The sequence below is a fragment of the Cervus elaphus genome, chromosome 19, assembly GCF_910594005.1.
Source record: "Cervus elaphus chromosome 19, mCerEla1.1, whole genome shotgun sequence".
In the NCBI taxonomy this organism is placed as follows: domain Eukaryota; kingdom Metazoa; phylum Chordata; class Mammalia; order Artiodactyla; family Cervidae; genus Cervus; species Cervus elaphus.
In genome coordinates this window covers 52,022,438-52,146,529 of record NC_057833.1, presented here as the reverse complement: position 1 = coordinate 52,146,529, position 124,092 = coordinate 52,022,438, and the positions used below count along the sequence as shown (strand labels likewise).

General features: G+C 40.0%; 4 protein-coding genes across 5 annotated transcripts; 2 read left to right on the top strand and 2 right to left on the bottom strand.

Annotated features, from left to right (window-relative positions):
• Window positions 1-5,328: 5,328 nt before the first annotated feature.
• Window positions 5,329-32,464, top strand: LOC122675637 (ELL-associated factor 2-like). Its single transcript, XM_043874609.1, has 2 exons — window positions 5,329-5,450; window positions 32,207-32,464. Exons 1-2 carry the CDS (start codon window positions 5,344-5,346, stop codon window positions 32,361-32,363), a joined length of 264 nt encoding a protein of 87 aa, XP_043730544.1. The 5' UTR covers window positions 5,329-5,343; the 3' UTR covers window positions 32,364-32,464.
• A 15,478-nt stretch (window positions 32,465-47,942) lies between these two features.
• Window positions 47,943-82,825, top strand: LOC122675633 (solute carrier family 15 member 2-like). The gene is given in 23 exon segments (XM_043874603.1): window positions 47,943-48,080; window positions 49,925-50,012; window positions 50,675-50,816; window positions 51,826-51,918; window positions 53,023-53,122; window positions 55,575-55,665; window positions 55,940-56,017; window positions 66,518-66,600; window positions 67,012-67,098; window positions 67,270-67,359; window positions 67,452-67,496; window positions 71,070-71,102; window positions 71,822-71,879; window positions 71,882-71,903; window positions 73,237-73,318; window positions 73,891-74,025; window positions 74,968-75,132; window positions 75,284-75,330; window positions 77,015-77,131; window positions 77,806-77,902; window positions 80,537-80,683; window positions 81,302-81,406; window positions 81,736-82,825. Coding segments are annotated over 23 exon segments (2,220 nt in total). The 3' UTR covers window positions 81,913-82,825.
• On the bottom strand, window positions 67,532-69,686 carry LOC122675635 (60 kDa heat shock protein, mitochondrial-like). Its single transcript, XM_043874607.1, is given in 2 exon segments — window positions 67,532-68,596; window positions 68,599-69,686. Coding segments are annotated over 2 exon segments (1,602 nt in total). The 5' UTR covers window positions 69,620-69,686; the 3' UTR covers window positions 67,532-68,015.
• Window positions 82,826-90,531: 7,706 nt separating the features above from the next.
• ILDR1 (immunoglobulin like domain containing receptor 1) lies at window positions 90,532-123,300 on the bottom strand. Of its 2 annotated transcripts, none has more exons than XM_043874604.1 (8): window positions 123,054-123,300; window positions 110,130-110,300; window positions 108,670-108,819; window positions 105,009-105,128; window positions 104,581-104,727; window positions 98,188-98,319; window positions 97,140-97,969; window positions 90,532-91,306 (listed from the first exon to the last, which is right to left on the bottom strand). In XM_043874604.1, the coding sequence occupies exons 1-8, from the start codon at window positions 123,106-123,108 to the stop codon at window positions 91,265-91,267; spliced, it is 1,647 nt and encodes a 548-aa protein (XP_043730539.1). In that variant the 5' UTR covers window positions 123,109-123,300; the 3' UTR covers window positions 90,532-91,264. The 2 variants fall into 2 exon arrangements, with proteins under 2 accessions (XP_043730539.1, XP_043730541.1); XM_043874606.1 differs by having other exon boundaries at window positions 97,181-97,969.
• Between the last annotated feature and the right edge of the window lie 792 nt (window positions 123,301-124,092).

Genomic DNA, 124,092 nt, shown 5'->3' with positions numbered 1-124,092 from the left:
AAAAGACAAAAAGTGAGACAAAAGAGCTAAGGACGGAGATCCATCCCAGGAAGGGAGTCTTAATAGAGGACGTTTCCAGACACCAGGAAACCCTCGCACTGGCGGGCCAGGGGGAAGTGTTTGAATCTCGGAGGGCAACCTGACTGGGAGGGAAACAATAAATAAAACCCACAGATTATGAGCCTAAAAGCAACTCCCAGGAGAAAAGTACCCCAGACACCCGCATCCGCCACCAGCAAGTGGGGGCTGAACGGAGAGGAGCGGGCGGCATTGCTTGGGGTAGGGTCCGGGCCTGAGTGCCCTGAGGACAATCGGAGGGAGCTTTTGTGAGTTGCCAACTTGAACTGTGGGAGACCAAAAGAGAGAGAGAAAATTAACTGGCCCGAACACACTGCAGGCCGTTCGCAGAACAAAGGGACCGAGAAAGTCCAGAGAAGAGCTCGCAGGCTGCGGACGGGCCCAGTCCCGTCGGAGGCAGGAGGCAGGGGGGAGGGGAAGGGGGCAGGCTTGGCCCCAAGGACTGCATCCCCTGCGGCACTGCAAACAGGCCTCCAGTTTCTAATCAAAGACCTCCTGAGATTCTGGATGGTTGACATCCGCCGGGAGGGTCGCGGCGAGACACAGTGCGCAGGCACCCGACTGGCGCGGGCGGAAACTGAGACTGGGACCACGGAAGGGAGTGGGCGCGCCACGCCTGGGGAGAGTGCGCCCGTCAAGCCCCTGGCTGCCTGGACCGCTCTGACGGGGAAGGCACAAAGAGCAGGCGCAGCTTTTTGGTCCGCGCTTTTGTGGAACATCTGAGGGCTGGAACCATGCGCAGCACGGGGTGTGCTCCATATAGAGCAGCCGCGAGCCTGAGCAGCGCAGACAGAGAAAGCAGCGCCAGCCCCTCCCCACAGCGCCAGCCCCTCCCCGCAGCGCGACGGAACTACCTACCTGAATAAGAGTCCACCTCCGCCCGCCTGTGTCAGGGTGGAAATGAGGCTCTGAAGAGACCGGCAAACAGAAGCCAAATAAACAAAGGGAACCGCTTTAGAAGGGACCAGTGCAACAGATTAAAATCCCTGTATAAAACACCGACTACACCGGAAGGGGCCTGTAGATATCGAGAAGTGTAAGCTGGAACGAGGAGCTATCTGAAACTGAGCCGAACCCACACTGACCGCAACAGCTCCAGAGAAATTCCTAGATATATTTTTACTTTTTTTTTTTTAAGTAAGAAAAAAATTTTTTTTTAATTTTTTCTTTTTTATTTTTTCTCTTTTATTTTCCTTTAAAATTCCCTATTACTCCCCCATTACTCCTTAACTTTCATTTTCATAGATTTTTACAATTTTTTTAATTACAGAAAATTTTTTTTCTTTCCTTTTTTTTCCTTTTTCTCTTCTATTTTCTATTTTTCTTTTTCTCTTATTTCTTTTAAAGTCCTCTAGTACTCCTCTACTACTCCTTAATTTTCATTTTCAATACACTATAACCTTACCAAAAAAAAAAAAAAAGAAGAGAAGCCCTATTTTTAAACCGAACTTCATATATATTTCTAAAATTTTTTGTGTGTGTTTTGGTTTTTGTTTTTAATATAGTATTTTTAAGAGTCTAACCTCTACTCTAGATTTTTAATTTTTGTTTTTCAGTATATGATATAAATTGTGAACATTTAAGAATCCAATATTCAGTTCCCATTTTTATTCAGGAGTGTGTTGATTATTCTCTCCCAATCTTGACTCTCTGTTTCCTACCTCAGAACACTCTACTTCCTCCTTTCCCCTTCTCTTCCCAATCCAGTTCTGTGAATCTTTGTGGGTGTCTGGGCTACGGAGAACACTCTAGGAACAGACAACTGCGTAGATCTGTCTCTCTCCTCTTGAGTCCCCCTTTTTCTCCTCCTGCTCATCTCTATCTCCCTCCTCCCTCTCCTCTTCTTCATGTAACTCTGTGAACCTCTCTGGGTGTCCCTAACGGGGGAGAATCTTTTCACCATTAACCTAGAAGTTTTATTATCAGTGCTGTATAGTTGGAGAAGTCCTGAGACTACAGGAAGAATAAAACTGAAATCCAGAGGCAGGAGACTTAAGCCCAAAACCTGAGAACACCAGAAAACTCCTGACTACATGGAACTTTAAGTAATAAGTGACCGTCCAAAAGCCTCCATACCTACACTGAAACCAACCACCACCCAAGAGCCAATAAGTTTTAGAGCAAGACATATCATGCAAATTCTCCAGCAACGCAGGAACATAGCCCTGAACGTCAACGTACAGGCTGCCCAAGGTCACACCTAACACATAGACCCATCTCAAAACTCATTACTGGGCACTCCATTGCTCTCCAAAGAGAAGAAATCAAGTTCCATGCACCAGAACACTGACGCAAGCTTCCCTAACCAGGAAACCTTGACAAGCCAATCGTCTAACCCCACCCACTGGGTAAAACCTCCACAATAAAAAGGAACCACAGACCTCCAGAATACAGAAAGCCTACTCCAGACACAGCAATCTAAACAAGATGAAAAGGCAAAGAAATACCCAACAGGTAAAGGAACATGAAAAATGCCCACCAAGTCAAACAAAAGAGGAGGAGATAGGGAATCTACCTGAAAAAGAATTTAGAATGATGATAATAAAAATGATCCAAAATCTTGAAAACAAAATGGAGTTACAGATAAATAACCTGGAGACAAAGATTGAAAAGATGCAAGAAATGTTTAATAAAGACCTAGAAGAAATAAAAAAGAGTCAATTAAAAATGAATAATGCAATAAATGAGATCAAAAACACTCTGGAGGGAACCAAGAGTAGAATAATGGAGACAGAAGATAGGATAAGTGAGGTAGAAGATAAAATGGTGGAAATAAATGAAGCAGAGAGGAAAAAAGGATCAAAAGAAATGAGGACAACCTCAGGGACCTCTGGGACAATGTGAAACGCCCCAACACTCAAATCATAGGAGTCCCAGAAGAAGAAGACAAAAAGAAAGGCCATGAGAAAATACTCGAGGAGATAATAGCTGAAAACTTCCCTAAAATGGGGAAGGAAATAGCCACCCAAGTCCAAGAAACCCAGAGAGTCCCAAACAGGATAAACCCAAGGCAAAACAACCCAAGACACATATTAATCAAATTAACAAAGATCAAACACAAAGAACAAATACTAAAAGCAGCAAGGGAGAAACAACAAATAACACACAAAGGAATGTGGTATGTACTCATTATTTATACAGGTTGAAAGAATGATTAAATGCATGAACTTGGGTATTCCAAAACCTCAATTTCTTGATGCTCTACTTTTCTCCTTGTTATAAAATGGAAACCTCAGATTTTAAAAGTTTGAAAGCCTTTTTCAAGTAAAGTCGGCTTAAAACACTGTTCCTGTCCTCTGGCTACCATAATAAAACATTATTGAAACATCATCATCATCACCAAACATGCCTAGGGCTCTATATTAGATATAAAAGTCCAGGATTTTACATAGTACAGATTCCCAGCTCACATTCTGGTTAGGAAATAAAAGTGTCCACACACACCCATATATACACATAGGTAAAATAAAATATGCATATATGTGTTAAGTGCCAAATAGATAAGAATAATGACCAGAGAGTCAGAGGACTAGGCTCCATGAACAAGTTTTCTTACCTGTAAACAAAATCATAATTCCTACACCTCGTAAAATAATTCAAGATTTACAAGAGAAAGCAGCCACCAAAGATGGCTTTTAATGTTACATGACACTAAAGTCTCAAAAATAATAACCATTCAGAGCTTTTACTTATGGCACAAACTATTTTAAATGCTTTCTTGTACTAACTCATCTGGGCTTCTCTGGTGGCGCAGCGGGTAAAGAATCTGCCTGCAATGCAGGAGACACAGGTTTGATCCCTGGGTCAGGAAGATCCCCTGGAGAAGGGAATGGCTACCCACTCCAGTATTCTTGCCTGGATAACTCCATGGACAGAGGAGCCTGGTGGGTTGAAAAGAGTCCTTTGGATTGCAAAGAGTCAGACAGGACTGAGCAACTTTCACTTCTTCACTAACTCATTTAATCCTCTCAACAACTGTAAAGTATAAGTACTATTATTCCCCGCCCCCCCCAATTTTAATGATGAGCATACTAAACTTTGGTTTGCACAAATCACACTGTAGAGTATGAGGGTAAAGTTTCAAAGATTCTGGCTCTAGAACCTGCGTGCTTAATACCACAGGAAACAATCTAAGTATACTTTAAAAGAGCAGAATTTAGAGAAGCAGATATGCTGAGGGAGCCACGTTCATCTACCTGGCTGGAACAATAAATGAAAAATTTGGCGAAGATAGCAGTTAAGGAAGGAAGTTTTCTGATTACACAATCACCTTTAAAAGCCACCACTGTCAAGGCAACCATTTGTAAACTTTCTCTTGTGTTTCTCCTCTACTATAGCATATCTCTCTCCTTTACCCTTATAGTCATTAACTTTTGACAGGGGGAAAAAAAAGACAATTATTTTTCAATAATTAAAGCTACTATCCTGCTGCCAGAGCACACACTCTGGTCTTGATCTTCTGAGAATCTTTCCTATGAGGCCGTGTCCTTAATGCCGCCAAGGATCCCTGTGAAGGAAAGAAATGAAGAAGGCAGGCAACCCAACGTAATCTAGCTGGAACTGATCCTAAGCATCTTCAGATCTTAACTCTGAACCTTTTTTACTCACCTTTCTTAACACCCCCTTCCCCACTTCAATCCCTCCCCCCATCCAAATAACAACCGCTGAGGTAACAGCGTCGCCTCCAGTCAGATCCATAGACTGTGCTCTAAGGCCAAGGGCTCCTTTACTCCGGATTCTAGACTCGGCTTTGGCGATACCAGGCTTCGGACATCAGGCCTCACGCCCACGCGCCGGCCCTCCCCCTCCTCAGTTTCCACAACACATCTCCTCAAAAAGGCCGGTTCTCCTTCAAAGAGCTCCTAAAAACCGGGCTGCTTGGTCCAGAAGCCTGTGGTCCTGCCCTCTGGGTATCCCGGGGCCGCCTCCTTCCCAGACGCCACTTGAAGTCGGCTACCTCATTCCAGCCTTGCGTCGCTCCACTAAAGAACTCGGCTCCCAGCACGTTACCTCAGAAGCGCGGCCTCCCTGGGGCTGCGTGCGTCGCAAAGCGTGAAGTTGGCTCAGGGACCAGGAGCCTCGCGGCCAAGGGGCGGGGCGCCCTTCTCCAGGAAGCCAATCAGCGCCCAGTGGGACGGCGTTCAGCTGGCGCGGGGCGGAGTCCGTAGTGGCTGCACTGGCAGCAGCAAGCGCAGCTGGTTCAGGCTGAGCTGGCAACTGGTAGTGGGCGCTAACGGCCCAGGTAAAGTCAGCCGCAGGAGAAGGATGAATGGAGCAGCTGGACCTTCGCATATTGACAGCCGCGAGCGAGTTCTCAAGTTAGGGGGCAGTTTTGAGACACAGCGTCGCGGGCGCCTTCCACACTGTGCTCTGTGAGTGAGGACGCCCGAAGGGAAAGGGAGGAGTTCTGGTTTTGAGGGTGCAGAAGCACAACCCTCTCCAAGTCAAGTTCGAACAGGTCCTCTTATTCTGTGGGAGAATGCGGTGCGCTGTGCAACCCGCTGCCTTATCCGGAAATTGCTAGGGGGGCGGTAGAAGCACGCGGATGGAAGCAGCAGGTGTGGGTAATTCTAAGTGGAGTGATTTAAGGGAGACCAGCAGGGCTTCCCTGGTGACTGAGACGGTAAGGAATAGGCCTGCAAAGCGGGAGACGTGGGTTCCATCCCTAGGTTGGGAAGATCCCTGGAGGAGGAAATGGCAACCCACTCCAGTATTCTTGCCTGGAGAATCCCCATGGACAGAGAAGCCTGGCGGACTACAGTCCATGGGGTCGCAAAGAGTTGGGCACGACTGAGCGACTAAGCACAACAGCAGGTAGAAAGGGACGGTATGTGGGGTAGGTCTGTAGGCGACTATGGATGGAGTCAGAGCTGACTGGTGGACGATTCAGAGGTGGAGAAGAAGGTACAGTTGACCCTTGAACCACGCAGGGGTTAGGAGCGTCGATCTCGCACAGTGGAAAATCCACTTATTGCTGTCTCTGCTTCAGAAACCAGGGAGTCGATACACAACTCACCGGAGGTCCAGAAGCTGAAGCCGTTGGGTAGAATCAGGCTCAAATTCTAGTGTTTTGATTCCATGTGTGTGACCTCTAATGGAACACATACTTCTCCTCACACTTCATTAATTTTAAAGATCTGTAAGATGAAAATACAGGTACTCTTATTTAGTGGGGGAAAATTCCGCATATAAATGGACCTGTGAATCTCAGCCCCATGCGTGCGTGTTACTCAAGGAACAACTGCAGTAAGGGTGACAAGTGGATGGGGGGCAAAGGGAAATGGAAAGGAGAATGCCTTTAGGTTGGTAGGAAAATATTCTTTCCTGTCTTCACTTTTGGTGTCTCTGACTGATGGGAGTTCTTATTTAGTGTATTTCTGGGGAAAGATTCTGGATCATTCTAATCTGTATCTCTTTTGGGCCCCTGATTTCATTCAGTCATTTATCAAATACTGATGATCACAGTATTGAAGGGTGCACTATTAATTTATTAGAAACCTCTTTTGTTGTCTGGAACTAGTTTTGATACATTTTTCTCTTTTATGTTGTTGAGGTAGGAAATAGAACTCTTGCTTTAACAGTTGGATGTTGTACATTCCAGGAAGGAAAGTGTAATATATTATGATTTGGTATGCAATACATTTATTCTTTGCACAGTAGCCCTCATAGAATTATAGAAAGGGAAGGAAACTTTGAAATTATTGAAGCATAACCTTTTATTTTTCTGTGGCAAAATTGTGAAGTAGGTATTTTTTTCACTCCCTCTTACTAGCACTGCCTATCCTTAGTGTCTCATCATACCACCTTTCTTAGTCTTTCTATCCTTAGACTGTTTAGAGATCTTTATGGTTTTTGCTCTGAAGTGTTCCTCACTTCAGTTAAAACTCACATTCTCCAAAAGTTTACTTAAGTTGTACACAATCTAATTACAGTAACTCACAGTGAAGATATGAAGAACCAATAGATTTAACTCTCTAAGGGTATATTTACATTTTATGAAATGGTTTTTTATTACACAAAATTAATATACAGCTGCTAGAATAAATAAGGGAAATATTTGCAAACAGATCTTCAACACTGACCCTTCTTTACCACACTTTGTGGTCCAAGACTTACCACAGTGAGATAGCTAGTGCTAGCTGTATAGTTTCTTTCCTTGAGTCCCATTTTCCAAAAGTATGATATAGTTCTTACCTGGTTTCACCGCATCTTTCTTTCAAATAATAACTTCCCTTGCTTTTGCACTTCTTTCTCAAGTATTCAATAGCCTTAGTATTGATATTAATTTTTATAATTATAAGATTTAAGATTATACAAATATCTTTAAAAATCTGATTTCATGAAACTTGGGCATATATTCTAAGGGTGTAAGCACCAAATTAGATGAATAAGGAAAAGCCTTCTAAAAGATCTTTGCTGGTGCTTCAGAGAATGTACCAATTTATAAAAGTTCCCAAAATGCTGGAATTGTGTCTTCAGAATCAGAGTATCTATGATCCAGTTACAAGAATGAAAATAAACAAAATGACAATAATAACCACAATAAACTCAGATGGTTGAATATACTTTTAGTCCTGTGAAGACATTAGAAAGGTTTTTCTGCACTTAGTTTTATCCTTCTTGAAGCAGACAGAGTCTTTCTAGATTGATTAAAATAAAACTAGTCATTGTCCTTGACGACATGTTCATTTCCCATATGATTCTCACCTTAAGGACTCAGAGTGAGGGATAGAAACTATAGACTTTCATAGAAGCAAGTGGAGTTGGTTTATTTATTTTTTTTAAAGTGGTACATTTTGCCTTCTGAAAACCAAAAGTATTTATTATTTCTTAATAATGCATATCACTACTATGCATAAAGATATATTTTTCTTCAGGGAGATTGAAGAAGAACCTTTTTTCTATTTTTTAAAAAATATATTCATGTTTAAGCTCTGTAATGAACAAAATACACAAAAATAATATATTAATTTCAACTTTTGTATTAAACTATGTAACAACACAATTCACCTTAAATTGCTGAGCTCATCTATAGAACAAAGCAATAAATTCAGCCATTCTATCATTTTTTATTAAAATTATGAAATGCCCTTAAATTCATAAGTATGTGAAAAACATATTTCAGCACCAGTTTTGCATAATGCTCAAAGCTTTTATTCATTCACTAAATGTAAAATTGTTATAACCTTCTAAATGTTTTTAACAGGTAAGGCTGTGAAAGTATAAATTGAAAATATCAGATAGTTTGTAATGGTGGTTCAAATATATTTTAACAAGACATTTATTTAAAACTTTTACTGAAAATTAGTTGCCATATAATACTATGTTGGTTTCATGTGTGCTTTATAATGATTTGACATTAGCATTCATTATGCAATGATAATAATATCTTGTTGTTGTTCATCATTTGATCATGTCCAAACTCTTAGTTAATCCATAGACTGAAGCATGCCAGGCTTCCTTGTCCTTTACCATCTCGTGGAGTTTGTTGAAACTAATGTCCACTGAGTTCAGTGATGCCATCCAACCATCTCATCCTCTCTTGCCCCCTTCTCCTCCTGCCTTCAATCTTTCCCAGCATCAGGGTCTTTTCCAATGAGTCAGTTATTTGCATCAGGTGGCCAAAGTATTGGGGCTTCAGCTTCAGCATCAGTCCTTCCAATGAATATTCAAGACTGATTTCCTTTAGGATTGGCTGGTTGGATCTCCTTGCAGTCCAAGGGACTCTCAAGAGTCTTCTCCAGCACCACAATTTGAATCAATTCTTCATCACTCAGCCTTCTTTATGGTCCAACTCTCACATCCGTATGTGACTACTAGAAAAACCATAACTGACTATATGGACCTTTGTTGGCAAAGTAATGTCTCTGCTTTTTAATAAACTATCTAGGTTTGTCATAGCTTTTCTTCCAAGGAGCAAGGCTCTTTTAATTTCATGGCTACAATCACCATCTGCAGTGATTTTGGAGCCCCCAAAAATAAAGTCTGTCCCTGTTTCCACTGTTTCCCCATCTAGTTGCCATGAAATGATGGGACCAGATGTCATGATCTTAGTTTTCTGAATGTTGGGTTTTAAGCCAACTTTTTCACTCTCCTCTTTCACTTTCATCAAGAGGCTTTTTAGTTCCTCTTCGCTTTCTGCCCTAAGGGTGGTATCATCTGCATATCTAAAGTTGTAGATATTACTCCCAGCAATCTTGATTCCAGCTTGTGATTCATTTAGCCTGGCATTTCACATGATGTATTCTGCATATAAGTTAAATAAATAGGGTGATGAAATACAGCCTTGACATACTTCTTTCTCAATTTTGAACCAGTCCATTGGTACATGGACAATTCTAACTGTTGCTTCTTGACCTACATGCAGGTTTCTCAGGAGGCAGGTAAGGTATACCCATCTCTTTAAGAACTTTCCACAGTTTGTTGTGATCCACACAGTCAAAGGCTTTCACATAGTCAGTGAAGAAGAGGTAGATGTTTTTCTGGAATTCTCTTGCTTTTTCTATGATCCAATGGGTGTTGGCAATTTTAGCTCTGGTCCCTCTACCTTTTCTAAATCTAGGTTGTACATCTGGAAGTTCTTGGTTCATGTACTGTTGAAGCTTAGCTTGAAAGATTTTGAGCATTACATTGCTAGCATGTGAAATGAGTGCATTTGTGCAGTAGTTTGAACATTCTTTGGCATTGCCCTTCTTTGGGTTTGGAATGAAAACTGACTTTTTCCAGTCCTGTGACCACTGCTGTGTTTTCCAAATTGGTAGTAAGTCTAGAAACCATCTATCTCCATACAAAGTTACTACAGTATCATTGACCATGTTCCCATGCTTTATATTATATCCCCATAACTTGTTTATTATGTAACTGGAGGTTTGTGTCTCTTAATCTCCTTCAGGGTGTACCTAATTTGTAACAAATACTCCAATTAATGTTACTGGGGAGAAAGTAGTATTCTACCTTTATGTACTTGGATAATTATTCCTGTTCAATATGCTGAGGTTTTAGAAAAACCTGGATGTGAAATCTGACCTCCACCACCTATATATATAATGCAGGTCTGGGAATATTCTCTGAGCTTTCAGCCTCAGTTTCTTAATGTGAAATGATAATAATGATATCTACATTTCAGAGCATCACAATTAAATAAGATAGTAAAAACATTCTAGAACAGTGTTTGGTACATAGTAGAGGATAAATAGTACTTACCATTATTCTTGAATTGTTATAATAATGTGTATAAGAGGAGTGCAAATAAATGTAATTTATTTAGATTTTCAAAAAGCATTTATCAGGGCTTGGCAATACAATCTATCAAAAAGATAGTCAGGCATGTGTTAGGGAACATGTGACCTGTTATATAAATGAGAAACTAGGAACTTCCCTGACAGTCCAACGGTTAAGACTCTGAGCTTCTAATGCAGGGGGCACAGGTTTAATTCATGGTCAGCAAGCTAAGATCTTATATGCCACATGATGCTGCAAAGGAAAAGAATACACGGGTAGACTAGATGTGGTAGATGTCCTAAAAATATTACCATTCAGCGAGGAAGATGGGCTTCCCTCGTAGCTCAGTTGGTAAAGAATCTGCCTGGAATGCAGGAGACCCGGGTTCGATTCCTGGGTTGGGAAGATCCCCCGGAGAAGGACTTGGCCACCCACTCCAGTATTCTTGCCTGGAGAATTCCATGGACAGGGGGACCTGGCAGTTTGCAGTCCATGGGGTCATAAGAGTCAGACACGACTTAGCAACTAAACCTCCAATGAGGAAGATAGGAGACAAATTAGTAATGTAAGGACTGTCATAAAGGTATACACAGAATATTATGGGAGTACAAAAGAGAGGTAATTCAGCCTGGAGAGGGAGAGGAGACATCAGTAATGCTGTCCTGAAAATGAGTTGAAATTACCCAGGTGAAGGAAAGAGGGAAGGACCTCTTAGGCAGAGAAAAGAAAGGTATGGGCTAAGACAAAGCAACAAGGAACATGTTAAAATTTGAAAAAACTATATATAAGTCACTATTCCAAAGTAAGAAAGAGTGCCTATGAGGACATAGTGGGAGGTAGAAAGGTATTCAGGAGTTAAAGAAGGGCCTATTGTGTAATGCAAAAGAATTTGAATTTTATCCTGTGACTCTTTCAGATAACTGAAATGGAAGAGAATTGTTCAAATTATCACTTGCTAAGAACAAAAAAAAATTTTTTTTCTGCTGGGCATACAATCCTTGAGCTATTATGAATAATAATAGAAATTATATATTCTCAAATTTTGTGGGGTTTTCCCCCTTCATTATAGAACTTTTTAAAATAAGTAGGAGCATTACATTTCTTCACTTTTCTTAATATTGTGGGTATTATGTGGAAGAATTGATTATAGTTTGAGGCATTTAGATTCTCCTATTTTCTTTATCAACTTACTTTCATCATCTTAGTGAAAACACCAAGAAGCTGGAGGCACTCCATAAAATAGAACTTTTACTATTCCTTTAAGAGTACCTTAAGGTACTGGTGGTTCTTTAATAGGGTAGATTTTCTAATTCTCTTTCTTCTAGGTTTTCTTTGGTAGTATCATATAGAAGAAACTAATAATAATGAAGATTCTTAAGTGGGTCATCATTGGGCATTTACAAATCTCTCTTTTTTTATGAACAACTCTCTATGGTTGACTGTATAAAATTTTAAAATGTTGAATTTTGAAAGGAAAAGAGATATTTGACTCTTAAGATTTGTCATTGATCTGTCCAAGTCTGGCCTATGTTTAGTGTTATCTTGTGAGGTACTTTTCTGGGCTTCAGTGAAATAACACACAGGAAACTTCCAGCTACACATCACATTATGCAATGATATATGTCTAGTGGTTGCTAAACAACTTTAGCCCTCAAACTTCAGACTGGGTAAAAGTTCCATATGTGTGATGGCTACTCTGCCACCCTAGATGACCCTATTGGTCAAAGACTCTTCCAAGATGAACCTAGTCTGATTGTTTTCTATGCATTTACTGAGCTCACATGGGAAAATAGCCTACCACTTTCTTGAGACTTCTGCTTATTTTAGGACTAGAGTTCTATTTTAACACCCTATTATAGTTTTACTTTTAAATGAATTAAAATTTTTATCATTGCATAATAAACTTTTTTTAACCCTGTTTTTTGTTTTTGTGATTTTAAGCTTAAATACCACTTTGTTTAATACTAATTTTTCCACCTTTGCTTTCTTTTTGTTTGCAAGTTCACAAAATCTTAGTGTCTCTTGCTTTATTTTTTAACTTACATTGTTTAACTATATCTTTTGTTAACAGTGTATTTTGTGTTTCATTTTTTTCCCCATTTATTTTTATTAGTTGGAGGCTAATTACTTTGCAATATTGTAGTGTTTTTTGCCATACATTGACATGAATCAGCCATGGATTTACATGTGTTCCCCATCCTGATCCCGCCTCCCACCTCCCTCCCCATACCATCCCTCTGGGTCTTCCCAGTGCACCAGCGCTGAGCACTTGTCTCATGCATCCAACCTGGACTGGTGATCTGTTTCACCCTTGATAGTATACTTGTTTCAATGCTATTCTCTCAGAACATTCCACCCTCGCCTTCTCCCACAGAGTCCAAAAGACTGTTCTGTACATCTGTGTCTCTTTTTCTGTTTTGCATATAGGGTTAGCGTTACCATCTTTTAAAATTCCATATATATGCGTTAGTATACTGTATTGGTGTTTATCTTTCTGGCTTACTTCACTCTGTATAATGGGCTCCAGTTTCATCCATCTCATTAGAACTGATTCAAATGAATTCTTTTTAATGACTGAGTATTATTCCATTGTGTATATGTACCACAGCTTCCTTATCCATTCATCTGCTGATGGGCATCTAGGTTGCTTCCAGGTCCTGGCAGTTATAAACAGTCCTGTGATGAATATTGGGGTGCACGTGTCTCTTTCAGATCTGGTTTCCTCAGTGTGTATGCCCAGCAGTGGGATTGCTGGGTCATATGGCAGTTCTATTTCCAGTGTTTTAAGGAATCTCCACACTGTTCTCCATAGTGGCTGTACTAGTTCGCATTCCCACCAACAGTGTAAGAGGGTTCCCTTTTCTCCACACCCTCTCCAGCATTTATTGCTTGTAGACTTTTGAATGGCAGCCATCCTGACTGGCATGTAATGGTACCTCATTGTGGTGTTGATTTGCATTTCTCTGATAATGAGTGATGTTGAGCATCTTTTCATGTGTTTGTTAGCCATCTGTATGTCTTCTTTGGAGAAATGTCTGTTTAGATCTTTGGCCTATTTTTTGATTGGGTCATTTATTTTTCTGGATTTGAGCTGCAGGAGTTGCTTGTATATTTTTGAGATTAATCCTTTGTCTGTTTCTTCATTTGCTATTATTTTCTCCCATTCTGAGGGCTGTCTTTTCACCTTGCTTATAGTTTCCTTTGTTGTGCAAAAGCTTTTAAGTTTAATTAGGTCCCATTTGTTTATTTTTGCTTTTATTTCCATTATTCTGGGAGGTGGGTTTTAGAGGATCCTGCTGTGATTAATTTTGGAGAATGTTTTGCCTAAGTTTTCCTCTAGGAGTTTTATAGTTTCTGGTCTTACATTTAGATCTTTAACCCATTTTGAGTTTATTTTTGTGTATGGTGTTAGAAAGTGTTCTAGTTTCATTCTTTTTTTTTATTTTTTTTGTCATACATTGATATGAATCAGCCATAGATTTACACGTATTCCCCATCCCGATCCCCCCTCCCACCTCCCTCTCCACCCGATTCCTCTGGGTCTTCCCAGTGCACCAGGCCTGAGCACTTGTCTCATGCATCCCACCTGGGCTGGTGATCTGTTTCACCATAAATAGTATACATGCTGTTCTTTTGAAATATCCCACCCTCACATTCTCCCACAGAGTTCAAAAGTCTGTTCTGTATTTCTGTGTCTCTTTTTCCGTTTTGCATATAGGGTTATCGTTACCATCTTTCTAAATTCCATATATATGTGTTAGTATGCTGTAATGTTCTTTATCTTTCTGGCTTACTTCACTCTGCATAAGGGGCTCCAGTTTCATCCATCTCATTAGGACTGATTCAAATGAATTCTTTTTAATGACTGAGTAATATTCCATGGTGTATATGTACCACAGCTTCCTTATCCATTCATCTGCTGATGGGCATCTAGGTTGCTTCCATGTCCTGGCAGTTATAAACAGTGCTGCGATGAACATTGGGGTTACACGTGTCTCTTTCAGATCTGGTTTCCTCAGTGTGTATGCCCAGAAGTGGTATTGCTGGGTCATATGGCAGTTCTATTTCCAGTTTTTTAAGAAATCTCCACACTGTTTTCCATAGCGGCTGTACTAGTTTGCATTCCCACCAACAGTGTAAGAGGGTTCCCTTTTCTCCACACCCTCTCCAGCATTTATTGCTTGTAGATTTTTGGATAGCAGCCATCCTGACTGGTGTGTAATGGTACCTCATTGTGGTTTTGATTTGCATTTCTCTAATAATGAGTGATGTTGAGCATCTTTTCATGTGTTTGTTAGCCATCTGTATGTCTTCTTTGGAGAAATGTCTGTTTAGATCTTTGGCCTATTTTTTGATTGGGTCATTTATTTTTCTGGATTTGAGCTGCAGGAGTTGCTTGTATATTTTTGAGATTAATCCTTTGTTGCTTCATTTGCTATTATTTTCTCCCATTCTGAGGGCTGTCTTTTCACCTTGCTTATAGTTTCCTTTGTAGTGCAAAAGTGTTTAAGTTTCATTAGGTCCCATTTGTTTATTTTTGCTTTTATTTCCAATATTCTGGGAGGTGGGTCATAGAGGATCTTGCTGTGATTTATGTCGGAGAGTGTTTTGCCTATGTTCTCCTCTAGGAGTTTTATAGTTTCTGGTCTGACATTTAGATCTTTAATCCATTTTGAGTTTATTTTTGTGTATGGTGTTAGAAAGTGTTCTAGTTTCATTCTTTTACAAGTGGTTGACCAGTTATCCCAGCACCACTTGTTAAAGAGGTTGTCTTTTTTCCATTGTATATCCTTGCCTCCTTTGTCAAAGATAAGGTTGTCCATAGGTCCGTGGATTTATCTCTGGGCTTTCTATTTTGTTCCATTGATCTATATTTCTGTCTTTGTGCCAGTACCATACTGTCTTGATGACTGTGGCTTTGTAGTATAGTCTGAAGTCAGGCAGGTTGATTCCTCCAGTTCCATTCTTCTTTCTCAAGATTACTTTGGCTATTCGAGGTTTTTTGTATTTCCATACAAATTGTGAGATTCTTTGGTCTAGTTCTGTGAAAAATACCGTTGGTAGCTTGATAGGGATTGCATTGAATCTATAGATTGCTTTGGGTAGAATAGCCATTTTGACAATATTGATTCTTCCAATCCATGAACACGGTATGTTTCTCCATCTGTTTGTGTCCTCTTTGATTTCTTTCATCAGTGTTTTATAGTTTTCTATGTATAGGTCTTTTGTTTCTTTAGGTAGATATACTCCTAAGTATTTTATTCTTTTTGTTGCAATGGTGAATGGTATTGTATCTTTAATTTCTCTTTCTGTTTTTTCATTGTTAGTATATAGGAATGCAAGGGATTTCTGTGTGTTAATTTTATATCCTGCAACTTTACTATATTCATTGATTAGCTCTAGTAATTTTCTGGTAGAGTCTTTAGGGTTTTCTATGTAGAGGATCATGTCATCTGCAAACAGTGAGAGTTTCACTTCTTCTTTTCCTATCTGTATTCCTTTTACTTCTTTTTCTGCTCTGATTGCTGTGGCCAAAACTTCCAACACTATGTTGAATAGTAGTGGTGAGAGTGGGCACCCTTGTCTTGTTCCTGATTTCAGGGAAATGCTTTCAATTTTTCACCATTGAGGGTGATGCTTGCTGTGGGTTTGTCATATATAGCTTTTATTATGTTGAGGTATGTTCCTTCTATTCCTGCTTTTTGGAGAGTTTTAATCATAAATGAGTGTTGAATTTTGTCAAAGGCTTTCTCTGCATCTATTGAGATAATCATATGATTTTTATCTTTCAATTTGTTAATGTGATGTATTACATTGATTGATTTGCAGATATTAAAGAATCCTTGCATTCCTGGGATAAAGCCCACTTGGTCATGGTGTATGATTTTTTTAATATGTTGTTGGATTCTGTTTGCTAGAATTTTGTTAAGGATTTTTGCATCTATGTTCATCAGTGATATTGGCCTGTACTTTTCTTTTTTTTGTGGCATCTTTGTCTGGTTTTGGAATTAGGGTGATGGTGGCCTCATAGAATGAGTTTGGAAGCTTACCTTCATCTGCAATTTTCTGGAAGAGTTTGAGTAAGATAGGTGTTAGCTCTTCTCTAAATTTTTGGTAGAATTCAGCTGTGAAGCCATCTGGTCCTGGGCTTTTGTTTGCTGGAAGATTTTTGATTAGTTTCATTCTTTTACAAGTGGTTGACCAGTTTTCCCAGCAACGCTTTTTAAAGAGATTGTCTTTTTTTCCATTGTATATCCTTGCCTCCTTTGTCGCAGATAAGGTGTCCATAGGTTCGTGGATTTATCTCTGGGCTTTCTATTTTGTTCCATTGATCTATATTTCTCTCTTTGTGCCAGTACCATACTGTCTTGACTGTAGCTTTGTAGTATAGTCTGAAGTCAGGCAGGTTGATTCCTCCAGTTCCATTCTTCTTTCTCAAGATTGCTTTGGCTGTGAGGTTTTTTGTATTTCCATACAAACTGTGAAATTATTTGTTCTAGTTCTGTGAAAAATACCATTGGTAGCTTGATAAAGATTGCATTGAATCTATAGATTGCTTTGGGTAGTATACTCATTTTCACTATATTGAGTCTTCCAGGCCATGAACATGGTATATTTCTCCATCTGTTTGTGTCCTCTTTGATTTCTTTCATCAGTGTTTTATAGTTTTCTATATATAGGTCTTTTGTTTCTTTAGGTAGATTTATTCCTAAGTATTTTATTCTTTTCATTGCAATGGTGGATGGAATTCTTTCCTTAATTTTTCTTTCTGTTTTCTCGTTGTTAGTGTATAAGAATGCAAGGGATTTCTGTGTGTTAATTTTATATCCTGCAACTTTACTATATTCATTGAGTAGCTCTAGTAATTTTCTGGTGGAGTCTTTAGGGTTTTCTATGTAGAGGATCATGTCATCTGCAAACAGTGAGAGTTTTACTTCTTCTTTTCCAATCTGGATTCCTTTTATTTCTTTTTCTGCTCTGATTGCTGTGGCCAAAACTTCCAAAACTATGTTTAGTAGTGGTGAGAGTGGGCATCCTTGTCTTCTTCCTGACTTTAGGGAAAATGCTCTTTTTCACTATTGAGGATAATGTTTACTGTGGGTTTGTCATATATGCCTTTTATTATGTTGAGGTATGTTCCCTCTATGCCTACTTTCTGGAAGGTTTTTATCATAAATGGATGTTAAATTTTGTCAAAGGCTTTCTCTGTGTCTATTGAGACAAACATAAGGTTTTTATTTTTCAATTTGTTAATGTGGTGTATTATGTTGATTGATTTTTGGATATTGAAGAATCCTTGCATCCCTGGAATAAAGCCCACTTGGTCATGATGTATGATCTTTTTAATGTTGTTGGATTCTGTTTGCTAGAATTTTGTTAAGAATTTTTGCATCTATGTTCATCAGTGATATTGTCCTGTAGTTTTCTTTTTTTGTGGCATCTCTGTGTTGTTTTGGTATTAGGGTGATGGTGGCCTCATAGAATGAGTTTGGAAGTTTACTTTCCTCTGCAATTTTCTGGAAGAGTTTGAATAGGATAGGTGTTAGCTCTTCTCTAAATTTTTCGTAGAATTTGGCTGTGAAGCTATCTGGTCCTGGGCTTTTGTTTGTTGGAAGATTTCTGATTACAGTTTCGATTTTTATGCTTGTGATGGGTCTGGTAAGATTTTCTATTTCTTCCTGGTTCAGTTTTGTAAAGTTATACTTTTCTAAGAGTTTGTCCATTTCTTCTAAGTTGTCTGTTTTATTGGCATATAGTTGCTTGTAGTAGTCTCTTATGATCCTTTGTATTTCTGTGTTGTCTGTTGTGATTTCTCCATTTTCATTTCTAATTTTGTTGATTTGATTCTTCTCCCTTTGTTTCTTGATGAGTCTGGCTAATGGCTTGTCAATTTTGTTTATCTTCTCAAAGAACCAGCTTTTAGCTTTGTTGACTTTTGCTATGGTCTCCTTTGTTTCTTTTTCATTTATTTCTGCCCTAGGGCCGCCTGTATTTTAATGCTCAGGGTTATGTTCCTGCATTGCTGGAGAATTATTGTGATATGTCTTGTTCTGGAACTTGTTGGTTCTTGGGTGGAGCTTGGTTTCAGTGTAGGTGTGGAGGCTTTTGGGTGAGCTCTTATCAATTAATGTTCCCTGGAGTCAGGAGTTTTCTGGTGTTCTCAAGTTTTGGAGATAAGCCTCCTGCCTCTGGATTTCAGTCTTCTTCTTACAGTAGCCTCAAGACTTCTCCATCCATACAGCACCAATGATAAAACATCTAGGTTAATGGTGAAAAGATTCTCCACAGTGAGGGACACCCAGAGAAATTCACAGAGTTACATGGAGAAGAGAAGAGGGAGGAGGGAGGTAGAGGTGACCAGGAGGAGAAGACGGGGTAGTCAAAAGGGAAGAGACCAATCTAGCCAGTAATCAGTTCCATGTTTTCCACAGCCTGGAACACCCAGAGAGATTCACAGAGTTAAGTAGAGATGAGAAGTGGGAGGGAGGAGATAGAGGTGACCTGGGGGAGAAAAGCAAGTGTGAAAAGAGAAGGGAGCAGTCAAGCCAGTAATCACACCCCTAAGTAAAAATGGGTACTGATGATTAGATTATTAAAGATACAAAATTGATAACAAATACCAAAAAGCAAAGATTAAAAATCTAGAGGTTAGACTCTCAAAAATACAATATTAAAAATACAAAACAAAATCAATCACAAAAATTATAAATATATATAAATTTGCTTTAAAAATAGGGTCTTTTTTTTTGCAAGGTAATTCAGCTCAGTTCATTTGCTCAGTTGTGTCCAACTCTTTGTGACACCATGAATCAGTGTGCCATGCCTCCCTGTCCATCACCAACTCCTGGAGTTTACTCAAACTCATGTCCATTGAGTCAGTGATGCCATCCAGCCATCTCATCTTCTATCATCCCCTTCTCCTCCTGCCCCCAATCCTTCCCAGCATCAGGGTCTTTTCCAATGAATCAACTCTTTGCATGAGAGGTAGTAGTAGGTTACAAAAATGAAAATTAAAGGAGTAATAAAGAACTTAAAAAAATTTTTTTTTAATTTAAAAATGATAGTATGACAAAACCCACTGGAAAAAAAATAATAATAAAAAAAATTAAAAAAAAATAAATAAATAAAATGATAATGGTAAAAATATGTCTAGGAATTTCTCTGGAGCTGTTGAGGGCAGTTGGGGTCAGTTCAGTTTCAGATAGTTCCTTATTCCAGCTTATACATCTTCTCAAGTTCTATAGGCCCCTTCCAATGCTTAGTCAATTCTTACTACTGGGTTTTAATCTGTTGCACCTGTCACTTCCAGAGTGGTTCCCTCTTCTTTTTTTATTTTGGCTTCCTCTGTTTGCAAGTCTCTTCAGTGTATAATTTCTGCCCTGACACAAGGGGGCAAAGGTGGTCACTTATTTAGGCTCACTTGTTCAGTTGTGTTGTGGGTAGGGAGGAACAGTACAAACAAATATCACTGGTGTGTGTGGGGAGTGCTTGCAGTGTATGGACCACACTGGGTTTGCCCTAGCTCCCAGCACATGTGCCTTCCCAGTCTATACTGCTAAGGTTGCTCTGCAGGGGAACTGTCCAAAGCAGGCCCTGGGTTTTGTGCACCTCCCAGGTCTAAGCTGCTCAGGTTCAGGTTCTCAGGTACTTCACAAAGACATAGATTCAGTTGGGCATGCGTTTTGTGCCCTTCCCAGATCCAAGCAGCTCAGGCAAACAGGTGCTTGGCAAGCGCACTGTCCTATGTGGGCTGTGCATCTTAATCACCTCCCCAGTCTCAGCCACTCAGTTTCCTGGGTGTGCCACAAGAGCACCGTCTCAGGTGTGCCATGAGTCTCCTCTGGGGAGAAGATCTCTGGCTGTGACCCTTCTGGCAAACGTCAACCGTCCAAGATCCCAGGAAGACTTGGTTAGCAACTGGGAGCCTGCTCACAGTTTGGTGGAGAATGCCATCTCTGGGGCCGAGATTGCCCCTTGCCTTCTGGCTCTGGCTGTTGCCCGCCTGCCTCTCTGCCTCCAGCAGGGGAGGGGCCAGTCCACAATGGGCTAGCTTTCCTCTGGTATTTGGTTAATACTTTGTTCTGTGAGCGGGCCAGGCTTGGCTTTAGGTTACAGCTTTTCCCGGGAAAGTTTTCTCTCTCTCTCTCTTTTTTCTCTCTCTGGCTATCCCACAGTTTGGGTTGCTATCTCACATTAGCTCCCTCAGATTGTCCTCAGGGCATTCAGGCTCAGTCCTTACCCTAAGCATGCAACCCTCACCTCCCTGTTTAGCCCCTGCTCATTGGTGGCGCGGATGCAAGCGTCTGGGCTACTTCTCCACTGGGAGTTGCGGTTAGGTGCGTATTCTGTGGACTTTTTTTTTTTTCCTCCCAGTTATGTTGCCCTCTGAGATCCCAAAACTCCCCACAGACCCCCCCCCCCCCTCCAAAGTGAGAAAGTTTCCTGGTGTTTAGAAACTTCCCCTCCTTCACGACTCCTTTTCTGGGAAGGGTCTCCATCCCTAACTCTTTTGTCTCACTTTTTGTGTTTTATATTTTGTCCTACCTCCGTTCGAAAAGAATGGGCTGCCTTTCTTGGTGCCTGGTGTCCTCCTCCACCAACATTCAGAAGTTGTTTTGTGGAAGTTGCTCAGCATTCAAATGATCTTTTGATGAATTTGAGGGGGAGAAAGTGGTCTCCCCATCCTATTCCTCTGTCATCTTAGACCACCCCCCCTCCTGACATATTTTAAAGCACTCCCAGGCATTCACAAATGCTTCTGTATGCAGCTCTAATTGATGAGGATATTTTTCTTTTCACCTAAGTCACATGCTAACCATCACACATTGTAGAATTAATTGTAAGACCTCGTCCATATTTATGTTTTCATGATGGTCTCAAAAATGAATGTATATTCATATTACAATGTCTATTCAAATCTTCTGCCCATTTTGAAAAATTAGATTATTTTACTACTAGAGTTTTAGGAATTCTTTATATATTTTGAATGTAAGTTCTTTATGAGAGACATGCCTTGCAAATATTTTCTCCAAGACTGTGGATTGTATTTTTTCATTCTCTTAAACAGTATAATTTGAAAAGCCAAAGATTTTGATTTTGAATACATGCATTTTATCCATTTATTTTTCTGAATTCTCCTTTTGATGCCACATTGAAAATATATTTGTCTAAAGGAAGGTCAGTCTCTTGTGGGTCACTGCTCCTTTTTCCTGGCTCCTGGTACACACAAGGTTTTGCTTGTGCCCTCCAAGAGTCTGTTTCCCCAGTCCTTTGTAAGTTCTGGCAGCTCTATGGTGGGGTTAATGGCGACCTCCTCCAAGAGGGCTTATGCCATACCCAGGTCTGCTGCACCCTGAGCCTGTGCCCCTGTGGCAGGCCACTGCTGGCCTGTACCTCCACAGAAGACACTCAAACACAATGCTGGTTCAGTCTTTGTGCCAGTGGTGTCTCTGGGTCCTGCTGCATACAAGGTTTGTTTGAGCCCTCCAAGCATCTCTGGTGGGTATGGCGTTTGATTCTAAACATGATTTCGCCCCTCCTACCATCTCGCTGGGGCTTCTCCTTTGCCCTTGAGTGTGAGGTATCTTTTTTTTTTTAGTGGGATCCAACATTCTCCTGTTGGCATTTGTTCAGCAACGAATTGTAATTTTGAAGTTCTTGCAGGAGAAGATGGGTGCACGTCCTTCTACTCCGCCATCTTGTAGTCCTATCAAAGTGGAGATAGTAACCTTCTCCTACAGCCTACAAGCACAGCTGACTGACACAGACTTGCCCGTGAGTCTCCAGGAGTCTATGGCAGAGGCATGGGCCTGCGGTGGCTTGCTGCAGTGTCAGGGGTACTGAGTGCAGCAGTGCATTCATGGGACCTTTTGAAAGAGGTTGCCATTATTTTCATTACCTCCACCATAGTTTGGCCTCAGGTCAAACAACAGGGAGGGAACACAGCCTTGCCCATCAACATAAAATTTACTGAGCATGGCCTCACCCATCAGAACAAGACCCAGTTTCCCCATCAGCCAGTCTCTCCCATCAGGAAGCTTTCATAAGTCTCTTATACTTATCCATCAGAGGGCAGACAGGATGAAAACCACAATCACAGAAAACTAACCAAACTGATCGCATGGACCACAGCCTTGTCTAACTTGATGAAACTGTGAGCCGTGCTGTGTATGGCCACCCAAGACAGATGGGTCATGGTGGAGAGTTCTGATAAAACATGGTCCACTGGAGAAAGGAATGGCAAACCACTTCAGTATTCTTGCCTTGAGAACCCTAGGAGCAGTATGAAAAGGCCAAAAGACAGGACACTGAAAGATGAACTCCCAGGTCGGTTCGGTTCAGTTCAGTTCATTTCAGTCGCTCAGTCATGTCTGACTGTTTGTGACCCCATAAATCGCAGCACACCAGGCCTCCCTGTCCATCACCAACTCCCAGAGTTTACTCAAACCCATTTCCATCGAGTCGGTGTTGCCATCCAACCATCTCATCCTCTGTCGTCCCCTTCTCCTCCTGCCCCCAATCCGTCCCAGCAACAGGGTCTTTTCCAATGAGTCAACTCTTCACATGAGGTGGCCAAAATACTGGAGTTTCAGCTTCAGCATCAGTCCTTCCAATGAACACCCAGGACTGATCTCCTTTAGGATAGGTGCCCGATATTGCTACTGGAGATCAGTGGAGAAGTAACTCCAGAAAGAATGAAGAGACGGAGCCAAAGCAAAAACAACACCCAGTTGTGGATGTGACTGCTGATAGAAGTAAAGTCCAATGCTATAAAGGGCAATATTGCATAGGAACCTGGATGTTAGGTCCATAAATCAAGGCAAATTGGAAGTGGTCAAACAGGAGATGGCAAGAGTGAATGTCAACATTTTAGGAATCAGTGAACTAAAATGGACTGGAATGGGTGAATTTAACTCAGATGACCATTATTTTTTCTTCTTTTTTTCCGTTTATTTTTATTAGTTGGAGGCTAATTACTTTACAGTATTGTAGTGGTTTTTGCCATACATTGACATGAATCAGCCGTGGATTTACATGTGTTCCCCATCCCAATCCCCCTTCCCACCTCCCTCTCCATCCCATCCCTCTGGGTCTTCCCAGTGTACCAGCCCTGAGTACTTGTCTCATGCATCCAACTCAGATGACCATTATATCTACTACTGTGGGCAAGAGTCCCTTAGAAGAATTGGAGTAGCCATCATAGTCAACAAAAGAGTCCAAAATGCAGTACTTGGATGCACTCTCAAAACTGACAGTATGATCTCTGTTCATTTCCAAGGCAAACCATTCAATATCATGGTAATCCAAGTCTATGCCCTAAACAGTAATGCTGAAGAACCTGAAGCTGAACGGTTCTATGAAGACCTATAAGACCTTATAGAACTAACACCCCAAATAGATGTCCTTTTCATGATAAGGGATGGGAATGCAAAAGTAGGAAGTCAAGAAACACTTGGATTGACAGGCAAATTTGGCCTTGGAGTACAGAATGAAGCAGAGCAAAAGCTAATAGAGTTCTGCCAAGAGAATGCACTGGTCATAGCAAACACCGTCTTCCAACAACACAAGAGAAGACTCTACACATGGACATCACCAGATGTCAATACTGAAATCAGGTTGATTATATTCTTTGCAGCCAAAGATGGAGAAGCTCTATGCAGTAAGCAAAAAAAGACCAGGAGCTAACTGTGGCTCAGATCATGAACTCTTTATTGCCAAATTAAGACTTAAATTGAAGAAAGTAGGGAAAACCACCAGACTATTCAGGTATGACCTAAATCAAATCCCTTACAATTGTCATAATCATATTCCTGGTGGCTCAGAATGAAAAGCATCTGCCTGCAGTACAGGAGACCCAGGTTCGATCCCTGGGTCAGGAAGATCCCTTGGAGAAGGAAACAGCAACCCACTCCAGTACTCTTGCCTGGTAAGTCCCATGGATGGAGGACACTGGTAGGCTACAGTCCACGGGGTCACAAAGAGTCAAACACGACTGAGCAATTTCACTTTATTCTTTTCTTTCTACGATTATACAGTGGAAGTGACAAATAGATTCAAGAGATTAGATCTGATAGAGTGCCTGATGAACTATGAATGGAGGTTCGTGACATTGTACAGGAGGTGGAGCAAGACCATCCCCAAGAAAAAGAAATGCAAAAAGGCAAAATGGTTGCCTGAGGAGGCCTTTCAAATAGCTGAGAAAAAAAGAGGCACTAAAGGCAAAGGAGAAAAGGAAAGATATAGCCATTTGAATGCAGAGTTCCAAAGAATAGCAAGGAGAGATAAGAAAGCCTTCCTCACTGATCAATGCAAAGAAATGGAGGAAAACAGTAGAATGGAAAGGACTAGAGATCTCTTCAAGAAAATTAGAAATACCAAGAGAACATTTCGTGCAAAGATGGGCACAGTAAAGGACAGAAATGGTATGGACCTAACAGAAGCAGAAGATATTAAGAAGAGGTCGCAAGAATACACAGAAGAACTAAACAAAAAAGATCTTCATGGTCCAGATAACCAAGATGGTGTGATCACTCACCTAGAGTCAGACATCCTGGAATGTGAAGTCAAGTGGGCCTTAGGAAGCATCACTATGAACAAAGTTAGTGGAGGTGATGGAATTCCAGTTGAGTTATTTTAATCCTCAAAGATGATGCTGTGAAACTGATGCACTCAATATGTCAGCAAATCTGGAAAACTCAGCAGTGCTCAGAGGACTGGAAAAAGTCAGTTTTGATTCCAATCCCAAAGAAAGACAATGCCAAAGAATGCTCAAACTACTGCACAATTGCACTCATCTCACATGCTAGCAAAGTAATGCTCAAATTCTCCAAGCAAGGCTTCAACAGTATGTGAACTGTGAACTTCCAGATGTTTATGCTGGTTTTAGAAAAGGCAGAGGAACCAGAGATGAAATTGTCAACATCTGTTGGAGCATTGAAAAAGCAAGAGAGGTCCAGAAAAACATCTACTTCTGCTTTATTGGCTACGTCAAAGCCTTAGACTGTGTGGATCACAACAAATTGGAAAATTCTTAAAGAGATAGGAATACCAGACCACCTGACCTGCCTCCTGAGAAATCTGTATGCAGGTCAAGAAGAAAGTTAGAACTGGACATGGAACAGCAGACTTGTTCCAAATCAGGAAAGGAGTACGTCAAGGCTGTATATTATCACCCTGCTTATTTAACTTATGTGCAGAGTACATCATGTGAAATGCCGGGCTGAATGAAGCACAAGCTGGAATCAAGATTGCTGGGAAAATGATCAATTACCTCATATATGCAGATGACACCACCCTTATGGCAGAAAGTGAAGAGGAACTAAAGAGCTTCCTGATGAAAGTGAAAGAGGAGAGTGAAAAAGCTGGCTTAAAATTCAACATTCAAAACACGAAGATCATGGCAACCTGTCCCATCACTTCATGACAAATAGATGGGGAAACAATGGAAACAGTAAGAGACTATTTTTGGGGGCTCCAAAATCACTGCAGATGGTGACTGCAGCCATGAAATTAAAAATGGTTACTCCTTGGAAGAAAAGCTATGGTCAACCTAGATAGCATATTAAAAAGCAGAGAGATTACTTTGCCAACAAAGGTCTGTCTAGTCAAAGCTGTGGTTTTTCCAGTAGTCATGTATGGATGTGAGAGTTGGACTAATAAAAAAAGCTAAGTGCCGAAGAATTGATGCTTTTGAACTGTGATTTTGGAGAAGACTCTTGAGAGTCCCTTGGACAGCAAGGAGAGCCAACCAGTCTATCCTAAAGGAAATCAGTCCTGAAATTTCATTGGAAAGACTGATGCTGAAGCTGAAACTCCAAATACTTTGGTCACCTGATGTGAAGAACTGACTCACTGGAAATGACCCTGATGCTGGGAAAGATTGAAGGTGGGAAGAGAAGAGGACAGCAGAGGATGAGATAGTTGGATGGCATCACTCATTTGATGGACATGAGTTTGAGTAAGCTCTGGGAGTTGGTGATGGACAGGGAAGCCTGGCATGTTGCAGTCCATGGGTCACAAAGAATGGGACACAGCCAAGTGACTGAACTGATCTGAGAGGAAGGTCACAGTAGCAAATAGTAGCAAAGGTTCATTCATGTATTCTTTTAGAAGTTTTATAGCTTACATTTAGATCCTGGCTTAATTTTGAGTTGATTTTTGTGTATGATACATGGTATGTGTCAAAATTGCATGGGATATTGAATTACTCCACCACCATTTGTTGAAAAACTGTCTTTTCTCATGTATTTGCCCCTTTGTGAAAAAAACAAAACAAAACAACCCAGCTCTCCATAAATGTGTGCATCTGTTTCTGGACTTTTTATTCTAGCACATTGATCTACTTGTTTATCTTTATGCCAACACCATACTGTCTTGCTAGTTTTATAATAATTTTTGAAATCAAGAAGTTTTACTCCTACAACTTTTTTCCTTTCTTACAAAATTGTTTTGGGTATTCTAGGACTCTTCTATTTTCACATAAATTTTAGAATTAGCTTCTCAATTTCTTTAAAAGCCTGTTGAAATTTTTATTGGGATTACATTGAATCCATAAATCAATTTGTGTAAAATTGACGTCTTAAAAATATTGAGTGTTCTGCACAGAAATCCCTTGCAATCCTATATGCTAACAATGAGAAAACAGAAAGAGAAATTAAGGAAACAATACCATTCACCATTGCAACAAAAAGAATAAAATACCTAGGAGTATATCTACCTAAAGAAACGAAAGACCTATATATAGAAAACTATAAAACACTGATGAAAGAAATCAAAGAGGACACAAATAGATGGAGAAATATACCATGCTCATGGCCTGGAAGACTCAATATAGTGAAAATGAGTATATTACCCAAAGCAATCTATAGATTCAATGCAATCCCTATCAAGCTACCAATGCTATTCTTCACAGAACTAGAACAAATAATTTCACAGTTTGTATGGAAATACAAAAAACCTCAAATAGCCAAAGCAATCTTGAGAAAGAACAATGGAACTGGAGGAATCAATCTGCCTGACTTCAGGCTCTACTACAAAGCCACAGTCATCAAGACAGTATGGTACTGGCACAAGACAGAAATATAGATCAATGGAACAGAATAGAAAGCCCAGAGATAAATCCACGAACCTATGGGCACCTTATCTTTGACAAAGGAGGCAAGGATATACAATGGAAAAAAGAAAATCTCTTTAACAAGTGGTGCTGGGAAAACTGGTCAACCACTTGTGAAAGAATGAAACTAGAACACTTTCTAACACCATACACAAAAATAAACTCAAAATGGATTAAAGATCTAAATGTAAGACCAGAAACTATAAAACTCCTAGAGGAGAACATAGGCAAAACACTCTCCAAAATTAATCACAGCAGGGTCCTCTATGATCCACCTCCCAGAATATTGGAAATAAAAGCAAAAATAAACAAATGGGACCTAATTATATTTAAAAGCTTTTGTACAACAAAGGAAACTATAAGCAAGGTGAAAAGACAGCCCTCAGAATGGGAGAAAATAATAGCAAATGAAGCAACAGACAAAGGATTAATCTCAAAAATATACAAGCAACTCCTGCAGCTCAAATCCAGAAAAATAAATGACCCAATCAAAAAATAGGCCAAAGATCTAAACAGACATTTCTCCAAAGAAGACATACAGATGGCTAACAAACACATGAAAAGATGCTCAACATCACTCATTGTCAGAGAAATGCAAATCAACACCACAATGAGGTACCATTACATGCCAGTCAGGATGGCTGCCATTCAAAAGTCTACAAGCAATAAATGCTGGAGAGGGTGTGGAGAAAAGGGAACCCTCTTACACTGTTGGTGGGAATGCGAACTAGTACAGCCACTATGGAGAACAGTGTGGAGATTCCTTAAAACACTGGAAATAGAACTGCCATATGACCCAGCAATCCCACTGCTGGGCATACACACTGAGGAAACCAGATCTGAAAGAGACACGTGCTCCCCAATATTCATCGCAGGACTGTTTATAACTGCCAGGACCTGGAAGCAACCTAGATGCCCATCAGCAGACAAATGGATAAGGAAGCTGTGGTACATATACACAATGGAATAATACTCAGTCATTAAAAAGAATTCATTTGAATCAGTTCTAATGAGATGGATGAAACTGGAGCCCATTATACAGAGTGAAGTAAGCCAGAAAGATAAAGACCATTACAGGATACTAACACATATATGTGGAAGTTAAAAAGATGGTAACGCTAACCCTATATGCAAAACAGAAAAAGAGACACAGATGTACAGAACAGTCTTTTGGACTCTGTGGGAGAAGGCGAGGGTGGAATGTTCTGAGAGAATAGCATTGAAACAAGTATACTATCAAGGGTGAAACAGATCACCAGCCCAGGTTGGATGCATGAGACAAGTGTTCAGGGCTGGTGCACTGGGGAGACCCAGAGGGATGGTATGGTGAGGGAGGCGGGAGGGGGGATTGGGAAGAGGAACACATGTAAATCCATGGTTGATTCATGTCAATGTATGGCAAAAACCACTACAATATTGTAAAGTCATTAGCCTCCAACTAATAAAAATAAAATTTAAAAAATCTAAAAAAATAAAAATAAAACTATTGAGTGTTCTGATCTATGAAAACCGTATCTCTCTCCCTTTTTTTATCTTTAATTTCTGTCACAACTGCTTTATGGTTTTCAGCATACAGGTGTATCAAATATTTTATCAGAATTATCTGTAACTATGTAATTTTTGGAACTATTATAAATTCTCTTGTTTATATAATTTTAATTTCTAATTTCTGGTACATAGACTGAGTTTTGTATATTGTTTCTGTATATTTAACCTTGCTAAACTCACTATTCTTGTGATTTACTGTAGATACCATCAGGTTTTCTACATTTACAATCATGTTATCTGTGAACAGTGACAATTTTACCTCTCCCTTTCCAAACTGATGGCTTTTATTTCTTTTTCCTGACTTATGACACCAATTAGAACCTTCATTACAACATTGACTAGAGATGATCAAAGTGGAAAATCTCTTGTTTCTGATGCTAGAGGGAAAATACTCAGTTCTTCACAATTATGTATGATTTCAGTGGTAGCCTTTTCCTAGATGTCCTTTATCAGGTTAATTTAATTTTCTATTAGAGTTTCTATCAAGAATTACTGTTGAAATTTCTGCTGTTTTGTGATGTGTTTTAATTTTTCATTTTTAATATAGTGAATTATGTGGATTGATTTTTGAAAGTTTGTATTTCTTGGAAAACCCCACTTAGTCTTGATGTATTAGCCTTTTAATAGCATTTCTCAACCTCAGTAATATTGGCCTTTGAAATTGGACAGTTCTTTGTCAGGGGCTGTCTTGTGCATTGTAGAGTGTTTAGCAGCCTCTCTAGCTTCTACCCACTAGATGTTAGTATCACTACTTGTCCCCAGTTATGACAACCAAAGATGTCTCTACACGTTGCCAGATGTCTCCCTAGGTGACAAAATCATAGCTGGTTGAAACCCGCTGGTATATATTATTAAATTTGATTTGCTAAAATTGTGTTTAAAGTTTTTGGGTCTGTGTTTATACGGGTTATTGGGTGTTTGGTTTGTTAATGTCTCTGTTGGATTTTGCATCAGTAACTCTGGCCCTAAGGCATGATCTAGAAAGTATTCTTTCCTCTTTAATTATACAGAAGAGTTTCTATCAAACTCCTATTATTTCTTCCTTAAATAACTGGTAGAATTCACTAGTGAAATCATCTATTTCTGGAGATTTACGTGGAGAGTTTTAACTATAACCTACGTTTTTTAGAAGATTTGGATATTCAAGTTATTTGTTTATTCTTGAATGAACCTTAGTAGCTTGTGCCTTTCAAGTAAATGATCCATTTCATCTGATTTATTGAGTAAATGGACATAAAGTACCTCACAATGTTCCTTCCTAATCACTTATTGCTGTAATATCTGTAGTGCTGTCACCTCTTTCACTCCTGATATTAGTGACTTATATCTAGTATCATTTTTTCTTGATAAACCTGGTTGAGTTTTATCAACATTATCTATCTCAAGCTATCAATTTATGATTCATTTATTTTCACTTTTTTCTGTTGTCTTGTTTTTTGCTTTTACTGTTTTTCCTTCTGCTTGCTTTAGTTTTCTTTGCTCTTTCTCTAGCTTAAGGCACAGCTTAATTCCTTTAAGACCTCCTTTTTCCACCAATGTAATTATTTAATGTTTTAAATTTCTCTCCTAACTGTACTTTATTTGCACAGAATTTGATAAGTTCTGTTTTCATTTTCCTTCAATTAGAAATATTTTCTGAAAATTTTTTCATTTCTTCCTTGACCATGGGTTTTTTTAGAAGAGTGTTTTCTTCTCAAGTACTTGAAGATTATCTAGCTTCCATTCATAAATTTTAAATTTTGTTTTGGTAAAGAACATATTCTGTATAAATTCAATGTTTTAAAATGTAATGTGGGACAAAATGACATAACCTTACCTATTTCTTCTCTTCCCTATGAAGTAAAGCTATAAACCCTGGAAATAATGCAAAGGATAATCAAAAGAGAACTCTGAAAGATGTAAAGAGGAAGGTAATTTGGTTAGAGATCCCATGAAGGGCTATAGGAGTAATAGCATAGTCGGGCATCTTATAACCTCCCCCTTCAGAGGATGACAGTTCATGCCCAGGATGTCCTGACCCCTAACTTAGCTACAGAAGGCATCTCAGATAGGCTTATCCTTCTCTCTGATTGAAAGGGATATATAGCAACAGGCTAGTGCAGACAAGTATTGCTACCAAAATACACACACACACAGAATGGGAACTATATGAGGTTATATGTTAATTAACTTGATTATGGCAATCATTTCACAATGTATACATAAATCAAAGCATCATGTTGTGTATTTTTGATATGTGCAAGTTCTTTTGCCAATTATACCTCAATAAAACTGACAAAATTCATCTCTCTATATTGTATTACATGTATTTGTGTTACGTGCACTGGGGGAATAAGAAAAGAATTGTAGGATGGTTTCTATCAAAATAGATTTTAATTTCACAGTTTAAATGTCCATATTCTTTTTATATTTTGAGTTAACATGTGTATTTAAGTATAATGGTATAAGTAAATATGGTATTTAAACTTAGATATTGCCCATGTCTTTTACTTTTCATAATCCAAACATTGGATATAGCTTGTTTTGATGGTAGAGGAGCCTTTTATTTGAGGGGAGGTGGTATCCATGGAGTATGTAGAGTTTCCCAGGTGGCTCAGTGGTAAAGAACCCACTTGCCAATGCAGGAGATGCAGGTTCAATTCCTGGGTTGGGAAGATCCCCTGGAGAAGAAAATGGCAACCCACTCCAGTATTCTTGCCTGGAAAATTCCCTGGACAGAGGAGACTAGCGGTCTACAGTCCATGGGGTAGCAAAGAGCTGAGCACAGCTTAGTGACTGAGCACACATGCACATGGACTATGTATGTTGTCCACAGAACAGGGAAAAATAAGTACTACCAGAGAAGAGCTGGGAAAGAAAGGTTTGGGTCCAGAGATGCAATCAATTTTTGCTACAAAAGTTGCCATTTTGAAAAAATTATTGGTTAAGTAGTGACAAAGACCACACTCAAGCTCTAACAATAGGTGAGGTGGTTGTCAGAATCAAGAATGCTGGTTTTGAAGCAGAATTTTAAAACATATGATCACAAGAAAGTGTTAAGAATGGTTATTCTTGGAGAGTAGGGTTAAAAGAACTTGAGGGTAGGAAGAGGGATTATACATTAAATGCTATGAAAGTATGTTTAGTCTTATTTATTCCTCAACAAGTTCATTAGGAACTGACACATTTACATTTTTATTATATTTATTTAATATTTATAGTTAGTGATATTTATTTAACCTAACTATTAACTTGTTTAATTTTCAGAACTGAAAGCAGAAGTAGTCTAATGGACCAGATGAGTAGTTGTGATAGTTCATCAGATTCCAAAAGTTCATCACCTTCAAGCAGTGAGAATAGTGCCAGTGATTCAGAAGGTGAAGAATGCACATCCTCTCCTTCTGATCCAGGGAACTATGTCTGAGAACACCCTATGCATGTCTACTTTGCCACAATGCAGGATTCCTGAGAGAGTGGCTCATCAGAATAAACATCATGACAACAATGGCCTGATGAATGCTCTAAGTAAGTATACATAAGCATGAGTAATTGAAAAACTAAGAATTCACAGTGGAGCCATACTGTTATGGTCTAAAATTTGGATAAGGAGAAAGATTTCTTTTTTTTATTCATCTAACAGTATTCACCATTACCTTATTAAATTATTCATTTTCTTTTGACTCTGACATAATGCCTTACTGGCTTTTCTCTTATCTTTCTAGATTCTTTTCTGCCTTTTCTTTGCTGGTTTATAATCTTCTACTCAGTCATTAGAGCTAGTGTTTCTCCAAGCTTAATTCTAGGTCTTGTTTTCTTTTTATTCTATTTTCTTTCCTCAGGTAATCTCCATATTCCAGTTACAATCAACACTTACATATAGGTAACTTATAAATTTTGCATCTCTGACCCAATAAATTTTGCGTCTCTGACCCACACCTCTGAGCTGTAGATACAGAAGTCCTACACATCTCTTATTAAAAGGTATTTAAAATTCACCTTGTAAAAAACCAGGCTATAATCTATGGCTAACTGTGCTTCCTCCCAGTGAAAGGCAGGATTCATCTAATTATGCAAACCAGAGATGTGTGGGACTTACGTGTCTACAACTCAGAGGTGTAGGTCAGAGATGCAAAATTTATAAGTATTTGAGTATTTATAAGACTCTTGAGAGTGCCTTGGACTGCAAGGAGATCAAACCAATCAATAGTAAAGGAAATCAGTCCTGAATATTCATTCATTGATGCTGAAGTTAAAGCTCCAATACTTTGGCCACCTGGTGTGAAGAACTGACTCATTGGAAAAGACCCTGATGCTGGGAAAGACTAAAGGCAGAAGGAGAAGGGGACCACAAAGGATGAGATGGTTGGATGGCATCACTGACTCTATGGACATGAGTTTGAGCAAACTCCGGAAGTTGGTGATGGACAGGGAAGCCTGGCGTGCTGCAGTCCATGGGGTCACAAAGAGTTGAACACAACTGAGCGACTGAACTGAACTCATATGCTTTTACCTATCTCAGGGACTTTACACAGACTGTCCATTCAGCTAGAAATCCATCTTTCTTTTCATGTAGTTAACTTTTTCTCCTTTAGTTTACTGTTCAAGGTTTACTTTATCAAGAAAGCCTTTCTTGACCTTTCTGAAAAGATCACATCCCCCTTGTTATAGACTTTCAGAGCAATATATTTTTTATATCAATCATCATTTATAAATTTGTATTTGATTTGCTCTCTTCTAAAGTATAAGCTCCAGAAAGACAGTTATCTTGTTTAGTTTTCTTATCACTGAATACTAACTCCTGGCCCCAGTACCTGATACACAGCAGATGCTCTGTACATTCAATAAAGGCATGCATGTTGATACTCTCTGGGGAAGAATGGGACTTTCTGTATATTTAATAATCTCACCATGTTAGTAACAATAAAGTAAGCATCTGGGAAAGACTGACATGCTCTAGATTTTTAACAGAACTAACTAAGGGAGGAGCTAAAAATGGGTGGTAAAGTAAAACTGTGGTTATGGTTGTATAAAACTAGGAATTAATTAGGGACCAGGAAAGGTCTTTTGAACTTTCAGTTATTTATGTCTTTAGTGCTATTATTCCTAACTTCAGAGGTGAAATTGTAGTATCTGATTTCTTGAGTGGCCAAATAATGACAAAGTTTCCATTTTTAGGAGGATACACTGGTCTGGATTTGTATGCCCATAATGGTATACCTTCATGATGGATGTATGTACATATATTACAATATGTAGTTACATATATGTGTTTGTATAAATAAAAGAAAGATGAACAGAAATAGGTGAAATTGAAAAGTCTCTTGTAATGGTAGATTTAATGCATCTGTAATCAAGGAGATGAAATTTACTATGGGTATGAAATCTTTTAACAACATTTAACATGTCCATTCTTGAATAAAGAAATTTCATTAATGTTATAAAAGTTAATTACAAAAAACAAAACTACTGTCAACATTATACTAATATATAGAAACTCCAGAAGCATTTCCATTTCTATTCAATGTTGCACTGAAAATTCTAGAAAATGCAGTATAACAAGTAAAAGAAATGAAAATAGCAACTGGAGACAGGAAATAAAATTATTCCTAATTGTAGCAATTAATTGTCTACATAGAAAATCCAAAGAAACCAACAAACTATAGAATTAATAAAAGAATTTAGAAATATTTTAGATTCAAAAATGTTTTGGGAAAATCAGCATCAGTCTTGTTATACCAGTAATAACCACTTATAATTTCTTTTAAAAATGGTGGCTTCTTTTCTTTGTATATTTTATCCAAACTAAGTTTTTTAATAAGAGGAAATAAACCCTTTTCTACTGTTAATGCGATCATCCTATTTTCAACCTCAGCCAACTCAACACCCTCTTTCAGATAACATAATTTAATTCCTCTTTACTATCCTGCAATGAGTTGCATAGCTTAATAACAACTAGTTACATGAATCTTTGAAAAAAATTAGTGTAATATTAATAATAAAATAAAAATAATTTAGAGTAAATAATATGTATTCTACTTGTGAAATATTCAGGCATGGCCAGAAGACATAAGAGTGCCATAAGTTTGCACTTACTTTTAATGAATACATTTGGAATTAAAAGAAGCCAGGCAATAATCAACTCATATGTCAATAGTTTTTCTCTTCATTTAACTTTTTAAAATAAAGACTGGAAAAGTATATATATTTATATTCATAAATTGCATACACAAATAAGTTTTGAGGTGCTATATTATGGACCCAAAGACAATGAGCAGCATATCTAAGAACAGCATAGATATCACTGTGTTTTCAAAAACAATTAAAAAAAATCTTTATTAAGTTCTGAAAAAAAAGTGAAGTCTTCTTTCAGTTTACATGATAGTTGCATCCTTGTAAATTTCAGAGAATTTTAAATCTGTACATAAGACTACTTTTAGTGTATAAAAATGCAATTATTTCTGGCCTTAAAATTATCAACAGATCTTACAAGAACATGAATATCCCACTGGATTTTCGGAAGTTTTGCAGAATGTAGAAGAGTTCTTTATTGTGCACAATTAGTCCTTGCATTACAAGACATTTAAGATTCCTAAATTCCCTTTCTACTATATGCCACTCAGTTCAGTTCAATTCAGTCACTCAGTCATTTCCGACTCTCTGTGACCCCGTGGACTGCAGCATGCCAGGCCTCCCTGTCCATCACCAGTTCCTAGAGTGGAGTTTACTCAAACTCATGTCCATTGAGTTGGTGATGCCATCCAACCACCTCATCTTCTGCTGTCCCCTTCTCCTCCCACCTTCAATCTTTCCCAGCACTAGGGTCTTTTCAAATGAGTGAGTTCTTCACATCAGGTGGCCGAAGTATTGGAGTTTCAGCTTCAGCATCAGTCCTTCCAATGAATATTCAGGACTGATTTCCTTTAGGATGGACTGGGTGAATCTCCTTGCTGTTCAAGGGACTCTCAACAGTCTTCTCCAACACTACAGTTCAAAAGCATCAATTCTTTGGTGCTCAGCTTTCTTTATTAGTCCAACTCCCACATCCATACATGACTACTGGAAAAACCACAGCTTTGACTAGACAGAACTTTGTTGGCAAAGTAATGTCTCTGCTTTTTAATATGCTGTCTAGGTTGGTCATAACTTTTCTCCCAAGGAGCAAGCGTCTTTTAATTTCATGGCTGCAGTCAAGCTGCAGTCACCATCTGCAGTGATTTTGGAGTCCTAAAAAATAATCTATCAGTTTCCACTGTTTTCCCGTCTATTTGCCATGAAGTGATGGGACCAGATGCCATGATCTCAGTTTTCTGAATGTTAGAAGTTTTCAGCCAACTTTATCACTTGCCTCTTTCACTTTCATCAAGAGGCTTTTAATCTGCAATTCACTAAGACAAGCAACCCCTCAGGTACATTTCTGTAATGTCTCCTGGGGGCAGTATTGCTCTCATTGAGAAACATTGGTTTAGGTATCTGAATGCATTTACCATGGGTAAAAACTCTTTTATTCTAAGTTATAATTTTGATCGAAAACCCATTTCCTTTACTAAGCATCTCATATTAAAAGGCTAATCTCATATCCTTAAAACTGAATATTTCAACTAACAGCATTATAATACTGTGCTTAGAACCTCCATAGAATGAAGTCTATTAATAAAAGTGGAACTCAGAATGTTTGTGTTTTTGTCACTTGAGAAGGTTATTTTACAGCCATCACATCAAGTTGAACATTCTTATGCCATACTATAGTTGTATAATAAGTAGAAACTTGAGCCTTGAAAATGATAAAATGGTCCTGTGAACCACATGCCCAAAAGAAACTTTAGCAGGTTTCCTTATCAAATGATGTAATTAGTTCTGAAGTTCATGCAGTGCACACTAAGGTATCTTATAGCAACTTAATATGTGACCTAAAAACTGCTCCTACTTAATTGGGTATTAACTTCAAAATGGACCAGTTTTTGTTGATTGTATAGTTTAAAAATACAGTAATTTTTTAACCATTGTGATTTACTACCCAGAAGATTTATCCAATCCTATAGCTCCAAGTAAACCCCCTATAATCAATGACTCCCAGATAGTTTTCAGGTCTAGCCTCTACCTTGAGCTTCAGACCTCTATGTCCAATTGTCTATCCATACACACCTGAATATTTACTAGGTATTTCATATGTACCATGTTAAAAACTGAACTTGTGATTTTTCTTATACAATCTTCTAATCTGGTGCTTCTCATCTCAATAAATTATACCACCATTTATCCAATTTTTAGACCAGAAAACTTGGGGGTTAGTTCTCATTTTTCTCTTTCTGTCATGCGCTAAGTCCAATACTGTTAATAGCCCTGTAAGCTCTGTCTTCAAAGCAAATTATAAATCTGGCCACTGAGGACCAACTTTACCTGAACCACCCAAGTGTAAGCCAATATTATTTCTATTTTCCCCCAGTTTTATTGAGATGTAATTGACATACAGTACTGTATAGTTTTTAAGTGTACAACTGTTTGACTACATGCAACCTGAAAAGATTACCATAATTGAGGGAAATGATAAATATTAGACTATAGTTGAGAGTTACTAACCAGCAGCAACTATTTTTTTTAAATAATAAACTTTATTTTTAAGAGCACTTTTAGTTTCACAGCAAAATTGAGCAGAAAATACAGAGACTTCTCATATAATCCCTGTTCCCACACGTACACAACCTCCCCTACTATGAACATCCTGCACCAGAGTGCCTACTTTTTAAAAATAATTGATGAACCTATATTTACACACCATCGCCCAAAGTCCATATTTGACCTTAGAATTCATTCGTGTTGTACATTCTATGAGTGTCAACAAATGTATAATGACATTTATCCACCATTTTGTAGTGTCATATAGGATAGTTTCACTGCCCTAAAAATCCTATGCTTACCGATTCATTCTTCCACACCCCAACCTCTGTTAGTCAGTGATCTTTTTTCTGTCTTTTCCAGAATATCTTCTAATTGGAATCATACATTATGCAGCCTTTTCATATTGTACTTAAATTTTCTAATAATATGCAGTTAAATTTCCTCCAAGTCTTGTTCATGGCTTGATAGTTCATTTCTTTCTAGTGGGAATAATTATTTGTATTATTATAAATCTACTAACTTACTGAAGGAATCTTGGTTACTTCCAAGTTTTGGCAATTAAGAATTTTTTTTTTTTTTTATTCTCCCTTCAGTTCAGTTCAGTTGCTCAGTCATGTCTGACTCTTTGTGACCCCATGGACTGCAGCACACCAGGCTTCCCTGCCCATCACCAACGCCTGGAGCTTGCTCAGACTCATGTCCATCAACTTGATGACGCCATCCAACCATCTTGTCCTCTGTTGTCCCCTTCTTCTCCTGCCTTCAATCTTCCCAGCATCAGGGTCTTTTCCAGTGAGTCAGTTCATTACATCAGGTGGCCAAAGTATTGGTGCTTCAGTTTCAGCACCAGTCCTTCCAGTGAATATTCAGGACTGATCTCCTTTAGGATGGACTAGTTGGATCTCCTTGCTGTCCAAGGGACTCTCAAGAGTCTTCTCCAACACCACAGTTCAAAAGCATCAATTCTTCGGTGCTCAGCTTTCTTTATAGTCCAACTCTAACATCTATACATGACTAGTGGAAAAAACATATTTTTGACTATATGGATCTTTGTCGGCCTTACCTCTTACCATCAGAAGTTCTCTAGTTTTATATATATGTATATATATGTATACACATATATATGTATATACATACACAAACACATATATTTTAAATCCATAAGGTTTGTTTTTAATTTCTCCCAGTACTCACTCACTTTCTCTCTCTAACCTACCTTCAGCTATATTCTATTTATGTCTTCACTTTTATTTCTGTTTTATTCACTAATACCACAATTATGTTATTTACTACTTAACTAAAGCAAGTTCCAGTATTCAAAGCAGAGTATCATTTTAATATAGAAATACAAATTATAATGGTTTTTACTGAAAGTTGTTACACTGAGATTTCTCTTATTAGTGTTTACTCTACCAAAAATGGGTATAAGGTGATATGAGCTGATAAGGCTGGCTACATAACACATGTTATGTTCTCAAGTTATATCTCAGCAATCTAAACAGCTTATCTGTTCCCCTTTTATTATTTCCCATATAAATGCAACATGTTCTTAAAGATCCGCTTTATGGATTGAATACCTAGTATATCATTCTCTATATCCCTCTAGGATAAAATGAGCAGCTTAAAGAGGAATGAGATAATATCTTTTTTGCTTCAGTTATCTCCTTATTTGATGCTTTCTTATACATTAAAATGTAGGGAACAGTGGATAAGACAAGTTCTCAGATATGGGGCTTTCTGCCAGAACCGTCCTCACATGATTCTAAGCATATCAATTGACATTAGCATTGTATAAATTTAAGCTGTACTGTGTGATCAAAATCAGATGGAAAGAATACATGGAAGAACTGTATACAAAAGACATAAATGAACCAGATTACTATGACCATGTTGTCAACCACTCAGAACCAGACATTCCTGCAGAGAAAGTCAAGTGGGCCTTAAGAAGCACTGCTGTTAATTAAGCGAATGGATGAGACAGAATTTCAGTAGAACTATTCACAGCCCTAACGGATGATGCCATCAAGGTGCTGCATTCAATTTGTCAGCAAATCTGGAAGACCCAGAAGTGGCTACAGGACTGGAAAAGATCAATCCTCATTCAAATTCCCAAGAAAGGTAGTACCAAAGAATGAGCTAACCATCAGACAGTTGCACTCATCTCCCATGCTAGTAAGGTCATGCCTAAAATCTTGCACACTAGGCTTCAGCATTATGTAAACCAGAACTTCCAGATGTCCAAATGCGTTTATAAATGGCAGAGGAACCAAAGATCAAATTGCCAACAGTTGCTGGATCATAAAGAAATGTAGGGAATTCTAGAAAAACATCCACTTCTGTTTCATTGACTATACCAAACCCTTTGACTGTCTGAAACAAATGAAAGTTGCTCAGTCATGTTTGACTCATTGTGACTCCATGGACTATACAGTCCATGGAATTTTCCAGACCAGAATACTGGAGTCGGTAGCCATTCCCTTCTCCAGAGAATCTTCCCAACCCAGGGATCAAACCCAGATCTCCCACATTGCAGGCAGATTCTTTACCAGTTAAGCCACTAGGGAAGCCCAACAAGCCTATTTCTTCTCCAACAGATCTTCCTGACTCAGGAATAGAACTGGAGTCTCCTGCATTGCAGGAAAATTCTTTACCAGCTGAGCCACTAGGGAAGACCCATGGATCATAATTAACTGTGGAAAGCTCTTAAAGAGATGGGAATACCAAACCATCTTACCTGTCTCCTGAGAAACATTATGTGGGTCAAGAAGCAACAGTTAGAACCCTGTATAGAACAACTGATTGGCTCAGATTGAGAAAGGAGTACAACAGGGCCATCTGCTGTAACCTATTTGTTTAACCTTTACACTGAGCACAACATCTGGGCTGGATGAATTACAAGCTAGAATCAAGATAGGCAGGAGAAACATCAACAACCTCAGATATGCAGATGATACCACTCTAATGGCAGAAAGCGAAGAAGAACTAAAGAGCCTGTTGATGAGGGTGAAGCAGGGGAGTGAAAGAGCTGGCTTAAAACTAAATATTAAAAAAACCAAGATCATGTCATTTGGCCCCATTACTTCATGGCAAATAAAGGGTGAAAAGGTGGAAGTAATGACAAATTTCCTCTTCTTGGGCTCTAAAATCACTACAGATGGTTACTGCAGCCATGAAATCAGAAAATGATTGCTTCTTGGCAGAAAAGCTATGACAAACCTAGACAGTGTGTTGAAAAGTAAAGACATTACTCTGCCGACCAAGGTGTGTAGAGTCAAGGTATGGTCTTTCCAGTGGTGACATACAGTTGTGAGAGATGAAGAAGGTGGAGCACCAAAAAATGGATGCCTTCGAACTGAGGTGCTGGAGAAGACTCCTGAGAGTCCCTTGGACAGCAAGGAGATCAAAGCAGTCAATCTTAAGGAAGAGCAATCCTGAATGCTCATTGGAAGGACTGATGCTGAAGCTGAAACTCCAGTATTTTGGTCATATGATGTGAACAGCTGACTCATTGGAAAAGTACCTGATGCTGGGAAAGATTGAGGGAAGGAGAAGAGGACATCAGAGGATGAGACGGCTCGATGGCATCACTGATGCAACGGACATGAACTTGGGCAAACTTCGGGAGATGGCGAGGGAGAGAGAGGCCTGGCATCCTGGACTGCATGCTGCAGTCCACGGGGTTGCAGAGACTTGGACATGACTGGACAATGGAACAAACAAACAATGTGATGAATTGGTATGTGTTTCATGAAATGATTATTAAAATAAGGTTAGTTAACATAACCTCGATGATCCAACAGATGTTGGCAATTTGATCCCTGGTTCCTCTGCCTTTTCTAAATCCAGCTTGAACATCTGGAATTTCATGGATCACGTACTGTTGAAGCCTGGCATGGAGAATTTTGAGCATTACTTTACTAGCATGTGAGATGAGTGCAATTGTGCAATAGCTTAAGCTTTCTTTGTCATTGCCTTTCTCTGGGATTGGAATGAAAACTGACCTTTTCCAATCCTGTGGCCACTGCTGAGTTTTCCAGATTTGCTGGCATATTGAGTGCAGCACTTTCACAGCATCATCTTTGAGGATTAGAAATAGCGCAACTGGAATTCCATCAGCTCCACTAGCTTTGTTCATAGTGATGCTTCCTAAGACCCACTTGACTTCACATTCCAGGATGTCTAGCTCTAGGTGAGTGATCATACCATCATGATTATCTGGGTCATGATGATCTTTTTTGTATAGTTCTTCTGTGTATTCTTGCCACTTCTTAATATCTTCTGCTTCTGTTACATCCGTACCATTTCTGTCCTTTATTGAGCCCATCCTTGCATGAAATGTTCCTTTGGTATCTCTAATTTTCTTGAAGAGATCTCTAGTCTTTCCCATTCTATTGTTTTCCTCTATTTCTTTGCACTGATCACTGAGGAAGGCTTTCTTATCTCTCCTTGCTATTCTTTGGGACTCTGCATTCAAATGGGTTTATCTTTCCTTTTCTCCTTTGCCTTTCACTTCTCTTTTCTTAGCTATTTGTAAGGTCTCCTGAGACAGCCATTTTGCTTTTTTGCTTTTCTTCTTCTTGGGGATGGTCTTACTCCCTGTCTCCTGTACAATGTCACGAACCTCCATTCACAGTTCATCAGGCACTCTATCTATCAGATCTAATCCTTTGAATCTATTTCTCACCTCCACTGTATAATCGTTAGGGATTTGATTTAGGTCATACGTGAATGGTTTAGTGATTTTCCCTACTTTCTTGGATTTAAGTCTGCTTTGGCAATAAGGAGTTCATGATCTGAGCCACAGTCAGCTCCCAGTCTTGTTTTTGCTGACTGTATAGAGTTTCTCCATCTTTGGCTGCAAAGAATGTAATCAATCTGATTTTGGTATTGACCATCTGGTGATGTCCATGTATAGAGTTTTCTCTTGTGTTGTTGGAAGAGGATGTTTGCTATGACCAGTGTGTTCTATTGGCAAAACTCTATTAGCCTTTGACCTGCTTCATTTTGTCCTCCAAGACCAAATTTGCCTGTTACTCCAGGTATTTCTTGACTTCCTACGTTTGCATTCCAGTCCCCTGTAATGAAAAGGACATCTTTTTTGGGTGTTAGTTCTAGAGGTCTCATAGGTCTTCATAGAACCATTCAGCTTCAGCTTCTTCAGCATCATTGGTCAGAGCATAGACTTAGATTATTGTAATGTTGAATGGTTTGCCTTGGAAACGAACAGAGATCATTCTGTCGATTTTGAGATTGCATCCAAGTACTGCATTTCAGATTCTTTTGTTGACTGTGATGGCTACTCTATTTCTTCTAAGGGATTCTTGCCCACAGTAGTAGATATAATAGTCATCTGAGTTAAATCCACCCATTCCAGTCCAGCAAGAGAGTTCCAGAAAAACATATATTTCTGCTTTATTGACTACACCAAGGCCTTTGACTGTGTGGACCACAACAAACTCTGGAAAATTCTTAAAGAGGTGGGAATACCAGACCACCTAACCTGCCTCTTGAGAAACCTGTATGCAGGTTAGGAAGCAACAGTTAGAACTGGACATGGAGCAACAGAGTGGTTCCAAATAGGAAAAGGAGTACATCAAGGCTGTATATTGTCACCCTGCTTATTTAACTTATATGCAGAGTACCTCATGAGAAATGATGGGCTGGAGGAGGCACAAGCTGGAATCAAGATTTCCCGGAGAAATATCAGTAATCTCAGATATACAAATGATACCACCCTTATGGCAGAAAGTGAAGAAGAACTAAAGAGCCTCTTGATGAAAGTGAAAGAGGAAAGTGAAAAAGTTGCCTTAGAGCTCAACACTCAGAAAACTAAGATCATGGCATCTGGTCCCATCACTTCCTGACAAATAGATTGGGAAACAGTGGAAACGGTGGCAGACTTTATTTTTTGGGGCTCCAAAATCACTGCAGATGGTGACTGCAGCCATGAAATTACAAGATGCTTATTCCTTGGGAGAAAAGTTACGACCAGCCTAGACAGCATATTGAAAAGCAGAGACATTACTTTACCAACAAAGATCTGTCTAGTCAAAGCTATGGTTTTTCCAGTAGTCATGTATGAATGTCAGTGTTGAACTATAAAGAAAGCTGAGCACCAAAGAATTGATGCTTTTGAACTGTGGTGTTGGAGAAGACTCTTGAGAGTCCCTTGGACTGCAAGGAGATCCAGCCAGTCCATCCTAAAGGAAATCAGTCCTGAATATTCATTGGAAGGACTGATGTTGAAGCTGAAACTACAATACTTTGGCCACCTGATGCAAAGAACTCACTCATTTGAAAAGACCCTGATATTGGGAAAGATTGAAGGCAGGAGGAGAAGGGGACAACAGGATGAGATGGTTGTATGACATCACCAATTCAATGGACATGAGTTTGAGTAAACTTCGGGGGAGCTGGTGATTGACAGGGAGCCCTGGCGCTGTGGTCCATGGGGTCGCAAAGAGTCGGACACAACTGAGTGACTGAACTGAACTGAACATAACCTCATATTCTTTTAGTTTGACCTTTCTGAGTAGTTTGACGAAACTGATGATAATAAAAGCAGAAAAGTAGTGAAAGTAAGTTGGCTACAAAGGAAGAAAATCAGTGGGCTTTGAACGATTCCATAATACTACATTGAAACTCTAAATTTAGTAAAGCTGTATCTGTAAAAGGGTATGAGTGTGACCTATGAATTACATACTCATCAAATACTATCATTCACAGTTTGGTAAGAAGGCACTCTTAGACACATCAGAATTCAGAAATTACATCTTTCACATACCATTCTTGTAATAATTACATTAGTAATTTCCAATTTATCGAGATGAATCAAAATTAGCCATTCTAGAATGAAGAAAATATTATAAAAATATATTCTAAAAGCACTAAGAGCTTCTTCAAAGGGAATGACTCAATTCATAGGAGTAGTTTAATATATAATATATGTAATATATATTATTATATTTATTATAAGTAAATATTTGTTAAATATATATATAATCTTACCTGGGTGGTGGTTGTATGAGTTACACATATGTAAGAAGTACTGAGGTTTACACTTGTGCATTTTAAGTTACATTTAATTTTAAAAGTCCAGAAAAAATCATATTTGCAACATAGAGGGTGATAGAGAATTAATATAAACTATATAAAAGTAAATCTTATAAACTTACAAGAAGGGAAAAAACAACTCAATAGAAAATAGGAAATGAATCAGCAGCTCTAAAAATTATAAAAACATTTTATGTCACAGCAATCGTACTTCCAGAAATTCATTCTACAGATACATTCAACTTATTTGCAAGGTTATTATTGTAGTATTATTTATAATTGCAAAAGACTTGAAAATCTGAATATGAATCTTGTTATTGATTTTTGATGTGACTTTTAAGTATGGACACAAATCCTTTGACATTATATGTAAAGTAATGTGAATATTTTCTCCCACTTTGTGAGTTTTCATTTTACTCTTAATTGTATCTTTAAGTGGAAAAAATGCTGGGAACGATTGAAGTTGGGAGGAGAAAGGGACTGACAGAGGATGAGATGGTTGGATTGATAGCTTACGGTGAACAATGTCAGATTCATGATCTCCAAAGAAGAAGATTTAGCTTTGGGACCAGGGACCAGGCTTGATCGCTCAAGAACTTTTGTGTAGCAGAGTTTTATTAAAATAAGAAAAGGGACAGAGAAAGCTTCTGACACAGACATCAGAAGGGGGATGGAGAGTGCCCCCCTGCCAGTATTACCAAGGTAGGTATATACTTTTTTAATTAGTTATTATAATAAATCAAAAGAATGTCTCAAGTTTATGAAAACTTGACCAGACCTACTCCCACAAGCTACATTTTAGGATAACAGGATTAGAACTTAACAATAGAAAGATCCTACCAGACCCACACCCACAATATACATTCTGAGATATCAGGATTAGTCAGAAGGTTTTCAGGAAGGAGAAACTGTCCTCAAGCAGGATAAGTTGTTGTTATGTAATCCTTAGTACAGAGGTTAAACTGAGTTGTTTATTGTGTAATCATCAGTTCCAGGCTTAAAGGAAAAAAAAAAAAAAAAACATTTTATGTGACTAAGACTAAGAAATGTAGAGAGAAAAAAAAGGAAAAGTTTGTCCTTTCCTCCTCCTTGAAAACCCCAGACCCCTCTCTCCTCCTTGGGGAACCCCAGACTTCTTATCAACCTTCCTGGGAATTGACTCTCTCAGGATGGCATCACCAACTCAATGGACATGAGTTTGAGTAAATTCTGGGAGTTGGTGATGGACGGGGAGGCCTAGCATGCTGAGTGACTGAACTGACTGAAGTGGAAAAAAAGGTTATTAATTTTAATACTGTCCCATATATCAGTTGTTTTTCTTTTATGACTGCCATTTATGTTTTATTTAAAAAAACTTTGGCTTATACAATCGTAGGGATGTTCTCTTATGTTTTCCTCTAAAAGCTTTATTTTTTAAACTTTAACAGTTAGATCTGTAATCTATATAGAACTGAGTATTATGCATGATGTAAAATAAGGCTAAATATATTATGAGCATCCAGATGGTGTTCTTTTTCATTGAAATCACTGTCATTTTCCCCACTGCAGTGCAGTGTCATGCTTGTCCTCAATGATACCTCAATTATGTGTTTGGGTCTTTTTCTGCACTCTGCTCTGTTACACTGGTTGCCTTGTCTATCTTAGTGTTAGTTCCCTCTATTATAATTATTATAGCCTTATAATTGGTTTCCTACTGAGTAGTGCAAATCTGCCATTATTGTTCTTCAAGATTGCCTTTGTTGTTCTTGGCCTTTTGTAATCAACTCGTCATTTTCTACACTCACAAACTTGTTAGATTTTGTCTTGCAAATATAGATTGGTTTGAGGATTACTCACATCTTTACTGAGCCTTCCAAATCATGAGCATGGTATGTCTCTCCATTTATTTAGACTTTTTAGTTTCTTTCAGTAATGTTTTAGTGTTTAGTATCAATGTCTTTCAATAGATTTATTCCTTGGTATTTTTTGTGCCTTTAGCTGGTATAATTTTTAAAATTCTCTCTTCTATCTGTTTTTGCTGATATTTAAATACAGTTAATTTCTATGTGATGATTTTGTATTCATACACCTTGCTAAACACATATTCTCTTTTAGATTTAGGATTCCTTCCATCTCTGATGAGGGATAAAGTCTTAGGATATCCTATTCTAAAATAAAATAATGGATTCTCCTGTTTCCTGGCTTCTTTTTTGGTCTAGTCTCCATTTTTCTTCTAGCTGAACTTTATAATGTTGAAAACCAATCATCAACATTTTTTGATCTGTCCAAATTCAGCTTGGAAGTAACTTTCCTTCTTCAGTGCATTTCAGTTCCTCTATGTTCCTGTTTCTATCTCCACTGACTTCATTCTTAAGTAATGACCTTAGGCATTACTGGTACTAATCTATCTGTAATGGCAGAGTAAAAATTCCAGATCTGCTACTTACTGGCCACCTGACTTTGGACTAGCTACACAACCTCTTGAGACATTATTTTCTATAAAATGAGGATAGTTAGAATTAAAACATGTAGATATAATGTGTGTGTGCATATAAACCTTCCCGACAGTTCAGTTCAGCCTCTCAGTCGTGTCCGACTCTTGGTGACCCCATGGATTGCAGCATGCCAGGCCTCCCTGTCCATCACCAATTCCTGGAGTTTACTCAAACTCATGTCCATTGAGTTGATTATGCCATCCAACCATCTCATCCTCTGTGGTCCCCTTCTTCTCCCGCCTTCAATCTTTCCAAGCATCAGAGTCTTTTCCAATGAGTGAGTTCTTCACATCAGGTGGCCAAAGTATTGGAGCTTCAGGTTCAGCATCAGTCCTTCCAATGAAGACTCAGGATTGATTTCCTTTAGGATGGACTGGCTGGATCTCCTTGCAGTCCAAGGGACTCTCAAGAGTCTTCTCCAACACCACAGTTCAAAAGCATCAATTCTTTGGCACTCAGCTTTCTTTATAGTCCAACTCTCACATCCATACATGACTACTGGAAAAGCCAAAAGTAGTTGTGCAGTAAATGGCAGTTCTTATCACCCTGAAATCGATTGTAAAATCTGTGCTCCAGACTATGCTTTAGGCATTATATTCTTAACTATTTTCACTCATTTGCAATTCTCCAGCATTATACTGTCTCATTCCCTGATTTGTTAGTCTCACTTTCCTGACCTCTACCTTTTATGTAAACATTCTTTTGAATTAGTCTTTGAGACCCAATCCCTTCTTCTCCTATAGCTTTCTGCTTTGCAGGCAGCTGCTGAAGCGGGATACTCACAGGGCACAGGGTTAAACCTAGTCAGTCCTCCTTTTTCACAGTAGCTGGCAGCTGTCCCAACTGCCTGCCAAAGCCAAATGCTTAAAGAGAGAGAGAGTGAGGAGCCAACCATGAATCCCTTCCAGAAAAATGAATCCAAGGAAACTCTTTTTTTGCCTGTCTCCACTGAAGAGGTGCCACCTCAATCCTCCAACTTTCCAAAGAAACCATCTCCGGTGAGTCCTGGGATTCATCTCTGCCTCTGACAGGAACAGACTTACTCTATTGGTTCTCCTCCTTGGCCCCTACAGCTTCAGGTTGAGCTGTATTAGATATTAAAAGCTTTTCTCTCTTGGAGTTAGACTGAACCTGTAAACCAGATCTAAACAGGACTTTCTTTTAACTTAGGAGAGGAAGCAGCAACAGGAGGTGGTCAGAGTTCTTCAGTGGGTATCCAGAACTTGGCTGTATTTCATTGTACATTCTGAGTTTCTAAGAAAAAACAATTTGCATGTCCAGGGAAACTTGGCAAGTACTCCTTTCTGGAGAACTGTGTGTGATTATTCTTTCTTTACCAAAAAACCCTCCAAAACTTCAGCCTTTAGTTTCCCCTGTACACAGAGTCTATGCTGGACACCAAGAGAAGTTTTAGAATAGATCTGGCCTCTCTTACTGTGTTCCAGTGTACAGTAGGCAAAAGGAAAGAGAAACAAGGAAGTAACAATAATGTTTTACTTTATACACTTGGGATTTAATCCTCATATCAAAATCCTGTAAGAAGAGAGCCTACAGCAAGTATTATTGAGTTCTTACCACAAGCAAAGAAGTAGTATTAAGTAGTATCCTAGATATGGTAGTTCTTTGGAATAACAAAACTAAAATAGAAAGGCAGGTGTAGTGACAAAGACTGGATCAGTATCTGAGTACCACCAGTGACAGTGTTACATAGCTAGTAGAAGCGTGTTAAGTAAACTTCAGGTTGCATGATTCTTAAAGCTGTGAACTGGAAAAATAAAAAGACTATTCATTATGTCTTTCAAGCAAGTTTTTATTATATATTAATATATATTCATACTTTGGAGGGCTGTTTATATATCCGTATGGATAAAAGAATGAGTACATTAATTTATCATTTATTTAGTCATATATCTTCTGGTTCCAAAGAATTTAAGGCTGCTTACAAAGATGTATGTACATATACATCTTATACATTACTTATACATACATATACATACATACATCTTATGTATATGAAAAAGCAATTTAAAAAAATCTCATGATAAGATTCAGTTGAACCAAGGACACATACCTCCATCTCTCTCTCATTGGTTGGACTATCATAATGGGTAGGGATTTGAAATAAAATATGATATTCCTTTTATTCTGACTGATACAGTGCATTGAATAGCATAGTCCTTTTAATGCCCAAAAGGATTAGTGTGAAAATGTTACAGAATCTCTACTTCATAGAAAGAATGGACATTTAATCTGACAGAATTTAGGAATTCTCTGCCCAAGGTCAAGGTAACCGACCATCTTACCTTTAGGAATCTGTGTTGGATTCTGTGCCTGGCAGGAAGTATTCATATTGCTAAGATTCTTCCCAGCACAATGAATGTGCAAGTGGGGACAGAAAGATTAATCTACACAGTGGAGCTAAGCAGGGTACTGACATCTGAGTTGTAACTACCTGGATATCATGTGCTCTAGAGGCCAACTCTTAGTTATGTTCCTAGAAATAAGGATGATTATTCTCTTGCCCGGTGCCCCAGGCTTTCCATTTAGCGCTGTGGAAAGATGAACAGGTCCTGGTGTCTAGTATCAAGAAATGCCTGAGCAGTTCCATAATTAATGAATGATGGACAAAGGGATATTCAGAATGGTTTCTCTGACTGCTAAATCAGCAATGCAAGCACTTTTAGTATGATACTGACTGTTTCATGAAGATTAGGGACCATTGCTTCACATGACCTATCATAGTGACTTAAATGTTTTTTTTTTTTTTCTGTTGTGAAACAGTATAATGGTCTAAATAGGGAAATATTGTTCATGCTTGAGCCAGTGTCTTTTTGTTTCCTAGAAAATCTGTGGCTCCAACTATCCACTGAGTATTGTCTTCATTGTGGTGAATGAATTCTGTGAGCGCTTTTCCTATTATGGCATGAAAGGTAATTTTGTGTCCCCAAGTCCTACTTTTCTCCACTCACTCTCACCCCATGTTTGTAACAACCTGTCTTATATGCACTTATTTCCCTTATCTATTCTTTCTGCCTTCATCCAGTTTGTCCTTTCCTTTGGTGAAGATGTCCCCAGAAATACCTGATGGAATTTCACCTACTAACTCATAAAGACCAAAAACAGAAAGGAGTATTGGAAACCAGAATACAGCCTATGAGAATATAAGTGGAAAAACTCTCACCAATGGCATTCCATTCTTTATTTCTGTTCTTCAGGCCTATGGATTATACTGATGCTGGGAAGGAGAGTGGTGGTTTAGTCACTAAGTCGTGTCGGATTCTTGGGGGAAGAAGAAGAAAGGGATGTTAGAAGTCCCATGTTATCTTTTAGATTAACCTAAATGATGATATACACACAAAGACTGAAGGCAGTATTGCGTTTGTAGACTAAGCATAACCCCTTTTACTCCACAACTCCCAAGGGCCCTTCTACTGGCCAACAGTCACTGCTCAGTTGCTTTACTGATTGGACTGCTGAAGGTCAAGATCACCTTCAAAGATCTTATCAAACGTTCTTTTCCTCCATAACTATTTTAATGCATCTGTTTTGTTTTGGCTCGCTCTCCCCTCCCCCCCTTTCTTTTTTTGCTTAGCTGTGCTGACCCTGTATTTCCTATATTACCTGCACTGGAGTGAAGACACTTCCACATCTGTGTACCACGCCTTCAGCAGCCTCTGTTATTTCACTCCTATCTTGGGAGCAGCCATTGGTGACTCATGGTTGGGAAAATTCAAGTAAGGACGATGGGAGGTCATGTTCCAAGAAGTTTCATCGATTAATCGCGCAGAAACTATCACTTCTAGCCTCTTGCTTCCAAGCAAGAATATACTTGTGTCATCCATGACAAATAAGAATCTCTGTCAGACTGACAATACAGAAAGGTATTGTCTCTTCATAATCAGTGTTTCTAATATTTTTATACCCTTTTCAGTAAGGAGGGGTTTTTTCTTGTATCTAATTTTAACCTCCCATTCTGAAGTTTAAGACCAATTCTTGTTCTGATCTCAGGTGACAGAGACAGTTGACAGCAAAATGTAAAATTCAATGTATTAATAGTAGTTTGATATACTATCCATCTCTCCTCCAGATTGAATCATTTCAACCTTTTTAGTATCTTCATATAAGTCCCTCTTTGTAGCTCTTTTACCATCTCTGTTTCTCTTTTCTGACTTCCTTCTATAGTTTCTTAAGAATACAATAAATATTTTTATGAGTTAGACTAATGGTCTATTCATTTCAATATATTTTAAGTCTCTGAAAATAGTACCAAGAGATGTTTGGGGATAATGTTATAGTTGCCCCCTATAACATCATCCTCATGGACTAGGGATGGATCTCAGGTATCCACTATTCAGATATTTTCTGTGGAGTTGTCATCTATGGAATCATCTAAATTAGCATTTCTCAAAGTCCATTTTGTTGAAAATTGGTTGTATAGGATCTGATGAATGATATGTAGGAACATAAAACTCTTATAGTCAAATACGTTTGGGAAAATGTTAGGGTGAACAAAGCTAAAAAGTATCTTTACTGCATGATTTCTTGTAGCCTTGAACTTACTAATTAATATCAAAAATTTCTGAGAGAAAATCCATTTGCATTTCTCAGAAAAATTTTTTTCCTCCAACTCTTCCTCCTCCTGCTTCACTTATCCTGGCACTAAGAACAGTATAAATTCTGAGTCTGTATTACTCAAGTATCTGAATTCTATTTGTAGACTGATTGATTTAACTCTTTCAACAGGACAATCCTCTGTCTCTCCTTGGTGTATGTGCTTGGACATGTGATCAAGTCTATGAGTGCCTTACCAATACTGGGGGGACAAAATTTACACGTGTGAGTAAAATCCTGGAATAAAAACTGAACGACTTTTTCTCCACTGGACAGGTAAATGTCTCATGCATTCATTATAGATGTTTCTCTATCTTCTTACAAGAGATGTCCCTTTATTTCTAACATACTATTTTATTACCAAACTGATTAAGAAAAAAAATTGATCAGTTGAACTCTTTCCTGTGTTATCTGAGCTCATTTGCTTTTATTAAATATTTGGGGACTTGTAGGATGCCCAGTTAGCATCCTTTCCATGAAAACTATTCATATGCTTGAAGACATGAAAATTTTCATGTCCTCCATATTCCCTCACCTATTCATCCATCCACACTTTGTACTTTGAGACAGTCAAAAAAATATGCCTGTGATACTTCCTTATAATATAGTGTAGAATTCACATTCAAAACTCAGATTATTTCCATTTCTGTGTAGTCCATATATTCCAGTTGCTCTGTTCTCTTTATTAAGCTATTGATGCTTATGATTCCCAGCTCTTGATAGGTTCTGATTTCTGTTGGTTCAGTTAGTAGAGAGAATTAGACTTGTCCAAGAATCAGATAATATGTATTCTTGTTTATCATATGCCTATATGTATATTTTCCAATGAGTTAAGAATTTTGTTTGAGATTTAATGGATATTAGATACCTTATTATTGTTGTCCCATCAGAAATCACTGACATTTCTCCTATTAGTTATGACTAACTTAAAATTTTATTTTGTGGTTACTAAGGATATGTGGGATAAAAGTTCACAAGGACTTTCTATTGAAGTGTCCCTTTGACTATAATGAAACTGAGAACCAGTGCCTTAACTCTGGAGTTCCTTGAGTATCTGCTTCTATATGTTGCACTCATGAGGTAAATGAAACTATCAGGGACAAAATCTTCCCGTGTAATGATACTTTCTGGCAGAAACTCAAGGTTTATGGAGACTGTAAATGCTCCCGAGTCTCTCCTAGGAGGAAGCCATTGGTAAATGCCCAAAGTATAGAAAAGTGAAGGAAGTCATGCCCTTGTACACATATTTTTTCTCTTATAGCTCTATATTCCATTTCTACAGTTGTGTTTAGTATCAATATGATTAATACTCTCACCTTTCCATTTCAGAGTCCTGTCAATGGTCGGCCTGAGTCTAATAGCTTTGGGGACAGGAGGTATCAAACCCTGTGTGGCAGCTTTTGGTGGAGACCAGTTTGAAGAAAAACATGTAAGAGTTCTGTCATTTCTATGTTTTAAAAAAAGTAGAACAGGCATTAAACAACAGGTAGCCATTTGCCAAAAATGAAGTAATCCACTATCAGATCATATCTGAAGAGTTGTGTTCAATGCTGGGTACTGGTCATTAATAGAGAGAAAAATGGAAACATTTCAAAGGAAAGTGAACAAGGTGGCAAGTGGACTAAAAGGTGTATCTTAAGAGGAAAGGTTGAGGGAAAAGGAGATATTTAGCCCAGATAAGATAAGATTAAAGAGAATATTACAACTGTCTATAGATATTGGAAGGATGTCAGGAATTAATCCAAAGATCAATAAGTGAAAGTTATAGAAAATCAGCTTTTTGCTTGATGGAAAGAAAAACTTCAAATAGCTACAAGTAGTGAGTTTACTCTCACTTGAGGTATTTTAGAAGTTACATGGTCATCACTTTGGGAATGGGAGGTGATGAGTAGTGTGGAGATGATTTAAGCATCTCTAGCTTCAGGATTCTATGAAAGGGGAAAATGACCATTTGGGATAAAACAGAATGAGTTTCTCTAGATGAACATGTCTGGATGATCATTTCTTCTTTTCCTAAATACTTTCCACTGTCAGTGGGGAAAAAGCAGTATGAATAAATGTAAAAATGGCTCTGTTAAGGAAGCAGTGACAACCAGGCAAGGGAAGTAGTCTATTCTTGGATCAGACAACATTTCTAACTTGTTTTTACCTCTGTTTTCCTTTTTGATTCTCTTCATGTATTATTTCCTCTTCTATAGTATTTATCATGTATCTGTTTTTCTGTTCTTTCTCTGTGATTTGTCCTCCTTCTTTCCTCTAACCCATCAGAATATTTGAGTATTTTATATTCTTCATCTGCCTGAGGGTCCATAGAATATAACTGCTTGCTAACCTTGGAGAAATAACCAGCCTCTGGCAAGTGGGATTCTATGCATAATGAACTATACACATGGGTGAGTAGAACAGATTTAAGTGGGGACCAGAAGAGGAAGCAAAATACACCATGTATAGAAAATGGAGATTGTGCTGATGTGTCAGGGAGAGATACGGGAAGTCAGAATGAAGCACTGCTGCTGCTGTTGCTAAGTCGCTTCAGTCATGTCAGACTCTGTGGGACCCAATAGACGGCAGCCCACCAGGCTCCACCGTCCCTGGGATTCTCCAGGCAAGAACACTGGAGTGGGTTGCCATTTCCTTCTCCAATGCATGAAAGTGAAAAGTGAAAATGAAGTAGCTCAGTTGTGTCCGACTCTTCGTGACTCCATGGACTGCAGCCTACCAGGCTCCTCTGTCTACGGGATTTTCCAGGCAAGAGTACCAGAGTGGGTTGCCATTGCCTTCTCCAGCACAGAAGGGCATAATAAATAAAGTGTCAACAACTTTATTTGAAAGTTACTTAATTTTGTAGGCGCTCCACAAAGATATTCCAGAAATAGGACAAACCCACCTTCGAGTTTCCACCAGTCACTTCCAAGCCCACAGACTTCCTTTTCTACTCTCTGGCAGACTTCCCATAAGCATTAGGAAAATTATCCTGTTTGATCAACAGTTTACTAGAACCATGTTCTAGTCCTATTCCTACCACACATTCCACAAAATCTATTTAATTTTTATCTCAGTTATTCATTCACTTAATTCCATTAAAAAAACATTTACTGAGTCTGTAACTCTGGGAGTTGGTGTTGGACAGGGAGGCCTAATGTGCTGCAGTCCATGGGGTCACAAAGAGTTGGACACAACTGAGTGACTGAACTGAACTGAAGTGAGTCTGTAATATAAATCAGGTGCTATAGTAGTAATGATAGTAATGATAGAGATTACAGAAAATGGTAAGATACAATTTTTGGCCTCTAAGAACTCTCAACCTACTGAAAGAAACAGACATTTAATGCAAGGAAACTAATATTAGAATAAATATATATATATAACACAATGCATAGATGTAGTATACAATAGGACTTCCCTGGTGGCTCAGATGGTGAAGAATCTGCCTGGAATGCAGGAGATCCAGGTTTGATCCCTGGGTTGGGAAGATCCCCTAGAGAAGGAAATGGCAATCCACTCCCGTGTTCTTGCCTGGAGAATTCCATGGACAGAGAAGCCTGGTGGGCTATATGTAGTTCATGGAGTCGCAAAGAGTCAGACACAACTGAGTTACTAACACTGTCACTCACTTTCATACAAGATAACCGTTTTTGCCAAGATAAAGTGATAAAAAATATTAAAGATGCTTGCTTGTACTAGTGTTTGAAAGATAGGGAAATATTTGTCTGCAGTCAGCAAGATATGTGTTAAGATATCTAATATGATAGTCACAAACCATGGAGGCCATATCTGAATCAGTGTATGTACCTCTCACTTAGTCTGAACATGAGGTGGGGATGGACCGAGTAGGTACATTGAACTGATGATTTGTCCTTTTTGTTTATTTATTTTTTCAGGCAGAGGAACGGACTAGATACTTCTCAGTCTTCTACCTCGCCATCAATGCAGGGAGCTTGATTTCTACATTTGTCACACCCATGCTGAGAGGTTGGGATCTTTTCTGAGGACCTCTGTATAAGCTTTACTCTGGCCAGCCAGAAATCTGTTCAAGGCTTCTTACTGTCCATCCTCTTTTATAAGGGCTTGAAAATCTGAGTGTATTTCTTTTAATCTTGAATTATCTACCCTAAAAGAAGGATTATAGATTAGGTGATGGGAGGAAAGAGGATGGCTATGTCTATTACCTCAAAAACCTGAGCTTATAGAATAGAACATCAAAGACTTAAGATTCAGGAATAATTTGGCTTTGTTTTTCCTGTAGGAGATGTGCAGTGTTTTGGAAAGGACTGCTATGCACTGGCATTTGGAGCTCCAGGACTGCTTATGCTGATAGCTCTTGGTAAGTGCAGTGGGGCAAGGATACTAATAACCACTGATGCCTTCCACATGGAGAGCATGATGTAAGCACTTTGCACAAACTGTTGCATTCAGTCCTCATACTAACCTATTAGAATTTTTGATGATGGCCATTATTAGGTAAAGGTTATTTTAGGGGTTTCACCTAGACATTGTAGATAAATTAACTGAATAAAGTCATAAATCTCAAAAAAAAAAAATACTGAAGCTTACATAACTAATAGGTTTCCTAGAGACCTCTAAAAAGGACTGATTCTTGGATGCCATGTAGGACCAATTAAATGATGATCTCTGTAGGATACGGCTTTGGTATCTGTAAATTTTTAAGTATTTAGGTGATTCTAATTGTAGTCATGGTTGAGATGTACTGATCCATACTGCAGGATATAGTAAGCAAAGAAAATAATCCTTCCACTCAAACCAGCTTATTTTATCTGATAACTATTTATCTAGTAATTGGAAGATGTTTTAAATTCTTTGGGCCTTTTAAAACTTCTAGATTTAGCTGTTTCTGCCCTGCTGTGCAATGCTCCCAAGAAGTTTCCTTTTGAGCAAAGAGAATAAGAGTAGTTGGATAAGTAGGGGAAACCAGTCAAAATGGCCATCAACAAAAAAATCTACAAACAATAAATGCTTGAGGGGGTGTGGAAAAAAGGGAACCCTTTCACACTGTTGGTGGGAATAGAAACTGATACAGCCATGAAGGGGAACAGTATGGAGGTTTCTTGAAAAACTAAAACTACCATAGGACACAGCAATCCACTACTAGGCACATACCCTGAGAAAACCACAATTCAAAAAGACACACATACCCCAGTGTTCATTTCAGAACTATTTACAATAGCCTGGATATGAACCAACCTAAATGTCATTGACAGATGAATGGATAAAGAAGATAAGATACATACATACAATGGAATATTACCCAGCCATAAAAAGGAACGAAACTAGATTATTTATAGTGATGTGGATGAACTTAGAGTGTGTCATACAGCATGTAGTAAGTCAGAAAGAGAAAAGCACATGTTGAATATTAATGGAATGCATATATAAAACACATATATGGAATCTAGAAAAAAAATGGTATTGATGAACCTTTTTGCAGGGCAGGAATAGAGACACAGACATATAAAATGGACTTGTGGACATAGAGGAGGAAGGAGAGGGTGGGACAAATTCAGAGAGTAGCACTGACATATATATAGACACTACCATGTATGAAATAGATAGCTAGCGGGAAGCTGCTATATAGCATAGGCAGCACAGCTCAGCCCTCTGGGATGACCTAAAAGGAGTGGTGGGAGGGAGGCTCATGAAGGAGGGGATAAATGTATGCATATAGCTGCACCACATTGTTGTTCAGCAGAAACTAACAACACTGTAAAGCAATTATACTCAAATTAAAAATAAATAAATAGGAGTTGTATAAGTAGGGGGAAACTCATGCTACATAGATCAAATGGCATTCCTTCTCTTTACCACCAAGAACCCAGCAATGGAAGAGGAAGAGGAATGTGTGTGTTGCTTAGTTTACACAGTCTAAGGGGAAACTTGGACATGATTGTTTCTAATCATTGACCTGGAGACTTGTTCTCACACTGAGCCTTTGAGTGACATCCCCCCTGGAGGATATCCAGTCCAAACACATAAAAAGCTCAATAGAGGTTAAAGAACCCAAAAGCTCAATGTTCCATCTGATTATTTTCAACCAAGGGAGGGGGCTAATAGTATTACTCAGATTGCAATTTCAATTCCAAGAAATTTATGCATTATTCTAGGAGCCCTGTAATAATACATTCTCTGTTTCCTTCTCTCTTCAAAGCCAAATTATCTTCCTGGTTTTCCTCTGATTAGTACTATGCCCTTTTCTTTGGATCATTGCACAATAATATTATTTACATATCAGAATAATTATGAATATCAAAAGAAATATTATAATGGAATGTTCTATAAATTATGAAATATTAACAAGTACTTGTTGGTTCAGGTGATAAGGAGTCTGCCTGCAATGTGGGAGATCTGGGTTCAGTCCATGGGTGAGGAAGATCCTCTGCAGAAGGAAATGGCAAATCACTCCAGTATTCTTGCCTGGAAAATCCCATGGAGGGAGGAGCCTGGCAGGCTATAGTCCATAGGGTCGCAAAGAGTTAGACCCAACTGAGCAGCTTCACTCACTCAAACAGGTATTAGCTGTCATTGTTAGTCAACTACTTCAGTTTTCTGGGTACTAATAAGTCAATTCTCTGACTTTTCACTGTAATTTATTCATTAGATTTTTTCACTCATTAATTCATTCAACAAACATTTACTTAATGAGCCTTTATGTGTTAGATTCTGTTCTAGTTATCAGGGTCACGTTGGTGAATTAGATAGCTACAGCATTCATGCTTTCAAAGAATGTATGTGGTCTAGCAGGAGGAGGGAAACAGACATGTAGACAGGAATTTTCAATATAGTATGATCACTGTCACAACCGGGGAAATACAGAGGAAGCTATAGGAATAAATAGGAGGGATACTAAAGGCTTTGAGGCTCAGAAAAGCTTGGTCTAAAGAAATGAAATGGAAGATAAGACCTAAAGAATTAACAGCAATTAATCACAATTAATCTGGCCATCACCAGATGGTCAACACTGAAATCAGATTGATTATATTCTTTGCAACCAAAGATGGAGAAACTCTATACAGTCAGCAAAATCAAGACCGGGAGCTGACTGTGGCTCAGATCATGAACTCCTTATTGCCAAATTCAGACTTAAATTGAAGAAAGTAGGGAAAAACACTAGACCATTCAGGTATGACCTAAATCAAATTCCTAACAATTATACAGTGGAAGTGAGAAATATTTAAGGGACTAGATCTGATAGATAGAGTGCCTGATGAACTATGGATGGAGGTTCGTGACATTGTACAGGAGACAGGAAGCAAGACCATACCCAAGAAAAAGAAAAGCAAAAAAGCAAAATGGCTGTCTCAGGAGGCCTTACAAATAGCTGTGAAAAGAAGAGAAGCCAAAAGCAAAGAAGAAAGGGAAAGATAAACCCATTTGAATGCAGAGTTCCAAAGAATAGCAAGGAGAGATAAGAAAGCCTTCCTCAGTGATCAATGCAAAGAAACAGAGGAAAACAATAGAATGGGAAAGACTAGAGATCTCTTCAAGAATATTAGAGATACAAAGGGAACATTTCATGCAAGGATGGGCTCTATAAAGGACAGAAATTGTATGGACCTAACAGAAGCAGAACATATTAAGAAGAGATGGCAAGAATACACAGAAAAATGTACAAAAAAGATCTTCATGACCCAGATAATCACAAGGGTGTGATCACTCACTTAGAGCCAGACATCCTGGAATGTGAAGTCAAGTGGGCCTTAGGAAGCATCACTATGAACAAAGCTAGTGGATGTGATGGAATTCCAGTTGAGCTCTTTAAAATCCTAAAAGACGATGCTGTGAAAGTGCTCCTCTCAGTATGCCAGCAACTTTGGAAAACTCAGCAGTGGCCACAGGACTCAAAAAGGTCTGTTTTGATTCCAATCCCAAAGAAAGGCAATGCCAAAGAATGCTCAAACTACCACACAATTGCACTCATCTCACACACTAGTAAAGTAATGCTCAAAATTCTCCAAGCCAGGCTTCAACAATACATGAACCGTGAACTTCAGATGTTCATGCTGGTGAACAGCATGACACAGGACAGAGGAACCAGAGATCAAATTGCCAACATCCACTGGATCATTGAAAAAGCAAGAGAGTTCCAGAAAAACATCTATTTATGCTTTATTGACTATGCCAAAGCCTTTGACTGCATGGATCACTATAAACTGAAAATCCCAAAAGAGAAGGGAAAACCAGACCACCTGACCTGCCTCTTGAGAAATCTGTATGCAGGTCAGGAAGCAACAGTTAGAACTGGACAGGGGACAACAGACTGGTTCCAAATAGGAAAAGGAATACATCAAGGCTGTATACTGTCACCATGCTTATTTAACTTATATGCAGAGTACCTCACGAAAAATGATGGTCTGGATGAAGCACAAGCTAGAATCAAGAAATATCAATAACCTCAGATATGCAGATGACACCACCCTTATGGCAGAAAGTGAAGAACTAAAGAGCCTCTTGATGAAAGTGAAAGAGGAGAGTGAAAAAGTTGGCTTAAAGCTCAACATTCAAAAAACTAGGATCATGGCATCCACTCCCATCACTTCATGGCAAATAGATGGAGAAACAGTGGAAATGGCAGCAGACTTTATTTTTGGGGGCTCCAAAATCACTGCAGATGGTGACTGCAGCCATGAAATAAAAAAATGCTACTCCTTAGAAGAAAAGTTATGACCAACTTAGATAGCATATTAAGAAGCAGAGACATTACTTTGCCAACAAAAGCCCATCTAGTCAAGGCTATGGTGTTTCCATTAGTCATGTATGGATGTGAGAGTTGGATTATAAAGAAAGCTGAGTGCCAAAGAATTGATGCTTTTGAACTGTGGTGTTGGAGAAGACTCTTGAGAGTCCCTTGGACTGCAAGGAGATCCAACCAGTCCATCCTAAAGAAAATCAGTCCTGAATATTCATTGGAATGACTGATGTTGAAGCTGAAACTCCAATACTTTGGCCACCTGATGCAAAGAGCTGACTCATTTGAAAAGACCTCAATGCTGGGAAAGATTGATGGTGAGAGGAAAAGGGGACGACAGAGAATGAGATGGTTGGATGACATCACTGACTCAATGGACATGAGTTTGAGTAAACGCCGGGAGTTGGTGATAGACAGAGAGGCCTGGTGTGCTGCAGTCCATGGGGTTGCAAAGAGTTGGACATGACTGAGCAACTGAACTGAATCACAGAAGAGATTGCAACTGAAACAGAAATGGGACTTGGTATCTATAAGACAAGGGGTTGAAAAATAGTACGATATATTTGAAGTCCTTGAAGGAATTCAAATTGCCTACAGCATAAATGAGAAAGATAAAGAGGAGAAATTAACAGAAACCAGATAATGAAAGGCTTTTAACTTATTAAGGAATTAGAACTTTATCAGGAGAATAGTAGAGAGCTTCAAAAGGATTTTGAATAGAGGAATGATTGTTAGATGTTTATTTTTCAGTGGTATCTCTGACTGTAATATGGAGAAAGAATGGGTTAAGGGTAAGAAAAGGATACCCTGTCTTGATTACTGAATTTTTGGTACTTCCTTAAATTTTTACTGAAAGTGAGTGCCTCCATTAGCTTACCTTCCTCAGCCCTGACAGAATTGACAAACTTGATATGTTACATTGTGTGAAAGAAAGGGAAAGGATAAGTCAAGATTGAATATAGGGTTCTGTGTTGAGTAAATAAGGGAGAATAGGTTTGGGGGCAATACTAATTAATTTAGTTTGGGGCATGTTCCATGCTAGATGTCCTTAGACCATATAATTAGGAGTATCAAACATTTATTGGAAATGCCTTTTTAAAATTCAGGAGAAATTTTTAAGCTATAAAAAGTTGGGACTATTAGTATATGGATATCAGTTAAGCATGAAAATAAATGGAATAACTAAGAGATAATAAGAGTAGGATAGACAGCAAGGATAGGACCCTGAGGAACCCAGGTATTTAAAAGACAAGCAAGTGAGCTAGGCACTATGCATTAGAGATAAACAGGTCATAGTAATTGTTTCACAAGAAATTTTGTGTCCTGGTAAAGATACAGAAAAGTGAACAATTAAGTTTTCTTCACTTGATAAATGAAGAAATAAACATATCTAAAAGGAGGTGCAGCAAAGGTACTAGTAATTATTCAAATAAAGATTCACTAAAGAAAAGTTGGGGAAGGGCTGTCCAGGTAGGGAAAAAACTGCAAATGGAGAGGCAGAAAACAGAACCTGTTATTTTAAGAACCACTGTGATTTCAATAATGCCAGAATCAGATCTCTAGGGGACAACCTCTATGACATAAATCTTTAGAATAATGTTTCCAGAATCAATATTGTCAAAATGGCTATTCTACCCAAAGCAATCTATAGATTCAATGCAATCCCTATCAAGCTACCAACGGTATTTTTCACAGAACTAGACCAAAGAATTTCACAATTTGTGTGGAAATACAAAAAACCTCGAATAGCCAAAGTAATCTTGAGAAAGAAGAATGGAACTGGAGGAATCAACCTGCCTGACTTCAGACTCTACTACAAAGCCACAGTCATCAAGACAGTGTGGTACTGGCACAAAGACAGAAATATAGACCAATGGAACAGAATAGAAAGCCCAGAGATAAATCCACGAACCTATGGACACTTTATCTTTGACAAAGGAGGCAAGGATATACAATGGAAAAAAGACAACCTCTTTAACAAGTGGTGCTGGGAAAACTGGTCAACCACTTGTAAAAGAATGAAACTAGAACACTTTCTAACACCATACACAAAAATAAACTCAAAATGGATTAAAGATCTAAATGTCAGACCAGAAACTATAAAACTCCTAGAGGAGAACATAGGCAAAACACTCTCCAACATAAATCACAGCAAGATCCTCTATGACCCACCTCCCAGAATATTGGAAATAAAAGCAAAACTAAACAAATGGGATCTAATGAAACTTAAAAGCTTTTGCACTACAAAGGAAACTATAAGTAAGGTGAAAAGACAGCCATCAGATTGGGAGAAAATAATAGCAAATGAAGAAACAGACAAAGGATTAATCTCAAAAATATACAAGCAACTCCTGCAGCTCAATTCCAGAAAAATAAATGACCCAATCAAAAAATGGGCCAGAGAACTAAACAGACATTTCTCCAAAGAAGACATACAGATGGCTAACAAACACATGAAAAGATGCTCAACATCACTCATTATTAGAGAAATGCAAATCAAAACCACAATGAGGTACCATTACACACCAGTCAGGATGGCTGCTATCCAAAAGTCTACAAGCAATAAATGCTGGAGAGGGTGTGGAGAAAAGGGAACCCTCTTACACTGTTGGTGGGAATGCAAACTAGTACAGCCACTATGGAAAACAGTGTGGAGATTCCTTAAAAAACTGGAAATAGAACTGCCATATGACCCAGCAATACCACTGCTGGGCATACACACTGAGGAAACCAGATCTGAAAGAGACACGTGCTCCCCAATGTTCATCGCAGCACTGTTTATAATAGCCAGGACATGGAAGCAACCTAGATGCCCATCAGCAGATGAATGGATAAGGAAGCTGTGGTACATATACACCATGGAATATTACTCAGCCATTAAAAAGAATTCATTTGAACCAGTCCTAATGAGATGGATGAAACTGGAGCCCCTTATACAGAGTGAAGTAAGCCAGAAAGATAAAGAACATTACAGCATACTAACACATATATATGGAATTTAGAAAGATGGTAACGATAACCCTATATGCAAAACAGAAAAAGAGACACAGAAATACAGAACAGACTTTTGAACTCTGTGGGAGAAGGTGAGGGTGGGATGTTTCAAAAGAACAGCATGTATACTATCTATGGTGAAACAGATCACCAGCCCAGGTGGGATGCATGAGACAAGTGCTCGGGCCTGGTGCACTGGGAAGACCCAGAGGAATCGGGTGGAGAGGGAGGTGGGAGGGGGGATCGGGATGGGGAATAAGTGTAAATCTATGGCTGATTCATATCAATGTATGACAAAACCCACTGAAATGTTGTGAAGTAATTAGCCTCCCACTAATAAAAAAATTAAAAAAAAAAAAAGAATAATGTTTCCAATTTGTATGGGAATGAGTCTTAATGTAGTGAAAATTTAATGTTGATTATTTTCTCCAGTATATAGATTGTCAAGTCTTTGATATGTGTTTATATTATTCATATTAAATGAGATTATTCAGTTATTAAGCATACCTTTATACAAGTCAGCCATTACTTATAAGCTGTTGTATTTCCTTTACAACAAAAATGTGTTGAGTGAAATTTTGTGTTTGAATTAGGTAAAGGGTTAAAAAAAAAAGCAAGCAAAGAGGACAAACCCATAAATAAGACTGGAAAAAAACGGCCAAAATGATAGTAGTTTTACCTTGGATAACAAGGTTTCAAGAAAGGAATCATTCAGAGTAACAAATGTTACTGACTGGGAAAGCAAGATAATGCTTTCCCAGCTTTAATGTCTATTAAATATAGGGACACAAAGATCATTGATTTCATGATATCAGTTATGGTAGATTGGTGGAGATTCAAGACTAATTAAAGCAGATTGGGAAGTGAATAGAGGGATGAAAGGGAAGATAGTAAGTATTTATAACTGAAAGTGACATGAAGTCAGGAGAGGATATTGAGAATGCTTGAATATTATTAGAAACACTCCAGTGAAGAAAGATGTTGAAGATGTAAGATAAGACAGTATAATCAGTATGAAAGCACACATGGCACAATTACCTTTATACAGGAGGAGGAACATCACCTTCAGCTAACTAGAGAGAGGAAGGAATAGATGTGAAAACAGAAATTAATAGATGTGGTGGCAAGAAGTTGAGAGAGTTTACATTTGAAGCCTTCTATTTTGTTTGTGAAGTAAGAGGCAACAATGTCTACTCATGGGAGGAGATGGTAAAGAAACTCAAGGTCCCTATTTACCTTCTTTAGTTAAGTGGTCTTGAAATTTAAGTGTGACCTTGTCAAGGTCTTCTTTTTATCACTCCATTGTCACTTTTTAGACCAGAATTCCTGAGAATTTCAGCCCCTTTTTAGGATCATTCTTAGTTTCAAGAGCAGTGTACTTCCTGTCCATTAACTTCCGCTTGTCTAGATACCTCTTTATCTGCCAACATGTCTCACAGGATTAGAATTCTTTCTCAGAACTATTTTTCCTATCAACAATAGGAAGACTGTGGTAGGTAAAGCACACTATTTGGGGAAGTTTGGTGAAACTGAGAGGATGAATAAAGTAAAAGTGGTATAGTGAATCTGACTGAGGTGACTGGAGAAATTAAAAAGTTGAGACAGAGAAAAGTAAAGTGATTCAGGCCTTCTAGATGTAAGGATATTGGAAATTGCTACTGGTCACTGAGGAAGGCATCTTTGGTAGAGTAGCTGCTAGAGAGGCATCTTGCTGGAGCTGGGAAATCCATTCAGGAGGAAAGTACATCGGAGATGGTACCATGGTGGAGGTTTCCCACAGATTTTACTTAAAATTGATAACCATGAAGAAAATTAATTTTTTATAATTGTAAAAGTAATTTCTCATTTTGGCAATTTGGAAAATAAAGGAGAAATTAAGAAAATTAAATTCATCTATAGATAGCTTTGGAGATGTGATTAAGGATGAGGGTTAAAGGAAAGAGAATAAGCTCAAGAGCAGAAATAAAACAGAATTGTTAGTAGGAATGACAAACAGTGGTTAGAGGACAGAGTACCAAATGGAGAGTAATGAGGGAAAAGCGGGAAGTGGTAAGTTAAGAGGAGCTCCATGGCAGACAGGGTCACATCTTTTTATATCTTTATTCTCTATAGTATCCAGCAAAGGGCTCACCCAGTGGCTCAGTGGTAAAGAATCCGCCTATAATGTAGGAGATACAGGTTGGATCCCTGGGTCGGAAAGATCCCCTGGAGGAGGAAGTGGCAACCCACTCCAGTATTCTTGCCTGAGAAATCTCAGACAGAGGAGCCTGGTGGGCTACAGTCCATGGAGTCACAAATGAGTCAGACACAACTGACTGACTGACTAAACAACATAAAGTGTCCAGCAAAGTATGTGATGCAAGAATGAATGACTGACGTGCTTTATGTTGGTTAAGAGTATAAATTTTTGAGGCAACAGGCCTAAGGTCAAAAATGCAGTTTCTGGCACTTCACAGTTGTGAAATTTTGTAGAAATTGCTTGACTTCTTTAATCCTTGATTTTTTCATGTGTAAAATCCTTGTCAGGTTAAATCAGTACTATTATATACAATGCTTAACAGTTTGCATATAATAGTAAACCTTCAAGAGATCGTTAATGATAATAATAACCATCAGGATAATAATGAATTTGGGAAGGCCTTCCATATCAGGAGTCTGGGCTTACTAGATAGGTCTTGGAAACAACATTTTAATTTGGCAGCAGATTAGAAAAAGGAGAAGCAAACAGGGATTGAGAAACTAGTTGGTGGCCATTTTGAAAATTCAGGGTAGAAGTTGTGAGGTTCAAAATGAGTCATAGTCCTGGTGATGCAGAAGAGGGGCAGGCAGGAAATACACTCAAAAGAGAGGGTCGGTGAAAGTTCATAGTGTATCAGATGTAGAGATGGAGAAGAATAGTGTAAATTCAGAGGTGATTTTCATTTCTGTCATTACAAGAAAGTCTACACATTGACCATTTAATTTTTCTCTTGCTCCCATAGTTTTTATGACTCCAAAGTCAGGGAACATCAATCAGTTTCCACCCTTTATGAGATGTGTCAGTCACTCCTACATTTCAGCAGTGTGTCCTTCGTGTTGACAACTAAATGTGCTAAATGAGAAGCTAAGAACTTTGTTTATCTACTGCAGTTGTATTTGCAATGGGAAGTAAACGATACAGAAAACCACCTCCTGAGGGAAACATACTGAACCAAGTGGTCAAATGTATCTGGGTAAGTTCATGAATTGTTTGCCTACCTTTTTCAATTGCAAGAAAAGAAATGCTGTTCTGAGCCTATAGGCCTTCAAACATGGGTATACACTTTTCTCAATGACCTCTGCACTGCTTCTGTGACTTTTGGAAAGTGGGATTGATCAAACTTCACTTGATGCCTCTATTTAACCTTTAAGCTAAAAATAATATAGTCATTTTAAAAAACTGGCAAAAGTTTTCTGAAATGTTCATATATGTTGAAATTATATTTCAAGTATTCTGAAATTCAATGTGTGATGAAATCAAAAGGTAAGATTAAGTCACTCAAGAGTATGTGTGTTTAAGGGAATATACAGTGAAATGGAAAAGGCAGGGGATGGGTTTTTTGTTTGTTTTTTTTCTCTCTTCTGATATCTATGCTCTGCCCTAGTTTGCCATTTCCAGCCGTTTCAAGAACCATCCTGGGGACAATCCCAAGCAAGAGCACTGGCTGGACTGGGCAGCTGAGAAATACCTAGTAAGTTGAACTGCAGAAACATCTGATGCCTCCATAGAGTTTTTCCTAATAACCAAACTGATTCCCTCCTGCTGTATTTGACCTCCTCTCTTACTGTTCTGGGCCATTTCTACTCCAAGCAAGAAATCTTAACTGCCAATTCAGCCTATTCCTTCTTCTTCCTCTTTGCAGAAGCAGCTCATTATGGATGTGAAGGCACTGACCAGGGTACTGTTCCTTTATATTCCATTGCCCATGTTCTGGGCGCTTTTTGATCAGCAGGTAAGAATAGTTCTTTTGAAAACTACCTCTTCTTCCAGCCCCTTCTCTCTCAAAGGAAAGGGATTTCCTCTAATAGCATCTGTTTGCCATAGGGCTCACGATGGACCTTGCAAGCCACCAGGATGAATGGGAATTTGGTGAGTAGAAGAGATTTTTCCAGTCTATCATTTTCTTTTTTTTTTTAACTTTAAACAATTTTTATTACACAAAGGTTGTCACATAATTGGATATTTCTCTACTCTGTACACAATTGTTCTTACTCTCCACAGAAAGGCTGCTTCTTAACTTCTCATCTGGTGACAGGAAGTACTAAAATCCTGATTTTAACAGAATAGTAGTAAAAATGCCTCAGTGATTTAAGTTGAAAGCAGTACATTGGTACATGGCTCGTAAGCTCATTTATCAGGAATGTACAAATGTCTTTGTTTAAAAATACAAAATAAATTATCTGTAGGCATGGACAATGACAGCAGTAAACCATTCTATATTGTCAACTGAAACCAGTAACTGATGGTTATAGTTATTTTCTTAAACATCAGCCAGCCTTTTCTTCAGTCATCTCCTTCAACTGACCTCTCCTGAAATTACTGGTGAGGAACACTGCCTTGAGCTTCCTCTCACAGTTCATTAATAATGGCAAAGCACTATTCTAGGAATTAGAACATGCCACCTACCATACCACCTCCCATTCCACCCATGCCACCCATTCCAGGATCCTTCTCTTCTTTAAGAATTTCTGTGACTACAACTTCTGCTGTTGTTAAGAGAGAGGCCACTCCGGCAGCATCCAGTAATGCAGTTCTTACAACTTTAGTTGGATCAATGATTCCTTTTTCCACCATATTCACAAAATCTCCAAGCATAGCGTCATAACCGACTTCTGAAGAACTCTGCATAATTTTCTCAACTATCAATGATCCTTCAACACCTGCATTCTTAGCAATAGTCATTGCAGGAATTTTTAGTGTTTTTTTAATTATTTCTATACCTGTTTTTTGATCTTCATTAGCTGGAATTATTGACTCCAAGGCTGGAATGCACCGAAGCAGGGCACAGCCCCCTCCCAGAACAATGCCTTCTTCAACAGCAGCTCGGGTAGCATTAAGGGCATCTGTAACTCTGTATTTCTTTTCATTCACTTCAACATCACTTGTCCCACCAACCTTCAACACAGCAACACCACCTGAGAGTTTTGCCAGACGTTCATTCAGTTTTTCCTTTTCATATTTGCTAGTTTGACGTCTGACTGCTCGATGATCTCTTGGATGCGCTTCTCAATCTGAACCTTGTCTCCTTTTCCTTTCAAGAGCATGGCATCGTCTTTGGTCACAATGACCTCCCCAACTTTCCCTAGGTCATGAGGCTGAACATCTTCAAGATTTAGATTTAGTCCTTCTTCTCCAAATACTGCACCACCAGTAGCAATAGCCATGTCTTTAAGCTGGTTCTTTCTATTGTCACCAAAACCCAGAGCTTTGACTGCCACAACTTGAAGACCAACTTTCAGTCTATTCAAAACAAGGGTACTTAGAGCTTCTCCATCCACATCTTCATCAATTATGACCAAGGGCTTCCGGTGAACATTGGCAATTTCAAGAGCAGGAACAATGGACTGGACACTAGAAATCTTCTTTTCACTCAATAGAACATATGCATCTTGGAATTCACATTTCTGACCTTTTGATGTATTAATAAAGTATGGAGAAATATATCCTCTATCAAATTTCATGCCTTCAATAATTTCTAACTCATCGTTCAGTGTTTTTCCATCCTTTACTGTGATAACACCCTTTCTTCCAACTTTTTTCATGGCATCAGAAATGATATTGCCAATTTCTTTGTCTCCATTTGCAGAAATTGTAGCAACCTGAGCAATCTCTTCAGGGGTTGTCACACGTTTAGACTGCTTCTTAAGTTCAGCAATTACAGCATCAACAGCTAACATCACACCTCTCCTGATCTCCACAGGGTTAGCACCTTTGCTAATCTTCTCGAAGCCTTCCTTGGCGATAGAGCGGGCCAGTACAGTAGTGGTAGTGGTGCCATTCCCGGCCTCTTCATTTGTGTTATTGGCAACATCTTGAACAAGTTTAGTGCCAATATTCTTATATTTATCTTTTAAATCAATAGACTTTGCAACAGTCATACCATCTTTTGTCACGTTGGGACTTCCCCAACCCTGTTCAATAATCACTGTCCTTCCCTTTGGCCCCATAGTAACGGCTACGGCATCGGCTAAAAGGTCTACACCTTGAAGCATTAAGGCTCGAGCATCTGCACCGAATTTTACATCTTTGGCATAAGCCCGAGTGAGATGAGGAGCCAGTGCCCTGTCTTTATGTTTTTGCCTGAAAAGTGACATAAAATTATAAGAGATGCTGTTAGCATGAAGATACGGAGTAGGTAGACAAAGTAAAGAGAGTCTAGAAATAAAAGAATCTTTAGAAATCAGAAATATAAGGATGGAAAGTTTTCAGTGTATACAGGAAACATTGCGAGGATAGCAAATGAAGTGGTAAAGCCTGGGCATGGATATTTTCTTTTATCTAAGCCTGACCAGGGCCAGCAGGTTTGATTGCTGCTACAACACAACTAGTTGGACAATAAAGAAGTCTGAGTGACAAAGAATTGATGCTTTCGAATTGTGGTGCTGGAGAAGATTCTTGAGAGGCTCTTGGGCTGCAAGGAGATCAAGCCAGTCAATTCTTAAAGGAAATCAACACTGAATATTCATTGGAAGGACTGTTGCTGAAGCTGAAGCTCCAATACTTTGCCCATTTGATACAAAGAGCCAACTTCTTGCAAAAGACCCTGATGCTGGGAAAGTCTGAAGGCAAAAGAAGAAGAGAATGGGGCAGAGGATGAAATGGTTAGATAGCATCACCAACCCAACAGACATGAATTTGAGCGAACTCTGGGAGACAGAGGTCAGAAGAGCCTGGCGTGCTGCTGTCCACTAGGTGGCAGAGTTGGACACAACTTAGCGACTGAACAAGAACACAACACAATTGACCCATCTCAGGCAGGGCTCACAACAGAGGATCCAGAGGCGGATATTTTGTACATAGATACAGAAATAATGGAAAATTTTTAAACATGATTTTTTATTTTTCTAATTTCCATACATTGACAAACTCTTCCGTCATTTGTTCCCACTGTCTAGATTATTGTATGTTCTCCTGCCATCTCAGTTATGAAGAGGGCAGAGAGGAATAACACCAGGGTTGTATCAGCCGGTCTGTTTGAAGCTTCCTTAATATAATTTCAACTTTTCCCTTCCTCTGACTGTCCAGGACTTACCTGGTTGTCTTCTTTTTTGACCCTCTGGAGAACAACTTTAGAAACACTTTGTGTCAATGGGAGACGTCACCCTAACCATCATACCTTTCTGTCCTTCACATTATTACCACCTATGACTGCAGTTATTGGGATTGATAAAAACACACTGACTCTAGTCTCTTTCAAGTTAAAGAAAGCATAGCTCACAGAAAATAAGATTCTCCCTTAGGCCCATCTGCCTTCAAAAGCCATAGCCTAAAGCCATCTCTAGCCTATTCCCCTACATACCCTTACAAGCAGATTAGTGGTCCTGAACAAAAGACTTGATGGGTATTACCTTATGCTTCTCACCTGCTAACTATCAATATTGTTGATTAGATTTTGTTTGTCTTTAGGCCATTATCTTAATGTGATTTGTTATCATGTTTCAGGGTTTTTTCGTGCTTCAGCCTGACCAGATACAGGTAAGAGACTTCTCTATATTCCCAGGTACTTATTTCTTCCCTCATCTATAACTCGACATTTAGTAGGAGGATTACCAACCATAATTTGATGTTTTTTTCCTTGTATGCTGAGGAGGGCTAAACATAGGGATGAAAATATTCTTAAGCCCCACACTTCTCTTTCACATTCTCTGTTAGTAAGTAGCTCCTACTCAACTCCAGGGAGACTGAGTTTTGAGCTCACAAGGAAAGTGTAAACACTGGATTTATTTCCAGGTCAAGTATCATGGAAATATTGTCACAGAAAGTGTACAACTTAGTTGTGTGAGCAACAAATTCAGAGTCTCTGCTTGTTGGTGACTTCTAGTTATTTTTTAACTGCTTCTTCAACAATCCCCAATCCTTCTTTCTTTCCTTCCTTTCTCCTGACTATGACATTTTCCTCTTGGCTGTGGAACTGGAGGAGATAAATGAAATGGGAGGGAAGAGCTCCTAATCAATTGATAGAAAAACAGGTTTAGAGTGAAACTGGTTCCTTGGGATATTTGGAAGCTAATGTGCTATGCAGAGGAAATAGAGTCTTGGGTGTAAAGGGACTGAACAACGTGGAGTCATTCTGTACATCGTAGATGAAAGTGTGTTTGGATGTGAGAGAGTGTGCACACATGTGAATGAGAGCACGTGCTCACACTCATAATAGAAAAACACTTGGAACTAATGTTTTTACCATGGCATTACAGGTGCTAAATCCCTTTTTGATTGTTATTTTCATCCCACAGTTTGACCTTGTCATTTATCGTCCAAGTGTGGCATTAATTTCACGTAAGTGCTTACTGTGCCTTTGTTGCTCCAGCCTGACTCAATATTTGTCCAGTTTAATAAACAGTCAGTATCTTTTCTGCTTAGTGATGATTTGTTTTGATTTATCATTTTTCTGTTTCTGTTTATCCATGATAGATTAAATGCCTATTAATGCCAGAGAACAGGGCTTCCCTGATGGCTCAGCAGATAAAGAGTTTGCCTGCATGGAGGAGATACAGGAGCTGTGGGTTCGATTCCTGGGTCAAGAAGATCCCCTGGAGAAGGAAATGGCAACTCACTTCAGTAGTTCTTGCCTGAAAAATCCCATGGCGGGCTATAGTCCATGGGGTTGCAAAGAGTCAGACGTGACTGAGTGACTAAGCACAACAACAATACTGGAGAACAGGAATTAGATCTAATTAATACTTGTCACAGAGAGTCCAATCCATTACTGCAGACTTACATACTTGATGTTGAAGAATTAGGGCTATACTTTATGAAAAGTCAAAAATATATGAGATTAGGCTCCTAAACCAGCTTGTTGCTTTGTTCTTGAAAGTTGCCTCTTCAAAGAAGTCCAAAGCCTTTGATGAAAACTAATCACCTTAAATCTCTTACTGTCCCTATGAAGCAAATGAGGGACCTCAGAAGAGGACAGAATTGTCCCTAATTACTGCTTTCCCCCTGTTCTAAATAGAAGTGTTATTCTTTGGAAAGTTTGACAGAGGAGGATCTTAAGTCTTCTATATTTTCTGATTTAATAGCAATTTCCTTTTGATAGCCACTTACCATATTCAAATGACCTTTTGTCATTTACTCATTCGTTGAGTAGTTTATTGAGTTCCGTACCAAGTGCTATGGAAATGTAGAAGCACAAATCTTGCTCCTTACGAATTTACTTTTTAGTAAGGGAGCTAGAAAATATGCAAGGTTAATTATTGAAAATGATGAATTATGTTAAGTGCTCTAAGAAGGGAAGCAAAGTGCCAGGGAAATGCAGAGATGGAAGAAAGTGGCCAGGGTCAAGAAAGTCTTCTGAAGAAGAGGAAAAGAAGGTAATATACAGTGACAGGTATATGGTAAATGTTCAATGAATCTGGTTATATTACTATTATTTTTGTAATTATGACATAGTGGATAGAAAAACAATCATAAACAAAGAGGGAAAAATTGGTGTGTAACAAAGAACAATTCAGTGTGACTCAAGTAAAGGTAGAAAGGAGGATATATGAAGGGGAATACTAGGAAATACTTTGAAAGTAATTGAGAACAAATTAAGTAAGCTTAGGAAGTTTAGATTTTATTCTTTAGAGTCTATAGTTTAGGTATGACTGCCTCTCTGTTTCCTCTTCAGATCGCTTAGGAAAATGGCTGTCGGTATGATATTAGCATGCCTGGGCTTTGCAGTTGCTGCTGCTATAGAGATAAAAATTAATGTGAGTACAGTAAATCTTAAGGTCCATGAGGACAGGATGAAATCTGTTTTGTTCATTTCTCTAACTTGTTCAATCTTGACTCACTGGGCCCTACCACAGTAGCTATTTTTTAAAAGGTGCATAATAAGTGTTTGTGGTAAATGAGTAGATATAGAGGTAGAGCAGCAGTGCAAAATGAAGGCCACCTCCCACCTGAGTGATGCAGAGTACATTGTCTAGGAATTTCCAAACACCAGTATACAAGATATAGAACCGTTTCTTTCATACCTTACCAGACATTCAAATATCTTTTGGCAGATTGAATAGCCACTATTGGGGAGTGATCTATGGGGCCACAATTGAGTCAAAAAGCATGGAGTTTGTTACCTGGCATCAGTGCTTGCTACACTGAGTTGGAATTTCCTCCTCCAAACTGCCTTCAGAGCCTTCAAAGCCAAATGCTCTTTAGATATAGAAAACTGTGTCCTCTTGGCTAGATAAACTTGGCTGTAGAAACAGGACTGAAGTATGTGTTCTCACTGTATTTGAAGGGTTATTTTCTAGTAATTCTAACACATGTTCTCTCTCCTAAGGAAATGACCACATGCCAGCCAGATTCCCAAGAGATTTTCCTTCAAGTCTTGAATCTGGCAGATGATAAGGTCAAAGTAACAGTGCTGGGTGATGAAAATAATACTCTGTTGGCAGAGTCCATCAAATCCTTTCAGGTATGGACATGAGTGAATTAGAAACACTTTCGGATTATGTGCCAAAGCAGCAGCATATACAGTGGTTTACAGCATGCACCTATGAAGTCGAAGTGCCCCAGTCCAATTCCTGGTTCTGCCACTCCCTAACTGTAAGACCCTGAAGAAGTTATTTTATTTATAAGTCTCAATTTTAGCATCTATAAAATGGCAATACTTTTTATGTCAAAAACTATTGTAAGGATAAATATTATATATAAAGTGTTTAGCATAGTGTCTGGAACATTGTAAGCTCAATAGGTTGTAATTTGTATTATTATTTCAAACTGCCTCCTAACACACACCCTGTTGAAGAGTCTGGCTTATATATTTTCACTGCTATACTATACATATTCTGAAATATTCATTTAAAAATCTTTTAAATAATAAAAGTAGTATACATTTACTGTTGAAAATTGGGGACTGTGTCAAAAGATTGAAAAATCACCTATAAATCCATCACACGGAGATAATCATATTTAGCTTTAGCATTTTTTTTATAAATGAGTAAACAAACTACTTTTTTAAAAGTCTTGCAACACTATGTGCTATATTGACCTTGATTTTTTCCTTAGCACAATCGTCATCAAAAGGATTTTCCCATGTCCTTAGATAAACTTTGAGAATGTGAATTGAATGGATACATAATATTCCATTCTATGGATATACCATGGTTTAGTAAAATATCTCCTTAATAGGCATTTAATTTTTTATTATTATACATATTTCTATAATGAATATCCTTACTCATAAATCTTCATTCATGCCTCTAATTACTCCTATAGTATATTCCTAGAAATGGAATTATGAGGTTAAAGGGTAATGTTGAAAGTATCTGATGAGGTCGCCTGCCCTGGGGTACTATGGGACTGCAGTATTCAAGGCGGGGAAGAAGGTGAAAGTGACAGGCTCTTTACTGTGCAGAATATGCCACACTATTCCAAACTCCACCTGAAGACAAAAACGCAGAATTTCTACTTTCAACTGAAATATCACAATGTGTCTGTCCACACTGAGCATTCTGCGGAGGAGAAAATGTGGTACACTCTGATCATTCGAGAAGATGGGGAAAGTATTTCTAGCATGATGGTAAGTTGAAGAATGGCCTAGTTTCTAATTATCTTAGAGTATGAAGACTGATTCATCAGTATCTTACCAAGGATATACATGATGATCAAATTTTATGATTATCAGTTCCCTCTAGGCACCTGTAACTGATTTTTACTTCCCTCTATTGTAGGTGAAGGATGAAGAAAACAAAACAACCGATGGGATGATAGCCACAAGGTTTGGCTGTCACGGAGACCCAGGCCTCTCTGTTCTCTTTAATCTGGGGTCTCTTCTGAGCTGTGGGGCTTCACATGAAGAAACTTCACACTCTGCTTGTCTTGTACTAGGATGCTGTCTCCTAGAAGATCAGGAGCATTGGTGTCAGAACACACTTCCCAGGGAAGTGAGAGGCATAGATTCAAAACCAAGTCTTTTGGCTTGCTTTTACATGTGGTACTCAAAGATGACCCTATATCTATGAACACCCTCTGTGCTCTGCCACATAAATTGCTTCTGCTGCATGTTATCCACTTATCTTGCTCTTAAGAAAATAATTGGGTACTTTCCTCTCTGTGATCACCAGAGAGAAATTTAGAAGTAAGCAAATAACCCTCCCTTCATTATTGGTAGTTGAACATCTTTTATAGTTACTGTGTTTTTAAAGTAAAGTTTAAAATAAACATATACAAGCATCATGGTTTAGTAAAGGTAACATACTTGGATTCAAAAGACTTGGTTTTTGAATCTAGATCAAGCTGAAGGTCTTGTTAGGCACCACGGGACAATTACAGAGATGGAGCCCTGAAGAGGTCACCTGCTCACTGGGGCAGGAATCTGACATGATATAGATGCATGTGTCTATGGCCATCAAGATTAGATGGTTGCTGTAGAGAACAGCATTTTAGAGGAGAACTTTTAATGAAAAGTTGAATGTCACTGAAGGCTGGGACAGTCACATTAATCTGCTTTTACATATGCTTCAGGGAGAAGGCAATGGCAACCCACTCCAGTGTTCTTGCCTGGAGAATCCCAGGGACGGGGGAGCCTGGTGGGCTGCCGTCTATGGGGTCCCACAGAGTCTAACATGACTGAAGCGACTTAGCAGCAACAGCACATATGCTTCAGAAAAAGTAAACAGATCCAAATAAGTCATACAACAGTGAGGCCAGGACTTCCCTGGGTCAAAGAGCAATGGGAACCTCCAGGAAGGATGAAAGGAAGCAATTTCTGGGTTAGTGCAGGATGATTGAAAGCCCAAGAATCAACATTAAGGGTTTTAGAGGGAACTGCCCTTCTAATCCCATGGGCCAGGGACTAACACATATGCTACCAAAAACCCAAACTGAGGGACCAATTTATGGGCTCAGGTTCAAAAGACTAGAAAAATCGTTATGAAAGAGTTCAAGTTTGAAGACTCAAAACAATGAAAGCTCAACCTGCTGTGAGCTGGAGTCTGAGTTTTGCATAAAGCAAATCAGACTTCATTTATAAGAGGATGAAGTATCAGTTTTATATAAATACTAGTATGTATTTATATATACATAATTATTTTTCTTATGGAGTCTCAATTGATGAATTCCATCATTAGAAAAGGGAAAGAAATTGGTTGCACCAGTGGTGAGTTGAGTTTCAGACTGCCATGAGTGATCACAATAGTGTCATCCTAGCCGAGATCAGGTGAGAGTGTAGCAGACAAAAAACTAACACCCAAGGAAAGAAAAAGATAGGGACAGCTAAGACTACTAATTACTTATGTGTGAGTTTATTATTCATTCAGTTAACAATATATATTATGTACCTTTTATGTGCTAGCCTCTGTTCTAGGCACTAGGCATATAGCAATAAACAAAACAGAAAAGGCCCCTGCCCATTTATCAGGTGGGAGAGTTTGTCTAATCTCTAACAATGCCTCTATCCTCAGGTTTGTTAACACTTTGCATGAAGAGGTCAATGTCTCCCTGGGTACAGATGCATCCCTCATTGTTGGTGAAGACTATGGTGTGTCTGCTTACAGAACTGTGCAAAGAGGAGAGGAAGAGCACTACCCTGTGGACATTTTATTTTTATCAACAACTGACTTTTAAATATTTTCTTTGTGTATAGGTGGGCAGATTAGGTATATCTCAGCTAATTGTAAATATATACATACTCCTGCTCTGTTTCAGCCTTTGCCTCCTTTCCTCAGTCTCTTGTTTTTCTGCACAGATATATTGAAACTATACTTGTTGTGAAACTATGCTTGTACTGAATACTTAACAAGACTATCTCCTGGAGGTTTGCCAGTTTATCATTGGCTCCCACTCCTACCCTTTGGTAACTCCTATAAACACCTTGTTACTTTGAGCTTTTCCTTTCAGATTCACTGTTTTATGCTGTTCCACTAATTCATAATACTCAGAAGAGAAAAATTCATAAGACTTAGATGAGAAGACTTAGAGTCTGAAGTTCACAATAGAAGGCAATTTGTGCATTTTGCATTCAGGTTTAAGGTTAAAAAAACATACCGAACAGGCAATGAAATCTCAGATCAGGCGTAGAAAAGAACTTGGTATGAAAATAATTCACTCTGATACTCCTCTCCTCAAAGAGAAAGGGTAGCTTTGCTGCTTGATTCACCATCAATAGAGAGACAAAATCACTCCTTCCACCAGAAATGGAAGTGCTTTTCTAAACTGTAATGTTTCTTCTAATCTAAATTTGTCCTGTTCCCAGATATCCTGTGGTGCATTGTAGAACAAAAAATGAGGATTTTTCACTGAATTTGGGTCTACTAGACTTTGGTGCAGCTTATCTGTTTGTTATTACAAATGTAAGTAGCTCATGACCATTCTCACTCTATTCTTCCATTTATCTGTATCTCTATCTATGTAACTATACCATATCTAAATTTATATATAATCTATATCTATCTGTATCTTACTCTATGGCAAGACAGCATCACATACTTATGACGGCTTATGGTGAACATTGTCGGATTTGTGATTTCTGAAGAAGATTTAGCTTCAGGACCAGGGACCAGCCTTTATCACTCAAGAGCTTTAGTCTAGCAGAGTTTTATTAAAGTGAAAAAGGGACAGAGAAAGCTTCTGACATAGACATCAGAAGGGGGACGAAGAGTGCCCCCCTTGCTAGTCTTAGCAAGGAAGCTATATATTTTTTCAATTGGTTATTACAGTAAATCAAGACTGTCTCAAGGTTGTAAAGGTCTTACCAGACCTACTTCTGCAATTTACATTTTAAGATAATGGGATTAGAACTAACAACAGAAAGATCTTACCAGACCCACTCCCATAATATACATTTTAAAATGACAGGATTAGTAAGAAGGTTCTCAAGAAGGAGAAACAGGTCCGCAAGCAGGATACATTGTTGTTACAGAGTTTAAGCAAAACATATCCTTGAGCAACATGAGTTGTTTTGTAGTGCAATCATCAGATATGGGCTTAAAGGAAAAAAAAGGCTGTCCTTTTCTCCTCCTTGAACTCCAGACCCTCTATTTCCTCCTTGAGAGACCCAGACCCCTTTCTCCTCCCTGGGGACCCTGGACTTCTTATCAACCTACCTAGGAATTGACTCTCTCAGTTATTTCTAGTGTAGGGTGATAGCTTCTATAGTGACTTTAAAAAACTCCTAAGATCTAAATAGAGGACATAAAAGAGAGAACACTGGCAAGAGGCCCAAGGTCTTGAGGAATGGTAGACATAACTTATCTTGAGTCATTGCTGTGAGGTGACATGGTCTGCTCCACTCCCATTATGGCACCAAGAAAACAAAAATTATTTTGGTCTTCTTGACTCACTTCACATGTGGTTTCCCTAGCTCCTAGAAAACATCTGCTAGCACATCACAGTCTGAAATACCAAGACTGGTAGCAAATGTCAATCTCTACACAAAGGTCCCTCAAAAGCAATTGTGTCAGCAATTAGGCATGATACCTCTGAATTTTAATTCTGATGTCAACCTTGATTCCAATTTTATTTCATTACTTTTGACATTGTATTAAATATAAAAAGAGGACCATGAATAAGAAAAAGATGAAAATTTCTCAAATTGTGATGAGAATCATCTATAAAATTTTATTAATTGTAATTAGTTTAGCATGATATCTTTAGTATTCCATTTATTATAGTTTATTGAAATATAATTCATATCATACATTTCACCCACTTAAAGTATATAATGGTTTTAAATGTAAAGGTAACATATTCAATATATATTATATATTCAATACACACAGAATATATTTCTAATAATATATATTCAGTGGTTTCTAATAAATTCAGAGTTGTGTAATTTCAGAGCATTTTCCTCATTCCAAAAAGAAGCCACATACTCATTAGCAGTCACTCACCATTTCCTCCCAAACTCCCCAGCTCTAGACAACCACTTGTCTACTTTCTGTCTCTGCTATTATTAATCTCATGATATATCCAGATATTATACCTACTATCTAATAACATTTACTACCTAGGAAATGGCAACCCACTCCAGTACTCTTGCCTGGAAAATTCCATGGACGGAGGAGCCTGGTAGGCTACAGTCCATGGGGTCACAAAGAGTCGGACACAACTGAGCGACTTCAATGTCAACTTGGTTTTATTCCAAGGAAAATATATAATTTCAAAAATTCCATTTCATTTATTATAATAAATATTACTAAATACAATCCATATACAAGAAAACCAACTCAGCTAAAAACTTTCACATAGTGAAAATAATTTTTAAAAAAAGATTGTAGAATCATGTATATTTGGTAACATTAATAACAAAATATTGACTCTGAAAAGATTCTTTTTGACCAAAATTTTATAGGAAAATTGCATCTTTTTGACAAAATTTTTATGTGTGAGTTTAAAAATAATGGCCAATAAATAGAATACAAATAGTAGATGGTATTTGATATGGATTTTTAAAAATTGATCAAGAAAATCTTCAGTGTAAGAGTTACCAAGAAAATAATGTCTGATTTTTATTCTGATATTATAATCTGATAAAAGTAATTTTAGTAAAATAAATATTTAAATGGAAAATGTGAGAAATATTTTAATTGTACTTACATAGAAAATTGAACAAAGAATTAAACTTTTTTAAGTACGTGCTTTTCTGAAAATTCATTGTTTGTAAAATTCAGATGCCATTTTACATTTAAAATGTTAGCCAGAATCAAAATACCCAGTAGGTCAAAATGATGGGATACTATAGTATGAAATAGTCTGCCATTTAAGGTCTCTGCAATAATGGTATCTGATTGACTGAAGCCAGCCAAGTGAGTGCAGTGTTACCAAAAGGAATTTCAAAAACCTGAAATTGTGTAGAAATTGCTGTTTCTTCATGGTACCACAAGAATGACAATACAATGAGGAGATGGATACAAGATGCCACAGGCCACAAGAATATTTACTTGAGGCTCCTAACAAGCCCATTTCTTGTTTCCCTCACTAAGAGAACCAATCAGGGTCCTCAGGCCTGGAAGGTGGAATACATCCCAGCCAACAAAGTGTCCGTTGCATGGCAGCTACCACAATATGCCCTTGTTACAGCTGGGGAGGTCATGTTCTCTGTCACAGGACTTGAGTTTTCTTATTCTCAGGTAGGTTTTTGCAAGTGGAAAGTGGAGGTAGAGCTATTGCTCAGAGGATGGAGTTTTAATCCTGACACTCTCTTAATTAGTTATGTGACGGTGGCCAAGATCTCCATTATTTTGGGCCTTAGATTCTTTATGATCTTAAGCAGAGAATCAGCTTGACCTCCAGGAATGTGGCAGGCTGGATCCATGTTTGGGATCCAGAAGGGGATACTTAAACATTAAGAATAAGGATTGTGGAATCAAACTGCCCATGTTCAAATTTTGGCTGCATACCTATTGTGTAACCTTCAGCAAGTGAATGATCATCTCTCTAAAGCTATTTTTATGTGTAAAATAAGAATAGTAATAGAACTCTTCCCTTAGGGTTGTAATGAAGATTATATGATATAATAAATTAATATTCAGTTAAGAGTGCCATCTTGTTACGATGAACATTATTACCTGAATCATTTTACTATGTTCAATTACTATAAACATATTCCCTGAATCAATGTGAATGCTGAACTTAGAGGGGGAAGTTCAAATCTGGAAGTTTGGGTGGGAGAACTTTTCTGGGTAGATGCTTGGTACAGGAGAGTGATGTAGAGAGTTTCTTTACTCACAGATTTGTGTCTTCTTTAGGCTCCCTCTAGCATGAAGTCTGTACTCCAGGCAGCCTGGTTGTTGACGATAGCATTTGGGAATATCATTGTGCTTATTGTGGCGCAGTTCAGTGGCCTGGCCCAGGTATGTACTAAGAGAAGCAGGAGCACATGTCTACCCAAGGATTTCCCTCCATCTTCCTCTGCTGCCCTTCCCCGACCCCTCTGTTCCCCACATTCCCACTCAGCCCTCTGTCTTAAACATGGACTTTGCCAAGAAAATAGACAGGTAAGCTGCAATAATGGCCACCATAGGCCCATGTCAGGAGAGGACAGTTAGTCCTGTCTTTTCTTACCAAAGCTCTTCCAAAACTGGTGACCCTGGGTCAGTCTGCTCCTCAGTCTTCATCTTAGAAAGATCAGTTTAGTATCAGGTTCTCCATATTTTTCTCTTCTATGTATTTCTTCCTACAGTGGGCCGAATTCATTTTGTTTTCCTGTCTCATGCTGGTGGTCTGCCTGATCTTCTCCATCATGGGATACTACTATGTTCCTTTAAAGCCAGAGGATGTTCAGGGGTCAGCAGATAAGCAGACCCCTCAAATCCAAGGAAATATGATCAACCTGGAAACCAAGAAGACAAGGCTCTAATGGTTCCCTAGACTCTGCCCAGACCCAGTTCCTGACTCTGGTTTTGGCCATCACCATCTTCAAGCATTTTTTACTCCAACTTGGTTGGAAGGGAGAAGTAGCATCACAATGAACTGATCTTCACTTTTCTCTGATGATAGAGGCAATTCTAGGACTGGGTTTTTCAGTACATTAAAGCAAAGTCCCTGAGACGTTATGTCTTTCTATATGTCATCGAACTCAGTAAACCTTGTGTGGTTTTGCTGTAGCTGGCCTGGCATCTCCAAAAACACAAATGTATAATTGAGATTGGTCTTTGTGGTTATCAAAGTTCTGTAGGAATTCTTTTACCTGCCATTTAGAGCAGATGACCCCACCTTTTGAAGTGCTGATTTAAGGCCAAATTTCAGAATAACAGAGAAATGGTATTTTCAAATGTCTTCATTAACGGTGTATTTGTTGTTTACAAGACTTCAGGAATTGTTATGTCTGGTGTGATCTCATCCAGGGCCTGACTTGTCAGCTCTTCAGGTTCAGTAAGACTGCAGTTAATTTTTCAGTACAAATAATAAAAGACAAAATGATATTTTATTAACACACAGGATAAGATATATCATTCTGATAATTACAGTATTTTATCTATTAATCCAAACACCCCTTTCTCAGTATTGATAGGACCTTGGAAACCAAATTAAAGACAGTAAACATGGTTCTGCAAAACAGAAAAGTATAAACTGTACAAGTCCTGATGAACAATTCTTGTACAGTATATGCTTTTCTTAGGGACTATAATGTTTTAACTCTAGATTATGCCCACCTGTGGACAACTGTATAGACACTAATTATCATTTTCCAGCCCTCATTTTCAATGTTGTTGGCCCACCTTTTTCTTATATTATTTATTGCTGCTGCTGCTGCTAAGTCACTTTAGTCATGTCCGACTCTGTGCAACCCCATAGACGGCAGCCCCCCAGGCTCCCCCGTCCCTAGGATTCTCCAGGCAAGAATACTGGAGTGGGTTGCCATTTCCTTCTCCAATGCATGAAAATGAAAAGTGAAAGTGAAGTCGCTCAGTCGTGTCCGACTCTTAGCGACCCCATGGACTGCAGCCTACCAGGCTCCTCCGTCCATGGGATTTTCCAGACAAGAGTACTGGAGTGGGGTGCCATTGCCTTCTCCGTATTTATTGCTACAAATATTTAATAATAACAGTATTTTTTTATGAAAGCAACTTCCTTTCCTACTGGTACTTCCTTCAGCTTCAAAGTAGTGGATCTGTTTTGATATTTTTTCTTGTTTTACTTTCCCCCCAAAATTTAAATGCCCTATTTATTTTTTAAAAAAGTTAATACTCTAGTAAACCCAGTACTCTAGGTTTGAGCTTCTAAAATGGCAGTGCTCAATGCGGGACATGGTCCCATTTCAGTATTCAAACAAAATCCGGAGTTGAAGGAAGAAGTGATAGAATATGACAGGGTTTTGTTTGTTTGTTTCTGTGTTGGTGAAAAAAGTTGAGAAATAATACCTTGCACACAGTGAATGACTCAGTGGACAGACATGGGAATATAATGACTTCTGGGGGAAAGTATTGCTGGAGGAAATGTTCAGAATAACTCTCCTAGAAAGTCTCATTTCCATTGGTTTTGCTCCATTATTCTCATCTAGAACTGTTTTGAGTCAGTCTCACATTGTAAACATAACAAGAAAAGTTGCTCCATTTTCCCAAGCTCTGGTCCTGGTTACCAAGTTTTCAGAAGTGCTTTACTGACAGCAACACTATCCAGTTTCCACAGATAACCTTTTTAAAACTGGCCAGGTCTGAGTTACGGCACTTGGGATCTTCATTGTGGCAATCTGGCTCTTGGTCATGACATGAGGAATCTAGTTCCCTGACTAGGGATTGAACCCAGGCCCCCTGGACTGGGAGTGTGTTGTCTTAATTGCTGGACCACCAGGCAAGTCCCTCCACAAATATCTTGATGTGAACCTGACTTTGCTTCTTCAGAAAATACTCTGGCCCCATTTCAGCAGCTTTAACTCAATCTGTTCTATGAACTACTGTCTCAGAGATATTAACAGTGCTAATAGTTTCTTTGGACAAATAAATTTTGGAAATGAAGAATATTACATCATCTTCTTAACACCTGGATATTAAAGATTCTGAGAAATCCTTCAGCAAAGACATACGACTCCTTGTTCAGCCTCATATGTTATAGTGTTCTCCAGAACACTGACTTGGGAAAAACTGGCAGACAATTCTTTATGTTGAACTAAAAGCTTTCTTTATGAAACTGCCTACCATGGTTCTTACCTTATGGCTAACTAGAATAAGCATAAACCTCTCTTTTATGCAGTACTCTTTTTGCTATTTGGGGAGAATTTTCATGTTGCCTCAAATAAGCATTCATCAAGCTAAAGATTCTCAGCTTTTTTCATGGCTCTTCACAGGGTATAGTCCAGACCTTTCACAACTGTTTTTCCAATTCTGAAAAATATTCTTTGCTTGATATGCAACAGTGGGTCAGAATCCTTCTTAATATGGGTTCTGTTGCATACATGCTCAGTTGCTCTGTCATGCCCGACCCTTTGTGATCCTATGGATCCCTCCAGGCTCCTCTGTCCCTGGGATTCTCGAGGCAAGAATGCTGGTGTCGGTTACCATTTCCTCCTCCAGGGGGCCTTCCCAACCCAGGGATCAAACCTGTAACTCCTGCGTCTCATGCACTGGCAGGCAGATTCTTTACCACTGAGCTACCTGGGAAACCTGAACACATTTTAAAAGAATTTTTGTCACTCTATATATGCATAGAAAATATTTTGGAATGATATTCAGCTACTAAAGATTTTTATTGAAGCATAGTAGATACATCATTGAATTCATTCCTTATAAGTGTACATTTGAATGATTTTTAGTACAATCATCACCATAATCCAATTTTAGAATACTTCCATCACCCCAAAAAGGAACCTCTTGTCCACTTGCAGTCAATTCCTGTTCCACCCCTGGCTCAGGCAACCATTAATCTACTTTCTGTCTCTGTAGAGTTACCTTTTCTGGATCATATGATATGTGGTCTTTTACATCTGACTTCCTCTACTGAGCATGTTTTTGAAGTTTATCCATGTTGTAGCACCTATCAGTTATTTTTTTTAACTACAGAATAGAATTCCATTGTGTGGATATACTATATTTTGTTCATCCATTCACCAGTTGAGGGAAATTTAGCTTTTTTTTTTTTTTTTTTTACTGCATTTTTAGTTATTAGAAACAAGGCCCCTATGACCATTCAAGTATAAGTCTTCAAACAAATAGAGTGTTCATCTTGTATATATGCCAGGGAATGAAACTGCTGGGTCACATGATAAATTTATGTTTGATATGTTTTTTTGATTGCCAAAAGGCCTTTTAAAATGGCTACATTATTTTACATTTCAATCAGCAATTTCCATTTCTCCATGTCTGGGCCTTCACTTATTATTGTCTTTTATTATCATCATTCTAGTAGTATTACATTTTTATTTTAATTTCCATTTTACTAATAAACAGCATCTTTCATGTGCTTATTAGCCATCTTTGTTTTCTCTGGTGAAATCTCTATTCAAATCTTGCCTATTTTTAAAAATTATGTTGTTTATCTTCTTCTTGAGTTGTGAGAGTTCTTTATTCTGGTTAAAAATATTTTGTTAGAAATATGATTTGTCATCATATTCTCTAAGTTGTGACTTGTATTTCCATTTCCTTAATGGTGTCTTTTGAAGTGCAAAAGTTTTAAATTTTGATGAAGCCCAATTTATAAATTTTTCTTTTAAGGGCTATACTACTGGTGTCATATCTAAGAACTCTTTAACTAATCCAAGGACACAAAGGATTCCGACTAGTTTTTTCTAAATGGTTTAGTTTTAACTCTTAAGTTAGGTCTGTTGTCCATTTTGAGTTAACTGCTTGCGTATGCAACAAATCCACCTTTTTGCTTGTGGCTATGCAAATGACCCAGCAGCGGTTTGTAGAAAAGACTATTTTTCTCCATTGAGTTGCCTAAATAGCTTTGGCAAAAAATCAATTTACCATAAATATAAGGATTTGTTTCTGGGCTCTTAGTTATTTCCATTGACCAATATGTCTGTCCTTATGTTAGTATCATACTATGTCTTGCAATTGTACTTTTCAAGATTATTTTGACTATTCTGGTAATTAGTCTTGCATACCTGGAATAAATCCCAGTTGTTCATGGTATATATTTACTTTTGTGTATTAAAATACTTGGTAATATTCTGTTAAGGATTTTTGCACCTAAGTTCAGGAGGAATGTTTGTTTGCAGTTTTCTTTTTTTCTGGCCATGTCTTTGTCTGGCTCTACTGTCTTCCTGAATGAGGTGGGAAATGTTTCCCCCTCTTCTATTTTCTGGAAGAGGTATAAAGTTAGTTTTAATTACCCTTTAAAAGTTTGATAGAACTGTCCAGTGAAACTATCTGGGCCTTGAGTTTGATTTTGGAAAGCTTTTTAATTAAAAATTCAATTTCCTTAATGGTCATAGGGCTATCCAGATTGTCTATTTCATCGTCTTGAATTGCAGCAGTCTGTGATGCTTAAGGAATTGTTCTGTTTTTTTCTATGTTGTCATATTTATGATCATATAGTTGTATGTAGTATTCCTTTATTTTCTTTTAACAACTGCACTATCTGGAATGATATATCTTATTTCATTCCTGATATAGGTGATATGTGTTCTATTTTTTTCAGTCTTGCTAGAGGTTTATCAAATTTACTGATTTTTTTTTTTAAGAACCAACTTTTTGTTTCCTTGGGGTTTTTTTTTCAGTAATGTTTTCCTATTTCCAATTTTATTTTATTTATTTTATTTTCTGCTCTTTATTATTTCATTCCTTCTGCTTGCTTTGGGTTTATTGTGTTCTGTTTTCTAGTTTCTGGAGGAAAGAATTTAGATTATATTACACCTTTCCTCATTTTAAACGTAAGCATTTGGTGCTATGAATTTCCCTCTCAATACTGCTTTAGCTGCCTCCTACATACTTTGTGTTCTAATTTTTATTTAGTTCTATATACTTTTTAATTTTCATTGAGGCTTATTGTTTACCCATAATTATTTAGGAGTGTGTTGCTTAGTTTCCAAGTATTTTGAGAGTTTCCTGTTGTCTTTGTTGCAGATTTCCAGTTTGATTCCATTGTAGTCAGGGCATGTAAGCTTTATGATTTCAACTTTTTTATTTATCAAGATCTGTTTTATGGTATATTTTATGGGTTTTGTTTTTTTTTTCTACTTGGTGAATGTTCCACAGAAATTGAGAAAATTATGTTCTACTATTGTTGGATGGTCTGTTTTATATGTTAATTAGATCTTGATGATTGTGTTGATCAGATGTTTTTGCCTAATACTTCTATCAGTTACTGAATGGGAGCAGTGTTAAGGTTCCCAACAATAATTATAGATTCTTCTCTTTCTCCTTTCAGCTTTAACAGTTTTGCCTCATGTATTTGAAGCTCTATGGTTTAGTTTATACAAATTAGTATATTGTGTCTTCCTGACAGACTGATCCTTTAACTATTATATAATATCTCTTTTTGTCTCTGATAATTTTCTTCGCTATGAAGTCTACTTTAGGAAATTTTAATACTGTCACTCCTTTTATTATTAATGTGTACATGGTGTATCTTTTCCATCCTACTTTAGACTACCTGTAGTTGAATACAAAGTGAATTTCTTATATGGAACATATAGTTGGATTTAGTGTTTTGTTTTTTTTTAATATTTTAATCTACTCTTTTAATCTGTCTTTTGATTGGTATATTTAGACAGTTTACAACAAAGGCAATTATTGATATGTTGGCACTTTAGGATGTTCTTTTATTATTTCCTACCTGTTTCTTTTGGATGTTGTTGCTGTTTATTCTCTTTCTTACCTTTCTGCAAGTTACTTGAACATGTTTTTGGATTTCATCTTGATTTATTTATAGCACTTTTGAGTTCATCTCTTTGTAGTTTTCATATGGTTGCTCTGGATACTATTACTAACTCTGTACTTGGTATCACAGTGTTTACTACTTAAAATGAAGTATAGAAACCTCACTTCCAGTTAGGTTTCTTTATCTTCCTCACCTTTACCTATTATTGTTAACTCACTGTATAACTCCCATTTCTTTTGCGAGTTTTTTTTTTTTTCCTTTGGGGTTTTATAAATCATATTTTATGAATGAAACAAATTATAATACTATCTAATACTCAAAAGAATGTCTATTATATGGACTCATATTTCTAACCTATTTTTTCTTTTGCTTTCTGATGCTTAAGTTTCCTTTTATCCTTTTCTTTCTGTTTGAAGAACTTCTATCCAGTCTTTCCAGGATTTATCTGCTAGTCACAAAATCTTTCAATTGTCATTCATCTGTGAATGTTTTTATTTTCCCTTCATTTCTAAAAACTGGTTTTTCCAGATACAAAATTATGAGTCCATAGTTCTTTTCATTCAGCCCTTAAAAAATATTTTGACATTTCCTTTTTCATGATCTCACATGAGAAATCCGTTCATATGGTGTTTCCCTACAGGGACTTCATTGTTTTTCTCTGGCTGCTTTCAAGATTTTTTGTCTTTAGTTTTCGAAAGTTTAATTATGATGTGTATTGACATGGATTCTTGGGATTTATCCTGTTTAGTTTCTTGAATCTCTATGTTGATGTTTTTCATCAAATTTGGCAAGTTTTCAGTCATTATTTCTTCAAATGTTCATTCATTCTTCCCTCTTTTTCCTCTGCTTTCTTAGACTCCAGTGATATGAATGTTGGCTATTTTGTTATGAGTCCACAGGTCCCTGAGGCTCTGGTCACTTTTTCCCAATCTCTTTTCTGTTATTCAGATTGGGTGAATTCTGTTGTTCTGTCCTGATGTTCACTGATTCATCATCTCCACTCTACTGTGAGCCCATCTAGTAAGTCTTTAATTTCTATTTTTTAGTTCTATAACTTTTTTTTGCATAATTTCTATTTCTTTTCTGTGATTTTTTTTATACTTGTACTTTAGTGAATTTGTAATTGATTATTGTAGCATTTCTATAATGCCTGCCTTTAAATTCTTATCAGACTAACTACAACATCTGATTCATCTTGGTGTTGGCATTCTTTCAAGTTGTGATTTTATTGTTTCTTGATTTATATCCTGGACATTTTGTCTATTATGTTAGGAAAATCTGGGTTCTATTTAAATATTTTACAGGAAGTTACTCTATTTAGGTTTAACATATGAGTCTTAGCCTACTTTTGTGGGTTGATTCCAGTAATTGTTTAATTTTCAGAGACTTTGTGACTGCCTGAGGGTTGAAATTTCCTCTGGCTGGGTTGCCAAGATACCTCTTGGTGAGGGAGGTGGTGGGGAAAGTCTTCAGTTAGTAACCCTCCCCCTACCTCCAGCTACCCAGGTTTCTCTGGGCAGGGAGGAGAATAAAGTGATTTCTTGGACCCAACTGCTAGCTATAAGGCTGCTAGCTGTGACAGGTTCTTTTTCCTGTTTCCACCAGAGAGCCCTCGTATCTGTGGGCAGAGGAGGAAAGTCTCTGGCCCTTGGGTTCAATGAGGCTTCTCCAGTTGGGCCACCTGCTTACTGGTTCCTCCCATCCACATCAGCATCTCTCCACAGAAAAGAGGAATCTCTGATTCAGCAGGGAAGGAGAATGCTTCCCCTGGTCACTTATTTTTGACAGGACTCCCAGTAGGTCCCCCTTCCCTGAGGTTGTAAGAAGGGCTTCCACTAGATCCAGGGGAAAGAACAAGCTACTAGACTACCTTCTGTTGCTAGATGGGAAGTCAGAAAAGAAGACTAGGTCTGGGTGGCTGCCTTCTGCTGGTTGGAGACGCAAGATGCCCTGCCTCTGTGTTGTCATCTGGTCCTGGGTTCCCAAACCAGCTTACTTTCTTCTTAGCACTCTTCAGATTTCTTCTTTGTTTGTCTCTTTTAACATTTCTAGGATTTATAAAGTTGTGTTTAGTGAGGAGCAGCAGAGGAAAAGAGGTCTATGTCAGCTTGTCTAGACCAGAAGTCTCTCAGTTACTGAATTATCTATTAAAATTTTAATTTTTTCTATTTTGCCAATTTAGACTCAGTTACATTATGGACATTAAAATAATCTCAAAGAAACATTTGCCCAGTGCAGGCACTTATCAGTTTTCTCCAATATGTAATTAATGAGAAAAATGGATGGAGAAAAAATAGATGTCAATACAAAAGGATCTAAAATGAGCTTAAGGCCATACACACAAAGATACTGTTGAGGAACACACATACATTCACACACACTTCATCTCAGGGCATCTCCTTATGGTCTACTGCAGGAGAGTCTCTACATGAAGTACAAATGGATTCATGAAGACACCAGAGGGGGCTAAGGAAAATGAGAGAGATGTAGGGCTTGTTACAGAGAGGCACAGATCCTTCCTCCTGGGGCACCGAGTGGCAAAACCTGTCTGGATGCCTTTACTTGGAAAATCCCCACCCTGCAAGGCTCAATGGTGCCAAGAGAAAGGTGGCTCCACAACTATCAGGTTGATCTGGCTCTTCTCTGAGCCTTAGTCAGAGAAGGCTTAATTTCAAGTGCATCAAAATAGATATCTAGGACAGAATCCTCAAGTCAGTACCTTTCACTTCTTATTTATTTATGTATTATGCTATTCCCCAAAAGCATTTAAAGTGATTTTAATGGATACATACTATATAAAAAAATATATAGATACAGGCAAAAAAAGAAAAAAGCAAGAAGAAAACGAAAGGAATAAAACTGGCGCAAAAGTGCTTCTCTGTGACTTTGTACACTTGCAATAAATAGCCTGTGAGAGGGCACATTGCTGGAACATTTCCTGTGCCATCTCGGCATGAACCCTCAAAGGCACTCAGGACCAGTCTTGGGGGCAGTAAAGTGGACTCAGAACATGAAGGGATCCTCTAGATATGCTATCGGGGGAGACAAGGTTCCATGGAAATTTCCTTATAGTACTCCATAGATTTCTTGCTCTGAGACATGTTTGATTTCCTCTTAAAGATTCCTGAGTTCTCACCTTGAGAATGGCCACAGTTCTGAGCAGTGTGACCCAGTTGAAGACTCAGGTTACTAAGTTCCTGAGGGAATCACATCCCAGTTAGGATTCATTACAAGTCTGACTACCTGAATATGCAGAGTGTGTACCAAGGTTAAAACACCAGTCATTAACTCCTCAAACTTTGTTTATAAAATTCTTCCATCTGATTCTCAGAATCTAAGCCAAAGATACAAACTTGCGATGTCCATCTCAAGTCAACTGGAAGTCTAGATGCTGCTGCTGACACACAGGAGCTGAGAAGTCGCCACAGAAGCAGTGTTGTGCCTGGTGACTAAATGACCACACTCCTTCCACTATGGGAGCTCTCTCTCTCCTGGGGAATAAAAGAACACAAAAATCCAGTCAGCTGTGCTCTATTGTCTATGTATACAATACACAAATGGGCTTGATTCGGGTGCAAATCCTCAGTGAGTGGTGGCTGCTGGGACAGCAGCTCTGAATCTAAAACATTACTTCTTGACTCTTCATGAAGCCAGTTTCTCCCCCTGGCTTTGGTTTCTTGCTTTTCTACCTTTCTGAGCCTCGCTCAACCACCTTTAACTTCTGAAAACTCATTCACTCTGCCTCTTACTGATTTTTAACATCTTTAAATCTCTTGAAAAAGAGATACCCTGTTCATTCATCAGCACCTCTCTCTATCAATTTGTTCATGAAGACATGGCCCAGTTTTCTTTTCTCTATTTATATTCTCCTGAACCATTTGTTCTCAACCCTTGTCTAAAAAGTTCAGTTTCATACCATGGTATTTCTCTGAAGTTATTTTTTCAGATCACTAATTACCTCTTGCTGACCAAGCTCAGTGACTTTTCTTCAGAAGTTATTCCACTTGATCTTTTGGCATTTTCATCTTGTGCTATGAGGGCTTCAAAAAATATGGTTTCCATTTCTCATATTTCTCTATGTAATGGAGATTATTTTTACTCTAGTTTTGAATATCTACAGCTGTCATCAATGAATGTGACCTTTCTTGTTGGAATGGCAACGTATCTGTCTCAAAACACACTGTTCAAAATGTACATGTATGTACCACATTCATGTTGCTTCAAAAATTTTGTATGTTTCCATTTTATCAAGAAAATAAGTTTTAGGGGGCATGGTTTCTAATCAAAACGATGTGGGATGGGAGAGAGTGGCCAAACTGGCAGAGTAGAAAGGCCCTGAGCTCACCTCTCATAAGCACACCAAAATTACAACTATTTCCAGAATAACCATCGATAAGAAAAAAAACTAAAAAAAAAAAAGAAAGAAAAAAAACTGGAACCTATAAGATAATATCTCCTGCAACCAAACACATAAAGAACTACAGTGAGACAGGTAGGAGGGGCAGACTTGCAATATAATCAAATCCCATACCCCCCAGGTGGGTGAACCACAAACTGGAGAATAGTTATATTGCAGAAGTTCTCCCACAGGAGTGAGTGTTCTGAGCCCCATGTCAGGCTCCCCAGCCTGGAGATCAGGCATCAGGGAAATCAGCTACTAGAGCATCTGAATATTTAATATTCTTAATAAGTATTTTGTAAAAAGTTATAGTAAAGTTGTACCTGCTGAAAGCCTGAGGGCTTTCCTGGTGGTCCAGTGGTTGAGAAGCCACCTGCCAATGCAGGGGATGTGGGTTCAATCCCTGGTCTGGGAAGATCCCACATGCCATGGGGCAAGTAAGCCACGATTACTGAGCCTGTGTTCTAGAGCCCACGTGCTGCAAGTACTGAGCCCATGTACCCTAGAGCTGGTGCTCCACAACAAGAGAAGCCACAAGAAGCCCAGGCACCACAATAGAGAGTAGCACCTGCTCACTGCAACTAGAGAAAGCCCGGCACAAGAACCTAGAGCCAGCATGACCATAAATAAATCTTTTTTAAAAAAATCTTAATAGTGATACATTTTATCAACCTGAGTAGAGAAACTTTGAGTTACACATAATTAAAGATCACCACCTAGTGGCCCAAATATATTATAACTTCTAAAATTAGCTGCAAGCTCCAAAGACTTTAAAGGTTAGACGGTGTATTGAAAGCCTCCAGCCCCATCAAGGAGAGGAGCAAAGAATGAAATTTTGGTCCTATTAAAGGCATTCAAGGAGCTTTCCCTGGGAGCTCAGGAGTAAAGAACCCACCTGCTAATGTAGGGGTCACAGATTCAATCCCTGGTTGAGGAAGATCCCCTGCAGAAGGAAATGGCAACCCATTCCAGTATTCTTGCCTGGGAAATCCCATGGATAAAAAAGCCTAGTGGGTTATAGTCCATGGGGTCACAAAAGAGTCAGATACAAAATAACAACAACAAAGGCATTCAAAATTCAAGTTATAAACAAAACATGGTGCCCTCCAAACCAATCACCCTTCCTAATCAAGCTTTGGTCCTGGGCCTCTGGTCATTCAGAATATGAGTGGACAGTTGAATGTGATAAATTGAAGTGAAAACTCTTTGAGATAAGCTCAGAGAAATCCAAAATAATGAAGGCCTTTAGAATTATCTTGAGTGATTTTTCCTCTCACAAGCAACTTTACAATTGAAAATCTGGTTTGCTTATGATAGAATTATTGTGTGTACACCTTAATGAAAGGTGTACTATAAAGGAAGGTGTACTATAAAGGAAGCTATAATACCTTCAGAAAATAAGGAAGAAATAAAAGTCACAAGAAAACATTGCCCCACAGATTTTCTTCTAATTAGGCAGCATGAGTTATTGAAAAGAGCACAGGCTTGAGAGTTAGAGGGCTTTGTTCAAATTTTGGTTTCACTCCCTCTTGGCTGTGTGACCTTGCGCATGTTACTTAGCTTCACTAAGCCTCACAGGGTGGTTCAAAGGATTAAGTAAATAAGACTTAGAAATGGCTTATCCCAATATCCAGAACATAACTTGTACCCCACTCTACCCTTCTTTCACTTACAAGAAACCATATAATTTAGGAGAAAATAAAGGAAAATTTAAATTTCTTCTTTAACTTAGAAGAAAATAGGATTTGGATTTGAAGCTGACTTTTAATTTTTTCTCTGTTATAGTGAAGATAAGAGACCATCCAGTAATCATATGACCAAAGTAACAGTGATTGTCTTGATTCTGATTGATTTTGTATTTTCCTTCAGGATGTAAGTTTCTTACTGGTAACATGGAAGAGTTGTATCCACTGTAAATGAACAGGGTGTTGAAAGGATTAAATGAAACACTGCATAAATGTCGATAGCTCAGTGCCACTTAGTAAGGATACTACTAAGTTTCATTATTACTCTTTGCCTCTCTCATGGGACATCTGTGAGAATATAATTGCCATCGATTATTTCAGAAATGCCTGTGGTCCTTCACTATCTTCCTCACAAATTACTCTTTCACCAAGGTTCTTCCCTAGAAAGACCAGCACTAAGGCGCTCACAAGGTGGCTGTTACTTTGCACACACCATGCAGATGACTGATTTTAAAGCAAGGCACAGCAGAACCTGCATTTCCAAATGAGAGTTGCATCAGTCAAAGTGCATGAGAGATTAAAATTCTTGTTCCTCTAATATCCATCTACTCTGAGAACCTCCCTCACAACCTGCTCCGTATCCCTTTATCTCAACAGAAACAAAACAGAAAAAGGATTTTGAATGAATAGAGAAATAGATTTTTGTGGGTAGCTTGTAAGTTGGTTCTGAAGGCAATTCATGAATATTTTTAAGCAACAACCAGCATAATTTGCAAAGAGACAACATAGAAGGAATACTATCATTGGGGAATATTAATTATAAGATGATTCTTTAAAGTCACATCTTACAGTGGCTGCTGCTGCTGCTAAGTCGCTTCAGTCATGTCCGACTCTGCGACTGCATAGACAGCAGCCCACCAGGCTCCGCCATCCCTGGGATTCTCCAGGCAAGAACACTGGAATGGGTTGCCATTTTCTTCTCCAATGCATGAAAATGAAAACTGAAAGTGAAGTTGCTCAGTCGTGTACGACTCTTTGCGACCCCATGGACTGCAGTCTACCAGGCTCCTCCATCCATGGGATTTTCCAGGCAAGAGTACTGGAGTGGGTTGCCATTGCCTTCTCCGGATCTTACAGTGGAAAAGGGTCTGTATTCAGAGGCATTAAAAAGCCTACTTCCCTTTGTGCCCCTTTCAGGCTTTGACATTGGCACCTTGCCTGTTCACAGAATCATAAGTTTTGACCCATATTTGGGATATCAGGTTTTTTTGTTTTGTTTTGGGTCTGTTTCTAAATCATTCTAATGATACTTTCCAGAGGGGTCTCAAAGGGCTGCATCCTCAAATACAACAGGCCCTTGCACACTGTCAGGCCCACTGTTCCTATTTGGGGAATGGAAATTGTTGCTGTTGAGCTATTTCAAATCCTGAAAGATGATGCTGTGAAAGTGCTGCACTCAATATGCCAGCAAATTTGGAAAACTCAGCAGTGGCCACAGGACTGGAAAAGGTCAGTTTTCATTCCAATCCCTAAGAAAGGCAATCCCAAAGAATGCTCAAACTACCACACAATTGCACTCAAATCACACACGCTAGTAAAGTAATGCTCAAAATTCTCCAAGCCAGGCTTCAGCAATATGTGAACCGTGAACTTCCAGATGTTCAATCTGGTTTTAGAAAAGGGAGAGGAACCAGAGATCAAATTGCCAACATCTGCTGGATCATCGAAAAAGCGAGAGAGTTCCAGAAAAACATTTATTTCTGCTTTATTGACTATGCCAAAGCCTTTGACTGTGTGAATCACAATAAACTGGAAAATTCTGAAAGAGATGGGAATGCCAGACCATCTGACCTGCCTCTTGAGAAACCTATATACAGGTCAGGAAGCAACAGTTAGAACTGGACATGGAACAACAGACTGGTTCCAAACAGGAAAAGGAGTACGTCAAGGCTGTATATTGTCACCCTGCTTATTTAACTTATATGCAGAGTACATCATGAGAAATGCTGGGCTGGAGGAAGCACAAGTTGGAATCAAGATTGCCGGGAGAAATATCAATGACCTCAGATATGCAGATGACACCACCCTTATGGCAGAAAGTAAAGAGGAACTAAAAAGCCTCTTGATGAAAGTGAAAGAGGAGAGTGAAAAAGTTGGCTTAAAGCTCAACATTCAGAAAACTAAGATCATGGCATCCAGTCCCATCACTTCATGGCAAATAGATGGGGAAACATTGGAAACAGTGGCTGACTTTATTTTGGGGGGCTCAAAATCACTGCAGATGGTGACTTCAACCATGAAATTAAAAGACACTTACTCCTTGGAAGGAAAGTTATGACCAACCTAGATAGCATATTAAAAAGCAGAGACATTACTTTGCCAACAAAGGTCTGTCTAGTCAAGGCTATGGTTTTTCCAGTGGTCATGTATGGATGTGAGAGTTGGACTGTGAAGAAAGCTGAGCGCTGAAAAATTGATGCTTTTGAACTGTGGTGTGTTGGAGAAGACTCTTGAGAGTCCCTTGGACTGCAAGGAGATCCAATCAGCCCATCCTAAAGGAGATCAGTCCTTGGTGTTCATTGGAAGGACGGATGCTGAAGCTGAAACTCCAATACTTTGGCCACCTCATGCGAAGAGTTGACTCATTGGAAAAGACCCTGATGCTGGGAGGGATTGGGGGCAGGAGGAGAAGGGGACGACAGAGGATGAGATGGCTGGATGGCATCACCAACTCGATGGACATGAGTTTGAGTAAACTCTGGCAGTTGGTGATGGACAGGGAGGCCGGGCGTGCTGTGATTCATGGGGTCGCAAAGAGTCAGACACAACTGAGTGACTGAACTGAACTGAACTGAAAGCAAGGCAGCTATGACAGGAAGTAAAGATTTAGCCTAAAGGCTTGCCCTGGAGTCCGAGCCCCACCACTCACAAGGTACTTAATTCTTTGAGCCTGGTTTCCTCACCTGTGAAATGGGGGACCCTGCCCGGCTGGCCTCAGGGAACTGTGATGAGGTGCGGAGCCAGGCTGGGGGTGAGAAGCCCCTCCTGAAGCATCAAGCTTGCCCTGAGCACTCATAGTTCCTTCCAACTCTACAAGAGGTGTCTCACGGAGCCCAGAGGGCAAGCGGAGCAAAACAGGGACCGGGGCCCTCTACAGAGGAATATGAGGTGGCCTGTGTCAGCCTGGAGAAGAGTCCTTACTGCCCACTCCCGACCCTTAGCAGGAAGCCCCAGGCTCACCAAGCGCCTCTTCACACTCCCTTTTTTCTTGCCATTCTTGCCTGAGCTGACATCCAGCGAGCGGTAGCTGGGTGGCTTCTCCTCAGGCCAGTTTGGGGAACATGAGCGACGATGGTGGCGGGTCCCCCAACTCTGGGGCTGCCTCTCCTTCTCCTCCTCGGAGCTCCAGGAACTGAGGCCAGAGGCCAGGGGAGGGGAGTAGCTGCGGGGCCTGCGCCTCCGGTGCCCCTGAGCGCTTTCCTTGGGGCTGGGCTTGCGAGGATCTCTCTCTGGATAGCGGCTCCGGAGAGGGGGGCGGTGGGGCCGCCAGTGGGCCTCACTGGATGAGGGGCCGTCGCTGAGGCTGTCCCTGTCCGACCAGGGCCTGGGTGACCAGCGATGCCTGGAGCCACGGTGCCTCCCACGCCGCAGTCGGTCCAGTTCCCTTTGCTCCAACTCCCAGCACTGAGCCTCAGGATGCCGGAGCTCCTGGTGGAAATCAGAGTAGCGGTGCTGCCTTCTCCCCTCCCTCAGATCCCAGGGTCTGGGGGGAGATGGCGGTGTGGGGAGCCACTGCTGGCGGGAGGAGCTGCTGGTCCTCCGCGAAGCTGGGAGGTCTCTGACCAGAGGAGGCAGGTGGATAACTCTGCGTTCCACAACCTCAGAGCCCAGGGAGGACAGGATGCTGCAGGGGTGGCCAGATATGGCCTGGAGGTCAGGCGGCAGAGGCTGGGCTGGGTTGAGGTTCCGCAGCTCCTTCTCCAAATACTCTAGGACACCACTTGGGATGGGAGGGTGAGCGATTGCCTGGGTCACTGACACCTCGGGGAGGCTGGATCGCAGGGACAAATCTGAATGAAAATAAGAACAAGAACATGCAGAACTGCTCGCCCAAAACACACTCCTCAGAATCAGGGCCCTCAAGTGCCGCCTTAGTTAGCATGAATCTACACCTTCCCGTCCTCCATCACAAGGATGCCCACTATTTGGTCATGAAGGCCCCAGTGCAGCCCATGCTCCTACCCTTGCCCTTTACCCTCTCCCACCCCAAATCTCTGGCAGGGTTTACCTCGCTGCAGCAGTGGGTTCACTGGATAAGAAGAAAACTGGGAGCTCCTGTCCGCCCCCCAGTACAGGGGTTTTTCCATCATCTGAGAGCCTAGGGCCTGAGCCTGCTTCATGTAGCGGTGGCGGGCTAGGGCTGCAGAGGAAAAGGGAGAAACGCAGACCCTGAGCCAGGGCAAGGCCCACACGTCCCACTTCACTTCTCTCCACCCGGCATCCTTGCCAAGAGGCCACTTTCTCTCCTTGAAGTTTACTGTGTCCTTTCTTATATGGGTGGAAGAGTTAAGGGAAGTAGTGAATCCACTGTTCCTCTGTCAAAACGCTGGGAATAAATTCCCTGGCAAGACTGCAGTTCTTGCACCCTAGGAAATATCCTCCTGAAACTTGACTTCCTAGTCTTGAAATCATTTCATTGTCCTGCCAATTTCCAAGGTCACCTAAAATGTATAGGTAGAAATGTAGATCTTAGCAGGCAGTGAAATCTCAGGCTATAGGCCAGACATAGAAGGCACAGATGCAAAGGGCTTACAGGAGGCGGTGAGTCAGGGGCTTCTTGGGAGGATCACCTGCTCAGAGTGGAAAGAAAGGACACAGATGCTGAGGTCAATGGGCAGAATTACTGGTAAAGGGAAAGGGACTGATGAATGTTTCCAGCTGGTAATGCCAGCCCTGGGTGGGAGAAAACCACGGGGAAGAAGGCAGAGAATGCAAAAAGCTGAAGTAGATCCTTTCCACGCTTCTCCTCACTTTATTAAATGTTGGGGTTTTCCCTAAGTAGGGGGAATCTCTAATGGGTGGGGTAGAGGCAGAGAAGAGAGAAGGGAAATACCATTTCCTTTCAGGGCAAAGAAAATAGTATAAAAAAAGCAGCCCAAGAGTCCATAGAAATGTTTCTCCAGTCCCCTCTGCAGCTGATCTGAAGCACACAACCCACAGCACATACAAATTAAAAACAAATGCATTTAGTTGTTTTGTTCATGTGTTTCTATTTTGTGACTGAGTGCACATGTCTCCCAAGGTCCCTGTGTATACATGCATGTAAAACAGTCCTATGTCTATCCACTTGTGTGCTTAAGTGCAGAAAGTGCCTGCTTTAGGCCCCCAGCATGGTACTCTCATCTCTTCCTGGGTTCCCCAACTCTCTGAATGCCCCTAAGCCACAGAGCTCTGCCAGAGCTTCCTCTTACCGCAGTAGAAGGAGGCCAAAGACAGTCATTCTGGACCCAGCATAGGGTGGGGGATTTGCTGAGGCCAGCAGCTAAGGGTCATCTGGAAGGCTATCCAATGGCTCCAGTATAAAACCAACTTCCAATACAAGAAGAAGTGGTTGTAGCTGAGCCCCAGACCTGTTTGGAGCTCCGGCCCTGATGGCAAGTCACAGCCCAGCCTGGAGGAAGTCAGATGCAAACTTAGAGCAGCTCACCCACCTGCTACACCTTCATGCCTAAGGACAGCACACCAGACCCTCTGAAGACAAGTTCAACTACTCAGCACTTTCCTCTCCCTCTTGCTAACATGTGCCTCCCCCAATTCTGTACAACATGCCACCTTCAGCACATACAATGCCCTCCTTAATATGGGCCAGTCACTTTACATGAGTTAACTAATCCTCAGAGAAATCTCTTAAATGTGAGCATCAGATGAGAAAGTTAGAGAGGTTACCTTCCCAGTCCAATGTTCCACAGCTGGTGACCGACCAGTAGAGGCAGTGTGTGACCCTATGTCTGTCTGTCAAGCCTCTATTCTTTCTGCCAAACCGCAGAGTCCCCAGACTCCTTTATGTGATAAAGCAAAAACAAACAAACAAAAAAAAAACCCCAAGAAACCCTTTCCCAGCAGTACCTTCTCACATTATTTTTTTCTCCTCAGCACCACACCTTTCGAAACTCACTCCAGACTAATCTCTGCTCCCAGGGCCTCAGGACATCTGATCCTATTGGGAACAACCTTCACTGCCCCCTACCCCTCTTAACTGAATCTTGATCTCCTCCCCATGATACTGTTCCCCCTTTGGGCCACTTCCTTTTTCAGCTCCTCCCATTCAATAGGAGGGAAAAGGAAAGTTGGGCTTCCCTTCTTGCTCTCTAAATGACTTCTTAATTAATGGGACTCTTTGCAGGGCTAAAGGTTAAAGCGTCTGCCTCCAATGTGGGAGACCCGGGTTAGATCCCTGGGTTGGGAAGATCCCCTGGAGAAGGAAATGGTAACCCACTCCAGTATTCTTGCCTGGAGAATCCCATGGATAGAGAAACCTGGTAGGCTACAGTCCACGGGGTCACAAAGAGTCGAACACGACTGAGTGACTTCACTTTCACTTTCTTGCAGAGATGACTTCCTAGAGACTTTTCTGGATCTTGCATCAGGAGTCCTGTCAAATCTTCATACATTCCCAAGATTAACCCGCCTGCTTCCTTCTTAACTGCCACCACCTCTTTCTAGGGTCCCTCCCTTCCCTAACACACTGGAGTGAAAAAATACAGTCTCTGAGCTTCTACCTTGCCCTCCTGTCCCTAAAAAATAGCTCGATGGGGAAGTCTAGATTACCAGGCTTTCTGTTGCTCACCTAATGGGGAATCAGGCAATAAAATAAGAAATGGAGAAATTAACAAAGCCTAAATGACTCCTAATAAGTTATCTCTGAACCTCAGTGGTGTAAAATCTGTCTTGGTCACCTTTAATGAGATAATTAAACATACAGTCCCCTGGATCCCACTCCCATACTGGCCTTCAGTCAAATACAAGGTGAGAAAATCCATGTTTTCAACAAGCTCCCTGACTTTAAGGCAGGAGTTGGAGTTGACTATTATGGATTCTCAACAACTCTCAACATTCTGAGAATTATGGTCCTCAGGGATAGGTTTCTTTAAATACAGGCTTTAAGAATCACAGGGACTTCAACTGGAATCCTAGCATATATTAGCTGTGTAATTTTGATTGAGTCTCCACAGTATGTTAGCTCAACCTCCTCATTTCTGAGCTGGGGATAATAAGTAGTGAAGTGAAAGTGTTAGCCACTCAGTCATGTCTGACTGATTTGCAACCCCAAGGACTGTAGCCTGATAGGCAACTCTGTCCAGGGAATTCTCCAGGCAAGAATACTAGAGTGGGTTGCCATTTCCTCCTCCAGGGGATCTTCCTGACCCAGTGATCGAACCCAGGTCTCCTGCATTGCAGGCAGATTCTTTACTATCTGAGCCACCGGGGAAGCCCCAGGGATAATAATACCTATGTCATAAAGTTGTTGCAGTTAAATGAGGTAATACATATGAAGTGTCTAATACTGGCAAATATTCAATGGGTGGTGGCTCATGTTGTTACAATAAATGGTTAATATAAGTCACTACTTTCACCTTAGATCCCATAGAAGGCAAAAAGTACACATTTGGAGACTAAACCATCAAAAGCATATTCATTTTCATTTCTGAAGAAAACCCAGGGCATGTGCTTTAAGATGACCCTTTGTGACAGAAATAATGCTCAACACCTCCCTTCCACCAGAGACCCGCAGCCAGCATGGGTGATTGTGAAACACCCATGGTGCCTGAATCACCCTGAGGACCTCCAACTTCTTTCCATTCCTTACCACCCCCTCTCCACTCTTACAGAGTGTTCTTCGCCCTCCCTGACCCATAGGTCACACAGTACTTTTTTTTTTATATATATACTGGCAGTATACATAGCATACTGATTTGACTGGCAGTCCTTTCAGGGACATCCTCAGAAGCATCCTAGAATCTCACACCCCTTGAAGCCTTGCCATTTCAGCTTTCAGGAATCAGCAGTCCATGCTTCCTGGGCCCACGATGGCTCCACTGTCAGGCAACCAACCGCAATAGCCCTTTTTCCAACATGCGTAGATCTCCTTGACTGATCCAGCAACCCTGCTTCCCTCCTCCAGAGCAGCAGTTTAAACCTTCCCCACTTCTCATGTCTTCCCCTCCATATGAACTTTCAGCTGATGACATGTCTTTGTTAAGGAAGAGGAACCAGTCCTGGACATGGAATCAAGAGACCTAGGTCTAGTCCAAGGCTTACCACTAACAATCTGTGTGTAATTGTGGAAACTCTGTCTAGGCCCCACTTCCCTCAGCTGAAGTGGGGTTACTAAACTTTGGTGTCATTTTTGTTTTTCTCCTCCCTGGTTCTCTATTAACTCTCCCTGGAAAGTGGGAGCAGATTTTGGGGGTGGGCTGTGGTCACAGAAGCTCAAGAATTACTGACATTGTTCTTGAAGCTGCCTTTTGTGTCTAGAATTTTGATTTGCTGAAATCGAGACAGGCTGGTGTCAACTCACTCCCCCAGCTTCTTCCCTTACACTTTAATCATATTCCTTGTTTTAACAACTTCCTCTCTCTCTTCAGAGGGCAGGCTTCCTTTTTCCTTCCCTCTCTAAAGGTAGTCCTTTCACTGTAAGCCTGATGTCACTCCCACTGATTCCATCCCTCCTCAGTCACTGCCTCACTTCACAATGCTTCCTTTCTCTTTCTTTCTACTGGCCTTGGTTCTCCAAGTATGCTTAGGGTTAGCTTATTTAAAAAAAAAAAAAAAATCGACAATCACATCCACTCTCTTCCCCATCCAAGAGTTTAACTTGACAAGTCCTGCCCCCTCCATGTAATCTCCTCTTGTCACCAGATTTCTCAGGACAGACTCCCCAGGTGACTCACTTTGAAAGTGACCTCATCTGCTCAGGTTCAAGGATCTTTCTTTGTGGCCCACATTTCCTTATCTCACCAGTTCTTCTAAATGAAATCTAACCACTTGGGAGAAACCACTTTCTCCCAGAACCTGTTAATCAGCTTACAGACAGTGGACACATTTATCGCTGGTGCTGACTGTGTCCCTAGCCCCTGTCTGTTTTGAGTGCCCCACAGACTTAGGGATTCCGAGAAAGTATCCTGGGAGAGTTTCTCTCATCTCAATCTTCATATTACAGCACCGGGGGCAGTGACTCCTATATGACCTCCTTCCCAGAGGAGGGACAGAAAGGCAAGGAGCTCCATGGCCCAATATCAAGTTCTCTGCTATTTCTCATCTCTTGAAGGAGCTTATTGGCATCTCAGCCAATCCCATAGCGATCTACAGAGACAGGTTGTGGCAGCCTCTGTTGTGGGAAATTCACGTACTGTAAGTCAGATGAGTATGAATGCAACACCGTATTGTTTCTGCTACTTACCTTGTGTGACTCCTCTGACCTTCAGTCTCCTCATTGTTAAATAACAACGATAACTGCCTTCTAGGGTTGTGAGGATTCAAAAGGGAAATATATGCAAAGGCCCCACACACCAGACATCCAATAAAAGTTAGTTCTCTTTTCCTGTAAGACAGCAACCTCAGAACACAGGCCTGAAAGCAGACTCAGACCACTGACCTTCTTGACATTATAGATTAGGTTTTGTTTCTATCTTAAGAGCCAATTTCTGGGTTTCTTTTAATATCCTTCAAATGGACCAAAATGATAACAGTGGTTATATCTGGGTGCTCAGATAAGTTTTTTTATTTTCCTGAATTTCTCAAATTTTCTACAAGGTAATACTTTACTTATACCACCAGGAAAAGGAAATGCTACTTTAAAAACACAAAAAAAATCCTTCCTTTAAAGCTGCTGATTCTGGCTCCATCCATTCAGTAAAAAAAGATCTTTGTAGAATAATCTTTCTTCTTTTGTCTTCACCAAATGTTTTAGGACATGTCATAATTCTGTTTTATTAACAAAAGGCCAAATTCAAGCCAAAGAAAGATCACTATTAGAGCAAGATCTTCTGCCTTCTCTTTGCTTTGTCTAAAACAGAGACTCTCAAAGTGTGGCCCCTAGACCAGCAGTGTGAACTTTTGACCTGTGAACTCCTGAGAAATAAAAATCCTCAGGCCTACCCAAGACCGATTAAATCAGAAACTCCGAAGATAGAGCCGGCAACCAAGTTTTAACAAGACCTCCAGGAGATTCTCAAGTTTGAGGACCCCTGCTCCAACACCTCTCTCTCTTCTGATCTGTTCTTTTCAAGTCATCTCTAAGAAGTGGCCTTCTCTCTCACTGTTCCATGCAAACCACTCCCTCCAGCCACCTCATGTCCAAGCAAGGTCAGAGTTGGAGGCAAATACTGGCGCACAGGCCTATCAGGGCTGCTGAGGAAAGGACACCAGTGGACAGAGCCATCTGAAGGGGACCTTAGGCAGTCTAGAAGGTGAACAGGCATAAGTCTTCCCGCCTGGCTCTACAGCTTCCCTAAGCATCATTTTCTGAACTGAGGCCAAAGAAATCTGAGCCTGTGATGAGAAGGGCATGGAGAAGAACCTGAGAGAATGCAAGGTTTTGACGTGGTCACATGAAACTGATATGTCTGGGGCACTAGGCTTCCGTACCGCCCCATCCCACTGCTCATCCGTCCCCTCTCACCTTCCTGGGGGCAGCAGCAGCGGTTGGGACAGCAGGGGCAGCGGAGGTAGCAGCAGCAGTACTGGGGACAGCACTGGCACCAGCACACTCCAATCAGCAGGAGCAGGAGGAGGGCTCCCAGGACGATGAAGATCACGGTCAGCCAGTCTGCAGGGGGGACGCCAAGCAAGGGTTGAACTAAATCTGCAGGGGCATGCTTTAGCTTGTAACATACTAAAGGTCTGATCTACACAGCTCTCGACCTATAGGTTAAGGTTGAGCAATATACACGCAAAATTAAAAATTTAGCTTTGGTAAGGTAACTTCAGAGGCTGGCTACCAACCACAATAACCTAGGTTTGCTTGTGTCTGTTGTTTTTTTTTTTTTTTCCTGTATGTAAAAGTGTCACACTGGGGGTGGCCAAATAGAAATCTCCAAGAGCACTTACGCAGGACGATGAGCTTCACTTCCTTATCTGGGTCTCCTGACGTGTCCCCTGGGGCCTCAATGGTGCAGTAATACACTCCATGGTCCCACCACATCACTTCATTAATCACCAGATCTGCTCCTGCAGTGAGGGAGGGGAAGGTGCCAGCAATGAAAGGAGAGGGCATGGGTTTCTGACTTCTGGCAGCTTCAGGTCCCCAGCATTATACTTCCACATCCTAAAAGGGCCTCTCGTAGTTAGAGAAAGGCCTCTATTCCTTCCTTTGAGATTCTCTTCTTTCTCTATCAAAGGTGATAAAACTGACCACTTAGTGAGCTCTACCAGGTAACGTGAAAGGAGTTAGGATACATCACCCCACTTCCTTCCTTCCACAACTCTCTAAATGGGTGAGGTAGAGGTTACCAGCTACCTCCCAATGTCTATTCTCCCTTTCTCTCATGGTCATAGGATTTTTGGTCATGTATCAATACATAGCTATCCAGAATAAAGTCACTAATTGTCATCCTCTCTTACAGATGGACATGGACATGTGACTCGGTTCTGGTGGACAGAATATAAACAGAAGTGTCACATTATGGCTCTCAGGAACCTTCTTGAAAACAGTTTGGGAACGCCTTTGCTCTTTTCTTCTTCATTTCTTCCTCCACTCTGTTATCTGGAAAGCAAATGTAATGGCTGCCATCTTGGACCGTGAGGAAAGAGATGACATTCTTAGCAAGAAGGAGCTTGGGTTCCTGAGGAATTAATGGAACAGAGCCACCACACTAGTTCTGGTCTGTCTAGCCCCAAATTTATACCTGTATGTGTGCATGCTCAGTTGCTCAGTCATGTCTGACTCTCTGTGATGCCACAGACTGTAGCCCATCAGGCTCCTCTGTCCATGGAATTTTCCAGGCAAGAATGTTAGACTGGGTTGCCATTTCCTCTTCTAGGGGATCTTCCTGACCCAGGGACCAAACCTGAGTCTCTGGCGTCTCCTACATTGGCAGGCAGGTTCTTTACCACTGAGCCACCAAGGAAGAAATTAACTTTTTATTGTTTACATCACTAATATTTTGGGCTTTTGCTTACTCGCAATCAAATTTAATCCTAATACAATGGGTAGGATTATTAGCTGCATATCAGATGAGGAAACTAAGACTAAAGGAAACTAGAACAGAGAGAGGTAACAGAGGTAGGTTCAAACTTAAGTCTTGCCTCAAAGCTGGTGCCCTCAACCACCAAGCTCTAATGTCTTTTCCAAACTGGGTAGGAAAATCCACAGCTTGGGTTCCTCACCAGCTGTGAACATACACTTCTGAACCTTGATGGGGACAGTTGAGATGAACTTGAGGAATAAGTAAGGATGAAATGCCAATATTTTCAGAGTAAGTGTTACTCAAGAAAAGAAAGAGTTTTTGTGAGCACCAAGTATCTACCCCAATCATTACGAGAGATGAAGGTTATGTTCACATTTAATAAATGCAAATGTTCTCTAAAGACCTTCTGTGGGCCCAGCACTATGTCAGACTCTGTGGAAGATCAAACAAGACCTGTGCTATGTTTGTCCTAAAAGGGCTTAACGTCCAGTCAGAGACATCAGGGTAGCCCCATGTCCAAGCTACTTCAGTCATACAAAGTACCAGAGGACACCTTCAAATTCTTAAAGACCTTAGTTATAGATTTGCTCCTGCTTACTTGGCAGTCATAGTTGCAATTCTTTTTTATCTGTTTGTCAAGAAATATTTATTGAGGAAATGAAACAAACATGCAAGGTCATGCACCACTGGAGCTAACTTTGACTTCTCTTTCCTTCTCTTTCTACGTCAATCCCTATGCTTTTTTTTCCTACTCATGATTTTCCAACCTGCTGCCTTTCCCAGAAACAAGCTTACCCCAGACTTGGAAAAATGGTGAAAGTGCTTTGGAGGAAATTCCCCCTCCAAGGTTGATGTGTATTATAAACCTCCCCCAATTTTACTAGAGATGAAGATTATTTCAGGGATGTCAGAATAATGAGGACATTCAGATATGTTAATATTTCAAATGATCCAAGAACTGATTTGACAGGGTCTTCTCAAATGATGCAAACACAGGCATAAAAATTTCAGAAAACAAGGGCTCTAAGAAATCACAACAATCCTGGAGATAGAAATTCAAACCAAGGTGAAATACCACTTTCCCATGGGAATAAGGAGGCAGACTTTGACCCAAAGGTGGTTGGGAGTAGGGGTAGTAGACAGTGTTATTCATTTAAAAAGAAAAAGACAAAGACAGAAAATCAGACACTATCATCCATGGGGACTTTCATCCTTCAAAAACTGTAAAGGAGACTTTAAACTTTGGGGTCATATCAGAATTAAGTTTCTGGGCTCTGGAAAAAGTAGTCACCCTGAACCTCTGAGGATGCACCTAGAAACTGGAAAAGGACAGATGTTCCCTAAGGTTGAACTCTCAAGGGCTGACTTGGGAAGGTCAGAGGTTGAATATAAACAGATTAGATTTACATATTGCAGCCAAAGTATTATATACAAAGTTGGAAGCAATTTTTAAACTAGGTTGATCTACCTACAAACAGTCATAGAATATTTACTGATTTCTTCACATTGTTGCTACGGGTACCCTGAGCAGTCTGCTAGATGTATTCTCCTACTTTTTTCCCCCCACTTTTAACCAGTCAATATTTATTTAACACTATACATAAAGCTCATTGAAATAGGCTCTGAATTCTGTGCCAATAATTCATTGGATGTGGAATCCATTCCCCCCAGGAATGTGGGGCGCTGATCCTTCATTCACAGGTGTGCTGAGTGGTCATAACTAAAGTTCACTGCACACTTATGTGGTTTGCTAAGTGCTTCTTTATACATATCATCTCACTTAATCCTGACAACTCTCCACGAGACAAGTACTACGGCAAGTCCCACTTTACAGAAATTGAGGCTTAAAACATGAAAGGGACTTGCCCAAGTTCACAACCCCTGTGAGTACAGAACAGAGACCTACACCTGAGTCTGACACCTGAGTCTACTCCTTGTACTCCCACAAAGAATGCATATGCTTCAGACATAGCTTTCAGATATCATATTTGATGTTTACTTCAGTGTGGGGAGACAGAGACCATTACGCCCATCTTTCAAATTTGATAATAGAAGCCAGAGAAAAAGAATAGGTCACTAAGCAAGGGAGTGGAAGTATGGGATCACCACCCCGTCTTTTGATTCTACACCCAGTGCTCTTTCCTCTACCAGCGGAGGGCAAGGGTCCCATAAGTGGCCATCTACTTAAAAACGCCCACTCCATAGATTTGGGAAACAGGGGTAGCCAGAGGGGAACTCAGGCATCTGGGGTTCAAGCAGACCTCGAGAGTACTTTGTGGAAGGAATCAAGGGAGCCTGAGCCACACATTAGCCATGAATCTCAGGACAGTGAAGGAAAACACCCACTCCCAGACCTTTAGCCAAAGCTGTAGGCTGTCCTCTTGTCTGAGCCCAACTTCCAGGGCAGTGACTTCAGATGGGGCAGCACATTCTGTGCATTTGGCACTTTCCTCAAAAAATGAAAGTGACCAAGTAGACCATCAAGCAACAGAAGAAAAGGGAAATCCCCCAATGACTCAGCCCGCTGGGCCTGGTATCTACACAGCTCTCCACCCCCAGTCCCCAGCTGCCTCCGAACTCACGATTCTGGATGGTGATCTTGCGCTGCCGGTAATCCACCCCCAGCACAGGTTCACTCTGCCCCCGCCGCTGGGCCACGATGCGAACCTCCCGCTGGCTGTCATTGCAGTCATTGGACGGGTCCTGGCCCAGGGACAAAGCCGCCTGGTATGCTGGAGAAAGAAGACATGGGCAAGTCACACAGCAGTGGGGAATTCCCATCAAGAAAGGTGCCCTCAGTGGTCCCTGGAGCAGTGAAGGTTCTCAGAGTTTCCTGAGTCTCTGCATCTCCTAGGCATCTTCTCAAAGATGGGGATCTGAGAGTCTGTGTTTCTAAGGAGCTCCCAGGTGAAACCATTACTCACACATTGAGCAGCAAGACTCCAGACCCCTCTATTGGGCCAAAATTTCCAAATCCTGAACTGCATCACCATCTCCCATCCAAATGTCCCCTACCTCATTTTCAAAGTGATTCCAGAATCTGCTTCCAAATGGTTCATCTAACTTGCCCTCTCAATAACAGTTTTGAGAGCTGTTAAATCTGCTGATGATAAATGCCTTCTACCTGGTCCCTCCTACCTTCCCACTTAATGCAGGCATTTTAAAAGTAGCCCCCAGGAAACAATGCCTCAATTTAGAAATGGGGTGTTCTGGGAACAAGGTGAGGCTCTGTGGGTGGCTCAGTAAGTTAGGTTTTGGAGCTCATATTGTAAGAAACTAGTTGGGGCTAAAAATGGTAAAGCTGATACCTCCCCTTCCTCTGCCTCATCTTGGGAAGCTCAGGGTGAACAGGGTCTACTATTCTCCAAATTTCTAAAGGTCAATTGTGCCAGGCTGGTGGTGGGGGTCTGGGCTCTTCTGTTTCTTGAGAGAGGCAGAGGTGGGCAGTGAGAGAAGGACTTAGGTTCAAGACAGCAAGACTGACATGAGTGGGGCAGTTGTTACCAAGAAGGAAGACTTGGCTAAGTGTAGGGGAGAGCAGCGCAGCATTCAGAGATGCCCAACAATGAGCAGGCTACCTGTGGCCAGTGCGCTCTCAGTCACCGAGAGAGGCATGACTGTCCACAGGAAGGCTGGTCCTAGAGGGGGATGTGGCAGTGGGCGGGAGGCTCACAAATGACCGTTCCTCATTCATCCTGTGACTGGTGGGTGAGGTGGGGGATACAAGTGCAACCAGGCATTACCTAGGATGCAAGACTTGCATCCTTTTTACTTGATGTCTAAGCTGCCTTTGTTCCTTTTAGAACAAAGCGGAACAGAAATTTTTAAATAAATTAATGGTATGTGACCCTGAATAAGTTATGTCATCTGCTTGGCCTCAGCTTATATATCTATAAAATGAGGGAACTGCAATAAGCAATCTTTCTGGCTTCTTCTCACTATAAGGATTTGTGATCCTAAATAATTCCTACACCCTAATGGCAGTACTTCACAGAGGGGCCTTGGGAGAGTGGGGGGCAAGAGTGAGGAGGAGGGCACTCACATGCAGAGTAGTAGTCAAAGATGGGGTCTTTGCAGAAGGACTTGAAGCGCCACGTCACCACCACATCCTGGAGCTGGGCAGAGGTGGTGTAGTCACATTTGAGGATGACCGAGGCAAACAGGGTAACATAGCGCTCTGTGTGCTGGACCGTCACCAGCAAGGACATGCAGCCTGCAGCCAAGAGCAGAAGACAATGCTGAAGGCAGACCCGGACTCTAAGGGGTGACTTCCTTCTATTCATGGGGCAAGAAAAGCAATGCCCATAAGCAAACACATTGCCTGACTGGTTAGGAGCAGCTCACAGGCAATCGTCTTACTCAGCCTGGGCGGGGTTGGGGTGGATACTGCACAGACACCCTGGAGGAGATGGAGGGAAAAAAGAGGAAGGACTATGACTCCCAAGTTGGTCACAGTCCATAGAGAGTGATGACACATCCAACAATGATAAAGAAACGATATTAAAAGAAGGCCATAAAAGAAAGGCTTTGCTAGTGTAAATATTTTTTCATGTCACTTCTCTTTTCAAAATGTTTTCCCATTTCCCTAAGGATAAAGTTCAACCTCTGTACCCTAGCCTAGGAGACCAGTCAGGTCTGCTTTCAGTCTTTCTCTGGGGCCTCATCTCCCTTCATTCCCCACCCTGACAGAGGGCTTTGGGCACTCTAGACTTGCCTCTATCCTTCTCGTGTGAGGATCGATGTCTTCCCCAGGTCATCCCAGGTGTACATCTCTTGGCTGGAGCACTCTTCCACATCACCAGTTGCCACACCACTCCCTTCACCAGGCTAAGCAAGATTTATTTCTTAGGTTTTCAGCTGCACCCTTGCCTCCTCTGACTGCAAGTCTGGAAGGGGCTTCCTCTGTTTTCCCAAAGTGCCCTGTCCTACCTCTGGCAGCACTTTTCACACTTCTTGGGGATGGACTGGGTACTGTAGGCTTGGAAAAGGCCTACTGGGCTTGCTTCTGGTTCACTGTTCAAACACAAGAGCCTCATACTGGCACCTGTCACCTCCTTAAAAAGTGAAGTCACTCAGTCATGCCCAACTCTTTGCAACCCCATGGACTATAGCCTGCCAGGCTCCTCTGTCCATGGAATTCTCCAGGCAAGAATACTGGAGTGGGTGCCTTTCTCCAGGGGATCTGCCCAACCCAGGGATCAAACCCAGAAATCCCACATTGCAGGCAGATTCTTTACTTTCTGAGCCACCAGGAAGCCCTCAGCACCCAACAAATGTATGTTGAATACATGATGGAATGAATGACAGTGAAAATTGGCAGTACAACTGATCCAACATAAGCACAAAACAAATTTTTAAAAAAATGATCAGACTGACAATTTTCTTCACAAAAAATTTGAAGGAACTAACAATTTTTCTTCTACTTTTAAAAACTTTCTCCCTTTACTTTCCAAATCTATAGATATACTTAAAGTTCCAAGTCTGTGTTGATGAGGAACCAGGTGGCACAGAAATGTCAGGTGGGACTTTGACACGGTCAGAGGCCCACACATAACCAGCATCTTCAGATGTTACTATCTCAACATGGATTCTAGGCCCAGTTATAGGGGCCTTCTTATAGCAGGTTTAATGTGGAGAAATAGTACTCAAACTTAAGCATACATCACCAGGAGGACTTGTGACAGCCCAGAAAATTGTCAGCAGAGTTTCTAATTCAGTAGGACTTGGGTGGGACCCAAGAACTTACATCTAATAAATTTCCAGGAGATACTGATACTACGTCTTTGGGCACTGTACTTTGAGGACCACTGGTATAGACTAGCTAAACTAAACCCAGGCTTTGGACTCAGATACAGCTGGGTTAAAATCAAACTGTACTACTCATTTGGACATCGGAGAAGTTATTTACTCTCTCTGAGCTTGTGTTTCCTCAGCTATGAATGGAGATTATATCAGTACTAACCTCATCAGGTTCTTGCAAGAACGCAGTGAAATAATCCACACTTCTGGCACCTGCCATGGTAACTGGCAAGGTGCTTGCATTTATGCTGCCATGTTGGTGACAGTGTATGAGTCTTTTTCCTTTTTCCCCTTATTCTGAGAGCCATGGAGAAAGGAATTCAAGTTAGAAGTCTCTCCAGTACAATTCTCAAGTGGAGCTGTGTTCATGTTGACTGAGTTACTCCCACAAACAAAACAGTCACCCCCCACCTTTCATAGCCGCTGGGTGGGCCTGGCTCAATGGCCAGAGCCATGAGCATGATGCTGGGTCCTGCCTCACCTTCTAGACACAACCCTCCTAAAACAGAACACCATGGTTTATGATGGGATCAGCATCCACTTTTCTCATGTCCACAGAGAGACAGCAAGACGCTGCGCTGCTTGGGACAGACTCTGGTCCCCAGAAGTGACCTGAGCCCTCTCCAGGGCTGAGCTGCAATAAGGATGTGCCAGTGACAGCCATGCTAGAGAGGGTCTGCAGAAGTGTGGGGGGAGACCTGTGGGTGGGGGAACCATCACAGAAGGAAAAGAGAGTTAAGCCAGATTCTAAAACCAAGGTAGGATTAAGATGATATGTAAAAACAGGAAGAGGGCAGAGAGACTCATTGTGTCAGGATGGAAGAAAGGAGTGAGCAAAGGCCCTTATCATAAAGAGGCCGTTCCTTGGGGAATCTGAAGGAACCAGTCCAGCCAGGGCCTCTGGCTTTACGGGAGACAGATGATAAATAAGGTGAGATGATGGTGGGGAGTGGGAGTAGGCAAATGGGGTGGTGTGTAAATTGCACTCCAGAATCTGTTTCTAGTTAATGGATAATCACTGAAGGTTTTTCTGAAGAAGAAGAATAAGGTGAAAGTGGTGTTTTTAGGAAGATGGATGACTTCCTTATTTAGCTGTAAATGGAAAAAGAACATCATTTTGAAAATAAGCCTTGAGGAGTTTGCGTGGGGCGGGGAATAGTTGCTGTCTCTACTAGCTGTAGGATTCCTGGAAGTCAGTCCAATAAGAATCAAGAGCTAATGACTAGTATCTGAAGCTTAACATGGATTATTTCATAATCTGATTTCTTTACTTTTGCTTCTCTACGTTCACCACCTCTTTTTTCCCAGAACTGACCTGGATTAAACCTTGGAGCTTTTACCCAACACAGCTTTAACTGAACAGCAGAAGCAGCTGCAGTAAGATCTGACAACAAATAGGATGGCATTGTCAACATTAGCTTATTTTGATCAGTAACATGCATTGATTGAAATAGAGAGAAAAACACTGATTGGCAATCTAAACAAAATCCCAGACTCACAAAGCACTTTCAAATATTTCCTTCTACTCACTGTCTTTATGAGCCCTGGGGAGAAACAAGCTGTGCCACTGCATACACAGCAAACCTGAGATTGGACAAGGCAAGTGGCTTGTCTGTGGTCATTTATTTTCTAAGGCAGTTGGAACCAAGATTCTGCCCTGAGCAGAACTGGGCTATTCTTTACATAGAGGAAGATGTTGGTATTCAATAGCTTGCAAATAATCAGAGCATGGGGCCAAGCTACACAGGCAATAATTAATATACTACAGGCAGCAGTTACTCTAATACCGTCATTAGTAAACTAGGCGTTCTTGATTTTGTTGAATGGTAATCTGATACAAACGACAGTTTATTCAAAGGACTCCAGTCAACATTATTTGTATAGAGGTGGAATATATGCGAGTGGTGGGGGGTGGATAGTACAGGTGTGCCAAGAGTCAGAGACAAGTATTTGGTTGGAGCCAGAAATTACTCTGGGGTAACTTTGAAGATGGCTGAATCTGACACCCTGAGGCAGAAGAATGGGGACAAGCGTGATCACCTTCATTACCAAATGCTCACTCAGCTTCTCTTCCATGAATGCCCTTATTGTGGACAAACCACACGTGCGGTGACATAACTCACCTTTACCAACGTCAGAACTGGCTTTGCTGCTCTTTTATCCTTTCTTTAATTTCATCCCTTAAGTAAATTTCAAGCCTTGAATTATGCCAGGTTGCCATGTATTTGACCATATTGCGCTCACTCACACTTCCTCCAGGGGTCTGTTAGCCCCACAGCACCCTGCACAGTTCCCAGACCTTCACCCCTTGCCCAGCCCCACATAGAGAGCGAGGGCATCTCTCAGGACAAAGGTACTGAGTGACCAGCAAACCTTTCTCCCATCTTCTCAGCTGCTGCTCTGGATCTCAGCATTTACTGTGTGCCAGGTGATAAACATACACTGTCTCCAGTCCTCACAAAGTCCCCTAGGGTGGGGTCAGTCCTGGCCATAGCTATGGGCAAAAGTTCAGAGACTATAATAAGCCAAGCCCTCTAGCCTCAGTATTTGAACTGGAGTCTTGCTCACAACAAAACTCAATCTTTCCCAAGCAAGCAAGCCTGACCTTCCAAGCAGAAGTCAGGAACTGGACTCTCACAAAGCAGGAGGAATTTCCAGATTGGGAGGAAGAGGAGGGAAGTAGCAAGACAGCCCATTTCAAAGTCAGAAACTTTCCATCTTCTCCTTTAGCCTCTAATTTCTCTGTAAAATTAACCACATTGGGCATGCACGCTACCAAGCAGGTAAAGTTTTCAAGAAAAGACTAAGGGCAGCAGAATCTGGGCTGAAAATATGAAGAGACTAAAAAAGATAAGTGTTCTGTTTATACATGTCCTGGTTGCATCTTTGCTCTTTTAAACTTAGTTCTATTGAGTTATCAAATTCTTAGATTTTCTTTCTGTTCTTATTCTCTTCATCATGTGGCATCTCCTTCTTCCCAATTCATCACCATCTAATTTCCTAGTTGTATCTATAATTTTCTCTTGAAAACTTTAAATTCTGGAAACTGATTTTCTGGGTTCAAATTCTGCCTCCACTCCCCCAATAGCTAAAAGACCTGATAAGTTATTTCCAAACTAAGGTTGTTTCTTTACATGCAAAATTAGGATGATGATAATATGTGTTTGATAAAGTAATAGTGAGGACTAAAGGAGATAAATATGTCCACCATTTAGCAAAGAGCCTGGCACATAATCGACACTTGATAAATGTCAGCTAGCATCTGTATTGTTTTTTATTCTGTCCACTTTAAGAAGTTGAAATCAACTGAGAATAGCATGTAAAGCATTTCTGAAAGAATTAAAATAATACAAATGTAAGCAGTCATTACTGCCTTCTCTTTGCAAAATGAGTCACTGCATTAAAAGCTCTTAAGGCTGTGCCTTACCTGGCAAATCCATTCAGTTGGTCTCCTCTGTGAAAGAGGAAGAGGGATCTGTCATGTAAGGGTGGAAAGGTGACTTCAGATGAGATAACGGAGCCCATGGGAAGGAGAGAAGGGGAAGGGGATTCTCGGTTTCCCGCCATGAGGTACTTTCCAAGACTTTGCTGATGCGCAGAGTGGAGACTATCATTCTGTGTTAAGGTGGAAGGAAAATATACCAAAGAAAGAAGAATATCTTTACAACTAAATGCCATGTGTTCCCAAATAGATGCATATTCTTTGCACATTTATTCAGCCTGTTTTCCCCATGTAGTAGAGTAGGAAAGATGTTTAATAAGTTTCTAGAAATTATTATCCATACAGCAGAGGGATCTAGGTACAATTTTTTTTTTTTTTAACTAAAAATCATTTTCAGGGGACTGTTTGGCATTTCCCCTCCTTTTCATACGAAGGGTCTTGCTTGGAAGGGAGGCAGGGCAGAGTGCAAAGTCTTTCCCAGCAAGGGGCAGTAGCCTACTGCTGCCTCAATGGAAGGTCTTGATTCCTGTTTTTCAGGCACCCAGGCACTTCTGCTCCACTCAGCAGGTTAACAAAAGTACACAGATTTAATCCTATCAGAGTTTATGTCAGGGCAAGCTATCTCCCCAAGTATATTTACCATCGGTACTTGTCACATTTCCTTAGATAACAGTGCAAACAGGATAAGAATCCAGAGGAAGAGGGCCTGGTAATGCATGGACAAGAATTAAGGGACAGAGAGAGCTAGGACAGGAGAAAAGGGGAGAAGAAATCAGCTGGGGTGGAGAAGGAATTACGTCTATGCATTACACGTTTAAAGATCTAGGTGCACTTAACAGAGTTAGGCTTGGAATGGCAGAAGCCTAAGGCTGCCCTGGGGAGGAAAATGGTAACTACTGAGCATTTTGATGTTGGTCAGCATGGTATTGAGGGTTTATTATACAGTATGTCATTTAACCTTGGCAAATCCCCATGAGATCAGCCTTATTTTCATCTCAATTTGATAGATGAGGAAAATCCTCAGGTAGATTAAATAACTGGGTTGAAGCCACACAGCTAATAAATAGCAAGACTAGATTTAAGCTTACCTCTAAAATCCCAAATCCTACAGTTTCCACTGTACCACTTGCCTTCTAGGTAAGTTTCCTAATGACAGAAGTTTAACACTTTAGGGGACATTTACAAATTTATTTCAATCATTTTGTAGAGAAATTCCTTTTTTTTCTTTTTTTATTTATAAGATAAATAATCAGAAACTTAAACAATAGAGAAGGGTATAAAGTAAAAAGTTCCTCCTTGCTCACCATGAACTCTAGTCTCCAGAAGCACTATAATTTGCTGTCTATCTTCCACATCTTTTCCTACAGTTTTTTTTTTTTTAATTAATATTACGTGCATTGACTAACAACTTTGTTTTTTCTTCAAACTAATGAAATAGCATTATATTCTTTATCAGTATAAATAGATCTAATTTTTTTAGTGACTGCTTGAAAATTCACTACATGGATGAACCATAGTTTACCCCTTTTGCTAATGACGGGCATTTAGGTTGTTTCTAAATTTTCATTATCACAAACAATGCCGAAATAACTTATTGAAATGAATACCTTTATGTTATATTAGGTATCTCTTCACAAATGTGCTTTTTTATAGGATGTGTTTCTCAAACTGAGATTGCTAGGTCAAAGGGGATGAGGCCTTTAATAAATAATTCAGTAAAGAAATTTATATTCCCATGAACAGTGCGTGACACTCCCATGTTTCACCACAATCTTTCCAACAGGGGAGAATATTAATCTTAAAAAATTTTTTGATAACCTACTAAGTGAAAAAAATAGCTTCTCAGGTGGTTTGAATTTGGTATCCTTTAGTTATTATGAGTAGAGGACAACAAGCCCTGGTTGAGAGGCAGATGCGCGGGGTTTCCCAAAGTCATTCGCTCAGGCCAGTGATTCAACCGTGTACCCACATGCTAATCTCAGAGCACATGCAAATTTAAGTCTCACCAAAATGACAAATTTCTGTGTGCCCTGGGCCTCCAGAGGTCACTCACTCACTCACTCATTTATTGAATACCTACTAGGAGCCAAGCGCTGTTCCAGATGATAGGGGTAAAGTAGCTGATAAGAGAGACAGAGTCCCTGTACTCTTGGAACTTATACTCTTGGTGGGCAAGTCAATAATAAATAAGTAAAAGCATAAATAATGTACTTCTGGTCATGGATAAGCTTTACAGGATTGTTTAGAAACTGGTAGAGCTTTGTATAACAAGTCCTAATACTCTACAATAAGAGCCAAGACAGACACCCAGGCTCAAGTCCTCCTCATAGCTTTTCTTGGCTGTTTCAAAATCTAAATTGGGCCCCAAATCTAAATCCTCCTTCTCCTATTCAAACTTGGGTTCTTCCCTATCTCCCATCTCAGTCAATGGGCTAGACTGAAAACGAGGTATGGTCCTTGACATCTCTTTCTCCCTCACACTCCATACAAAATCTATTATCAAATTGGGTTTATTTATCTCCCTAGTATTTCTGGGATCCCTCTCTCTCCATTTTCACCATCACCCTAGCACAAGCTCCATCACTTCCTGCCTGGATACTGCTTCAGTTAACTGGTACCTGCACACACTCTGGTTTTCCTCCATGTGGATAGCACACTGCTGTCCATCTCCCAACTCTTTCTCTTTAAATATCTCCAAAAGCTGTCCATTGCTCTCAGGATAAATACAAAGCCTCCTACCGTGATCCATGAGACCACGCTATCTGGTCCTACCCACCCCTGCCTCCTTTCCACCACATGGCCTGTGGCTTCCTCCTCTCAGTCATGGTGACATTCTTGCCATCCCTCATTCTCACTGAGCTTCTATTCAGCAGCCTTGCACATGCTATTCATTTGTCTGGGATGATTACACCTCAGCTCTCAACTCAAGCGTCATTTCTCCACAGAGGGCCTCCCGAATGAGCAAAATCAATCTATTACAACCTCTTGTTGTACCTTGTATCTCTTTCTCATGGTCCCTGTCATAGCTGTGTTTCTACATTTCCTCGTTTGTCCCTCAGACCATAAACACCATGGAGTCCAAGGCCATGTCTACTTTTGTTTGAGAGCATGTCTGGCACACGGTATACATTAAACATCTGGCAAATAAACAAACAAATTCATACAAGAAAGGGTAAACTGCTTGGAACAAATTTTAAGTGCTCTGAAAGCACAGAAAATAAATCATTAAAGTTAACCATTTGTAATATGGCCAGACAAAAGGCAAGGAAGAAGCAAAAAGCAAGGAAGAAGAGAGTATGTTGGGGGTGGGAAGGGTACAAGAGGATGCTCACAGCAGTGGAGACATAGCTGCCCAAGTTAGTGAGGCCAGAATGAGTGAGTCTTGAATTCCAAAGATCTTTAATCCACTCATACAGACTATAGAGATCTAGTAGAGGTTCTTAAAGCATTAAAGTGAAGGTGCATGCGTGCTATAAGTTGCTTCAGTCATGTCCGACTCTTTGCAACCCTATGGACTGCAGCCCGCCAGGCTCCTCTGTCCATGGAATTTTCCAGGCAAGAATACTGGAGTGGGTTGTCATTTCCTACTCCAGGGGATCTTCCTGAACTAGGGATGCAGCCCTTGTCTCTTATGTATTATGCATTGGCAGATGGATTCTTTACCACTAGTGCCACCTGGGAAGCCCACTAAAGTGAAGGTGGGAAAAATTAACCCAGGTAGGTTAACCTATCATCTGTGTGGAGAATGGTTGGAACTAGACAAAGAAGTATCAGGCCTAGAGGTAAGGAGATGGTTAAGCTGCTGGGATTAAGCAACAGAACATGGTACTGGGTTTGGGAAATGAAGAAAGTATCAAATCCTTTCCTTGACCCCACCTAAGATTTGTATTTTGGAAGATCTAGAAATAAGTACCAGAGAAAGACATGATCAGTCTTTTTAATTCTTAAAACAGACAATTTTATTTCTCCCCTAAGGACTTCAAATAATGAAATAAAGTATTAGGCTAAAAGAAACCCAGGCAAACAGTACAGTAATTACCCACCATCTCATCCCACTGCATTGCTATTGTGGCAAGATGTTCAATAATTAACATCTGGTTAGACATCCCAGGGGCTTCCCAGGTGGCGCCAGTCATAAAGAAACACCTGCCAATGCAGGAGACATAAGAGACATGGGTTCGATTCCGGGGTTGGCAAGATCGCCTGGAGGAGGACATGTGAACCCACTCCAGTAATTTTGCCTACAGAATCCCATGGACAGAGGAGCCTGGTGGGCTACAGTCCAAAGGGTCATAGAGTTGGACACAACTACAGTGACTTAGCATGCATACATGCAGACATCTCAGAAGTAGTCAATTTCCATTTCTACCAGGATTCAATGAGACAGAACAAACCTGCTCCTTCGTATGAAATAGATGAAAGCACAATGGACTAAGAGTGAGGATGCCAGGATCCTCATCCCAGCCCTCAACAACTCCACTGTGTCAACCTTAGACACCTGAATTCTCTGGACAGATTTCTTCATCTGTAAAATTGGCTGGAAGGAGAAGACAGGGATTGGGGGTGATTTCTACTTGTGTTCCCAGAGCACTCCATTCTGAGAGGTAATTCAGGGAGCCTCACATGGGGTGAGGGGTGGGGCAAGGGAGAGGAGCAGTAGGCAGTCCCTTATCCACCACCTGAGAAGCTCCACTTTACTATTTACTATATCAGGGACCAAGGCGTATCAGGGCTTCCTGGGTGGTAAAGAATCTGCCTGCAGTGCTGAAGACCTCAGTTCAATCCCTGGGTCAGGAAGATCCCCTGGAGAAGGAAATGGCAACCCATTCCAGTATTCTTGCCTGGAAAACCCCACAAACAGAGGAGGCTGGCAGGCTGTAGTCCATGGGGTTGCAAAGGGTCAGACACAACTGAGCAACTTCACAAGGTGTATTAGGTCTTCAGTATGATCCCAACCTTCACAACCACCACCAAAGGAAAGCTACTGGTTTAGATGTTAAGAATCTTGTTCTTTAGAAGTCAGCTGTCTGATTTCCCAAACAATGATAACACAAGTTGAGAGCTACATGGATCTATAAGTTAATACCCCTCTAAGATCTAAAGATTTAAAAATTCACAAAAGCACAAATGACACACAACCTCTTAGAATCTGGGGGGGAAAACTAACTTTTCATTCCAGAAATAAATTTTGAGGTTGAATGATGGTAACAAGTACTATTAGCCATTAATGCAAAGGGCTGCAGGAACTTAATTTAGCCTTAGGTTAACAGTCTGTTTTAAGAAGCAAATATTACTTGTGTGATAAAAATTTCTTCCTTTTTAAAGAAAAAAGTTTGGAGAATTACACACACACAAACCCTCTGATCTCACCACAGCTCCAAACATAAAAGACTATGGTAACTTCACAGGACTTCCTGACCTCAGAGGCTTCTTCAGAGGCCCAAGCCACACTGACTAGCCAGTGTACCCACATCTGACATAATCTCATTACTGACCCACACTTTGCAACTGCAGAAATTTGGATGCTAATCAGAGGGCTGGGTTGCCTCTTCTTTAGAAGCAAAAGACAAAAAGGTGATAGAACAAAATGAATACATTCTAGTGCAGGGTTTTCCAAAGTTCATACCTCAGTTTGCAGTGGATCTTGAGAAAAATCAACTTACTGGATTTTTCTATTTAATCTTGCTAATTTGGGGTTAACTTTCTATGAATTTAAATGTTATTAAAGCAATATTTATTGTTAACTTGATACTTTTAATCCAACATGGTGACTGCTTTTTTTGTGTATGTATACCTCTTGTTGCTATTTTATAAATCTCATATATGTGTGTACATGTCACAATGCAAACTATATTTCTTCTGGACTTAGAACTTTTCCATGTTTAGCATTCTCTTGTTTTAAAACGTGTCACGCAGGTAGGCTTCCATTTAATGAATACCAGGCAAACACGGCACTCTGTATTATTTGACCACCCCCAGCATCCTGGCTACTCACACAGCATGGCTGGTTCATGAACACATGTAGCTCTACTTTCTGAAGACTTTGTCCATTTAGCAATTGTTTACTTTAAGAATATACCCTTTGGTTATGGTCACTGTATTTGAAAAATGCTCAGTGTTCAATATTCCTCACAAAAACAGAACAGCTTTTAAAATATGCTGGTGATTTAAGGATTGAGGTTTACACCCTAATGGGATTTTTGTCTGTAAGGCTTCTTTCCTCACTCTTTCTTCCTAAATGACTGCTGGCTACAAGTCCTAATTCTGAGGATGGTGTGCCCAGGGCCACAGTGAGAGTAGACTTCAGCTTTCCCAAAAAGAGCTCAAGCAGCTTCAGAAACCCCTAGCTGCTATGGAGTTTGAGCCAAACGTGTGAGGCACAGGACAGAAGTCTGTGCAAAACTGGGATTTTTACGAATTTGTTTTCACAGTCTAAGCTGGTGACTGCTCTGGTGGAATTTCGGGCACTTCCATGTCGGTGCAGTTTAGTCCATTTCCTTGTGTATCATGAGCGTCCAACATTCACCTTCCTCAGCTTCAGACAATTTATAGGACCCACATCCTACAGAAAATGTGGTAAGCCAAAAGACCTCAGGGATAACAGTTTTCTAGCCTTTTGCAATTCTCCCTCCCTTTCATTCTCAGCATTAAGCTTAAAAAGAGTTATAGAATCTTGTCTGAATGAGATTTGATTACATCTGAGCTATCTTCATGTCCTCTCAAGCTTGTAAAAACAGAATTCTTCCTGTACCTTCATTTTACATCTTTTCCCACAGAGAAATACAAGACTCAAACTGGTCTGTGAGCAAACTGAGCTGACCTCCCACTGACAACTAAGAGGTATGAGGGTAGCTATTCCTAAAAGGGAAGTAAAAAAGGTAAAATGAAATAGAACAGGGCAGAACTTCCAAGGCAACTCAGGCTCTGGTTTGCAAGGTCACACCTACATCTCAATTGAAAAGGGCTGAAAGAACCTACACATTCTTTCACTAGGCTCTCTCTTCCCACCTGATTTCACTCGTGCAGATCACGGCCTGCCATTTCCCCAACTGATACACTGAGACACACAAAACCATGCTTTCAGAGCACAGAGGATTGGCCTGGAGGTTAAGGAAATGAAAGATGGTGGATGGATGAGCACTTATGCGGAGACAACGATCATGGGGTAAAGTTAGGGAAGTGAGCAGATACAAAGTAGAAAAGTGACACTGAACATGGTTAGCAAAGAACCTCGCGTTGTGATCCTATAAAACATTAATAGATCCTGAATCATATCGAACTTTCCATCATATACTGAGGATACATATACTTCTCAGAACTAGATAGGTGTATTTCTGAGCCAATATGGTTGTCACTGTATGTAAAACCTATGGCAAGTATCAGATGAAAGGAAAAAGTAATTAGGAATGGAAAGAGTGGCATTTCTGCCTCTATCAATCCGGCTTTAGAGACCAAGAAGTGCCTAGAGAGCAGGAGGAGGCCAGAGGCTCTGAGTTTCTTCCTTAGTTGCACCTGTTTCGTAAAGGCCTAAGGTAATAAAAGAAAACAGGTTCCCACAGGCAGAAACTCGATCCAGTCTCCGCACATCCTGGCGCCCCGTGCCAAGAGCCACCAGAGCGCGGCCCAGGCCTCCACTGTCCCGCCTGCGGCCAACTCTGCTAGGCCAGGCAACAATGGCTTCCTCTCTCCTTGGGCCCGGCTAGGACCCATTTTCCTATGGCTCACCTGTTGGGAGCCAGGTGAAGAGCAGCAGCCAAGGTGCGGGCAGCTCCGAGCCCATGCCGGCGCTCTCCGGCCCCTTTCAGCTCAGGGACTGCTGGAACACTGTGTCTTTCTTCATCAGCGACCCGTCCACGACGCACCACTTCTCCAAAAGCAATCCCTCCGTTTTGCCCTCACTGGGCGCAGCGCGGCGGGTGGACCGACCCTGGGCCCCGGGCAGGTACCGCCGCCTCCTGCCCACCTGGGGCGCTCCTCGCGGCTCCGCCTCCCGCTCCTAGCGCCGGGGCTTCCTGCTCCGCCCCCGGCCCCCGCCCGCGGCCCTTTCATACCTGCCCCCGCCCCCAGGCAGGCTACCAGGTGATTCTCCTCAGTGAACAGCGTTTCCTGCCACTCTCCGCTTTGTCTACGGAGCCTGTTACCCTATTCTCCAGAAGTTCTCGGGAAATCTTATGCCTAGCAAATTTCTCCCCCTCTGTTTGTAAAATTCTGTGGATATAACTTTTTAGGGAATATTTCCTGCCGTATGTTTCCATTCACTCATACATGCTTGGGAAATTCTTTTTTCCCCCACTAACACCACACTTATAGGAAGTTTATTTTACATGCAACGATTGTTATAGATTTTCTCGAAATAAAGATGCAGGGTATGAACTAGAGAAATAGACTTAATTTTCCAAGCTGTAAAAGAAAAGGATGTTCATGAGAGAAAAGTTAGAAAAATATGCATTAATGGAAGTAAGAAAAAAGTCCTGCTCCCACCACCCATAGTTAGGCATCGTTAATATTGGTTTAGTCCTTTTTTATTATTTGCCATCCTGCCTGCAGCTCAGCAGTCCCTTGCAGACCTCAGCCACGGATTCTAAGTCTCTTTAAATCAGGCCATTTAGGATGTAATCCCAGCCTCTCCTTCCCTGGTAGGAAACCACGTGTAGGGATAAAGCAAAACAGAGAGAAAGGCAGCTTGCCTTCAGGAAGCAGCCAACCAATGACATTAATTTGGAAAGTAACATAAACATTGGCTAATACAAGTAGACAATACAAA

What these genes read in the sequence shown, in the direction of transcription:
- LOC122675637 (XM_043874609.1), top strand. Translation starts at nt 5,344, where the DNA reads ATGAATGGAGCAGCTGGACCTTCGCATATTGACAGCCGCGAGCGAGTT. An exon ending in CGCCTTCCACACTGTGCTCT is followed by an intron (nt 5,451 to 32,206) that starts GTGAGTGAGGAC and finishes TTTAATTTTCAG; the next exon opens with AACTGAAAGCAGAAGTAGTC.
- ILDR1 (XM_043874604.1), bottom strand. Translation starts at nt 123,108, where the DNA reads ATGGGCTCGGAGCTGCCCGCACCTTGGCTGCTGCTCTTCACCTGGCTC. An exon ending in CTTTGACTACTACTCTGCAT is followed by an intron (nt 108,820 to 110,129) that starts GTGAGTGCCCTC and finishes TTCTTTCTCCAG; the next exon opens with CATACCAGGCGGCTTTGTCC. An exon ending in GGAGTGTGAAGAGGCGCTTG is followed by an intron (nt 91,307 to 97,139) that starts GTGAGCCTGGGG and finishes TTTATTCCCCAG; the next exon opens with GAGAGAGAGAGCTCCCATAG.